At 37.5% G+C, this 104,869-nt stretch overlaps 2 protein-coding genes across 2 annotated transcripts; both read right to left on the bottom strand.

Moving 5' to 3' along the window:
• Window positions 1-18,386: 18,386 nt before the first annotated feature.
• Window positions 18,387-38,487, bottom strand: LOC140150842 (E3 ubiquitin-protein ligase rnf213-alpha-like). The gene is made up of 13 exons (XM_072172985.1): window positions 38,392-38,487; window positions 36,402-36,554; window positions 34,641-34,815; window positions 30,879-30,967; window positions 28,886-29,161; window positions 27,693-27,834; window positions 27,088-27,180; window positions 25,546-25,726; window positions 24,758-25,040; window positions 24,144-24,344; window positions 23,209-23,298; window positions 19,108-19,286; window positions 18,387-18,707 (listed from the first exon to the last, which is right to left on the bottom strand). Exons 2-13 carry the CDS (start codon window positions 36,453-36,455, stop codon window positions 18,536-18,538), a joined length of 1,935 nt encoding a protein of 644 aa, XP_072029086.1. The 5' UTR covers window positions 36,456-36,554; window positions 38,392-38,487; the 3' UTR covers window positions 18,387-18,535.
• A 6,984-nt stretch (window positions 38,488-45,471) lies between these two features.
• Window positions 45,472-102,722, bottom strand: LOC140150170 (E3 ubiquitin-protein ligase RNF213-like). Its single transcript, XM_072172172.1, has 26 exons — window positions 102,603-102,722; window positions 100,167-100,379; window positions 99,023-99,159; window positions 98,545-98,768; window positions 97,141-97,368; window positions 96,192-96,320; window positions 94,108-94,260; window positions 93,109-93,250; window positions 89,828-90,159; window positions 88,061-88,236; window positions 79,254-79,463; window positions 73,019-73,221; window positions 71,865-71,973; window positions 69,964-70,064; window positions 68,129-68,311; window positions 65,606-65,866; window positions 60,877-60,994; window positions 59,815-60,405; window positions 59,101-59,712; window positions 58,187-58,429; window positions 57,174-57,344; window positions 56,193-56,309; window positions 54,976-55,086; window positions 53,112-53,165; window positions 46,337-46,522; window positions 45,472-45,603 (listed from the first exon to the last, which is right to left on the bottom strand). The coding sequence occupies exons 1-26, from the start codon at window positions 102,720-102,722 to the stop codon at window positions 45,472-45,474; spliced, it is 5,256 nt and encodes a 1,751-aa protein (XP_072028273.1).
• Window positions 102,723-104,869: the final 2,147 nt, after the last annotated feature.

Genomic DNA, 104,869 nt, shown 5'->3' with positions numbered 1-104,869 from the left:
GGGTGCTTGCACGGAAGGTCATTAGTTCAAATCATCCTTCAGACACGCTCCAGAAGACATGCAAATACATGGAGTACAATACCAATCACCTATTTAACGCGGGGTATTGCTCAAAGTAAATCCTCATGAATAACAATGTCAATTAAATGTCGGTAAAGGGAGTGGACAAAGTGAATGCGTTCGTTGTGGTTCCTTCTTATCTCTTTCGTCCATGTTCTGACTAAAACCACTTATTATCAAAATTCAAAATTTCTATTACAGAACCAAATGCTTTCTATGATAGTTTTTTGATATGTACAATTTCCGCAAATATATATAAAAACAATTGCTGAAGTTGGGTACAGTTCATTTTAAATCACCCTGTATTTGTGAGAGCTCTGGGCAAAAAAAATTTGGTCAACAATCTTAAATTATCCTTTTGGCGCCGCCAATTTGTATCCTTGTCCTGTGCGCCACAACCTCTGCATGTAGCAACGCTAGTAAAAGCAAGAACTTACTATCTGTAATAAATATCTAAATTGATATTTCTTGATTGATTAAAAATATCACATAGGTTTTTTTTTATGTTTGGATAATTTGCTATGCTACACTAAATTGTTGAATTTCGCTATCTTGGCAGCTTGTGTATCACGTCTGTGAATCTGTGTTACGTGTTGACAACGTTTTTCTTATTTTGCAATGTGAAAGACAGATTGAGAAAATGTGTCAAATAGCATTTGGGGGTGACAGTTTAAAAATGTGTACTTAGGTTGACCGTTCTAGATTTATATGCGAAAGGTTAAGTCGTAGAAACGTACAGTAGTCAGTGTGAGCACCACAGACCCCGTGATATTCGACGTCCTAATTCAGTCAGGGCAACCCATTTAGTCCGAACAGCCCGGACTAAAATTCACATATACGTGGTACCACATACCAAAGGTATCTGGTCGTGTACAATGTACTTTTGAAGTTTCAATATAAAGTAACGGCCCGTTTTGAAGTCATGCACAAGTTGTTTTAATTATGTTAAGTGTACATCATGGTTTCTGACTAATTAGAAATAGGGCATTATACATGTTGTTTACACTGTAAAAACAGTGTTTTAATAGAAAGTGGTGGCCAGGGTTTACTTTAACGCACAAAACACGCGTATTTACGCGTTCACGCACTTTGCGGACCCCTTCAAGAGGGCGCACCACCAAATCACTCCACGATTTATGTACCAGTGAAATTCGGTTAAAATAGTCCACCGCTTATTTGAGCTTGTTGCGGCTTTATTTTCTAAACGTATAGTCAAATCTTGCCCATTTTCAGCTCATTTGCTTCCGACAAGTGTATACATGACCAAATTTGAGAAAAAATCCCAATTTTTATTTCAGAGTTGAAGTTCTGGCGCGAATTTGAACAACGTCCGGTTTCCAAAATTGAGTGATTTTTTAGGGTTGAATTTTCACAATTTCTCTTTGCGGCAAAATAACAAAAAAAGTCGGTGGTTAGCAATATATTCCGTTAAAAGAATAATATTCTACATATGATCAGCTTTAATTTGATACCAAGCTTTATAGTTGAAATACGTAATTCAAGTGCCAAAACGAGATCCAAATGTAGGCCTTTTACCGTGTATTTCAATGGGCGCGTTTAATGGTGGTGCGCTCCCTTATAAGAGGCTTTCAAGGTGTGTTACTATTTACGCGCTTAAAAACAAAAAGACATCGAATAAGGGCGAAAGTCTTAATAAATCATTTTATTTCATTCGCAAATGCTTTAAATAACTTCTGTGATTAATTTTAGGAACATTTGTTTAAAAATTTATCCAAAATACAAGTCTCTGACGTTAAGAAAGGCATGAAAAATCAACTTCCGTGAGCGTTTTTGCTATAAATTTATACCAGATCAGAATAACGTATAAAACTTGTATTTTTGCCAAAATTGCCAATATCAGTAGGCCTTGTTTTGAAGACAGAAAAAGAGAAGGGGGGGTATTTTGACATAATTATGTAAATAGGCCTATATTGAAGATATTCAAAACATGAATACACACATTTTGTACTTTTCACAACTAAAAATTAAAATTAGAAAGTATCTTTTTGCATAAAACATTCAATTTTCTGTCCAACCTCTGCAAAACTCAGCATGTTGATGAACGTGTTGAAATTTGGGTCTTTTGGTGATTCCGAGCTGAGATTTAGATCATCATTTCTTCCAAATGGAATGCCGCAGAGAGGTGAAATTTTGCGAAATGACTAGAAACTTTCTCTTGTTTACTTTAAAAAGTAAAAAATTGGATTTTGATAACAAGTGACGTTTATAAGAGGGCGCACCACCAAATCACTCCACGATTTATGTACCAGTGAAATTCGGTTAAAATAGTCCACCGCTTATTTGAGCTTGTTGCGGCTTTATTTTCTAAACGTATAGTCAAATCTTGCCCATTTTCAGCTCATTTGCTTCCGACAAGTGTATACATGACCAAATTTGAGAAAAAATCCCAATTTTTATTTCAGAGTTGAAGTTCTGGCGCGAATTTGAACAACGTCCGGTTTCCAAAATTGAGTGATTTTTAGGGTTGAATTTTCACAATTTCTCTTTGCGGCAAAATAACAAAAAAAAGTCGGTGGTTAGCAATATATTCCGTTAAAAGAATAATATTCTACATATGATCAGCTTTAATTTGATACCAAGCTTTACAGTTGAAATACGTAATTCAAGTGCCAAAACGAGATCCAAATGTAGGCCTTTTACCGTGTATTTCAATGGGCGCGTTTAATGGTGGTGCGCTCCCTTTCAAATCCAAAGTTCAAAGTTCAACGCGTACAATATCTTGAAAACGTACGCGTTCAAATATTATACGGTTTGAATATAGAAACACCCAATACTGTTAAAAATGTTTTCTAAAATAAAACAAATACCCCTTGGACAATGTTTTGGACCCCTTCAGAGGAAAAATTTCCAATTGAAAGGGTCCAACATTTTTGAAAATACCCCTTAAACAAAATGCTTAAAGAAAACCCTGGTGGTGGCATGAATGTGTTTAGAAACGTTTTAGAATATGGATGTCAGATGTTTTGAAATTTAAAACACCATCACTGACCAATGTTGAGAAATTTGACACATGTTTTGGTGGCAAAATTGTGTTTAGAAAAGTTTTTACAGTGTATACCTGAGGTGAAACACATGACAACAGGGGCTTAATAATGTTGTCACATACAGCATAGTCACTGTTGTCATTTCGCGTAATCGAATAACATTTTACTCTGGCTGCAAATACTACAAGACAGTCACGATAAGTTCTGCAGGTCTTCGGTAGCCATTGACTTGTTCTTAGACGGAAAGCTATTGTAAAATATTTATTTTCTATTTTATTGTGTTAAAGGATTTATCTGTTAACGTGGAGTGAGCCTCGTATCTAGGAAAGGAAGTGAGATGAGATTAAACACTTGGGTCACCTTGTTGGTGGCCTTATTACTATGTGAGTATTTTCATTTTATGTCGACAATTATTTTCGAAGTATGGTGTACACAATACTCGGGATATAGCAATCTTAAACCCGGCAAATTCAAATACATGGCCCGCTTCGTGCAGCGCCATACTATTGTGTCCGGCATACTTGTTGTAACTGTAGGCCTAACTGCATCACCTTACGGTGGGTACATGTATTACGTGCTCGGTTCCGAATATGTGACACGATCTGGTCCATGGGGGCCAAAGGAGGCATTTTTGAAAATTGAGTTACTGTAATTATTACATTATACATACAATAGGCTATCATTTACTGAAAACCCCAAAGGTCTCGCATACTTGGTTCTAAAGTTATGAAGTTTTTTGATGTCTGTTTTCCTATGTATTTTATTGTTTTGTACTGCACATTTTTACCTTTATCTCAGTTTCAAATTTGCCGCCTTTGGCCCCCATGGACCAGATCATGTCACATATTTAGTTTTTCATTATGATTTTGCACTTTTTTGGAGTGTGTTCGTGGCTTGGTTTTGAGGAAGCGACGTGACCTGATTCTGATAGGCACCATATAAAACAGCAGTTTCTTGACTCCCTCGGTGAACAATAACATAATGATAAGTTATAGACTAGGGGCCCAGACAATTTATTCAGCTCAGAAGAGACAAAAGGTTTGATGGTCTGATTATGTTAGTATAGGGCCAAGATTCAATATTCCATATTGCTGCCGGGTCACAGCCTGTACGTTCAGTCTGGGGGTCACAAAATAGGGGGCCAAAAATGCATTTATTCAGCTCAAGAGAGACATGGACAAAACTTGTTGGATATCACTCCCAGGAGGATACTTTTCATGCCTATAGCAATGACAGCAATTTTGGCCTGTACGGTGGCCCAGACAGTAGCCCCAAAGGGGCCCGCCCATATGGTGTTATTCAGCTGAAGAGAGACAAGGATGAATCTTTTTGCATTGGAACTATTACACATTGGGGTGCACAAAAATACCAATGACAGCAACTTTTTCCTGTACAGGGGCCCAGACAGTAGCCTCAAAGGGCCCAATGTCCCATAACTGATTTATTCAGCTGAAGAGAGACATGGATGAATCTTTTTGCATTGGAATTATTACCCATTGGGGATTACAAAAATATCAATGACAGCAATTTTGGCCTGTACGGGGGCCCAGACAGTAGCCCCAAAGGGGCCCGCCCATATGGTGTTATTCAGCTGAAGAGAGACATGGATGAATCTTTTTGCATTGGATATCAATGACAGCAACTTTTTCCTGTACGGGGGCCCAGACAGTAGCCCCAAAGGGGCCCGCCCATATGGTGTTATTCAGCTGAAGAGAGACAAGGATGAATCTTTTTGCATTGGAACTATTACACATTGGGGTGCACAAAAATACCAATGACAGCAACTTTTTTCCTGTACAGGGGGCCCAGACAGTAGCCTCAAAGGGCCCAATGTCCCATAACTGATTTATTCAGCTGAAGAGAGACATGGATGAATCTTTTTGCATTGGAATTATTACCCATTGGGGATTACAAAAATATCAATGACAGCAATTTTGGCCTGTACGGGGGCCCAGACAGTAGCCCCAAAGGGGCCCGCCCATATGGTGTTATTCAGCTGAAGAGAGACATGGATGAATCTTTTTGCTTTTTTTTTATTACCCATTGGGGTTTACAAAACTATCAATGACAGCAACTTTTTCCTGTACAGGGGCCCAGACAGTAGCCTCAAAGGGCCCGATACCCCATAACAGGTTATTCAGCTGAAGGAAGGCATGGATGAATCTATATGCATTGGTACTATTACACATTGTGGTGCACAAAATACCAATGACGGAAACTTTTTTCTGTATGGGGCTCAGACAGTAGCCTCAAAGGGCCCAATGTCCCATAACTGATTTATTCAGCTGAAGAGAGGCATGCATAAATAATTTTGCATTGGAACTATTACACATTGGAGTGCACAAAAATACAATACCAATGACAGCAATTTTTTCCCGTACAGGGGCCCAGACAGTAGCCTTGAAGACCCCGATGCCCCATAACAGGTTATTCAGCTGAAGGAAGACATGCATAAATATTTGTGCATTGGAACTATTACACATTGGGTGCACAAAAATACCAATGACAGCAACTTTTTCCTGTACAGGGGCCCAGACAGTAGCCTCAAAGGGCCCGATATTCCATAACCGATTTTTCAAATTGTCCAAAGGGCCTAATGTCCCTTAACTGATTTATCCAATTTTGTCATCTTGAAGAGAAAATTACACCAGGAGTGCTCATCTTAAGAAGGGTGAAATTAGACTCCGAAGATGGCCACGCTGGTGATCTACCAATGACCTACCCATTCAGCTGAAGAGACACATGGATGAATCTTTTTGAATTGGAACTATTACCCATTGTGTATACAAAAATACCAATGACACCAACTTTTTCCTGCACGGGGGCCCAGACAGTAGCCTCAATGGTCCAGATATCCCATAACTGGTTATTCAGCTGATGAGACATATGGATGGATTGTTGAATTGGAACTATTGCACATTGGGGTCTACAAAAATACTAAGGATATCAACTTTTTCCTGTACGGGGGCCCAGACAGTAGCCTCAATGGGCCAGATATCCCACAACTGGTAATTCAGCCAAATAAACACATGAATGGATCTTTTTGAATTGGAACGATTGCATATTGGGGTCTACAAAATCAATGGCAACAACTTTTTCCTGTATAGGGGGCCACGACAGTAGCCTCAAAAGGCCCGATGTCCCATAACTGATTTATTCAGCTAGCATAAGATAGTATCACCAGTATCAGCAATAGATTACTACTTCATCAATACCAATGTCAGCAGTAGACAGCTATACTTCATCAAAACCAATATCAACAGTAGATATAGCTACTTCATCAAAACCAATATCAGAAGTAGGTAATTACTTCATCAATACTGATATCACGTGCACCAGTAGTAAAAATAGCTACTTCATCAATACCAATATCAGCAGGAGAAAGGTACTTCATCGATATCAATATCAGCAATTGATAGCTTCTTCGTAGCCAATTTTAAAGCCTCATTCGGCACATAATGCGACTTTATTCCCTCATGTTAAACCAATTTTGTTTGGAAAAAAAGAGCATTTAAAAATTAACACTTTCTTCCTTCATGGCGTCCCCACTGCATTTTAACATGCTCATTACATTTGGCTGATTGACCAGTTATGGGACATCGAGCCCTTTGAGGGTACTTTCTGGGCCCTCGTATAGGAACAAAGTTGCTGTCATTGGTATTTTTGTAAACCCCAATATGCAAGAGTTCCAATTCAAAAGATCTGTGTGTCTTTTTGGCTGAAAAACATTTTTACTGCTTTTTAAATACTAAAGTGAACAATAGCCCATGTGGAGTGACACATTCAAGAACTTATATAGGCACTCGATTATATAGGCACTCGATTATATAGGCACTATATAAAAGAAAACCACATGTGCCAATCAGTGGTTCACAGTAGCTTAGGAACAACAAGAGTGAAGGGTAAAGCATCAGACATGTGAAATAAGATGCTTATGCACCATTTGGTAGGCTATTCCAAACATGAACTGAAGTGTGGATGAAGGTCCTGCCAGTAGGTATGGTTCTAGAAACTGGTACTGTGAGAGCATGGCAAGGCATGGACAGGCTTGAGCGGGTAGCCCTTCCGACTACAAATGACTTTAGTGGCTGTGCCTTCAGATCTGGTGGGAACAAGCTGGTGTGCATTTTATAGAGGACTGCTGTTGCAGTCACTTGACGGTTTTGATGGAAAGATGTGATGTTCAGCTCTGTACTTGCTTCTTCTTCGCTCACGCTTATGATTCGAAGGTCCTTCCTCTGGATAGAGTCTAGTAATCCTGGAGTGGGTGTGCTGGCCCTCATCTTAGACAGTGAGGTATATTCCATCACACTGCAAACTTTAGCCTTGTAAACAGTTGCTCTGTCTCTGACATCAAGTTTATTTGCAACTCTCCTCAGAGCGCCCAACTCCTGTCCTGCTCTGTATGAGACGTTAGAAATATGCTTTGTCCAGGTCAGCTTGCTGTCGACTGTGAGTCCCGGGATCTCTAGCTCCTCCTTCTCAGACAGTTTGGTGGAACCAAACAGAATATATATCTTGGTTAGATTTCTCTTTCTTGATATTGCCATTGCCTTACGTTTCGATGTCTCGAACGTCACCATCCGTCTGTCATGCTTATCTGCCCAGATCCTCATTTTCTCCAAGTCTCCGTTCAGGCTAGCAGGGTTGTCTCTAGATGTAATCTTACAAAACAAGGTGGAATCATCTACGTAGAGGTAGAATTGGGTTTCACATTCATCATCCAGGTCATCAATGAAGACAGAGAACAATGGTGGGTTCAATATTGACCCCTAATGGAGGATGGCCAGATACAGACAACTTTGATGGAATGATATGTCAGGTAGCTTCTAATCCAGATGAGCAGTTTGCCAGATACTCCTTGCCATGAGTGCAAAGTCATGACAGACATTATCGAATGCTTCTTTGATATCCAGGGCAGTCAGACGCAGGTCGTCCACGTCCAGGGAGTTGGACCACTCTTGGGTCAGAATGGTAAAGATATCAGTTATATTGTGGTATGGCCTAAATCCAAACTGTCTATCTGATATCAGTTGGTTTCAAGGAGGTACTTCTGAAGTTCTGTACAACAGCCTCCATGATCTTGCTGATGGTGCAGAGCAGAGAGATGGTGCGGTACATAGATGAATTAGACTTCGCATCTCTTGTAAATAGGGATGAAAAATGCAGTCTTCCATTGGCTTTGAAAAACTTCCTTGGAGAAGCAAAGCTCAAACAGCAGACTGAGTGGTCTTGCCAGTTCTGCGCTGTATTCCTTCAGGACGCTTGCAATGATTTCATCAGGGCCAGTAGCTTTATCTGGTTGTAGATTCCTAAGAAGCTTCTGAAAATCTTTGACCTTGAAGGCTATCTTTTCCTTTGAGCATGACTTGTGTCTTTCTTCCTTTTCTTTAAACAGTTCTCTTGTTCTTTATGCGAATTATACTACTCTCTTCAAGCCTATCTCTGCTCCTGATGTCTTGGTTGATTTCCAATCCGACATTGATACCATCAATTCTTGGTTCTCCCTTTATCACCTTTCTGTCAATTCCTCAAAAACAAAAGTCATGGTCATTTCCACTAAGAAGGACCCTTTTCCGGATCTCAATCTCACTCTTAACAGCCTGCCTATTGAACGTGTCTGGCTGTCTGACAAGCTTTCTTGGAATCTTCACATCGATCACATATGCAAAAAGGCGCGCAAAATCATCGGCTTCATTCATAGATCTTTCCAATCAGCCCCCTTCAGCATCCGTCGTTCTTTGTACTTGGCCTTGGTTTGCCCCATTCTAGAGTATGGCTGTACTACTTGGCATCCTCTGAACATAACCCTTACCAACCGTCTTAAGTCTACTCAAAGATTCGCCTGTCGTGTCATTCTTCAGTCTTGGAACCTCTCCCATGAGGACCTTCTCTTGGATTCCGACCTACCTCTTCTTAGTAAGCGTTGTGATGTTGCTTCTCTGTGTCACTTATTTTTTTTCAATCTTGGCCAATCTTTGTTCCTCTCCCGACCCTTTCCAGCCTCATCCCAGACCCGGTCTAAGAAACCTCAATTCCCGCGCTGTTCAAGTTCCTTTCCGCCGGCTTTCATTGTCCCAGAGATCATTTTATCCGTTTGCCTCCTCCATCTGGAATTATCTCCCTGAGGCTATTGTCAATGCTTCTTCCCTCAAGGCCTTCAAATTGGCCATTCAGTCCCACCTCCTCTAACCAGTTCACATAATTTATTTTTTGTTTTTACTTTATTCTGTATTGATTATATGTATTTTCTAGTAATGCTTTGATTTTAATGTAAGGGCAATCCTTCAATTTATTGTGTAATCAATATTGGATCTGCCTGGCCTTGTGCCAAATGTTATAAATAAATAAATAAATAAAAAGAATGCTGAAATTCACTTCAGGAGCAGATTTTTCTGTGCGGGGAAGCTAACATTTAGCAGCAAAGGTCTGGCAAAATGTTTCAGCTCTGACTTTTGATGTAGTGTAGACTTGACGCCCATTCTGCAGCACTGGTATATAAACTCTGATGAACTTACCAGACAGGGTGCTAAAATTTATGGGATATCAGGCCCTTTGAGGCTACTGCCTGGGCCCCGTACAGGAAACAGTTGCAGTCCTTTTTCTTTTTGTAATCCACAATGGGTAATAGTTCCAATTCAAAAAGATTCATCCACGTGTCTCTTCCGCTGAGTAATCAGTTATGGGGCATCGGGCCCTTTGAAGCTACTGTCTGGGCCCCCGCACAAGAAAAAGTTGCTGTCATTGGTATTTTTGTGCAACCCAATGTGTAATAGTTCCAATGCTAAAAGATTTACGCATGTCTTCCTTCAGCTGAATAACCTGTTATGGGGCATCGGGCCCTTTCAGGCTACTGTCTGGGCCCTCGTACAGGAAAAAGTTGCTGTCATTGGTATTTTTGTAAACCCCAATGGGTAATAGTTCCAATGCAAAAAGATCCATCCTTGTCTCTCTTCAGCTGAATAAATCAGTTATGGGACATTGGGCCCTTTGAGGCTACTGTCTGGGCCCCCGTACAGGAAAAAGTTGCTGTCATTGGTATTTGTGTGCACCCCAATGTGTAATAGTTCCAATACAAAAAGATTCATCCTTGTCTCTCTTCAGCTGAATAACACCATATGGGCGGGCCCCTTTGGGGCTACTGTCTGGGCCCCGTACAGGCCAAAATTGCTGTCATTGCTATAGGCATGAAAAGTATCCTCCTGGGAGTGATATCCAACAAGTTTTGTCCATGTCTCTCTTGAGCTGAATAAATGCATTTTTTGGCCCCCTATTTTGTGACCCCCAGGCTGAACGTACAGGCTGTGACCCGGCAGCAATATGGAATATTGAATCTTGGCCCTATACTAACATAATCAGACCATCAAACCTTTTGTCTCTTCTGAGCTGAATAAATTGTCTGGGCTCCTAGTCTAGGGAGGGGGTAAAAATCATGCGCGTATTTGGGGGGGGGCTTTAGGGGCGCCAGCCCCCCGGGGTAAAAGTAGGGGGCGGCAAAAAAGAAGGGGCAGCGGAAGATAAAGGGGCGGCAAAAAGAGTAACAAAAGAAAAGAGGGCGGGCCTTAAGGGCGGCAAGATTAATTATGAAGGAAAAGGGCGAAAAATTATTGAAAATTAATAAAAGTATACCTTTTGACGGTCAACAGGGCGATAGCTCTAAGCTGTGTGGGTTTTGGGGGGTGTAACACCTGTAAAATGTAACTTGAAAAAAATTGGTGAAATTTTGTTATCCTCCCCCCGGGGTAGGAGCGGCCACGGTACGCCACTGAAAATCCTGGGTATATGGTGTAGGGGAGAGCGGGGAGTGTTCGCCCTAGGGGCAGGTTCGCCCCCTTGTTTCTCAGCACTATGGCTATCGGGGAATTTGGTGATGGCAAAATTAGGTGACATAGGTCATTATAAACTTCTCATATTAGCTACTCGATATATAGGGATGTGTTCATCGAACTGCAGCCAAAACAAAAAAATTACACCAAAACGTAAAATTTTCTTGCATTAACAATGTTGTATTATCATTGATACATAAATACAGATGGTTTTAATGGAAATCTGTATTTGGAACATAATGGATTTGTCAAAGATTTAATGCAGCTATAAACTCTTTATTCGATTTGCATTTTGCATACCCTGAAGAAAATACAAAAATGTGCACAAGGGGCACGTTCGCCCTTTTGAGGATGGGGCATGTTCGCCCTATATCTTACCCGGGCGGACTTACCCCATCAGAGTATTATGCAAAATATTTATAATTATACCATTAAACAAGGTAAAACTATACTGAAAAGCATGTTTTTTAAAGTTATGTGGTATCAGTATTACTCATACCACCGTTTATGTCCTAATCCATAATCTCCCCGAAGTTGTAAACATGATAAGTTTAAGCTCACTTTGAACCCCTACATTTTACCCTGACCCGACCTCTGCAACAAATTTAGTGACTCCCCAGAATAGAATGAATGCCCTATATACTCTTGCTAAATGTTTGCATTGAATATGTTATTGTTATGCAATGTTTAAACCTTTTTTGTAATTAGGGTGAACTTACCCCACCACATGGGCGAACCTGCCCCAATATGGGGCAAGTTCGCCACTTTGCAAAACTTTTTTGTTTGCTCTATCCTGTTGCAAGGCCTATAGTTATGGGATTGTGGCCGTATATAGCTAAGACATAGGGCTTTTACATGGGCTAATCAGGTCATCCCTAACCTTAAAATTGACATCACTATAGGCTGGTCAGAAAATAATAGGGCGAACACTCCCCGCTCTCCCCTACCATGCCTGATATGAAAAATGGCGACTGATTTGTTTGAGCAATAAAAAAAATGACAGTGAACAAGTATGGTATTTTCCAATATTTGATTAATAACTTAAGGGCTGGGGTATGAACGTTTGGACAGTATTTATTTTGGGACACTAGAGGTGTTTGGTGTTTTTATAAGTCCATTAATTTTGTATTTTAAACAAAGAATATACGCACAACATTTTATCCTGTGCATATCAGAAAACAATAATAAAATAAAATCCAAGCATATTGTGGTTTTATTTCTAAGCTGGGCATACTTTAAAGCAAAACAGTTACGAAGTAAATCTAGCAAGACCGAAATTAGAAGCTTTTTGCAAAGTCAAGCCAAATAATGGGCTGCCGCCGTAGCGGGCGCCCCAAAAAGTCAACATGAGGTCACCCGAGTCAAAGGTCAAATAAAATGGGCCCAGTTGGGCTTCAACTTGGTGCAAATCATCCTTGATATGAGGGGAGCATGAAAAATTCAAACTGAGGTTACCCGAGGTCAAAGGTGAAATGAGGTCATATGTTAAAATTTGCCCAATTGGGCTGAAACTTGGTGCAAAGCATGGGGAACATGAAAAAGCCAACCTGAGGTCACCTGAGGTGAAAGGTCAAATGAGGTGAAATGTTCAAATGTGTTCGATTGAGCTTAAACTTCATGCACATCATCACTGAGAAGGGAACATGAAAAAGGTCAACCTGATGCCTTTCGATGGCAAAGGTCAATGGGGTCAAATGTTAAAATTTGCCTGATTGGGCTTTAATTTCAGGGTCATCAGGGGTAATTAACTATGCGTGGTGTTCACTACAAATATATTCGGATGCTCTATTTGGGACCACCATCCCTAATTTTATACTTCTGTTACCAAAAGCAATCACAAAAGCCAGAGGTTGCAAAAGCAGGGGAGATTCAGCAAGAGGATTCAAAGCTCAACACTGCTTGATTGGAAATGTCATAGTTCAATAATATACATAAATGTCGAACAGCTTGGCTAAGAATATGGTTGGAAAGGGTATAATATCAAACAACTTAGAATACACAGGGTACATAATTCATGATTTCTTTGGAGCTCTGGGGTCTCCCTTATTCAATATAATGGGGTCTGATTAAGTGCGAGTCTAACTTCAAATTAGAAAAATAAATGATAGGAATTTTTTTACTATCCTCTACATTACCTGTGTTGGTATCCACTACGATAAAAATAATGGACCTGCCTGTCATCTATCACATGGTAGAGAATATAATAACAAACATTTATATATTTATTTTCATTCTTGGTCAGTTAAAATATTATTTTAGTAACTAGTTTTATTTAGCAAAAATTAAGTTACCGTCATGAAAACTCCCCTTTTTCTGAAATGAAAGAAACTTGTTTTCAATTTAGTTTGCATTTAAATCATTTGATTTAAATCACGATTTAGATCGCGATTTAAATCAAATGATTTTTTTTTAAATCACTGATTTAAATCAACTTGTTCAATTTTTACCATTTTTGATAAATTTAAGTTAATTTCTTCCTTGAATTGACTGTTTTACTTCATTTGTAATGCTTCTACACCTTTTGGGTACAATTAAATACTTATATGATGTCATTTTATCTATTGCTAAAAAACCATTTTCAAGGAGCAGAATTCAACATGGTTTTTCCCATGATTTTACCAATTTCAGTGAAATTTTCACATCTGAAAATGTGTTTTGACTTTTTGTAAATACATGATAGGATTGTGCATATGTCTAGCATTCCACTGGTCTCTTTTGACTTTATCATGGGGTATAGCAGTTCTTGGAATCAAAAAAAAAAAAATCAATTTAAATCAAATAAATCGATTTTTTTTTTTTGATTTTTTTTTTTAATCAAAAAAATCGCCAACCCTGGTTTGCATCATTATGCTCTAGAACGCACTTCATACTCAGGCCTCGACAAGCATCTTCCACGATGATGCAGCTGCTGCCGTCTACCGTGTGATAGACAGCATGCAGAAATCAATGAAATTCAGCACTAACAAGCTAAGCCACAGCCACTGACTAAGAATGTAAAGTATCGTACCATGTTTGGAACTTGAACACATATTCCTTGACTTTTGTTTTGAGTGGTTAAGATTCTGGGACCTTAGGGCACACAATTTTGATGAAACTTTGCTACCAAAATTATTTGCAGACATTTGGGTGCTCAGAGGGCCCATCTTTGTTGCATTTCTGCCTAGCTCATCTTCATAGCAAAAGACCACATGATATTCAAATAAGTATATTTTCAAATTTATTATCTCAAAACTCTTTACAATGGCCATGTGACATGTTAATATTATAGATATGTAAAAAAATATAAATTTTGTTTAAATTTTTTTCTGAGATGAACATCAATCAAAATTGCTTATCATATAAAATGTCATTTGAAAGTTATTTATTCTAAAATTATACCTTACATGTATGTCCTAATATACTAGCTATTACTAATCATCTACAGATAAAACATTTTAAAAAAAACCTTTCTGAGTTACAGCAAAACAGTTGGTGTTTGACTAATTTTCATCTTTCACTACAATAAAATAACAGCTGACTAATAATATATTACTACTACAGACACAAACTTATAATCAAATCATGAATAGTAATCACATAAAATGGTTAACTGAATAGCAAGATATTTTAACAACATTATTTTTGTGTGTGATTTTCACACTTCTAAACACGTAACTTTTGGCGAGATGTTGAACCGTTATGGATCACACATATTTTCTAGCTTTTAAATTTTGATTTCCAAAATAAACAACAAAAGGTGTGCAAATAAAAATCAACCCAAAACATTTCCTTAATGTATATACAGTTCTTTCATCTGGAATAAAAAAATAAAAGCTTTGTACATAACTTGTCAAAGCTTCAGATAAACACATTGTCATCTTTAATGAGAGAAGGATTGCTCCCTTAATAAGTGGTATATGAGGATATTTCTGGAAATCAGGAAATGCTCTTGAGCATGTTTTCAATACATTAATTGAGTAGGGCAAATTACAATGATCAATATGCCTTTTGTTTGAAGCTAAAATGACTGTAAAGGTTCATTAATATGTATTTTTTGTCTATATGTTGCTAAAAATCCATGCATAAATGTTCAGGGCACTTTAAGTTTGCATATTTTTGCCTTGAAACTTGGTCAAAGTGTTTCTAAAAATATATGTTCTAATGTATTATATAGTGAAGCCACCCTCTAATTTGCATAATTAATGAGCTAATTTGCATAAATGCTAATAATGCTATAATGTTTCTAGTAAATTCTGGCATGATGGTTGGCAAGAAAGAATACAACAATGTTAATTGAAATAAAATAATTTGGTACTTTTAGCCAATGATCTTAACACAAAACTTTATGTATCTCTAACTTTGGTTTGAACTTAAACATTCATAATGAAGACTAACACAGTTTAGAGCTGAAATCATAGGTTAAACTAGTAAGCCAATCAATCAAACATGCAACAATATACAAAGGAAATAGCAAAACAATATACTATATACAATGGAATAAGCAATTAATTTTTCATCAAAACATTTATAAGAAAGATAATGGATGAGGACACTGCTAAACGCAGACCGTGAGGTGCTGTGCCATCAGCCTGAAGGGGAAAAGGACTTCTCACAGGGGGAGCAACTGCCCCCCCCCCTTGGCTACACCACTGAGTGAAGCACACATAATATAGATGGATACAAATAACTATAATATATTGCATATCTTCAGTTGCATGCATTCAAGATTACATTAAGAATAATGAAATAGTGGATTATAATCAAACTCTAAATACTGTAATTTAAAATAATTATTTATGGAAATAATTTTTTTTAAAGCTATAAACAAGAAAAAATGCACAATGTGAAATTTCAGTATTTCTCACGACTGACAATAAAGTGTGCAACAATGCCTTTCTTAACACTGTGTATACACTCAGTCATCTGGGAAATGTTCAAACTGTGATTAATTAAATCATGCAAACCAGAAAAACTCACTTTTTGGTTAGATGGAATCACTGATGTTGCATCAAAACTTTTGGCCTTTCAGCTGGGTGGATGATCCTAAGCCCAACGGTTTTGGCCGCAACATCTACTGTAGAAGTGGAAATTTTTGCGGAACATCAATTTTGCGCTCAACACAACTACCGCAGAAAGGTGTGAATTTGCTCTTTCAACATATAGCTTATTGTAAGAAAATTTAAAATTACAAATTTAAAAACAAGTACTTCAAAATTGGCAAAGCGTGAAAAACTACACGCACAAAACTTGCCACTGGTTGACAGGATTTATCAATCACAATTGCCTTCCTTAACTACATGCAATGTCTACAATCTTAATTGTAAATGTTTTCCAATAACGTTCACATAAATATTTAAACTTTGAAACTATGTGATAGATATTTTCTAATCCTACTAAATCTAATCTTCTATCTACAATATATAGAGTATTTTTGACATAACATAATATATCTGTACAATATATAAAATTTTACATAATTCATACATATTCTTTAGTTACCAATTTATTAGCATCATGGGTAGCTACGTAATCCTATAATAATCTTACCATACTGACATGGGTATAGTCCCAAAGGTCATAATCCCACCCCTTTTTTTGGGGGGGGGGGGGGATTTCAAAATTGCTGAATATCAACATAATTATATTCCCAACCCCAAATTATGTGTCCCAGTCTTGCTGAAATTGAAGAATAATGTAAACTATTGGAGGTTTTATAGATTTATTGACACAGATTTGAAATTGCATGTGTCAGCAAGAAAGATTTATGGTTAAAGTTTTCAATAATAACATAACTCAAGTTCCTACATCATTTCTCTATTTGTGTTGTTTGAAATAACACCAATGCAGTCAGTAATACAATATTTCAGAAACAACCATAATTACATCACTTTGGAGTTTCATGTTCAGTTGAGAGATCGCGGTATATAATCCCAACTCCAAGTAATGATCACATTTTAGTATAATAATAACAATAAGCTTCAAAGTTTACAAAAATGGAACCTTCACCTTTACATAACAACAATATATACTACGCCAATAAAGTATCCTTACACTTGGAAAAATAATCACAATTTCCAAACGGAACAATATTGGGGTAAATTTGTTTTTTAATACATGCACTATCTAATCCTGCACATTATGACACCACATTGAATCCAATGTGACTGCAAGAAGCAAAGTTACAAGCATTTGATTAGACGAATGTCTCGTTTTAAAAGTGACAAACTGGCCTATTCAAAACTCCACAGACTAGACATCTGGTTTGAGAGTGGTGAATGGCTAATTTATGCGTTTGGCTTTAATTTAAAACAAAAGGAACAAAAGAAAACTGAAACAAAAGAACTGACAAATAAAATGAAAGTTATGAAAAGTACAGAGAAGTAAAACTGAAATAAAACTGCTTTAAATAACGCTTCATTGAAGAAACTGTGTTGTCTCTTTGTTGCGCTTGTTGGAATCTTTTTGCGCCTTGTATAGGCCAATTGCTTATAACTTTACTTCTTTCGGTCACATTGGGTTCAATGTGGTGTCATAATGTGCAGGATTAGATAGTGCATCTATTAATAAAAGAAATTTACCCCAATATTGTTCAGTTTTGAAATTGTGATTATTTTTTCAAGTGTAAGGATACTTTATTGGTGCAGTATATGTATATATATATCAGGAATGTAAAACAGTGTTCTGACCAATAATTACATCGCATTTCACAACATGAAGAGAATCTTACAAATATTATATGATTTGAGCCTATCTCTTTCGCTTCAAAAATTGTCATAAAACCACCTAATAATTTAAGACAAACAATTAATCAACAGGTGGTCATGCATCTTCTTTACATATCCCATTTGTATCATTGGGCTATAATCCAGTTGAAATTCATAAAACCTCTATGGAAGACATGGCCTTAACCTCCTATGTAGGGAGTGAAAATTTCAAAAGAGCTTAGGGTGGTGCAATAATTATGTGTACCCCTGGAAAGGGGTGAATTATAGGGGGGCAAAGATTTTTGGCAGGCCAAAAGGGGGGGAAGCATTTTTGGCAGGTTGAAAGGGGGGTCAAGCAATTTTGGCAGGTCGAAGGGGGGGCAAGCAATTTTTGGCAGATATATTTTGGGCACTGTTTCTATAAATCTTGCATGTGTAAGGGGGCAAAGATTTTTGGCACGTCAAAGGGGGGCAAAGGTTTTTGCACGTCGAAAGGGGGGAAAGGTTTTTGGCACGGCCAAAGGGGGCAAGCAATTTTGGCAGACCATTTTGAGAATTCACCCGGGGTACACATAATTATTGCACCACCCTTACCTGAATGGGTGACTGTATGGATGTCAACTGAAATGTCCCATTACACTACCAAAAGTGTATATTTGTACATAAATGGTGCAAACTAAGAAATACATTTGTTTTTTTCAAAATATTGTCACTTACTGTTTTTAAACACATGAGCATGAATTGTTATGAAGCTTTACTTATTACTTAGAATTCATTTGCATTGCATCTTTTTGCACTATCAGCTCCATTATTCTATCACGATTAACAGTACAAACAATTTGCACACAGAAATTGCAAGCCAAAGAATTGGCAGCGACATTTTCTAGCACAGTAAAATAATAATGGAATCAGAAATAGTATGTTTTGGCCAAAAGTATCTTTCTAAGGAATGTCTATAACATTAATGATGGGCACTTGCTGCCCTGGCTTGATGTTGCTGCATATAGTCTACTGCATGCCGCCATACATCAACTGCATGTCTCAAGACCAGATCATCTGACAGTTGCTCTTCCATCTCATGCACAGGCTGACCATCTTTGCCATCAATGTAAGCACTCAATACAGCTGAGATACTGTGGAAGAGATAAACATTATAGTCAAAGTTACATGACCAAAATCCCGTTCCCACTCTTTTTTAAAATGTCTGATGATTGAGTATGTCTAATTTCTGTGTTTTGTGATCAGCTAAACTTTACTTCATAGATAAATTGTTAGTTTCTTATTGGAACTCAAATAATGAATTGTAAAAAGCGGAAATTTTCTTTAAAAGAAAGTGATTTGTAGCTTTTCTCAGCTTCCTTAACCATGTTAACAAGAGACAACTGTGTCTTTTGCTAGTGATAACCATTCTTAACTTCTAAAGACTGGATTTGCAGTTCTCCTCAATTTCATTATTTCAAATCAAAAGAGGATTTTCTACATCTATATCTGCAATATTTTATGAAAGATGAAACAGGTCATATATGAACTTACCTCCACCCAGTTACATCTTGCTCCCGGTTGCTAGTTTTCTTGAGGTCCAACACGATATATTCATACAATTCAGCTACTAGATGTTCTACATTGATGTGCCTCAGTGACTGGCCCAATGCATGCTGCTGCTCACGGTTGATTGGATCACGGAAGTCTTGTTTCACTCCTTCAAATGGATCCTGTTTGAAAATGATAAAAGATGTATTCCTATGTATGCATGGTGTTCTTTTCTATAGCTTCCAAAAGGTCTATTCTGTATGCTCAATCTATAAAATCATCTTGACAGCTGCAAATTTCTCTTTTATCTTGAGTATGTTGGTTTTAATAAACTGTGCAACACATCTGGATATGATTAATATTGATTGTCTCGAGACAGCAGGAAAGCACAACAACGCAAAGAATAGACTCCGCATTGCCCCCACGATCATGAGGACCATTTAATACACATAAGCTTATTTATAATAATTTCACAATCTCATAGAAATTAAGACTATATTGAGATAATAACATATTTCATATCAATTAAACAAATTATATACATTGAGATGATTAATTGCAGCAAGCATTTGGAATTATTTATCATCTTCATATAAATCAATAAATACGCAAATTATTGGAAAAATGTGTACAAGCCAACCATACAGGCTGGACAAACAAAGTTGACTTCTGAATCACATTTAACCAAATTTCATCTTAAGCAAATCTTAAGCATATCTTAAACAGATACATCTTTGGATCAAACAGAGGATTGGATTGGAAAACAGCATTTTTAACCGCAATTAAATAATTAGAAATCTCCAAAAGAATAAACAATGCCAACACTAGCAAGCGAACATTTTGTATTCAGCAAGATACGGCATCAATGCTTAAACCATTTACTGATATATAATCCACTGGTATTGACAACCAAGTAAATAAAGATACTCCAAATAAGCAACAAAGCATTTATAACCCTGGTATAAAAAGCGCAGCAGAAAGGGAGGAAAGCATGAAGGCAACCAATAGCCCACTATAAAAGCGCGGTAGAAAGTGGAGACAATCTACCGACGAGATTCTTCAGGTTTCAAGAAACTCCGTAACACATTCAACACCATAAAACGCAGTAGAAAGTGGAGACAATCTACAGACGAGATTCTTCAGGTTTTGAAGAAAATCCTTAACACATCCAGGCACCATTAAGCGCGGTAGAAAGTGGAGACAATCTACTGACGAGATTCTTCAGGTTTCAAGAAACTCCGTAACACATTCAAACACCATAAAAGCGCGGTAGAAAGTGGAGACAATCTACCGGCGAGATTCTTCAGGTTTCGAAGAAACTCCGTAACACATTCAAACACCATAAAATGCAGTAGAAAGTGGAGACAATCTACAGACGAGATTCTTCAGGTTTTGAAGAAAATCCTTAACACATCCAGGCACCATTAAACGCGGTAGAAAGTGGAGACAATCTACTGACGAGATTCTTCAGGTTTCAAGAAACTCCGTAACACATTCAAACACCATAAAAGCGCGGTAGAAAGTGGAGACAATCTACAGGCGAGATTCTTCAGGTTTTGAAGAAAATCCTTAACACATCCAAGCACCATAAAACGCAGTAGAAAGTGGAGACAATCTACCGGCGAGATTCTTCAGGTTTTGAAGAAACTCCATAACACATTCAAACACCATAAAAGCGCAGTAGAAAGTGGAGACAATCTACAGACGAGATTCTTCAGGTTTCAAGAAACTCCGTAACACATTCAAACACCATAAAACGCGTAGAAAGTGGAGACAATCTACAGACGAGATTCTTCAGGTTTTGAAGAAAATCCTTAACACATTCAGGCACCATAAAACGCAGTAGAAAGTGGAGACAATCTACTGACGAGATTCTTCAGGTTTCGAAGAAACTCCGTAACACATTCAAACACCATAAAACGCAGTAGAAAGTGGAGACAATCTACAGACGAGATTCTTCAGGTTTTGAAGAAAATCCTTAACACATCCAAGCACCATAAAACGCAGCAGAAAGTGGAGACAATCTACCGACGAGATTCTTCAGGTTTTGAAGAAACTCCATAACACATTCAAACACCATAAAACGCGGTAGAAAGTGGAGACAATCTACAGGCGAGATTCTTCAGGTTTCAAGAAACTCCGTAACACATTCAAACACCATAAAACGCAGTAGAAAGTGGAGACAATCTACAGACGAGATTCTTCAGGTTTTGAAGAAACTCCATACAAAGCATTCATTCCCCTTCTATAAAACGCAGTAGAAAGTGGAGACAATCTACTAATGATATTCTTCAAGATTTCAAGAAATTCCATACAAAGCCTCTATTTTTAAGCATAAAGCAGCATATTTGGACATACCATTTTATTGGAGTATCTTTAACCATATTTATTTACTGAATCACCCTTCCAGCTTTTGGGAGGGTGGGGGGGATTTTTTGGTCCATCAAGATCGAAGGAACAATTGCAAGTGCATCACTAGGAGAACTATGGACATAACAAAGGAATTTAAAAAAAAGACGGAGACCTGAATGGCTGCACACCACTAAAGTGACAGCTGACTGGACAGAAAAACTGAGCTTGTTGCTATAACAACATAACAATAACCCCTAAATTAAAACTGACTTGACCAGGAGACCAAAACACTTTAAGTGTACTTGAGAATGCTCAAGTGGGAATAAGAGGATAAGCCTCTACACCTAGATGCACATGACAGCCTAATGTCCCCTGCTGCTGAGACAATCTAGTTTTTAAAAGATTTGCAACTTTAAAAAACGGAATTATCAAAACATCAACAACAAAAAACTACAAGCACATTTCCTTTATTTATTCATGCAAAAAAAGTTAACAAAAATATTATAATGGACTATGTTCATATTTCACATAATATGGCTAATCTATCACACAAACACATTGCACAGTGATCTTTTCTGTAATGTTTAATAACAAGGGACTGGTTTGTCAATCAGCACAGGTCCTCAGTGTATATTGCTACTGCGGCAAGCAGTGAAAGGTCATTGTGCATTGCTAAAGGCATGCAGATTCAATCAATGAATAATATTTAGAGGTTACTGCGCATCGGTTATTTGTAGGGCATTGTGAAAAATCTAAACATTTTGCCTTTGGAACCGAGGAATATCCCGAGGGGCGCAGCCCCGAGGGATATTCCGAGGTCCAAAGCAAAATGTTTAGATTTTTCACAATGCCCGACATAACCGATGCAAAGTTATTAACCTCATTCATAACCGTCACTTTCATCTTTTAACTTTACAAAATAACACAAATTTTTCCTCAAAAGTTTGTAAAATAAACAATTTTACATCCTCCTTTCCACAAATCGATCAGGCTAAAACAAAACGACCAATAACAAAAGTGCGTATCAGAATCTGTGCAAATATGGTAGCGCATAATCCAAATCTGCAGCCAGCGCAGCAGCAGTTCGTTGGACGCTTTGTCACGGCGCACGCAGAAGTCAATTGTGTGCGACATTGGAACAACTACGCATTTTGCGGTCAATTGTGAGATATTAATGACCTCGATTTGCGTTAGCGTTTTCACAAATAATAAAATATGATTGGATCGCACGCATCGCGTTTATTAATGAGGTTATGAATGATGATTAAATATGGTTTCATTTATTATATATTCAAGACTATACATTGTTTATGCCCTTGGGATGCTTTACCAGAACATTTTGTGATTCTTATTTCATCAAAATAATAATAAAAAAATAAAAACATTCCTTCATTTCCCTACCCCGCGATCACACATCTGGAGCACCGGGTATAAACCTTTATGCTTCTCGACCAATCAAAAACACGGAAATAATGTTAATTAATTAGTTTACTCTATTTGTGACACAATCTGATCTAACCATGCCAAAGCAGATATGTTAAAAAGTTATATATCACTTTCAACTTGCAAAGTAAGCAAGTGTGTGATTGATGAAAATTCAACACCCTTAGCATTCCTGGTTGCAAAATTATAAGCTTTTACAATGCTAAAAAGTACCAAGCAGCACATGTAGTTATGTCCCTTTTATACTCCAAGCAGTGCAGATATTATCACATGATGAGACCTATATATATGCATAATATGACAACCTACCTGTCTATTGTCTAGTAGCCTACGAGCTCTCTCTACTGCCAAGGCTTGCCATAATGATAAGATGTGATTTAGACGGCAATATTGCTGGGCCTAGGAACAAGAACAGCATGTTTTATTGTCAATATGAGAGATCATATTAATAAAAGCAGCTGGTAAGAGTAGTACCATTTCAATGAAATACTGCAATTTTGATCCCATCGATGGCTGACAATAAGGCACCATTCACAAACACTTGTAACGGGGGGGCATGATGGCTTAAAACTGAAGTTGCCCAAAGGACTGCATTCTAATCATGACTTTTGTCAGGCTTGCAAATATGCAACTAAATACTGAAGTTGAAAACCTGACAGATTTTCATGATCGCATCTCTTGACCAGTTCACCAGCATCCAATAAAGTCTTATTTGAATGAAGATTTTATTGGGCATTCTGCAATATCTATATGGCATTTGAAACTTTATAGCAATGGGCTATTCTTGTTAAAATCCACACACCCCCTATGGAAGACATGACTTCCCACACAGATGGTGTAGATTTCAAATGAAGTCACCCATTCAGGTAACCCCATTTGAAATTCACACTCCTTGTGTGGAAGATTAAGGACATGTCCATTATGGGGTGTATGTGAACTTCAAATGAAATAACCCAATTTATCATGAGGGGTAAAATGTGATGTGATCAAGCAAAATCAATCAGAAGTCGGAAATATTGATTTTGAGATATAGCCAAACAACGGAAGTATCTCATATACGGACTGCTCATATCTTTTGAACTGGTTGTCCAAATTCGACGGCGTTTTCTGAAAAATGTAGCTTTGCAAATGTTGTTTACAATCCTATAAGAAACTGAAAATTTAATATGTCCGACTTCAGACTGATTTTGCTTGGTCACACCACAAATATTCAAGGTATGAAGTGAAACCCTATTAACATGTACCTTTGGGCTGTGTCTGAGACCTCTATCAGGAGGCAGCTTTAGCATTCGATGCAGGTACTCTCTGATGTGCATTGAAGCTTCTACTTCTGCGTTCACTAAGAAACCAATGGCAATGTCTAATGCTGCAAGGCAGTCACAGAGATCTGGAAAACTCCTCAACTCAGAGAGGATCTGGTGTTTGATGGCTGGTGAAAGACTCTCCTGTATTAAAATTATGAAGTAAAATCTTCATGTTTATGAGGTACGCATTTAATTGGTTAATATTATTGAAGCAAATTGGACATAATTCACCAAAATAATATGTTGTACTCTATTAAGTCCTGATATGATTGTATTTACTTAATCCCCGACATGGCTATGTTCAGGGGAACAACCCTAAAATTTGGACTATGTACTACCAACTACTTTTCTACTGTTAACCAGTACATGTACTAGCATTGCAAGTTTGTGCAATTTACTACCCATTTTATATAGTCTTAACATGTGGACTGCCTACACTGTTGCATCCACAATTAGATGGCAATGTTTCATTGTGTGTCCTTGTTTGGGGCAATTACTATCAGCTCCTACCTATTATCATAACACAAATGGTAAACTACAAGCTCATACTCTACCTGTGGTATCTTAGTCCTCAATGCCTGGAAGACTGTAGCGTCCCTTGAATCCTGTCTGAATACCAGATGCTCTATCTTCTGTACCAATTTAGGTCTGCCTTGTACAAATCTTTCTTTGATTTGTCTCTGTAGGCCTAGTAAGTTGTATGTCAGCCTTGTACCATTACTACCTGCTTCCATGGCATAGTCACAATGGGAAAGGATCATAGGTAATAGATCCCTTTCATGGTGATAGGCGACTAGGTGACCGATGGATGCATTGCATGGATTGATAACAGAGGCTCTGGGTCAAGAAGAAAGAACAAATTAATATCATTGATATTTCTGTGCCTATTCCTTTACTGAGTCAATAATATTAGTGCAGTCCAAAGAGGTTATATTAGAGATTCCAACTCCGCCATGTTTGGAGTCTGAACTTTCCAAAATAACCCCTTGGGTGTCCTAAAACCTTATTATGCTGGTGCATGTGTATCGACACCTACATACAAAGAAAGTACATTGATCAAAGTGCAGAACAGTCAAAGGTAACTTGTTGTTTACTCCAGAAAGCCAACAAAGTTACAATTGAAACAAGTAGATTAGTCAATTACGTGGTGAGTAGAACGTGTTCCCGCCAATTGTGCAGAAGTACAAGATTAGAAAAGGCAAGTTTGTGAAGGATGAACATATGCCATTACCCAAAGGTTGTTGTGTCCAGGTCTGATTTCTTTTCTTGCTAAAAGTTTTGAAATTCACTCTTTTCCAAATCTTATGATTTGTACTTTCTACCAAGTATAACAAAAACTTACTTTGGTAGTCCAGGCTGCAATCTATGATATATGTCTATGAAGCCATTGTGTGCACGGATCAGGAAATCTACTAAAGCTGTAGAACAGACGCCAGCTTCATGTCGTGTTGGTAGTAACATGGCTAGGCTACAGGATTCTGTCATGATTTGCATGCAGTGTTCATGTGGGACAGCAAGACCACCTGCAGAAGAAATTGATTACAGTTTCTGGCAGAGAAGAACAGCAGTTGTTTACAATTTGAGAACGTGCAGAGCGTACACAAGGAAGTGGGGTTCTGATTGGCTGATTCAATCATCTGACAATCATAACAACCCAATTATCTGATTGGCTGATTACTCGTCAAAGCATTGGACGGCGCAAAGCAGCGCTCTTCAATGGAACACAAAGCTCTACGTATGTCGCTCATTAACCGGGCGCTCGCGTCAATCAGAGCAAGGGACTGCTATTCTTCACTGAAACCAAGTGTAGGTCATAGTAAGCCAGTTGAAGTAGGATTGATAAGATATGATAGAAATATCAAATGAGACTGAATCAGACTTGAGTCACATGCAGACAGTGATGAAGTGTCGGTATAATGCAAAGAAGCTACAGCCACCAAGTTTGTTTCCTGTTGGTAGAGCTGCCGAGAACCATTACGGGCATGGGGTATCTTGAACACACATGCTTTTTATCAATTTATTAAAAATAATTTTTTATAAATGTTTGTCCTCTGTCTTTTTTGTTTTTTTTGCATGAAAATAAACAATTTTACAAAAAACAAAAACTTCACCATACTAATATTATTAATATACATTGCTACAGAATCATGTTAAACATCAAACGTGTGGATCGGATTCCAAATGAAACCATCTACAACCTGACCAACACCACTCCACTGTTTGCCAGAGTCAAGATTCATCAACTCAAATTTCTCGGCCATATACTGCGTCTTGAAGATGGAGAGCCTGTGAAAGAATATGCGCTATATATCCCACCACATGGGAAGAGGAAACCGGGACGGCCGCACACACTGTACTTACAGTATGTCCAGCACCTCCTGGGAGATACTGAAGGGATGCTGCAGCCAAACAAAATTGTTTCGCTTGCCCAAGATCTCATTAGTTGGAGAAAGCTTGACTGATGATGATGATGACACTGCTGTGAGAGTTTCGTCAGACTGGTCCACTTTTCGTGACAAATGTTTAATGCATTGCGTAAATAGCAGAGGCTACGTACAGATTTTGTGCAACATTTTAGACAAAGCATATCTCATGGTGTTCAAATTAAATCTATACACACTTTGGTTTAGCTATACACATTTTAATTTTAATAACAAAAAACAAAAGATTATCTTGACAACTTTAACATCTCAACACCATACTTTTCAGAAATGACAGTGAGGTAAAATCAGACATCATGAGAAGTTTTGTCCAAAATGTTGCACAAAAATTTTAAAGAGCATTTTGTCAATCATGGAGGGGAAATAGTGTAACTCTATCATTTATCAGCAAGAGCCCAAAACCAAACAAAAAGCTTGGACATATTGTTACCACGGTAACTTACCATTGTTGACATAGTTTGGTATATACTCTCTAACCTGGTTCCATGTGTCTATGAAGACTCCTATCAGATGCTGTATTTGATTTAGATATTGATCTACAAAGAAACATAAAGGGGTGCTAGCAAGAAATAACACATAGCAAGTTATCAATACCTTGACAGTAGATTGCCACATACACAGGGCACCACAACCCTCCCCACCCCATACACAAACACCCACCCCCCTGTATCATTACCATTCTTAAGACATCAAAGTGTATGTCCTCAGAAAGGGCTACTTTCTCATGCCATGGGAAAAAAATCTCACACATTGTCTTTAACATTATTTTCAATGTGGATGAGAATTTTTTTTGTCTCTACCCCCTCCCAACTTTTCAATTAATTTTTGTTTAGTCTGCAATAAATACTGCCTCTCAGTGGGACAATTTGGAACAATATCTCACTCCCAAGTAATTCTGATAAATTGACAGCCCTGTGTAACATCTTTGGATGGGGGTATGGGTCTTTGGAAATCTGATGTTTTTCAATGTCCGAAGACTTCAAAGACCTCATATGTTTAGTAATGCCAATGCGCACACCCCCACAAATACACCACACACACATTTTACCTTGTGGCAATTTCTCCAGGAATTCTTGTATACTCATGGACGTAGCCTCCGCTGCATCAATGCGTCTGTGGTACTTGTCTATCAACATCTGCTGTAGACGGATGATGTTTGGAAGATGATGTAGTAACTGCAGAATGACCTCCTAAATAGTCAAAAGAAATAAATTCATATTTTCAATTTTGTAGGTTCTCATAAGCACAGGTGGGCCTAATCTTTAAATTGTTACCAAGGTTTATGTAAATATGTCATTCGGTTCCTAGTACTATTCACCTAAAGTGGCAAGATTTCCATTTTTATGGAAAACAGAAAAAAATCACGGAATTGGAGTAGAGAATGGAAAAAATGGAAAATACAATTTTGCAAGATTCTGCTATGATTTCCACCTAAACAAATCAGCAAAAGGTCCAAGCAAACGTTTTCTTCAATTTTGTATTTACTTTGCCTTTAGGCCATAGAACTAATAGTTCTAAGACACAGAAACATCAGCTGAGGCGCCACTTTGTTTGTTTACCTCTATTTCCTAGAATTGTTACCTTTTAGAAAACACAAAACAGGCAATATGCCACTTTGCATTAACCCATTTGCTTAGTTTAAAAATAATAATGCACTTGGCACACTATCTTGGTGGTTTGGGAAAAGGTTAAAGGGCATTGGACCTTAACCATTGCCTGACATAGGGAACAAAATGTTCTCTGTGTTTTAAATAAGACTGTGAAAATATTTATATTTTGTTGACAGTTCAAGTAATCTTATCATTATTGATTGAAGTTTGAGAATTGCACCACCTCTCACCAATGTGATTCCATGCAGTTTCTATGTGCAATATACACTGTGTGCATTGTATTTATGTTTCTTTTTTTTATCTAATGTATATTTCACATTTTACCATGCTTTTGCTCTCAATTGCTATTGCATTTTTTTGTGCATTTTGCTTCTGCACTATGCAATGTGATGTATTATATTGTTTCATCATTTGATGTTTATTCCACAGTGCTGTTTTTTTTTTTTGTTCTGTGCTGTTTTGAATGTAATGTGCTTTATAAGAATAAAATATTGTTATTATTATTAGCCCAGCCTTCCTACAGCACCATAGATCATCTGCATAGTTGACATTAATGAGCACCTAAATAATAACACAAGTACAAAAATACAGTGTACTCCCAATCTGTGTGAAACTAACTATATAAACCAACCTGTTCCAAGAAAGCTTGCAGCAATGCCAATGGCCACTCTTGCTGATTTCCTCTACTGCTCTGCTGTATATTCTGTGTCAAATACTGCTGCAGACTTTCTACATTGATACGAGGTCTGTGTTGCCAGATGGCTTGGAGACTGTGTAGTTGATTGAGGTCTTCTCGCTTTGTTATAGGAGCCACAGGCTGGTGTAGGAGCCGCATCAATGGGTTGGTGCTGAAGCGTTGGTCGTTTCGGAGCATTTCGCTAGCAGTTGCTAGTTTGTGGTCCAAGTTCTGAAACAATATGTCATGAAAGGTTACAAACACTATCACATAACTGTTTTTAAAAAGATTTTTTTAAATTTTCTAATGGTTTATAATAGAGTCATGTATGTACACAAATGATATACACAACATATTGCAGGACAATTTGTTGTACCTAACCAGTCAACATTAATAGGTAAATTTTCACGGGAAAATTTTCTGGACACGTGACCAATGCGTATCAATGTGAGTGTAACCTCGAGCCTGATCTCTGACCCCCGGCGGTGACCTCGCTATTCAAGTCTTAGTAATTTTGAATTGGAATAGTATTTTTGACCGCAATTTTGATAGAAATTTGTGCATTGCAAATTTATTGAATATTATGTTATCTTAATTTTTTCACAATATCATCAAAACGTAATTTCAAAAATATCTATCTACGGAAAAAAATATTTATCTACGGAAACTCTTAGCATAACATTATTAACTTGCGACAAGTAACTTATTTTGCCTCAAAGGAAGAATTCTTCCTATTCAAATACATTGGAAGAACACCCGCTGTGCTCGGGGTCACATGCCATAATGCTAATATGTCTGCGCCCATGGGTGTCACATGTCCAAAAAAATTTCCCGTGAAAATTTACCTATTAATTCTGACTGCTAACTGCTAAGTGGATTTGAACATATCAAATACCCATAGTGCCACAAGTGCGCTTAGCTGATGTACCCTACATGTATTACTTACTCTTGTTTCCTACATCTATACTAATATTGGATCATAGGGGGAGGGGCACTTATCAAAAATGTTTTAACAAAATAATTTTTATTTATAACAATTTAATAACAAAATAATTTTTATTTATAACAATTTAATGATAAAACATAAAACAATAGTCAAAATCATTTAAAACTCAAACGGCAGAATGCATACATTCCTGTGAATTTCCATCTGATTCTATTCAATGCTACAGGTACAGTAAAATGGGATGCTAATTAGACTGGGGCAAATAAGGAAAGCTAATTGCACAGGTACTAATTAGTTGATTACATCACTATATTATGTAGGTTTCACACTCATAATAATTAGACCTACAGTTTGTGTACAAAATGGTTTTTGAAAGTAATGTTTTCAAAAAAAAACATAAAGAAATATATATCATTGACCATTGATTTTTCAAGGTTCCGGACCATGAGGATTATTAAGTTTGTTTGTCACCCCACTGTCAGATTAGCAACACTAATGAATTACCTCACAGATCAAGACAGGAGGCCTTAAGGGACATTTTTTATTGTGTGAAATCTATATATTTAATTATCATAATTTACATTACATTACAACTGAGGAAAAACTATTAAGGTCAGACACTATTTTAAACTGTTGCGATTTGGTAGTTCACAGCATCTTGCGAATGGTAGTCAGCTTTGGCAAAAATTGCATTGCTCATTTCATAGCGAGTGTGTCGAAGAATTCAAATATCACAAATAGATTTTTGTATGTCCTGTGGTTCTTGAATTATGTTGTAGGAGGGCTGAAACACCTAAACACTTACATAAACGTACATAAATCATTAACAACGATAAATCAAGCAAGGTTTCAAAGTATATGGTTGTTAGATAATGAAAATCAATTTTTTTTTGTGCTGCTTCGACCAACAATACCTCGTCTACCCTTTTGTGCACAAAAAGTTAAGGAGTTCTTGTTTTGGCACAAAAAAAAAAAGAAAGAAGAGAAATTAGTGTTTCTTACCTCCATGGCAGGTGCGATAAATGCTTGGTTAAACTGCATTTCCCAATCTCGCCTGCATTGCTTACTTGGCCATTTTGTACCACATGTTCCTGTGCAAAAAACAAATAGGTGGAAATAATTTTTCTATGAAAAACAACAAGCATCAGACTGGAGATAACTTCATAGTTACTCCCATTCCAGATAAATACAGCACTAATTTTTGGGGATTAAAAAAATATGATCAAGTTCTGCAAAATAAAACATAGCTAAATCCTAATCCTTTAGTTAGTCCTAACTGGCAATACAAGTAAAATTTTAATATTTGGGCATTTCTTGAAAAAAGAGCCAAAAACATGCATTTTTGTCATGTTTTGTGACAATCGAGTCACAAAAATCAAAGACTTGGAACAAGTCTAAGCATTCAAAATCTTGAGTAGATGCCGCAATTTTGCTCTAATTTCCACTTTTTTGTGTTACTATAAAAATGAAACATGTCTTTTCCAATAACGAGAATGCATAAACCGAAATTAGTCTTAGTACAAGTCTTTGAGCTTGATTGTCACAGCATACGAAAAACACCCTAAAAACGCATGTTTTTGGCCCTTATTTCCAAAAATTGGCCAAATATTAAAATGTTACTTTTATTGCCAGTTAGGACTAACTAAAGGATTAGGATTTAGCTATGTTTCATTTGGCAAAACAGGATAATATTTTTTTATCCCAAAAAATTAGTGCTGTATTTTTCTGGAATAGGGAGTAGTTCATAACCTCATGAATATACCCTGTGAGTGAGAGACAATCAAACTTATTTATTTGCCAAAAGATGAACCCAATGCAGGTTACTAATAATTCACCTGTCATTCACCTGTCATTCACCTGTCTTGTCGGGCTCTTGGGAAGGTAGAAAAACCTTATTGTGCCCACCTTAATACATCCTAACACTCACTGCACATTACATAATAAGGGTATTTGGCTGAAGAGGACTTAGTACACCGAAGCCTGCCAGAGTTGACCAACACCATGTGTAAACTTGTTGTACTCCTTTACCATTGCTTTATCAACTCCAGTTTTAAACCTATTAATGGTTTCAGCACAGACAACATGTTCTGGAAGGGCATTCCATTGGTTGACAACTCTTGAGCTGAAGGTGTGTGACCTCAGGTTGAGTCTTGTGTGCTGTTTCTGGATCTTGTAGGTGTGTCCTCTTGTGCCTGTCTTGCTATCGTCCATCCTAAATAGGGTTTCTTTGTCTATGTCGTTGATACCGTGCATGATCTTGAAAACTTGTATCATGTCTCCTCTTATCCTTCTGTATGCTAGAGTTGGAAGATTCAATTTCTTTAATCGCTCTTCATAAGTCATCTCCTTCAAACTTGGAACAATCTTGGTAGCTCTTCGTTGAACCTTCTCTATTAATTGGGCGTCCTTATTGTAAATTGGATTCCATATGCTATTGGCGTACTCAAGATGTGGTCTTACCAATGACTTGTAGAGTATCCTTAGAATCTCCTCATCCATGAAGTCAAAAGTTCGGCGGATGATTCCTACCATTCTATTGGCTTTATTTGCTACCATGGCTGCATGCTTACTGAAGGACAGAGAGGGATCAAATTTCACGCCAAGGTCTTTCTCTTCCTTTATGACTTCAAGATCACGTTTTGTACCTTCCTCTGACATTGAATAAGTGTGGTTCTCTGACTGGTTACCATAGTGCATAACTCCATAAACAACAGTGAACCTCCGCGTAACATATTAATGATTTCTGATTGTGCATTGTATAGAAATTTTTTAAGGGGAAATAAAAGATAAAGTTAAAATTGTATTTTGTTTAAAAAAACCCATGATAATATTATACAGATGGAATCAAACAAATTGAAATGTGATGGTTATGAATGAGGTTAATGAATTTCAATCAGTTGTTTTTCACAATACCCTCAAAACAACTGATGCGCAATCATAAACCTCTTACTTAAATATAAATCAAACAAATAAATGTTTATGGGACATACAGATTGACATCACCATTTATGAACACTGACTTTTTCCAACTTTAGTTTGTTGAATGTTCACAATCTTTACCCCTGTAGTAACTCACCTCTGCCAGGAATAAGGCAGAAAAAGTGTTTTTTGTTTTCACTGGTAACAAGTAATTGAAGTATTTAAATTCAGAACCCATGCTTAAACTTGGTTCAACCTGTAAGTGGCTCATAAAATAGCAGATTCATATAGAATGGCATGCACGCAGTTGGGTGCCACACCTACATAAGTACCCTTTGCATATGCATCAATGGCGTAAACTTGCGTGAATTTAGCCGAGTGTATGTTGGGACTTAATTGATGTGCGCAGTAATAAAAACCAAATATTTATACACCACTGATAGATTGAACAAAGTATAGTGTATGATGACCAATGCATAGACATCATATATAAATAACTAGACCAATCATGGCCCTTGGATTTTGATGAGGTAGATGGAGGAATATGCAAATTAGAAGACTGGTGCTTACATTTGTGATGTCATTTGAAATAAGCCAAATCGGCATTGGAAGTTTGCAATGCATTGTAGGACAGTTTTTGCAGTTTTGGGACACTTTGTCCTTTGACCTTTCAGAAAATTCAGAAATATTGGGTTTTTGTACGTACAAAACATAATCTAAAATGTTTTACAATAATTAAAGGCTTAATGTACGATTTCCTTCAAATGTTAAATTTGTCATTATATACTCAAAATGCTGAAATAATACTAGTAATAATGATCGGGAATGGTTTCTGTCCATTTTGAGCTGAAATAACGAGGTAACATGAAAGAAACACTGCTTGTTATTTTGGCCGCTTAACACGCAGTTCTATATGGACATAAAGTCATAATTTCTTGAATTATGACTTTATGTCTAACTGTGCTCTGTTTACCTACAAACACAACAAATTTGGCTGATGACATTTAGGTGCAAGTTGTGAAATTTGTAAACATTACAAATATGCAAAAAAATCAGGTTTGAAAAAAATTAACCAAATTCATATTATAAGATCGTACATTATGACTTTAAAACAAATATAAAAAATATTAGTATTTTATAAATTAATTATTTGGTATTTTTAATGATCAACATTATGACAATAATAAGAAAATTAATAATAATTACGTCAATTTTCTCGATATGTCAGAGGTCAAAGTGTCCCAAAACTGCTTTCAAAAACCGGAAGTTATATTGGGCTTATTATCTGGTTGGTTCAAAATCTTTTTACCCAAAAATGACAAACATTTACACTTCTCTTTCCATTACTGTTATATTGTGAAGTGCCATATAGCTGAAGTGTTATAGTCAAATATGTCAGGAAAATATTTCTGCTGATGACCCCATGTTGTATAGGCTCGTAAAGTTAAACTTTGGCTGCCCTATTTTGTGTCATATTGCTACGTGCCTGCTTGAGCTATCTGATGAGTAAATTATAGTTTGATCAGATCATAATCGGCAGGAATTGTTAGGGTTTTGACACTACACCGAAAAGTAGACCCACATTAAGAGTGATATAATTGACCTATCTGGTCTACATTTTGCTTGTTAAAGAAAGGAAACAAAAGTATAGGACTTTAATTAATTGTGATGCTTCTTGCGAGATCTCACAAGATAATGATCCAAATAAAATATATTGATATTAATCACAAGGCACGCCGATTACTATATGAATATTTATGGTCCAACTTATACACAATGGAAAGAGTGTTTATAGAAACCCTCTGTATGTTCCTTTAAGATCATCAGCATACTATATGTTCTCACCATTTTGATCCTGACTTGTTGTTATTCTATGTAGCACCATATGAATAATGAAAAGGCAATCATCCTGGCTTTTACCACATGCTGCAGCTAGATGGTTGAGATCTTTTAACAGGTGACGCATCAGGAATTCAGAAGGATGGATGGTTGTGGCTGGGTGAATCATCTGCTGAACAGCCTATCAATATAAAGACAAAAAATTAAGCCCTGAAAGTCATTTTTCTTATCTTTTGTGCAGGGAAAGGATAACAAAAATCAGGAAATATTCCTAAGAAATCACACCTCTGCAAGAAGCTGATTTGATGAGTTCTGAAATATTGCCAAACTAAGGTTGACGAGTTCTGAAAATAATTTCTCCAGCATTTGCTCCTTCAGAGAAAGAAAAATAACAACTCTGTTTTACGGACGGACAGGAATTAGCACCAACTTTTTTTTCTGCACCTCTTAAAATATGTAGCTGACCTATCTTAACATAAAAATCAACTTGATTTTGAAATCAAATAATTCTAACCCCCCTGTACATACCCCCTGAACATTTGAAATTAAGGTTGCCGAATTCGGAAGACTTGCACTGTGCAAAGGTATAGGGAATTTGTGACCTCTTCGGGATAACATTATTCAAATACAATTTATTACAAATGTGGTAATTTAAGAGTCTATAATTGTTTGGCAGACATATTGTATGATATTTTGCATATATATATTCAGTCAAGGGGGGAGGGGCACATACCCCAGTATGTATACATTCACACAGATATCTCAGTTCATTGAGCTATTTAAAGTACTCACTAAAGTCAAAGTTTCTCTGTTTTATATTATTATTAAAATCACAAATGCTTGCTTCAGCCTTTGATGTAACATTGTTCAGATAAACCTTCAAGTTGTTGACATAGGTGATTAATGGCAGGTTCTTGTAATCCTTTTTCAGTCTAAAATGTCACTACCTTTTGGTATTGAGACAGAGCTAGGTGCTGGTCTACCGGGGGGCACTCCAACTTTGGAGGTGACGCGTATGTAGGGCTGTTAAGACCCCCTTTTTCAACACCGCTGTCACCCAAAGACCCCATATTTTTTATGGGCACATGCTCTGTCACCCAAAGACCCAGTATTTCCTTTCTATCTGTCACCAAAAGACCCTTAAATTTGAACAGCAACACATCATCTGTCACTGATTTTGTTACTTCTTTGGAAATAACAAGCCGTTTGAAGCCATTTAGAACTTTAAAAAATCAATTTTCAAGGCTTCTTGTGGCTCTCACCTAACGACCCCATTTAAAAAAGGTCATATTCTCACCCAACGCCTCCCTAATTTAGATCGAAATGGTCCGCCTCTCACCCAATGACCCCATATTTGTCAATTTTGCTCTCACCGAATCCCAAAAAACACACTCTCACCCAACGACCCCATATTTTTGATATTTTGCTCTCACCGAATGCCACTTGGTGCGAAAGTGCCAGCCATCAGAGATACGGTGAAGGAGACTTCGCTATCTATGATACATTTCATATTGAAGTGCCCCCGGGGGTCTACCTCATCTGCATCATTGTGAAAGGCCCACCTAGATCTTTCAGTTTCTGAAGATCCTTATTTCTTCTTCTATCCACCCTAACATTTGCGATTTCTTTGACAGTTAGACCTTCCTTGGTAAGCACTTCCTGTTTCAGTAATCTTTCACCTAATTATTTGTGGTACTATAAACTATAAGTTGGAAGTGACAGTATGTATTTGTCGTGTTAGGATGGTTTGGATTTGATTAAACTTACAAATTGATTATTAAGAGTAGCTCCTATCATAGTAGCATGTAGTAAAGCCCTCATTATTGATATACTGATAGCATTCAGGTAACGCTCTGGTACAGCTCTTGCCCTCTATTGGCAGCATCTCCTAACACATGACCTGCTGTAGTAGTGTCACGCCTGTAAAGAGATAGATAATCACCGATCAGACACAACAAAAATGAAGGTGTGAAGGTGTGAATGAATGAATGAATGAATGAATGAATGAAAGAATGACTCAATCAATCAATCAATCAATCATATGTTCAGAATTACCGAATCTACATTCAGTTAAGCCGATCGACTAAATAGAAAAAACCATCCATGAAGCTGAAGGAAGCAAGGAACTATTGCAGAGAAATCAAGAACCTGTGCTACCACACAACCTTTATTTGCTTATTGGACTCTGTATAGCCCCAGAGGATGTTTAAAGACATTCCCACAACCCAATGGGGTTTCTGACCTTGTATGTCTGGCTTTTGTACACATGCGGTACAGTTGTTCATACCTTGCATTGGGCTTGCGTGCAAATATCTGGTGTTTTCATCCTATTATTTAACATTCAAAACATCGAGACTTAGGAATAAAATTTATGCAGTGGGACAATATGAATGTTTCCTGTAAGAAAATCAAATATCAGTCATAAGTCTCAACTATTTAACTCGTTGGCTGCAGTTTTAAAATTACCATTTTGTGTGTGTGGCAATGGGGACTTTGCCTTTAAAATTAGGTTATATTGATCAAATTTCCCAATCATAGTGCATTGTAGGAATGCCGTTAAGCCTCCTCTGGTATAGCCCCATGCATAATGCTATGAAATCTGTCATATAGGGTCCACAACTTATAAGTTCCCCCCTAATACTTTTAAAAATATGTCGAAAAATATTTTACAGAATGTAAAAATGTAAAAAGATATGTATACCCCTGTGGACCAATTTATAGCGTCACACATCATTGCGTTCAGTCACAATGACTAATTGTGTAAGAAAAGAGGCTGTTTTAAAAGTTGCACCTGAGTCCATAGCAGTCAGGTTTTCTTTAACAAACACATGAATAGGCCTGGCCTACTGTATTATTTGAGAATTGACTCCTACGGACTCAGATGCAACTTTTAAAACTGTTTAAAACGGTCTCTTTTTTTACATAATGAACCATTGTGACTGAACGCAATGACGTGTGACGCTTTAATTTGGTCCATATGTGTAAAACAATTACGGCTACATATCTTTTTACACATTTTCATTTCGTCAAATATTTTACGATTTATTTTAAAAAGTATTTAGGGGGGAACTTATAAGTTGTGGACCCTATATTTGATTGTCACTCAAGGGGACCAAAAGAGATTAAAAGAGTGCATCTCCAGTATTATCTGGTGAAGGTCCAAAATTGAACTAGAAAAGTCACGGTTTTTAGTGCAAGGCGTTGATTAGAATGCCTCCACCATGGGGCAATTTAAATTCAGAAAGATATTATAACAGCTAAATGTCAAACTGTATAAGCGGTAAACAAACAAAGAAACATAACCTCAAATGACCTTTGACTTCCGTATGTGACTTTAATACCACCAATATATGAAGGCACGGCACCCATAATGCAGCTACGACCCAAGTTTGATATAAAATTGGATTGATTGAGCCCATATTTATTGAGTGAGCTATGAGTTTTAAAATATTGGACGAGGCGTAGTATTTTAAAACTCATAGCGAGACCATGGTCATTATTTTTAATAATGGATGCATTAGGATTTAAACTATTCATATGAGTGACCAAATTTTAACCAAAAGTCTTAAATAATGGTATTTTATAAATTGACACAAATATCCTTTGACCTCAGTATACGACCTTGAACACCGTAGTTATGGTTTTTCTACTTTTTCGATATCTGACCACAGCTTATTTTACTTCACCTGCATTGATGTCAACGAATCCAAGTTCTCCTAGTATAATTCAACTCTAAATCAAAAATTATTTCACTTACATAGCGGCAGCTTGGCGTCCTCCGACCAATCGATAACTACCTCCACCTATGGGCACGCCACAGTCTTGACATTTACCAGTTTGATTAGGCTTACCACACTGAATTGTAAAAAAAAAATAATAAAAATATTTCATTACTGATATTTCATTCTTAATTGTTAAGTTCATTTTAAAAGCTGAAACTGTTGTGGCTACCACCAAACCTGCCCTATTTGTTGCAATGCCTCAAGTATGCAGTTGCATATAGAGCACTGTTGTAAAACAATTTGGGTACAAATTTTGTTTCTGTGTAATTGATTGTGAAAAAAAGGATTTGTAAAAGTAGACTCTGCTTTAACTCCAAGCAACACAAATAGCAATGTTGACGTTAAGTTTCAGAAGAGGATATTTAACACTTACACAACAGCCAGGCATATATTGTAAATCAGATGAGTGTCATTCAGTAAATGTTCAGGAGGATAGAACACTTGCACTACCAAGTACTGAAGTCCCATGACAATTAAAGCACTTTGATCAGAACCATGAGAACAGGAAAGAAAGAATGCAATTGTCATATTCTCATGGTCCTTTTTATTTCTTTGAGTATTTTGCTATAACGATGGCAGGTTACTATCTTATTATTTTTGCTTTGATCAAAAGGGGAGTTTATGTTTATAATGTCAATTAATTAATAGAATTGAAGACATGATCGATTGTTTGTGCCCTAAGCAGAGACCCTGTTCATACATTCCCCAACATTCATCTCATAAAATAATAACAAAATATATGACGTAACATTCTTAAAAATTATAATAAATGTGATTTTGCTGTGTTTTTTGATACCAAAATCGACATGCTAAAGCAGCTGGGTATGAATGTTGTGTCAACCAATCACATGCACTGTTAGATCTCTCCCTCTCTGAATATGTAAGAATAAGGGGCGGTCAATAAGTTCGTAGAACAAGGTACTTGAAGGTACTTGTACTAGCCAAATTCTTTCTATCTAACTCTTGAACATGATCACTGCATACCTTAATGCACCCATCTCAACTTTTCTTGAAACCTTCTATGTCAACAAAATGGAAGTCTTCCAATTTCTCGATTAGCCACTCTTCAGTGAAGGCTCTCCAACACTGATCCCCAGCAAACCTGATATTATGAAGGTAGGACTTAAAATTCTAAAATAGGTTTCACTAACTGGAGGCCATGCGTGGACCACAATATGGTTGCTTTAGTTACCTGACCCCTCTGTCGTGAATGACAGCTTGACAAACTGAGAATAGTGTACAGGACACAATCCAAGAACAGTCCCATTCCTACCACCAACCTTCTTCACTTGATGGCTTGTCTCAAATTTGCTATCAAAATTGTATGATATATGTCTATGATTGTACTGTCATTTGGCAAATGATCTGTTATCAAGACTCTCCCTGAATCTCTGAAAACAGCAATAAAGACATCGACCTATGGTGACAGAGTGATGATCTTCTTAAAGGTGGGGGATCCAGGTGCTTCCACTGAATGAATTCATTATTCCAGTGATTAATGTATGTCTTATCACCTTTAGCCAAATATAAATGAAATTTGTCTCGGTCCTCATTCTAAGTGTATGAAAGGTGTGGCCCGGATTATGTCCACTGGTATCAATTTTTTGCATGAAGATTCTCGGACCCCATTTAGAAGACACCCTGGAATACTCAAATGTTAATGGATTTATGTTGAAAACACTTTCATCAGAGTTGTTATATTTTGTGGCTATCTCATCTTTCTTGTACCAGCACATATATCATTAGTGGTGACATCAGCAAGTCTTTTGGGCCTTGGATGATCTTCAAGGACGCTCATTCCATCCTTGAACTCCAAGGACCCTTTCATTGCTGTTGAAGATCAGGGACTTTGTCACCATTTACTGCAAGTGTACATGGTTAAATTTCATTTGAGTTTTCACCTCCGTCACGAGGAAAATTCCACGATAACCCTGTGTTCACTTCTGGCAGAACCTGTGAATTCAAGGAGGTAGGCTTCCTCTGCAGGGTGTCCTACCCACATACAGTGATGCAAAAATCAAATATTTTTGCAGTAATGTTATGAAGGAACAAGCTTTCAAATGTGACCAAATTCATTACCGTGCGACAAAGTAGCCTACCTTGTTCTAAAAACTTTTTGACCACCCCTCGTATGAAGACCTGTGTTTTGAAAATATTCTAGGATATGAATGTAAAGTAGTATTGAAATGAAACTTGGTAGGCTTACATGTTATATCCCTAGAATTGATTTAACATAGAAATCTGTGGTTATAAAACATTTAAATGCATAAATGAATTTAAATTTGTGATTTATAGTGCACAATGCCAACCCACAGGCATCTGTACGCTTTACTGATTTTTGGTGACCACTGTGGTCCAAGACATACCGTATAAACTATTAAACAACATTCAAGGATGCCGCTCAGTATAGGAGCAGTCTTCTACTCTACCTTGTTCCTTAAGTGCTAGGAGAATTTCAAGTTTATTTTCACAAGAACATTTTCCAACCACACTGGGTCTTGAACTCAGGACCCTTGATTTTTGACATGTGCAGTTCTTGCACTCACAGATGAAAGGCCCCTAATTTACAAGATATTTAAATTTTACCACAATTTAGTGTTAGTGTCCAACAAGGATTCATTTCATACCTCGTTTGTAAGGACATTGTTAAAATGTTTGACCCCATTTGACCTTTGCCCTTTATCTGCTTAACCATGCATATAATGCCAACCATATATTTTACCAATCATTGTAACTACATATATAATATAATCTGAATCTCAACATCATTGGGCCATTTCGAATATTTGACCCATGTTGACCCCTTCTATGACCTCTACCAGGAGGGGACAATTGGTCTGATATTTTGCAAAAAAATCATCAACCACTGGTAACTTTGAAACTACCAATTACACAACTTGACAGTTCTTGCACTCAGGTCTTCATAATATGAGCATATATGAACAAATTTTCTACTAATAACACTGAGACTTTCCTTACCTCTCCTATTGTGTAGGGGTGTCCATTTTTGCACTCTATATAACAAGACAAAATAACACATAATTGAAGTTATAAAAGCAAGTTTTCATCTTGACTGCAAATCAACATTTGTGAATTTGTTGGCACTAGTTTATACGTAAATAGTCAATAATTTAGAAATGATATTTCAAAGTAATATCTCAGCTGTGCAATCCAGTCCATGACAAAAATACACTGAGAACCCCCAACAGAGCTGATACCTCCTCTCTATGAAACAAATATTTAGTTTAAAAGCATTTTTGTTACCACTTATTGTACATGTAATATATTTTGTACAACATAAAATCCATAAATGCTCCATAAATTGATCAATAAGCATAAACAGTTCCATTTGATGATAACTACTCATGCTAGATTTACTGATCCCTTCATGGCCTATCATAGTGCCATCTTAGCTTCTAGCATACATTTGATGATGCATACAACAAAGTCATCGAGGCAGACCTTAAATGGCAAGTTGCAAGAGGTTGAAAGAGCGCATGTCAACTCCAAACATGGTGAAAGTTGGAAACTGATCAATGACATCACTGGTATGCAGTACAGGTCAGTTGAAGGGAAATACACAAAGTGAAAGGGTCACCAATTGGTACAACCACTTCAAAGGCCTTCTTGGAAGCCGTCCTGACATCGATGATGAGGAAGAAGAAATAACACCAGTTTTAGACGAGCTTGATATTAAAGTGGGGCCATTTGACAAAGATGAATATGAAGAAGCTAAAGCATCTTTGGTTGAGGGAAAGAGCTGTGGAGAGGACAACATACCTCCAGAAGTGCTGAAGAGATGCAACCTAGATGACATTGTGTTAGGGTTCTGCAATGACGCACTTCTCAAAGGGAAGAAACCGGATCAATGATCCATACTTAATATTGTTCCTATCCCTAAAACAGGAGATCTTAGTTCCGGAAACAACTACCGCGGTATTAGTCTAACCTCCATCGTAGCCAAAACCTACAACAGAATGATACTTAATAGGATCAGACCTGAAATTGACCAGCATCTGAGAACAAATCAGAATGGATTTAGAGTTGGTAGAACGACTGTTGGACACATCCTTGCACTACGTAGGTTGATTGAAGAGGTAAAGGCGCATAACCTGCCAGCGATAATAACATTCATCGACTTCAAGAAAGCTTTCGACACCATCCATAGAGGCAAGATGTTGAAGATACTCCATGCCTCACGGTATTCGGAACTCATTGTTGAAGCTATTAGCAACATGTACCAAAACACAAAAGCCAAAGTAATATCACCAGATGGCGAGACAGAATTGTTTGAAATCTTAGCAGGAGTACTTCAGGGGGATACCCTCGCCCCATACCTGTTCGTGATTGCCCTCGACTTTGCACTGAGAATAGCTATTGAAGGAAACGAAGAGGAGCTAGGATTCCATCTGGAAAAGAGACGAAGTAGGAGAGTTGGCCCAGTCGTGGTGACAGACTTTGATTTTGCTGACGACATTGCACTGTTGTCTGAGGAAATACACCAAGCACAAGAACTGCTTCATAGAGTGGAGACTTCAGCTGCTAAAGTGGGCCTGAAGATGAATGGAAGTAAAACAAAGTATATGTCCTACAATAACAGGAGAGAAAACATCACAACAAATGAGGGTGTAGTACTACAGGAGGTAGATGACTTCAAATACCTAGGCGCTTGGATGAAAAGCACTGAAAGGGATGTAAAGTTACGTAAAGCAGCAGCATGGAGGGCGTGCAGTAAACTTAAGAAAATCTGGAGGTCAACTCTTACCAGGAGTTTCAAACTCCGAATCTTTGCTGCAACAGTGGAGTCGGTGCTGTTTTGTGGTTGAGAAGCATGGACCATCACCCCTAAACTTGCAAAGGGTCTGGATGGCTGTTACACCCGCATGCTAAGAACTGTTCTGAATGTACATTGGAAGGAACATATGTCAAATGCAGACCTATATGGAGATATTCCCAAAATAAGCCACAAGATCAGGGAAAGAAGAACCTGGTTTGCTGGCCACTGTTCCAGAAACGAGGAGCCCGCATCAAAAATGGTTCATTGGATACCCAAGCATGGGAGGCGGAAACCTGGAAGACCTGCTCTGACCTACATTGACATTCTGGAAGATGACACTGGACTGGAGGCAACAGACTTCAAGACAGCAATGGAGGACAGGAAGTTGTGGAAAGCCATCACAGTTCGAGGACACCACTCGAATTAAGCAAGCAAGTAAGCAAGCATACATATGAAGCGCTCAAATGCAAAACAATGATAAATACTATTTTCAAACTTGTTGAGTTAAAAGAGGGGTAACACTATTGGTTTAGGATATGGAATGTCTTCAAACTTACATACCATGACAAATATTGTCCCCTTTATGTATACATGTAAAAAACAGGAACATTTTCAGTGTCATCATCATCATCAGTCGGCTGCGGAGCAGGCGACTACAAGCTTTCTCCAACTAATGCGATCTTGGGCAAGCGAAACAATTTTGTTTGGCTGCAGCATCCCATCAGTATCTCCCAGGAGGTGCTGGACATACTGTAAGTACAGTGTGCGTGGCCGTCCTGGTTTCCTTTTCCCATGTGGTGGAATATAAAGTGCATATTCTTTCACAGGCTCGCCATCTTCAAGACGCAGTATATGGCCGAGAAATTTGAGTTGATGAATCTTGACTCTGGCAACCAGTAGAGTGGTGTTGGTCAGGTTGTAGATGGTTTCATTTGGAATCCGATCCACACGCTTGATGTTTAACATGACTCTGTAGCAAGATGTTGCAAATGCATTGATCTTGTTTTCCATGTCCTTGGTATACCCATGACTCGCACCCGTACAGAAAGACAGTAACACACGTTGTCTGAAACAGCTTGATTTTTGTTTCGATTGGCAGGGACGGGCTTCTCCAAAGGCGTTCCAGTTTCCAGAAAGCTGCCCAGGCTAGTGCTTTTCTTCTTTTTAGGTCTCCAACACTAGAGCCCATCTTGGAACCAAAATACTTGAAGTCTGTGACATGGTTGATACCATAGACTTCAAGTGCTGGTTGGGCGTTACAGTTTGCAGTCATATATTCTGTCTTAGGTGCGCTGATGACAAGGCCTAGATCTGCTGCTGCAGTTGTAGTCCTAGTTAGCTGTGACTGGGCCCAGGCTATGGAAGATTCCAGCATTCAGTGTAAATGTGAATAATTAGCATAATAAGCAAACCAATACGTTGGTACGTGTGTATGTATTGTGGTCCCGCATCATTGTACACAGCGAAACTTCATTCGAGAAGAAACAGTGATTTTATATAAATTCATAGTTCACCGACATGCTAGAGATAGCGTGCATGTAGCAGGAATATTATCGCATTTAATCATAAAGGAGTATTATTCCTGGTATCACCGTAGCTGTTAAGATGCTTACAGATGTTTGTGCATGTCCCAATTTATCAAAATGAAATTCCTAGCCACTACCCACAATTCCTAGGGACGTGTGAAATTTCATAAATTGGTAATCTCAAATCGACTGTTTTTATGATTTCTTTGGAAATACATTAATATGGAATGTCAAATTTCAGGATGGTAATGAGGAAAAATATGATCTATTATATGATAAAAATTCTCATCAACAATGAGATAAATTGGGGGATGAGGCTGTCAACTGGGTCACAGACCTTTTAAGGACACCAACACCTGTCCTACAATGTTGGATTTAAATTGACCCCTTGCTTTAAAAATTCCAAAGTAAGTTTTTGAAAATATGATCAAAAGTAGAGCACATAAAGTTACATTTTACCAGCCATATTTCCCGATATCTCAAACTGAGAAAAATTGATTTAACTATGTTGAGCACAGTTTCTGACCCTTTACTCTCAAAGGGTACGTCAAAACTAATGAGTTCAGATATTTTTTCTATCTGGACACAAAAATGCAGTGTTTACTTATTCATTTAGTATGATACATTGTTAACATGCAAGAAAACTGGAATGTGTGAAGGAGAGTGTGGTTTGGCATTGAGGGAACTCTATGCAAGGCTATAAGACTTGTAGGCTACCATTTCATTTTCATGTACCCTCTCTCAGAGATCACTTAGTGTAACTTCAGTTGATCAAAAATTAACAGAGAGCCATACATACCATACCACTGTACATTATCTCTTGCTGCTATGGCCTCTCTGGCTTCCATGCGGTAATCCTCGGGCATAGTTGGCAGGAAGGATTTCTGCAATTGAAATTGGCAAACAAATACTTATACATAAACAAGGTGGTTTGAACCACAAGTCTCATCTGATATTGCAATATAGGGCCAAGAGAGGTAACTTGAATAGGCCTACATGTGAAAAACAAGCAGGTAGATATTATACTGCTGACCCACCCACTACCCTTTCAGCTCATCTGTCCCCAACAACATTTGACCTGTGACTACTGAAAATGTGACCATTGGCACCATCAATACATGGTTCTACAAATTGAACCTCTTGATCTAAGTTTGATTGAAACTGGACTTAAACTGTTTAACTGAGATGAATTTTACACATTCAGCTCATATCCAATTATTACCTTGACATGACTTTTGACACCACCATTGTGAGAGTTCCACATTGCACCTATATAATGATCCAAGTTGGACAACCATAGCCTTGAAATGCTTAATTGAGACCAATTACACATTAGTGTATTTTTCAAAATGTCATCTGCTGTTAAACCTCATGTGATCTTTGACAAAACATATTCTGTGAGAGAGCACAATAATAAAATCACCCCCTTATTGGGTAAGAACAAATTTCAGCTAATGAAGTCCACAGCAGAGTTGATGTTGTAGTTACTGTATCTACAAAGTTTTTACTTTTAAACCACATGATATCAACCCAAATTTGATTTGAAAAAGAAAGCCTTGTTATACTTAATTTGACATTTTTGTTATCAGTCATGCAAGTCAATTGTAAGCCACATACCTGTAATTGAGCTGGAGCTGCAAGAAGGTTCTGTAGTGGTCCTAGCAGATGGTGTTTTGGTGCGCAACTAAGAACTGTAAAAGTGTGCACTACAAGAGCTGACAGGGTCTGGTGAATGGTTGTCTGACCTGGGTCTGCTGATAATAGGTGACCCAGTTGGTTGGTAACTAGACAATTGGCAAAATCCTGAAATAAAAGAATGCTGTAAGTTAACTGTAACATATTTTTATCAGATGTCTGATAATTAAGCAAACAGGCATGCAAAGACCTCACAAAACTCCACGTTGTGAAGGTCTTTTCTGATTACAGGCAGACATCAAGCATATTTTACAATGTTCTTCAAATCATCATGTGGTTGGTTGCAGCCTATGTGTTGTCACTTTTGTTTCACAAAACCTTTTTCTATTATCTTGAATTATAACAAGGCTTTGCATGGGAAATGTGTCACTTTTGACTCTCACAACTCAGTAAATCATAATTATAAACATATTAAATGACTTAGGGAGGACAGCTTTTATGGTCTACTGAGCTCATCAATGCTTTGCTGTCTTCGATAGCGCATTGTATCAGAGAAGTACATGGCTTTTATCAAAGCCCAAACCCATAAAAGCCTATAGCAAACTCTGCCAGGCTCCGCTCAATTGTACACTACGCTCCGATACCACACGTTGACCAAAATATTGATTGAATCAATTTTACAACCATGCCTGAATTAACAACCCCTTGAAACCTATTATTACACCACTTTATGTAAACATAAACTTACACACATTATTGACTTTCTATTGACCGCAGACACGACCCCATACATGCTTATTTAATGACCACTTGAGTAGTTGATGAGTGGGTCGTTATGTACTTACTAAACACAAAGGATGTTGATTATGGTTTTACCATCGACCACGTTTATAATCCTGCTGCTCTGCTGAACGCTCCGATAGATATCAGCAAACTCGTATACTGTTTGCTTGTTCCTATCGAACGCTCTAGCGTACATGAACCATTATCGAAGACAGCAAAGCATTGCTGAGCTAAGTAGACCATAAAAACTGTCCTCCCTTAAGTGCATGGGGTACTTTATTCTGACTGGGGAACTTTCCGACTCTATGACTTTCCCCCACTTACAGTGGGGAAAAGTCATAACTGATTCCACTTAAGTAGCAATCAACTTAATTTGTATTATAAATGTAAATAGGTAAAGTCGTAGTTGATCATAATACAAATAGTCCAGGCAAAATAATGGTTGACCTCAAACAAATTGCAACAGAATTTTTTTTACCACAATGCATTTCTATAATGTCCCTAGAATGGCATACTAAAAGTCCCTAAATATCCAAGTGGTGGAAATATGCCTAATTTGCATAAATCCAAAATGGCCGCCAATTCACAGATTTTTCACTTTATTTTGAATTTAACACTGAATCTTATACAACTTTTCAGGTACTTAAGATGCCTAAAATGCTTATTCCAGAATGTATAATCAATACATGTTTAACAAGTTTGCCAAATGTCTCAATATGGGTGCCTTAATTTGCATAAATCCAAAATGGCCGCCAATTTTGGGACATTTTATATTGATTTGGTTATCATTCCCAATCTATACAACATTTGTGGTAATTTAAATACCTGAAATGCACATTTTAGGATCGGTAATTTCTATGTATGTTTCGCAAGTGTGCAGCGTGCCTTAATATGTGTGCCCTAATTTGCATAAATCCAAAATGGCCACCAATTTTAGGACATTTTATATTGATTTGGTCATCATTCCCAGTCTACACTACGCAACGTTTGTGGTAATTTAAATACCTAAAATGCACATTTTAGAATTGGCAATTTCTATGTATGTTTCACAAGTGTGCAACGTGTCGCCTTAATATGTGTGCCCTAATTTGCATAAATCCCAAATGGCCGCCAATTCTGGGACATTTTATGTTGATTTGGTCTTCATTCCCAGTCTACACTACACAACATTTGTGGTAATTTAAATACCTAAAATGCACATTGATCAGTAATTTCTATGTATCTTTCACAAGTGTGCAACGTGCCTTAATATGTATGCCCTAATTTGCATAAATCTATCATTTTTGGACTTATTTTTTCATAATACTCATATTACGTAACTTTTGGAGTAATTTTTATGCCTAAAATGCCTGTTTCAGGATGGGTAATCTCAAAATATGTATCTCAAATGTTTCACATGCCATAATCGGTGTGCCTAATTACAAATAGCGGCCAGTTACGGACTTCTCATACTGATTCATCATCATCATCATCCTTTAGCTGCGGAGCAGGCGACTACAAGTTTCCTCCAGCTACATCGGTCTTGAGCCATTGCTGATAGTTGACCTTGACTCAACATGCTGTCCATATCCCTCAAAAGACACTGGATGTATTTCCAGAACAAGGTTCGTTGCCGTTCAGATTTCCTCTGCATTGATTGAGGACACACAATGCATACTCCCGCACTGGCTTACCATCAGGCAAGCGGAGCACATGCTCCATTAACCTCAACCGACGAGTCCCGGCCCTCTCAACAAGCGACGCCGTCCCTCCCAGACTGCAGATGGCAGAATCTGGCACTCCGCCCACTCTCCCAATGTCTAGCACAACACGGCAACAGGATGTGCCAAATGAGTTGACCCCACCTTCCACATCCCCAGAGACAACCCACGACTCACAGCCACACAGTAAAACTGTGACGCAAGTTGTGTGAAGCAGTTCAACCCCGGGGAAAACCCGGATGGCAGGACCCCTCCATAGTTGCTCCAAATTCCAGAAAGCTGTCCAAGCAACCCCAGGCCACCAGCACCCAAACCCACCATGGAGCCCAGGCATCTGAAGTCGGTTACATGCTTTATAATGGATTTTTCGCATACCTGGAGAGGAGGCCGGGCTGGCAGCCGATGGCCACATGACTGAAGTATAGTACAAAATATCACACAGAACCATTGGCTTCCATCCAGATTGGGGTACAGTTTGGTTGTAATCCTCAATATTACAATCTTGTAATAAGCACTTATGTGGCAAAGTCATGTTCAGTAGCATCAATTTCAATACCTGGTGGTGGCGAGCGGGTACAAAAAGGGCCAGGGCACTCAGTGCAGGCTGCTGAACAAGGGAGGCCATACTTTCGGCATGTTCAGTTCTTACATCCACATCTGATGACCTCAGATTGTAGTGTTGGCGGTTACTCAGTATGTAATGGGAGCTGCCAATCTTCTGGAAGTAAATTGTTTGCCAAACCCTTCCACTCTAGTATTTGATAGTAGACACGCAGGCTTAGGACTCCTGGAACTTCTTGAAATCTTGAAATAGTCTATGCCAGGAACACTGTGGATCATATGATGGGCGGTAAAGCAATCTCCAGAGTGGTGAGTGGTCATCTTCTTGATGAATGCTGCACTGAACCATGCTGATAGCCAATTTGTTCAACGTTAATCTGCCAACCAATGAAAAACAGCCTCCTAAAGAACTCCCAACCTATGAAGAACAGCCTCCTGAAGAACTGTCAGCCAATGAAGAACAGCCTCCAGAAGGACAACAAACCTGTGAAGAACAAACAGTCTCCTGAAAAACTCACAACCAATAAAGAACAGTCTCCTGAAGAACTGCAAACCAATGAGCAACCAGGTGTAATAGGAACAGATCAATGATCTGAGATCAAGGAGAAGCAAAATAACTGTATGATAGTCTGATGCTTGGCACCGCATCGGTAGATGAGATATGCTCATTAGATGTCATTGACCAGATGGAGGCCAAGAAACAGGTTATGACAACACATACTGCTCTTCTCTGGTTACAGTATTAGACATTTTATTCATCGAGCGGGGAACTAGAAACTGTATCTTCAGGCTACCCATGATATGCTGCCCTATTTTGCTGCACATATTTTATGCCAAGGACACATATTTTATGCCAAGTCTGCTTATATTTATTTGCAAATGATGCAAGATTTTACAAGATGTCCACAGAAGATTCCAAGATGGGAACCATGTAGTGTGAAGAGGTGGTGGCTACTGGGCAGAGTTGTTCACAGATCTCATCATTGAGCAGGTCCTTATGAAGAGTGTAAAGACAAGTGGAGGGCCGAGCAGAGGAAGTGGAAGAGCAAGACAGAGTAGGGATGTAAACGACACATTAGAGTTACTGGGCTACCTCATAGAGCGATGTCCAATTGTCCATTCAATCCAGACCCTAACCTGCACAACATTGCAAATGACACTCAGACAGAACTGTTAATGTGGGCCAATTGAGAGTGAGCAGGGATTTTCGATCTATCATCAGTCTTCAGCTAGGAGTTGTGCAGTAATCCAACTGCACTGTTTGATTCATCAAGCTTTCTCCTGGAAGCGACTAAAGCAGCCCCAGCAGATGCACATATTGAAGATATCAAAGTGTAATCAGTCAGAGCCTGATGAAAATGTGCACTACATTTTGGACGGTGGTGCACTACTGCACCATCTTCCATGGCCCCGTAGAACGACTTAGAGCAACATTTGCCAGTTATGTTGATTATATTATGTTACTGGAAATCCAACCAGAGTTTTTGATTGGTATGAAGATGGTCCCGCCACCAAGGATGCCACAAATCTTAGACGAACAGGACCTTGTCCAGGATTTACTTTACAGGTGATATGATTATCAATTCCAAGAAAGAGGAATTCCTTGCATCGAAGTTAACAAACAATGTTTCATCAACCTCCTCAGTGACAAGCTGGAAATGACTGGTTGTATTACATTTTATGCACGACACAATGCGATGTCCTGAGTCACCACAGCAGAAGAGTCTGCAAGACCTATTGATACTGTTCTTGTTGGTGATGACACTGACCTCTTCATCCTACTCATCTACTATGCTGAACTGAATGCACATAACATCAACTTTGCACCAGAGCCAAAGCAAAACTCTAAGAAGAATAGAAAGTGGAACGTCAAAACGTTGAAGGTTAATTTGTGAAATAGCTTGTGTGACCACATTCTCTTAATCCATGCCGTTCTTGGCTGTGACACCACATTCCGTCTATTTGGAATTTGGAAGGGTATAGCCCTCGAGGATTAAAAGGAATGTCAGCTTTTATGAACATGTCGATGTATTCAATCAAACAGAAGAACATCTTAAAGAGGACATTATCAGAGGTAGAGAGAAGGCACTGTACTGGTCAGCTTGCACAATGGCGAATCAACAGAGGAGCTAGATACCCTAAGATACAGGAAATTTTTTTGAAAGTCTCAACTAGCACCTCGCTATAAAGTTGTAGAAGCATTGACATTACCACCAACATCCGCCTGCCGCAAAGTACCACAGTCTGTATGTCTACTATCAAATACTAGAGTGGAAGGGTTAGGCAAACATTTTGCTTCCAGAAGATTGGGGCTGGCAGATTGTTGATCGCCAATATCTTCCATTACATACTGAGTAAGCGCCAACACCACAATCATTGCTTGAGATGAATTAAAATTGATGCTACTGAAGATGACTTTGCCACATAAGTGCTTTAATTGGCATATTGAGGAATACAACAAAACTTTAAGCCAATCTGGATGATAGCCATGGTTTTGTGTGATATTTTGTATTAACAAATCGGGGTATTGTCAGTATGACAAGTCCGTAACTGACAGATTATGGCATATGAAACATTTTGGAGTACATATATTTTAAAGATTACCCATCCTGAAACATACATTTTAGGCTTTAAGAATCACGCCAAAAAATACATAATGAGAATTATGACTAAATAAGTTCAAAAATTACCATAAATGGCAGCCATTATGGATTTATGCAAATTAGGGTACACATATTAAGGCATGGTGCACACTTGTGAAACATACATAGAAATTACTAATCCTAAAATGTGCACTTTAGGTATTTAAATTACCACAAACGTTGTGTAAACTGGGAATGATGACCAAATCAACATAAAATTTCCCAAAATTGGCGGCCATTTTGGATTTATGCAAATTAAGGCACCCATATTGAGATGTTAGGCAAACTTGTGAAACATGTATTGATTATCCATTCTGGAATAAGCATTTTAGGCATCTAAAATACCTGAAAAGTTATACAAGATGAGCGTTAAATTCAAAATAAGGTGAAAAATCTGTGAATTGGCGGCCATTTTGGATTTATGCAAATTAGGCATATTTCCACCACTTGGATATTTAGGGACTTTTAGTATGTCATTCTAGGGACATTATAGAAATGCATTGTGGTAAAAAAAATTCTGTTGCAATTTGTTTGACCTTTACCTAAAAAATCAATTAGTTTGCCTGGAAAAAAAGTTGTAATTCATTTATTTCAAGTGAATTCAAAATAATTAGGCCTACATCTTTTTGCTAATGTATACAAACTTGTTGTTGAATTTGTGTTCATCTAGTGACCTATGGCTGTTGCACTTTAGGCTATCACCAGGCAAAAGAATTTGACTTTTATAAATTTGAATTCAGTGTTAACTCTCAATCATCACAACACTCATAAACAAACCAAGTCTGAGTTTGATTGACAAATGATGTCAGATGCAAAATAGTCTTTTTAATTCTGTCTTTGATAGTATTTTGTTATCAATATCCACATTGATTGCATTATTTTTCATTTGAGTGTATGCATTTTGTTTTCTGAATGGACATGAGATTTTAATATTGCATTCACCCTAATGTTTGTTCCTTCTCTTAATAAAGTAAGTACTTAAAAGGCATCTCATTACATAAAATAAAATTAATACAAAAATTTGGATATATCACAATTTGCCCCTGAATCCTTCACATGTTTATTTTATACCTTGCAATGGACTGATGGACTGCCCTGTATGTAAGTCTGTAGTTCTTGCTTCATCTGAGGAAAAACAATTGAAATATAGGGGTGGATTATTATCAAGTAAAGTTTGAAATTTCCAAAGCTGGCTGTTGGTACCTGCAAGCCTAGTATAATGTTATCATCCATGTAACTTCAGCGATATTGTTCAATTTACCATATTTTGGGCATAATTTTTCATTTAAAGTCATCACTTTATTAGCATACTGAGAGATAAAAAATACATATTTTGACCTTCTCCACAATATTAAATATTCTTTTAATGTTACTATAAGAATAAAGCTGAACTGAACTCTACATTTCCAATACACTGACTCTGTATCACTATGAAATTTTTACACTGAAAATGACAGTGTTCCACTGAAAATCACCACTACAAAAGAAAATATATGTTCCAAGTCACCATTTGAGATCTGCGATGGATGCAATTTGTCTCCTGGTCCATCAATGTTGCTGGTGATCAACAATTTTGTGTTGCTGGACAAGAGAATGGAACTCTCTCTCTGATAACATTATTCTTTGGTGCACCTCAAGTTCGGTAGTGACGTCAATGCAGCGTTCAAATAGGGCCAGTCAGCCGCCATTGGCCTGTAACTTTTGGCCTGGCCGGTAACTTTTCTGACTGGCATCTAGTTGCCGACCCGGCTGGCCGGTAACTTTTTAAGGTCAAGCCCGGTTGGCCTGTAACTTTTTGAGGCATATTTCGAACACTGCGTCAATGCCTTTTGCACTTGCGCTGCAAGCATGTCAACAAACTGCCCTTGTACATGTGCGTGTGTGTGCTCTGCGTAATTAAATTTACATGCATGATTTGATACTGTGCCCAGCAAAATATGCACCTATGTCATTACCGAACTTGAGGCAAACCAATGCATAGAAGAGCTACATGTTTCCTCATTAAAAAAACCTCAAAAATTTATTTATTCTGTATTTTTTATTTTTTTTTATTTCTCATTTTATTTACCTCTATACATTGTAAGTGCTTTTTGTAATTGCATCTTACATGTTAGAAGTAGTATATAGCAGAATAAGATCATATCAAATGCTTAGTCAGAACTGACTAGCTATGTCCACCTTAAAGGTTGTTGGATTTGGTCCACCATTTTAGCATGAAGTTAGACATGGTCACTATGCCACAGGTGTCCATGTCCTATGTTAATTATATCAAGGAGAATCAGTGTTTTTGCTGCCATTTATGATTTCTCTGAAAAAATCTTAAACTACAACTTAAACTAGGCATGTTACTCATAGGGGTCTACGATAAGTGCGGGTGCGTTAGCGAACAGAAATAGCATGAGCGTACACAAAAGGGAGTTTGCGCATAAGTGCTGACAAGTTCAGCGCTCTGTGTCCACTCAGGTGAGCCAGGTTGCCAGGTTCGAACATTCTATTAGAAAGATGAGACTCTTATGGTTAAATTTAACCCGGCTGGCACCTTTGTCCAAAAATGTTGCAGGAAAACATTAACTAGAGCAGATAGACTGATGTGGCCTCTCTACTATATTGGCATCAGTCAAATTCAAACATGCTCAGAAGGCTTAGGCACTGGATTTTCTTATCCGGAGTTTAATAATCTTATTATAATAATCTTAATAAAGTTATTATTGTTTATCCCTCCAGTTTTCATATTCCAAAAACAAATTGACTGACCTCAGGTTAAACCCCAAACATGTTCTCTTGTGGCTTCAAAAATACTGAACATATCAGCATAAGTACATAGTAACCAATATGGTGAATTACAGGGAAGTTCACTGAAAGGGAAATCAAGAACAAGGATTAATGGGGATTAGTTGTGACGACATTTCATTATCAAATCATACTCAAATCTCACCTGTTGTGGCACTTCCTCTTGGTCTCCCTGAGCACAGTGGGACAATGTTACCTCTCTGTATAAAGCTAACAACAAAGCTGCCTCTTGCTGGTTTCTAGGTTTCTGACAATCCTGCATGAGAGAGCGAGAGAATAATTAACATGACACTGGATAATATTAGTTATTAGGTGAAGCGGAGGTATGGTAGGGAAATTATCGTGCGCTGAAGTGTCATACTGGGTGAAGCCGAAGGCTGAACCCAGTATGACACTGAGCGCACGATAATTTCCTGTACCATACTGACGCTGAACCTAATAACGAATTTATCATACCACTAAGTCATTCTAAATATTGAAATAATTACGTTTTTAAACATTTTAATTCCTGCTAAATAGGAAAAATATTACAAAAAATAGATGACTGTTCCGCGTATTACAGGTTCCGTGCATTTTACGCGCCCGGCTTACGCGATTCGCCTTTATACGCGTACCTCGCCGTACACACGTATCGGCCTTGCGAAATACGCTCTCACTGACTAGATATAAAGCGTAAAATACGCACTCACTTACTAGATATGAAAATATATCAGGCTAGCGGTGTTCTTTGATGTTTACCTTAGTGGTGTGATAAAGAAACCTAACTAGTTGGCAATTGAGCATTTTAAATCAGTTGGATTAGTTGTAACCTGACTGTTATTTGATTGGTAACATGACATGTTACTAACATGTGATAACTTTAGAAAAGTTTCACAACATAAACAAAACTTATATTATGCCCTTGGCAAAATAAATATTATAAGATGTCATAAAATGTTCAATATGCATCAGGCAAATGAATATAACAGCTGACCTTTAGTAGTGGGATTCATACATGTACAATGATATTTGTCAATGCACAAGCACACCACTTTGAGCATTTAGGCATGCATATTTCTGCGTACCTACACAGTAATGGTTAAATTGATTTCAGGCCACCAATGAGGGATTTTTGTTGTTGATTAAAAAAATTTTAAAGTGCATGTTTTGATATTCATCATTGGAATGTCAAAAAAATCCTATCATTAACCTCTAATCTAGGCAAACTGAAAATGTAAATTGGACCACAGCAATTGGTCCAGTCTGATTCAACAGTCAAGTGAATTAAAAGCTATATGGTAAAATCTTTTGGTGCAAGATATCCTGGGTTTTCCTTGTCCTCCTTTGCTTGTCCTTATCATTGCCATCATCAGTTTCACTTACCCTGACTGCTGCTGTAACTCCTCCAAACTGGTCTGTCATTACAAACTGTGCTAAGGCCTCTCTGATATCTCGGTACACACCACCACAAACAACAAAACGATCTGGAACTTGTGTGGTCTGAAAACAATACAAAGAATTAATAACTCACAAATGCAATCAAGTTCAGCAAGATGTTGGATAACATTACATGAATTTCACAATCACGCTTTGTTAACCATAGAAAAAATACTTTTATACCCCAAAAAACACTTATCTTTAGTTACTTTCATTTTAAATACACACCCTGCATAATTGTTCTGACATAGATGAAATTCTTTTAAAAATAAAATTTAAACAAAATGTGAAAATATTTAAAAATATCTGATAATTTTAATATGTCAGTTTAAAAATTCAAATTTTCTCAAAAAACTACAATTGAGTGCATCTGTGCATTTTCTGAAATCATATTAAGTGATCTGAAATCACTTAGTGCTTCAATCACACAGACAAGAAGCAATATTTGTGTATTTTCTTCAATATGCAGGTGAGAAGGCTAATCCAAGTAATAACAACTCATGAGGTTGGGATGGAAGGATTCATATGACCCAGTTTATACCAATGCTGTAGTTTAGCTGCCAAATTGGGTTACCCAAAAATCGCTTGCTGCGACCAAAGTAAATCATCATGTTGTAATTTGCCTAAAATTGGGCTACTTTTGCAAGTGTCCAACTGCTAGGTTTTATAACCATCTATATATTATTTTATAACCATCAAGTCACCAGGTACCAAAAGCTTATTCTCTCAAGTCAGCTTTCCTCAAATTGTGTGATTTCATTGCTAGATTTGGTAACATTGTCCCTAAATTTGGTTATGGTCTGTGGGACAATTTGACGCACCTTGGTTAGTCTGTGGGACAATTTGCAGCATTTGGTAAGTATGAATCATTTTGGCAACACTGATAAGACCCTGACCATCCACACACCTAATACTCATTTTACTTACTCCTGTTTTCAGCTCCCTGGGTTTGACCCATCTTAGCTGTGCATGCTGGGATAGCATATCCATAGTATTGGTGCCATAGCATTTGCACAGCTGCCGTATCAGGAATAGGTGAGCTTGATGGTTGGATTCCTCATTGCAGAAAGATTTGGCTTCTTGAAACAAGTTCTTGATCTGCAGATAAATAAAAAAAAATAGAAAGTTTGAATACTCCACCATTATTAAAATTACATAAAAAATTGCATTTACCAATGTATCAACTACATGTACAGCAACATACTGTAGGGTTATAATTTTCAGCACAGTACTTCAGTGGACTGCCAATTTGGCGCAGTTTATGGCGTATATGGAAGTAGGGTTCTGATTGGCCAATTGAATCACGTCATCATCACATCGGCACCTCATTCGCTAGTCAAACTGCGTAGCATCGTGTGACCTAGTTCTTTTTACGCGATAATCAGACAGACCAGATGGACACCACTGAAGTAATTTGCTGAATAGTATAAAAACATTTCTTTCATGGTTTTTAGAACCACATTTTTACTTGTAAGAGAAACTGCACAGAATTAGCATAACACAGATTCTTCTATAGAATGATTACACAGGTTTATTGCTTAAGCTGCTTAATTCCACAATGGAGTCTTTACACTAGTCTAACTCATGAAAATCTTACACCAATGACACACCTCAAGTCTGTCAAGAATAATCAGCCCCAGGTTCAATTCCAGCAGATGTCACTTGGTATTGGCTGAGGTATTGACTTGGTAACATGTGGTTTTGTTTACTGTACATTAAATTTACACTTTCTTAGTAAGGTAAATTGAACAACCAAGAATACTCCTTCATTTGAACGGGGATGTTAAGCCATCAATCCCCATGTTCAGAGAACCATCATACCTGTGCATTTATCCTCAGTCAGTTGATGGTGTATTTATGATAATAAACAATCTGAGAGAAAAAGCAGAATAGAATTCAAATTCATCAGTACTTGGCTGTTTTAATACTAGGAAACTCACCTGTCGTTCAATTTCTCTATCATGCTGTCTGTTACCCCCACAGTATACTTCATGAAGAAATTGTGCTGTTACTACCATCCCAAATCTGGCACCAGCTATAGCCTGTAGGTACTGTACTGTCACACCCTCATCTGCTGCCCGGTGACGTAACCATGCAGCTGATTCTCGGAACTCCAGGGTAGCAGAATTCAACAGTCCTAGAGTAGGGTTTACTTGAGATGAAGCTTTGCGATACAAGGCATCCTGTACAAAGATTGAAAATGCATAGACCAATTAATACAAGTTTTATGATGCATGTTGTATAATAATGACAGTAGGGAACAAAATGTGTTACTAGAACTGAAACAAGCATTGCTATTGTTGGCCTGATATCTTTGCAATGTAAATAATCCCCTACATCTTACCTCTATACAGTTTATGAACAGTGTACAGACTTCTAGTACATCATGTGCAGGACTGTTGACCAGTACTCTTAGAGCTTGGTCCAAGTACTGACTCAATCTTACCTCTATACAGTTTATGAACAGTGTACAGACTTCAAGTACATCATACGCAGAACTGTTGACTAGTACTCTTTGTGCTAGGTCCAAGTACTGATTCAATCTTACCTCTATACAGTTTATGAACAGTGTACAGACTTCTAGTACATCATGTGCAGGACTGTTGACCAGTACTCTTAGAGCTTGGTCCAAGTACTGACTCAATCTTACCTCTATACAGTTTATGAACAGTGTACAGACTTCAAGTACATCATACGCAGGACTGTTGACTAGTACTCTTTGTGCTTGATACAAGTACTGACTCAATCTTATCTCTATGCAGTTTATGAACAGTGTACAGACTTCTAATACATCATGTGCAGGACTGTTGACCAGTACTCTTTAAGCTTGGTCCAAGTACTGACTCAATCTTACCTCTATACAGTTTATGAACAGCGTACAGACTTCTAGTACATCATGTGCAGGACTGTTGACCAGAACTCTTTGAGCTTGGTACAAGTACTGATTCAATTTTACCTCTATACAGTTTATGAACAGCGTACAGACTTCTAGTACATCATGTGCAGGACTGTTGACCAGTACTCTTTGAGCTTGGTCCAAGTACTGACTCAATCTTACCGCTATACAGTTTATGAACAGTGTACAGACTTCTAGTACATCATGTGCAGGACTGTTGACCAGTCTTCTTAGAGCTTGGTCCAAGTACTGATTCAATCTTACCTCTATACAGTTTATGAACAGTGTACAGACTTCAAGTACATCATACGCAGGACTGTTGACTAGTACTCTTTGTGCTTGGTCCAAGTACTGATTCAATCTTACCTCTATACAGTTTATGAACAGTGTACAGACTTCTAGTACATCATGTGCAGGACTGTTGACCAGTACTCTTAGAGCTTGGTCCAAGTACTGACTCAATCTTACCTCTATACAGTTTATGAACAGTGTACAGACTTCAAGTACATCATACGCAGGACTGTTGACTAGTACTCTTTGTGCTTGATACAAGTACTGACTCAATCTTATCTCTATGCAGTTTATGAACAGTGTACAGACTTCTAATACATCATGTGCAGGACTGTTGACCAGTACTCTTTAAGCTTGGTCCAAGTACTGACTCAATCTTACCTCTATACAGTTTATGAACAGCGTACAGACTTCTAGTACATCATGTGCAGGACTGTTGACCAGAACTCTTTGAGCTTGGTACAAGTACTGATTCAATTTTACCTCTATACAGTTTATGAACAGCGTACAGACTTCTAGTACATCATGTGCAGGACTGTTGACCAGTACTCTTTGAGCTTGGTCCAAGTACTGACTCAATCTTACCGCTATACAGTTTATGAACAGTGTACAGACTTCTAGTACATCATGTGCAGGACTGTTGACCAGTCTTCTTAGAGCTTGGTCCAAGTACTGATTCAATCTTACCTCTATACAGTTTATAAACAGTGTGCAGACTTCTAGTACATCATGTGCAGGACTGTTGACCAGTAGTCTTTGTGCTTGGTCCAAGTACTGACTCAATCTTACCTCTATACAGTTTATGAACAGTGTACAGACTTCTAGTACATCATGTGCAGGACTGTTGACCAGTACTCTTTGAGCTTGGTACAAGTACTGACTCCATCTTACCTCTATACAGTTTATGAACAGTGTACAGACTTCTAGTACATCATGTGCAGGACTGTTGACATTTGACCAGTACTCTTTGAGCTTGATACAAGTACTGACTCAATCTTATCTCTATGCAGTTTATGAACAGTGTACAGACTTCTAGTACATCATGTGCAGGACTGTTGACCAGTACTCTTTAAGCTTGGTCCAAGTACTGATTCAATCTTACCTCTATACAGTTTATGAACAGTGTACAGACTTCTAATACATCATGTGCAGGACTGTTGAGCAGTACTCTTAGAGCTTGGTCCAAGTACTGATTCAATCTTACCTCTATACAGTTTATGAACAGTGTACAGACTTCTAGTACATCATGTGCAGGACTGTTGACCAGTAGTCTTTGTGCTTGGTCCAAGTACTGACTCAATCTTACCTCTATATAGTTTATGAACAGTGTACAGACTTCTAATACATCATGTGCAGGACTGTTGAGCAGTACTGTTTGTGCTTGGTCCAAGTACTGACTCAATCTTACCTCTATACAGTTTATAAACAGTGACTCAATCTTACCTCTATACAGTTTATGAACAGTGTGCAGACTTCTAGCACATCATGTGCAGGACTGTTGAGCAGTACTCTTTGAGCTTGGTCCAAGTACTGACTCATGTAGGCTTGGACTTCACCAACACTGAAAAAATAATATATACAGAGAAATGGAATAAGAAAAACACAGGTTTCTTTGTCACATAAATAAAAAAATGTACAGAATGAATTTTGAATAAAACTAGTCATGTCACATTTGACAAGAATAAAAAATGATTGATTGTCCTCATCTGACCAACTCTAATCTGGAAAAAAGTTTTTATTGTACAAAAAATACTGACCCGACCCTAATTTTGGAAATTCCAGAAAAAGGACCATTACTTTGGAATACCATCCCTGATTAGATTGAAACTGCCATGATGTCTCCCCGGATGTCTCCTTAGGCTTTTAAATGTAATTATAAATACAATATTTAAATGGTTTTCCTTTATACAAATTACTTATTAAAATACATATTACTTGTATCTTCTGTATCGTCTGTCTGCACTTCTTGTAATGTATTGAGCATCTTTACACATCTTGACCTTAACTGTCTGTAGGCGTTTTTGTTTTGAATTCATAGGGCATTCACACCTTTCAAGTTCTGCTTTTGTGATCATCTTACCAACTTATCCAATTCCATTTTGTATATTGCTTTCTTGTGTACTCAAAATCAGAGTTAATAATAATTTATTTCATTTTATTTATTATTAATCAATAACTTTATAGGTACTGAGGAGGCATCTGACCCCAATGCATGGACAATGAATCTGTTCTCTACCTTGCTACCGGGCCTTGCTACTACATACTGAGGGTTTGTTTCTACTTATACCTTGCCTGCAGCATTATAGCTGCAATAGGACTGATCTAATAACAGGAGTACGGTCTATACAGTCTCCTTTGAATGCTACTACATACTGAGGGTTTGTCAGTTTTCATGTATACCTTGCTTGCAGTAGTAACTGTAATAGGACTGATCTAATAACAGGAGTAGTATACAGTCTCCTCTGAATGCTACTACATACTGAGGGTTTGTCAGTTTTCATGTATACCTTGCTTGCAGCAGTAACTGCAATAGAACTGATCTAATAACAGGAGTACGGTCTATGCAGTCTCCTTTGAATGCTACTACATACTGTGGGTTTGTCAGTTTTCATGTATACCTTGCTTGCAGTAGTAACTGTAATAGCACTGATAACAGGAGTACGGTCTATACAGTCTCCTTTGAATGCTACTACATACTGAGGGTTTGTCAGTTTTCATGTATACCTTGCTTGCAGTAGTAACTGTAATAGGACTGATCTAATAACAGGAGTACGGTCTATACAGTCTCCTCTGAATGCTACTACATACTGAGGGTTTGTCAGTTTTCATGTATACCTTGCTTGCAGCAGTAACTGCAATAGAACTGATCTAATAACAGGAGTACGGTCTATGCAGTCTCCTTTGAATGCTACTACATACTGAGGGTTTGTCAGTTTTCATGTATACCTTGCTTGCAGCAGTAACTGTAATAGGACTGATCTAATAACAGGAGTACAGTCTATGCTGTCTCCTTTATGCTACTACATACTGAGGGGTTGTCAGTTTTCATGTATACCTTGCTTGCAGTAGTAACTGTAATAGGACTGATCTAATAACAGGAGTACAGTATATGCTGTCTCCTTTGAATGCTACTACATACTGAGGGTTTGTCAGTTTTCATGTATACCTTGCTTGCAGCAGTAAGTTACCTTGCTTGCAGCAGTAACTGTAATAGGACTGATCTAATAACAGGAGTACAGTATATGCAGTCTCCTTTGAATACTACTACATACTGAGGGTTTGTCAGTTTTCATGTATACCTTGCTTGCAGCAGTAACTGTAATAGGACTGATCTAATAACAGGAGTACGGTCTATGCAGTCTCCTTTGAATACTACTACATACTGAGGGTTTGTCAGTTTTCATGTATACCTTGCTTGCAGCAGTAACTGTAATAGCACTGATCTAATAACAGGAGTACGGTCTATGCAGTCTCCTTTGAATGCTACTACATACTGAGGGTTTGTCAGTTTTCATGTATACCTTGCTTGCAGCAGTAACTGTAATAGCACTGATCTAATAACAGGAGTACAGTCTATGCAGTCTCCTTTGAATGCTACTACATACTGAGGGTTTGTCAGTTTTCATGTATACCTTGCTTGCAGCAGTAACTATTTCCAAAAGTTTAAACTGACTTTCAGCACAAAAATTCACTAACCTTGAATTTTCGATGTGTGACACACATCTTCATCAGAAGAAGTCCTAAGATGTTGTGATGGACTTGCCCTTTTGTTGATCATTGGCAACTTTTGGTCTAATGAGGGCGTTGTATAAGGTTGGCAATTCCAGTCCTTGATCGCGATTTAGTTCTGGCGATTTCTTCTTGATCTGGAGGGCCTCCCGCACTAAACGGGGTACTCTCTATCATCCTTGGCTAACACCTTTGTGGATTCCCAGTCGATGTTGTGGTGAGACTCTGTTTTGTGCTCTGCAACAGCAGAGGGTTTGCGGCTGGGGGCAGTTGACTTGTGCTCCTTCAGTCTATCTCCGAGTTGTCTACCTGTCTGGCTGATGTATGAACTTGTACATTCGCCGCAGGGTATCTCGTAGACCACACCTGATTTTTTCTCAGTTGGAGTGGGATCCTTAGGTGCGACTAATAGTTTTCTCAGCGTACTGTGCGGTCTGAAGCTTGTAGCAACACCGTAGGATTTGAAAATACGCTGGAGCTTCTGTGACAACCCCTCTATAAAGGGTAGGGTAATGTAGGTCGACGATTTCTTTCCCTCTACTTGGTTGGCATTAGTAGGAGGGTCAGAGTGTTCTTACTTTTGTCCTTAGCTTTGGCTAAACCGAAAGTCCAATTGTGGTAACCACAACGTCCCTAACGCAGACTTGATATGTTCAACTTCCTTCACCTTTTCCTCAGGGTCTGTCACCGCTATTTCAGCTCTGTGAAATAATGTCCTGATGACACTTAATTTGTGAGCGATGGGATGATGTGAATCAAAATGGAGGTATTGATCCGTATGTGTAGGTTTTCTGTAGATGGAGATGCTCACGGATCCGTCGGCGTTTCGCAAGACTTTGGTGTCCAAGAATGCAAGGAATCCGTCCACTTCCGGTTCGCTGGTGAATTTGATATGCGAATTCTGACTGTTGATATGTTCGGTGAAAATTTTCACATCAGTTTCGCGAATGATAACGTAAGTATCGTCCACATAACGAAGCCACACGGAAGGTTTGACGGGTGAATTGCGTAAAGCGGTGATCTCAAAATGTTCCATGTACAGGTTTGCGATAACCGACCAATGATCAACAAAAGGGCAAGTCCATCACAACATCTTAGAACTTCTTCTGATGAAGATGTGTGTCACACATCGAAAATTCAAGGTTAGTGAATTTTTGTGCTGAAAGTCAGTTTAAACTTTTGGAAATTGTTTATTACCAGCACGCACGTATGAACTTACATTCGAGTGCAGCAGTAACTGTAATAGGACTGATCTAATAACAGGAGTACAGTATATGCAGTCTCCTTTGAATACTACTACATACTGAGGGTTTGTCAGTTTTCATGTATACCTTGCTTGCAGCAGTAACTGTAATAGGACTGATCTAATAACAGGAGTACAGTATATGCAGTCTCCTTTGAATGCTACTACATACTGAGGGGTTGTCAGTTTTCATGTATACCTTGCTTGCAGTAGTAACTGTAATAGGACTGATCTAATAACAGGAGTACAGTCTATGCAGTCTCCTTTGAATACTACTACATACTGAGGGTTTGTCAGTTTTCATGTATACCTTGCTTGCAGTAGTAACTGTAATAGCACTGATCTAATAACAGGAGTACAGTCTATGCAGTCTCCTTTGAATACTACTACATACTGAGGGGTTGTCAGTTTTCATGTATACCTTGCTTGCAGTAGTAACTGTAATAGGACTGATCTAATAACAGGAGTACAGTCTATGCAGTCTCCTTTGAATACTACTACATACTGAGGGGTTGTCAGTTTTCATGTATACCTTGCTTGCAGTAGTAACTGTAATAGCACTGATCTAATAACAGGAGTACAGTCTATGCAGTCTCCTTTGAATACTACTACATACTGAGGGTTTGTCAGTTTTCATGTATACCTTGCTTGCAGTAGTAACTGTAATAGCACTGATCTAATAACAGGAGTACAGTCTATGCAGTCTCCTTTGAATACTACTACATACTGAGGGTTTGTCAGTTTTCATGTATACCTTGCTTGCAGCAGTAACTGTAATAGGACTGATCTAATAACAGGAGTTTACGGTCTATGCTGTCTCCTTTGAATGCTACTACATACTGAGGGTTTGTCAGTTTTCATGTATACCTTGCTTGCAGCAGTAACTGTAATAGCACTGATCTAATAACAGGAGTACGGTATATGCAGTCTCCTTTGAATACTACTACATACTGAGGGTTTGTCAGTTTTCATGTATACCTTGCTTGCAGCAGTAACTGTAATAGCACTGATCTAATAACAGGAGTACAGTATATGCAGTCTCCTTTGAATACTACTACATACTGAGGGTTTGTCAGTTTTCATGTATACCTTGCTTGCAGCAGTAACTGTAATAGGACTGATCTAATAACAGGAGTACGGTCTATGCAGTCTCCTTTGAATGCTACTACATACTGAGGGTTTGTCAGTTTTCATATATACCTTGCTTGCAGCAGTAACTGTAATAGGACTGATCTAATAACAGGAGTACGGTCTATGCAGTCTCCTTTGAATGCTGTCAATCTTTTGGTCTGCCAATCTGATGCCTTGTCTGACTCTGGTTTCCTTGTTACATAAGACAGCAACTTGGTAATGACTTTATGGCTTGGTGCCGTGCCATCAGCAAAGCAGAGCTGGGAAACTACATCCATGAAGAAGGCATTGCAGCGTTGTCTGAAGGAATGGAACTTGTCCAGAGCAGCTCTGAAAGGTTTTGAGAAGATTTTGAAAGATAAAGTGGTGACAATGATTTTATTACAAAATACTGTAACATGGTCCTTTTGACTACAACCAAAAGGAGTACATTGAAAAGTTTGCAACCACTAAGATCAGAGATGCCAATGGGTTGTGAAAAAAAATCTGAAAGTTGCGAACGTAGGGAGCGAAGCGACTGAAGTCTCGCCCCCACGGCCGGGGGTCGAGGGGGCGAAGCCAGAGTGTTTGTACACATTTTACACTGCAGGAGACACCATTTTTGAGGGTAAAATTACATTCAAATGGATTAAAAAATAAGGTTATTTTGAGATAACAAGCCTTGAAGACTATCTATTATACATGTAATATTCTTCACGGCTTGTTTTCTCAAAATTATACCATAAAATATGCAAATTAGGTACCTAGGCCCAGGCAATCGTAGCAGAATTAGCAACCCAAAAGGCCATTTTTAACATAAAAAACTGTTTTAGACTTTTTGAAAAAATGCTTCCTTCATCCAAAAAAGTGGTTTTAAATGTTCAGTTTCCTATACTTTTGTACATGAGAGACATTCTCCAAAGTATTTTTTGGCCTAATAACATGGCCTACATGGATGAAATGGATATATAATGCGCAATATAAAAATGATGATTCATCAAATTTTTGACCCCACCCCTATTTTTTTTAAGTTTTCAAAAATATTTTTTTAAAAAAGTAAAGAGATATGCCTAAATTACTTGTTATTTAATGTTGGAAACCATAGAAATACTGCTACTTAAAAAAAATTGCCAATTTATGTTTACTAAGTGAAAGTTGTACATTTTAATTACTTTTACTTCTACTGAACAGCTAGCAATGTATACTAATTCAATGTGTTCCTGACTGTTCAATAGAAGCAAAAGTAATCAAAATGTACAACTTTATCCAACTTTGTAAACATAAAATTGGCAATTTTTTTTAAGTAGCAGTATTTCTATGGTTTCCAACCTTAAATAACAAGTAATTTAGGGCCTATAACTTGCTTTTTTGGCCAAAATTATTTTTTTTTATTTATAAATAAAAAAAAAAAAAATTTATTTATTTTTTTAGAAAATCTGATTTTTTTGAAAAAAAAAAAAAAATCAGAATTCCGATTAAAATCGGAGGATTGGCATCTCTGTAAGATGAATACAATAAATTGAAGGCAGATAAACACAGCACAAAAACAAAGATTGTGCTTGTTGCAAATTCACAAAACTTACATGGTGTGAAAGTGAATATCACCTGAATTGAGGAGTGATGGTCAGCTTGTGTCATTGACAGGTAAAAAATAGGGACAGCAGTACCAAATAGGTCATCCGAAGATATGGGTAGTGAACACCACGCATAGTAAATATTCATGTGAAACATTTTATTTATTTTTGTGAAACACTTTTTTTTTTCATTTTTATCCAATTTTACAAGTTGACCTCAAATGACCTTTGACCTCAGAATGTGACCTTGAACACATTACATGAAAGTTCCCATAATGCAGCTTTGGTTCAAGTTTGATATAAAATTGGATCGGTAGAACCCATATTTATTGGTCGAGCTATGCGTTTTAAAATATTGGACGAGACGTAGTCGAGTCCAATATTTTACAACTCATAGCGAGACCAATAAATATTGGGCGTAAAGCATCCAGTTTTATCATTATTATGTGTTGGATCCAATATTTTCACACACTTGGATTCATCAAAACATAATAATGGTTGCAATTGGATGTGAACTGTTCATGTGAGACCAGATTTTGTAACAGCATATGACCTTGAACACCACCAATATATGTGGGTTCCCATAGTGCAGCTATGACCCAAGTGTGGTTAGAATAGGATTTGAACTGTTCATAAGAGACCAAATTGTTGACAGACACAAAACTTGGACGACCTAAAAACCAAACTGAACAGTCTTTTCAATTTGGAGACTATTATGCATGGTTGATAACCATTCTATGGCATATCCCTTAAAACAGTTTCAAATTGCACCAAATTTCATTCAATCATTAATTTATTGATCATGACTCTTTTGACTCATGACCCTTGCCTGCGACGAGCCCCTGTTGACTATCCCAAGTGCCCAGTTTATTCAATTGCTAATTGAAACACATGAAATCAAATTGGAGCTATCAAGATTCTGCACACGAACGTATCATTTACATTGTCAAAACATAAGCATGTTTAGATTTATGACATAAGTGAGGATTTTTATTTTGTGTGTGTAGTTAGCTGCAAGCCTTCTCCCATTATGGCTTACTTGTTTTCTTTGGTCACAATGGGTTTGTAGTCTTTTGGCACAGCAGTTCTGCAGGTTGGACAATGTTTGTTTAGATCATGGAATAGCCGCCGGATACATTTCTCACAACATACATGATGACATGGTAGCTCAACAGGTTCTTGTATGGTCATCATACATATTGGACAGTCCTCAAAGCCATACCTGTAAAATGATTAATGTATAACAGATTATAAAGCTAAAAGGCCTACAAAAAGTAATGTTGGCTACACAAAAATATCTTGAGGAAATCACATCATTCATTAAAGCCAGTACCAAGATTGATCACAAGTCACTGAAGTACTTTTTTCCTCAACCAGGATTAGAACCTGGGACCTCTGAGCATCTAGACCAGTGCTCTAACTACTATAGTTTTGGTCAAGCAAAATGATTCTTAAATCCTTGGTCAACTCAACAGAAAGAATAATTTGTGATAATCTTGAGAACAAAGTAATCCTTAGTCAGTTTCATAATCTTTCTGAGAGGCTTGTTAGCATTAAACATGAATGCATATACAGTGGAAACTCGTTAATACGAGATCGCTTAATGCGAGAAACCGCTTACTACAAACAGAAACTCGTGGTCCCGATTTTCCCCTATTATTTACTGTACAAAATAAACTGTTTAATACGAGGTAAATAACACGAAATCTGCATAATACGAGCACTTACTGTCAGTCAAAGCCTTTGTTTTCTATTGTTTTTATGATGGATAAAACGAGCTAATGTCCCAAGGTAATTTATGATCTAAATCATGTCAGAAGTTGACAAAATATAGGCCTACTTGCTCGAAAACCCGGCTCGAAAACTCAAAGCATGACTTCAGGTGCAACCGCACTCTTGTACGTACTTTAATCCCGGACTTGAATCAGGGCAAAAGGACCTTCGAGTACACTCGCTCGCGCCGAAAGTCTTTCTGACAATTTTGTCCGAGATGGAACTACATTGGATTTCAAAACAATAATGAGACATCAAAAGGAGCAAATAAATATCATTAATCGTTTTAATCAGCATTACAGCAAATACTTAATCAACTTTTATTCGTAAAGAAACTTGCCGTCAAAAAATTCCCCAAAGGTTTAAACAACATACAAAAATCCCAGACAGCACTTTAGCGGCAAATGAGGATTCCCTTTCCTATTTTTAGATGTTATAAAATCAAGTCATGACGAAATTTGCCATATAAGGTCAATTATTGATGACGACATATCAGACTAAAAAATCGCAAACTCGGAATTCTGCCCTTGGGTCGAAAGTTGGAAACCCTTCAAGGCATGTTTACTAGCTGCTGAAAGTAGGGGAAATCCTGATATCGCCGTATAATTGTTTTATTTATTTACGATAATCAGCTTGAGAAATCATCTACATTTCATCAGAAAACGCTGTGAGAAAAATGCCTCTTACCGAAAATCAAAAACGAATATTAGAACATCTAGTATAAAATAATGAAGACGGCTATGCAAGCTTATGCACTAGACTCGACCAGTGAAGTTTTGCCCGGGAATTTTGCTTATACAGTCCACTGTGCCGACTTTAGGCTTAAACACATGCAGTCTTCCGACACATTTTTTGCACCCGACTTTTAAAACGAACTCTGCTTAATACGAGCTAAACATGCCGACCCCGGTGATCTCGTATTAACAAGTTTCCACTGTAAATACACAATCATATGTGATTGGTTGACTTATATTATATCGACTTCCAGCCATGTACTGCTGTTCATGTTGTGCATGAACACCAAACTTGGTCCATGCATATATGATTATAGCACATTTTTATGATACAGAGTTGAGTGTATAGGGCATTCATGGAACTTACTTGAAATGCAGCTTGCTTGCACTTTTGTTCAACAGAATGAGGATTTTCTCTAGATGATCAAGACCATCTATGTTCTTCATACTGGATACATTACGCATGCCCTGTTAAAATAATCATTATGGTCAGATTTTAGTTATTTATTTGCAACTTTTGGTTAAAAGGCTTTGAAAGGTCCTTTTGGAAGTACCCCGGAGAGGGCACTCACATTACCCAGCTATACGGGCATGTGCCGCGGTGACGACCCCCTTTTTCAGAGCCGCTAGCCGTTCCTTAGACCCTCTGAATTCATTATTGCCGCTCTTGAAGCCCCAACATTTTTCTAGCCGTTCCATAGACTCTCAGATCATCGATCTCCGCTCTCATCGGCGAGTGTTTTCTGTCCTACTATTTCAAGCCCAAGAGCTACTTTTGCGAGCCCAAAAGCTTCAAAAGAAGGGAATTTTCCAGCAATTTCTTCCCCCATTGAAACACATTGTAAGGAATAAGGTGGATTTTGGGTGGGATTTTGGGCTCCTTGTAGTAGTGGCAACACTGGTTGGTTGTTTGTAAACAGTGATTGCAGCACTGCCGGAGTGCCGAGGCCTTCAGCTGATAAACATTTTGCTGGAAATAAATGATTTGGAGATCTCTTTTGGGAATAAAATTGCCAAATATGAGGAAAAGTACCTCAAATAATTATGTACACGTCCTTGCAGCTGGTCATAACAGTGAATTCTCGCTATTCGCAATAAGGGCGCCGCCAGCGGTTTGCGATGTAATCCTGATGTATCATGGGAAAATCGTGATGTATCATGGGAAAAGGTCGACATCCAAGTCCGCGCAATACGAATATTACCATGCTATTACATAGGAACACGTGACAATATTTTTAGTTTATTACACGCAAATCGATAGAGAAAAAATTTATTGTGCACATTTCAAATCACATTATTAAGTATTATTGAGTATCGATTCACGTGTAACACCTTTATTTTGACAAACTAAAAAATATTGTCACGTGTTCCTATGTAATAGCATGGTAATATTCAGTATTATGCGCGGACTTGATGTCGACCTTTTCCCATGATACATCACGATTATATCGCAAACCGCTGGCGCGCCTTATTATGTAATAGCGAGAATTAAAAGGTAATTTACGATCTACTGGGTTTGTGCAATGGCTGCCAAATTCTGCATATTTCACTCAATTATCTCATGACTGTGTGCAGGGCAGTTCAATGTAGCCTAAATGGGTTTTTTTACGGCACTGAAAAAATTATTTTTGTGGGTTTGTTGTTATGGTGGGCTTTTATGTAATGCTGCTGGCTGCTGCTATAATTATCAGTAGGCAAAAGGTAGGTCTGCCGGGTCTAGTAATTTTGATCCGAATGCTGTTTTGCTGAGATTTTCATCGTAGTAGGCCACCAGACCAATTTTGCATTAATGGTTTTCCTGATTTAATAATTTAATGCACAATTCAAAGTGAAATCAATTCCTTCAAAGATCTGTGGCAAAAACGCAACAAAATTGAACCCTGGTTTGGCCTACATGGTTTCGTTCCGAGACCATTTTCAGATTTTTGCGGCTGATCAGTTCCCAAGACCCCCCTTTTTGGCCGGTTAATTAGTTCCCAAGACCCCCTTTTTGACCGGCCGATCAGTTCCCTAGACCCCCCCCCCCCTTTTTGGCCGGCCGATCAGTTCCTTAGACCTCGAGTTCAAAACTGGTGGTGGCACACCCCTACCAAAAAAAAATTGAGTGCCCCCCGGGGGAAGTACAGGCTGTATCAAAATTATTGTTCTCTGTCTGTTTTTGTTGTTTCTGAAAAAAACCTGCCTCTTCCAAATGCACCATTGGATTGACTTGAATTGACAGACTTAAATAAATATAAATAAACTTGCTAAGACACATTTTGCACTTACCATCCACAGCATTGTGCCCTGCTGTGCAATTTTTTCATCGACATCTGCATTTGCTGGACACACATTCTCTATGAACAGCCGCTGTACTGACATCTTGTCCCACATTTGCCTGATGAGAAAACAACATGAAATAAAAGGCATTCAAGCTTATTTTAGTCAGACTCAATCTGTGAGCAGGTGTGTTATAGTGCTATAGTATTAGCTATAATGTGGTAATGTCATATGCTAGATGTTAAGCTAGTGTGTTTGCATTATTTCTATTTTTGTGTAGGTCTACCTACCACAAGAAGAAATATTGGCATGTTTCCAGAAACAATATGAAATAGCCCTGGGTATTTGTAGCCCAATGTTAGTCAATTTGTCAGTCTTGCATCTGATTGTTTGAGCAGCGTGAACGAATTGCGTGGGCTGCAGTTTTCTTATATTTTTAAATATTTCTTAAAAGAAATAATGGGAAAATGCATTAGCCTCTACACCCAAATGGGTGAGGCATAGCAAAACCCAATATTTCAATGTAATTACTGATGAGGGCACATTATTTAGATGTATAGCATAACTGCAACACCCTTTAATCAATTCTACTACCGCAAAATAGTGATTTAAAGAGAAAATTTCACTTTCACCCAAATATAAAGTTGCATGTTTACATCAAGGTAGAGTGTGAAAAAATTGGCAGTAGAGGTTTTCATGTAACTCAGCCAGGAACTAATGACATTGCAGGAAGTGTTTTTAAACATTCTTTTTTCTTGTAATTTTCATCATGCTGAAAAATTTTACATATAATTTAAAATAAATAAGGTCCTCAAATTTGCTTTATGGTCAGAAATATCCCAAAAATTAGTAAACAATGGAAAATATGCAAATTTTGACCTATTTTTCAAAACAATAAACAAAATTTTACAGATTTGAGAAATATTAACTAGATTTTTGACTCTAGAACAATAAAATGCACATTCTTGGACCTTTCAGTATACTTCTCAAAAGTTGTAGTGAAAATAAAATTTTAAAATTTCCTGCCAATGATCCTTGGAGTGACATAAAATTCATGCTTGCAATCAGAATTCTGACCTCAACATCATTACAGACCCCTGTGAGATACACAAAGAAATAGGGACTGTTAGATGATGGGATGTGATGTTTAATAGAAGACTTACTTGGCATTTTCTGCAATCTTCTTTGTTGCAGGACCATACTGCTCTGCACTACCATGGAGTATAGTCTGTATAACAGTCTCAATCACTGGCCTTGCTGATTGTACCTTTCTCAGCCAGATATGCTGAGACCGCTTTTCTTTGCATTCATCATTAGTAGGCTGGAAGCTGTCAATAATGACATGGACCGACATGGCATCAAGAGTCTACAAAGAAGATATGACCAAAATGGTTTCAAGCATGATTACATATTACAAATACAACTTTTTTACAAACTAAGATAGGTACATGCACCCCTTCCTCCTGGAGTAACACTTACACAACTAATTAAATTCCAATATCTTGGAACATGGCAGGAATCTCAAAAATAGGGAACCATATAATGGACTGGATTCACAGATATGGTTTCTTCCATAAGTTCATTAACATTTAGTAGTTTTTAAAATTTGACTTTTTGACCTCCAAATAGTCATGCAAATAAATCCATATAGGGTATAATCTTCTTCCACGGTAAACCAAACAGCTTCCGTGGTAAACCTTATAGCGCCATCACTTGATGAAAGTACGTTATTAGTAGGCGTGAGTTAAAAGCTATCTGGGCTAGAACTATTGCGACTGTAGGGGTGAGCTTGCCTACAGGTAAAAAAAAAGTAATACCCTTGGCGGTTATATTACACGCCTAGTTTAGGGCAACGGGTGGAAAGGAGGGTAGGCCTACTACGGGATGTGTGACAGATTCGGGTGCATTTTGGTTTGTTGATGGCCCTCAATTTCATGAAAATTTGGTTTAAGAAAGATTGTTTTTATTTATTTTTGGCTCTGAGCGAAGCTAAAAGGGCCTAACTGATCGCAACAATTAGAGAGCCAATGCGGGCGTTGGTTTTTATGCTAAGGATGTTTGTCTGTTTGATATTTGGTCTTGAAATTTGTTTCTAAATTTTGCTTATTTATTATTTAATCGATTGCACTCCAGGTAGATTTCAAATACTGTCGATAAAATATGATTTTTTGGTAAAAAGCCACGATGAACGAGTTGTTTTGTGGTACCCGTGTGTGCTAGAGATTATTTTGGTCTGTGTAATTTAAGTTGCGTAAAAGTGACGGAAACCAACGGAGGGTAATTTCTTAAGATTCAGTTCAGATTCAGAAGTTACTACTATTTCATAACTTTTCTTAACTATTTCTTTACAATTTAAATAAAGAAATGGTTGAGGAATGTCAAAAAATGGTCAAGAACATGTCTGAATCTTGAATAAATCTGAACTAATGAATCGGGTAAATGAATTTCCTAGTGGACTATTTTTCCTTGCGCAAGTGCACATATTTTTGTGACCTCAATTTGTGTGCAAAACACGGACCGAAAGTCATGAAAAATGTTCGTATTTCATCACACTCATTGTATTTTTGTTGGAATATAGTTTTAAAAAGTCAATTTATTAAATCATATTGTGGACATGATTCTGAGGGAAAATATTTTCAATGAGATTTTACTTTACCCCACTTCGCAATATTGAACAATTTCCGTATTTTTCCATAGCAAAAACAGTCTAAATAAATGATGTTCCACTTTGCACAACAATTTTATACTTCAGAATATCAAAGATTGATATGTTTTCTCTTGAAAAAGAACATGGTTTTTAGGCCAGGACTTCTTAAGAAATTCAAGACCAAGGTTTATTTGATTGATGTTACGTCGATGGTCCCCGATCTCGCCATGATTTTGTACTGCAGCTTGCTTGTTTTATGTTTACAATCAGGAGGTCATGACCTATGGCGTATTGATCGATTCTGATCTGTTCTGATTGGATGGTCTCAAGGTCGTCCACAGTTATGAATGAATAATTCACAAGGTCATTAGGGGGGGCAGTAATAGAAAAGGTCAAAATAATGTTGGATAATGAACATAATAATGTACATAATAATAATAATTGAATTCAAATGTGACTGAAATTAGTGGTTTCAGAAATCATTGATTGCAAGTTGCAAAGTTTCATCTTTTACTATAGGCTGTGCAATATTAATCATGAGCTAAATTTTGAGAGAAATCAAAAGGAATGGCAAGCAATCAATGACAGCAGGGGTGGGGAAATCACTTTTTTTAGTATTCCCTGATCAGAAAAAAGTTACAAAGATCAATTATTTGAACCGATGGCTGCTTTCGGAAACTAATAACAACTAGTAGGCCTTTGGGCATGAAATTTGGTAGGTACAGTCAACATTAATAGCCAAATTTTCGGAAGGTCATTTCGGGGTCACCAGAGGTCATCTGAGGTCAAATTAGTAAAAACTACTGGATGGGCGTGAAACTTGGTTGATACAGTCGACATTGGAGTCAAATTTTTGGAAGGTCATTTCGGGGTCATCTGAGGTCAAATTAGTAAAAACTGTCATATGGGCATGAAACTTGGTAGGTTCAGTCAGCGCAAAATATGGTAATTAAGTACCTAATTTGCATAATTTTTGCGTAATAAGCAAAATACCTTGTGAACAGATTATTTGGAGATCCGTATGGGGTACAGTGACGTAACTTGGTGGGGAGTAAGCGTGGCCAGATGTTCTCGACCTGATTAGATTTTCAGCGCAAAATATGCTAATGAAGTACCTAATTTGCATAATTTATGCGTATTTGATGCGTATCAAGCAAAAAACCTTGTGAACAGCTTATCTGGAGATCCGTATGGGGTACAGTGACGTAACTTGGTGGGGAGTAGCGTGGCCAGATGTTCTCGACCTGATTAGATTTTCAGCGCAAAATATGCTAATTAAGTACCTAATTTGCATAATTTTAAATGCGTATTTGATGCATATCAAGCAAAAAACCCTTGTGAACACCTTATCTGGAGATCTGTATGGGGTACAGTGACGTAACTTGGTGAGGAGTAGCGGGGCCAGAGGTTCTCGACCTGATTAGATTTTGAGCGTAAAATATGGTAATTAAGTACCTAATTTGCATAATATATGCGTAATAAGCAAAATACCTTGTGAACAGATTATCTGGAGGTCCGTATGAGGTACAGTGATGTAACTTGGTGGGGAGTTGCGTGGCCAGAGGTTCTCGACCTGATTAGATTTTCAGCGCAACATACTTTATCCAATTTCGTGAGGTCAAAGGTCACGTAAAAGGTCAAAGGTCAACTGAGGTCACCAAATCTTTTAATAATTAATTTTCAACTGTGCATCACGTATCCAAATAACAGCTTGATCGATCATGTAATTAAGGAAATATGACGACTTTAAGATAGTCGCTTTCCATGTAAAGTATAGCAAAGTAGCACTTTCAATGAGTGATAACTCGTAAAGGAAGCATCTTTCTGTTTTGATTTATTACTTTGATGAAATAGTTCTTTGGTATTGCCAAATTTGATTGCAAATTTGTAGGTGGGCCCCTGAACCCCGCCATTTAAAACCAAATTTTGGAAGGTCATTTTGGGGTCACCAGGGTCATCTGAGGTCAAATTAGTAAAACTGTCGTATGGGCATGAAACTTGGTGGGTACAGTCAACATTTCAAGCCAAATTTTTGGAAGGTCATTTCGGGGTCATCTGAGGTCAAATTAGTAAAAACTGTCGGATGGGCATGAAACTTGGTGGGTACAGTCAACATTTAAAGCCAAATTTTTGGAAGGTCATTTCGGGGTCACCAGGGTCATCTGAGGTCAAATTAGTAAAACTGTCGTATATGCATGAAACTTGGTGGGTACAGTCAACATTTAAAGCCAAATTTTTGGAAGGTCATTTTGAGGTTACCAGGGGTCATCCGAGGTCAAATTAGTAAAAACTGTCGGATGGGCATGAAACTTGGTGGGTATAGTCAACATTTAACGCCAAATTTTTGGAAGGTCATTTTTGAGGCCATCAGGGGTCATCTGAGGTCAAATTAGTAAAAACTGTCATATGGGCATGAAACTTAGCACGGGGGGTACAGTCAACATTTAGAGCCAAATTTTTAGAAGGTCATTTCGGGATCACCGGGGTCATCTGAGGTCAAATTAGTAAAAACTGTTGTATATGCATGAAACTTGGTGGGTACAGTCAACATTTAAAACCAAATATTTGGAAGGTCATTTCGAGTCACCAGGGGTCATCTGAGGTCAAATTAGTAAAAACTGTTGTATGGGCATGAAACTTGATGGGTACAGTCAACATTTAAAGCCAAATTTTTGGAAGGTCATTTTTGAGGCCATCAGGGGTCATCTGAGGTCAAATTAGTAAAAACTGTCATATGGGCATGAAACTTAGCACGGGGGTACAGTCAACATTTAGAGCGAAATTTTTAGAAGGTCATTTCAGGGCCACCTGCAGGGGTCATCTGAGGTCATATTAGTAAAAACTGTTGCATGGGCATGAAACTTGGTGGGTACAGTTACCATCAGCCAGATAATCGTGCCCAGCCGATAACCGCCAAATTCATTTACCTCTCTACCAAAAGTTATCGCAAAAGCAGGCGGTCACAAAAGCAGGCGAGACTCGTGGTTCGAGAATCGCATGGCCTTTCCTGTGGTGCTTAATGTGCAAAAACCATCTGGACCCCACCGGGGACCCTTAAGGGGACCCCCTGGCCGTGCTGGGCAAGAGTTCCGCTCGCTATGCTTAGCAAGTTCACGATTTTTTTTGTGTCAGCTTGTGACATCTCTGACTGTTGTATTTATTCTGAAACTTGGTGGGTAGCCACCAATTAGAGCCAGATCCTTATTCAGACTAACACTATTCTTGACATAGGCCTATTTTGATACATTTTGATTAGTTTAGACCCATTTGGACCCTTTTCCATCCAATTCCACCCGTTTATCCATGTGGCTAAATAGTAATTCCCAAAATTGATTGATGTATCATTGTATGCTCTGCAAATGAGATAGCTACCAACCGACCAGATGTACCCATTGAATGTAATACGTCACATATACTCAAATGATTTCACCTGTTGCACATTCGACTTTCACTGTCACCATAAAGCACAGAGCCACAGCGCCATTGGTGCTCTTGTTTTAAACTAATAGGAAAGTGTGCCATTTTTTTATTGTTACCATGGCGTGCGATAATATATAGGCCTATTAATATGATTTTATTATTTTGTTATTAATTGAAAATCTAAAATAGTATAAAATCGTATATGATGCCTTAAATTAAAGTTTAAAACGTTCTTCCAATATTAATAACTATTATTAAATAATTCCTAACATCTCAGACAACACGCCCCCTCCCCCAACACACGCACCCCCCACCCCTACACCAACAACCACATGCCAAGTCGTTGGCGAAAGTCTATCTTGCACATCGTGCACGCGCGCGTGCACCATCCAGCATTGTCCCGCTAAAATACACTACCCTATTACGAGCAATGGAATAGCCCGTCAATCATGCACAGTGGTTGCTCCTGGAAGGAAGATTATACCCAATGTGACGCCGTTGCTCATGGAAGACAAGAAGGATTATACCCCTTTTCAATAAATCACAACATATTTTGTTAATAGTATTAGCCTGTTAATTTTGGCCCTGCATGCCTTCAGTTTTCTTGTGCTTGCCATTACGTTTTGTTACCTGGAGAGATTTGATCATGTCTCACCTGGGAACCAAATACCACACAAGGTCATTTTTATGTAACTCGTTGAACCATGTGTGCCATATACTGCCTCTAGCTATAATGTCAGCCTGGTGATGTGGTCAACTCATTGACAGATACCAACCTCAGGAGGGAATTCAATTTTTGATCAGTTCTCTTCAGGTAGTGAAACATAATGCATACTTCCAAACTAGATTTACCTTACCATCTCTCCATCTTGATTTGATAATATTGGTAGATCTTTTGTATCCACAATGTTTGGATATATACACCTCCATCAATAAAAAGAAATCCAGCAGACCCTCTCCCCCCTGGCTAAGCTACTATCTACTTCCAAACAAGTTTAGCCTTACCATCTCTCCATCTTGATTTGATAATATTGGTAGGTTATTTGGATCCACATGGTCTGGATGGTATGGTGGCACAATTGGAGGGGTTGTCAAGTGGGAAGTTGCCCCCCCCCAATATTTTTCTTCCCCGTAAACACTCAAAATTACAAACATTTCCACTTTGTGCAGCAATTTAGCGAAAAATTGGTTGATTCCCCCCCTGAAATTCACTTCCCCCCCAAAAAAAATTCCTGGTGCCGCCACTGTTGGATACACCTCTATAAATCTAGAGAAATGCAGCAGACCCCCTGGCTAGGACACTACCTACTTCCAAACCAGTTTAGCCTTACCATCTCTCCATCTTGGTTTGATAATCTTGGTAGGTTGTTGGGATCCACAAGGTCTGGATATACCTCCATCAATCTAGAGAAATGTAGCAGACGTCCTTGAATCTTGGCATGCGCCATGTGTAGCCCCACCAGCGATACAATCAAGGTTGACCTTTGACCTGATTCACGCATCATAACTTGACTGGTGAACAGCAATGCTTGGCAAACACACTGCACAAAAAAACAATTTTACAAATGTTAAAACATTGAATTGCTAGTCTACTAATAAACCTGAACCAGGTTGAATAATGTTCAACCATGGGTGTACCCTTTTATTTAATTTCATTTTCACTAAAGTCGGGTAACTAGTAAAAGATACTAGCCTGAAGGAACTTTTAGCTGCAAAACCGTTAAAGTTCATCACACAGTGATGGATATGAACAATCAGGTAAAATCCATAGTGATGGATGATGAGATTTCATGAAAAATCATTTCACATAGTGACATAAGTTTTGCAATCTATCACATATAATTTATATTATGTATGAGTTTACAACATTTTAATATTTTGGAATCAAAAGTTTATTTTAATAGACACATGAATTGCTGAACATAAATGGGTTTAATTGTCTCGAGACAGCAGGAAAGCACAACAACGCAAAGAATAGACTCCGCATTGCCCCCACGATCATGAGGACCATTTAATACACATAAGCTTATTTATAATAATTTCACAATCTCATAGAAATTAAGACTATATTGAGATAATAACAGATTTCATATCAATTAAACAAATTATATACATTGAGATGATTAATTGCAGCAAGCATTTGGAATTATTTATCATCTTCATATAAATCAATAAATACACAAATTATTGGAAAATGTGTACAAGCCAACCATACAGGCTGGACAAACAAAAGTTGACTTCTGAATCACATTTAACCAAATTTCATCTTAAGCAAATCTTAAGCATATCTTAAACAGATACATCTTTGGATCAAACAGAGGATTGGATTGGAAAACAGCATTTTTAACCGCAATTAAATAATTAGAAATCTCCAAAAGAATAAACAATGCCAACACTAGCAAAAATCGAACATTTTGTATTCAGCAAGATACGGCATCAATGCTTAAACCATTTACTGATATATAATCCACTGGTATTGACAACCAAGTAAATAAAGATACTCCAAATAAGCAACAAAGCATTTATAACCCTGGTATAAAAACGCAGCAGAAAGGGAGGAAAGCATGAAGGCAACCAATAGCCCACCATAAAACGCAGTAGAAAGTGGAGACAATCTACCGACGAGATTCTTCAGGTTTCGAAGAAACTCCGTAACACATTCAAACACCATAAAACGCAGTAGAAAGTGGTTACAATCTACAGACGAGATTCTTCAGGTTTTGAAGAAAATCCTTAACACATCCAAGCACCATAAAACGCAGTAGAAAGTGGAGACAATCTACCGACGAGATTCTTCAGGTTTTGAAGAAACTCCATAACACATTCAAACACCATAAAACGCAGTAGAAAGTGGAGACAATCTACAGACGAGATTCTTCAGGTTTCGAAGAAACTCCGTAACATATTCAAACACCATAAAACGCAGTAGAAAGTGGAGACAATCTACAGACGCGAGATTCTTCAGGTTTTGAAGAAAATCCTTAACACATCCAGGCACCATTAAACGCAGTAGAAAGTGGAGACAATCTACAGACGAGATTCTTCAGGTTTTGAAGAAAATCCTTAACACATCCAGGCACCATTAAACGCAGTAGAAAGTGGAGACAATCTACAGACGAGATTCTTCAGGTTTTGAAGAAAATCCTTAACACATCCAAGCACCATAAAACGCAGTAGAAAGTGGAGACAATCTACAGACGAGATTCTTCAGGTTTTGAAGAAAATCCTTAACACATCCAGGCACCATTAAACGCAGTAGAAAGTGGAGACAATCTACCGACGAGATTCTTCAGGTTTCAAGAAACTCCGTAACACATCCAGGCACCATTAAACGCAGTAAAAAGTGGAAACAATCTACAGACGAGATTCTTCAGGTTTTGAAGAAAATCCTTAACACATCCAAGCACCATTAAACGCAGTAGAAAGTGGAGACAATCTACCGACGAGATTCTTCAGGTTTCGAAGAACCTCCGTAACACATTCAAACACCATAAAACGCAGTAGAAAGTGGAGACAATCTACCGACGAGATTCTTCAGTTTTCGAAGATACTCCGTAACACATTCAAACACCATAAAACGCAGTAGAAAGTGGAGACAATCTACAGACGAGATTCTTCAGGTTTTGAAGAAAATCCTTAACACATCCAAGCACCATAAAACGCAGTAGAAAGTGGAGACAATCTACCGACGAGATTCTTCAGGTTTTGAAGAAAATCCATAACACATCCAAGCACCATAAAACGCAGTAGAAAGTGGAGACAATCTACAGACGAGATTCTTCAGGTTTTGAAGAAACTCCATACAAAGCATTCATTCCCTTCTATAAAACGCAGTAGAAAGTGGAGACAATCTACTAATGATATTCTTCAAGATTTCAAGAAATTCCATACAAAGCCTCTATTTTTAAGCATAAAGCAGCATATTTGGACATACCATTTTATTGGAGTATCTTTAACCATATTTAGTTACTGAATCACCCTTCCAGCTTTTGGGAGGGTGGGTGGGATTTTTGGTCCATCAAGATCGAAGGAACAATTGCAAGTGCATCACTAGGAGAACTATGGACATAACAAAGGAATTAAAAAATAAGGCGGAGACCTGAATGGCTGCACACCACTAAAGTGACAGCTGACTGGACAGAAAAACTGAGCTTGTTGCTATAACAACATAACAACAACCCCTAAATTAAAACTGACTTGACCAGGAGACCAAACACTTTAAGTGTACTTGAGAATGCTCAAGTGGGAATAAGAGGATAAGCCTCTACACCTAGATGCACATGACAGCCTAATGTCCCCTGCTGCTGAGACAATCTAGTTTTTAAAAGATTTGCAACTTTAAAAAACGGAATTAGTTTGTAATCTATGGCTATGTGCAATACACATTTCACCAACTCGATGTTTCCCGATGTTCATATCTTGATAAATTTGCGATTGACATTTGTCACTATGTGATACACTCCAATGCTCACATCTGACACTATGTGATACACCTGACAGAACATGCTGGAAATCCTATTGAGCATGGTACATCCTATTAGTTTAATTTTTTGGTAATTGTAAATATAAAGATGCGTTAAAACAGCCTTATCCACCTCCCCCACTTTACCTCATCAAAATTGAGGTCATATTTTTCTCATTACCCCAGTGAAATTTTATGCCCAAGATGTTTCGTTTAGATGGAGTGAACAAAAAGTGCCAAAAATGTGGTAAAAATTGGTAACCACTGACCACTACTGGAAGTACATGTATGTACTATTATATGGGGTACACTACGGGATTCTCATGAGAGTAGCAGCGCTGCTACTCTCGAGTACCCACGTCGGCCACCAGACCCTTGTGGCCCAGCAAGCCGGCTGCAACTCGCGAATACCTCGTGGCGTAGGTACTTTGAAGGTACTCCGAGTACCGACACTGGTACTCACCTGCCAGGTAATATGCAGCTGAGTACCGACGTCGGTACTCTGGCAAGAAAAAAATGAGGCAAGCGGGTTGCCATTTCTTATTTGTTTTTGTTGCCATATTGATTTATATTGATTAATATGTTCTTGATTTATGTTTCTTATTTGTTTTGGGGCATTTTTAAGCGGATAAGTTAAGTAGGCCTAGGCCTATTAGTAAATGAGTAAATAAATAAGTAGGCCTAAATAAGTAAGTAAACAACTAACTAAAGGAGTAGGTAAATAAATAAGGCAATAGATAAACAAATAAATAAGTTATTAAATAATTACCCAACTTGAAGTAAATAAATAAATAAATAAGGAGATTGGTAAACAACTAATCATAAAAATAAGTAAATAATTAGGTAAATAATAACTAAATGAGTAAGTAAATAAACAAGGAAATAAAAAAATAACCAAGTAAGTAAATAAGCAACTAAATAAATAAATATCTAAATGAGTAGGCTAAGTAAATAAATAAGTGAAGATAATAAATAAGTATATAAACAACCAAATAAAAAATAAATAGTGAAATAAGTAAAGAAAAAGTAAATTTATAAGTAGGCCTACATAAATAAATAAGTAAATAACTAACTAACTAAATAAATAGGTAATAAATAAATGAGTAAATAACTAAAGCAAATAATGATTTAATGAATAAAAAACATATGAACATGTTAATAAAATACACGATTCCAATCTTTTCTAAACATTTCTGAAAAATAATAAACTTACTAAATAATTAATTAAATAAGATAAAAATTACAAATGAAAACAACCAAGCTGAGCAACCAGTCAAGCAAACGGCTAACTAACCAACCAAGTAAACAATCAAACAAACATAAAACCGATACAAAAATCAAAGCACAAGAAAATAAATAACAATCTTCAGGTTTTGGAACAAGGTAATTTAAAACAGAAAAATCTTCACATAACATCGGTCTAGGTAACATGCTAAAACATTATTAACATAACAATGATGATGGTAATTTGGTATTAACAAATTAAAGTGTTATTTTCTTAACAGAACAAAACGGTAAACAAAAGAAAAACGATGGGATTATAATATAACACTGTCGCCGGCGTACGGAAAAACTGCATTGTGCAACAAGCATTATTGCATCCATCATAACAAATTAATAATTCCACTTCAACGCGTTAGTGTGCAAACCTTGTTGAACGCGTAGTCGGCCAGCGATTTTGTATCATAGGCGCGCGCCTTGAAGTCAATGAACTTTACGATCGAATGATTTTGGCGACGAGTACCTCGCGGGTGAGTACCTTCACTGCTACTTCACTGCTGACACATGGGTACACCATGGATGCGGTTACTGTGCAGGTACTACCGCTGAAGAATATCGGTACCCCGACCATGGTCTGCCTATAAGTCACCTACTTGGTACATCGCAGTTGACTCTTAGGTGACGCATGGTGGAGTATCGATGTAAGTACTTTGCTACGGGGGTATCTACAGTATGGTAGCCGACGCTGGTACTTTGGTGTAGTACCAACGTCGGCCACAACGGGCTTGTGTACTCGGTAGTAGCAGCGGTAGTAGCCGCGAAGTAACATTGCAGCAGAGGTACTACGTCGCCAGGAATCTTGTAGTGTATTGTTACAATTTGTTTTGCTGCTACTGATAATATCAAAATCCCTGGGGTAATAAAACTCAAAATTTGGAAACAGACTGTTTTAAGGGCTGGGGTATGAGCGTTTGGACAGTATTTATTTTGGGACATTAGAGCACATCAGACATATCGAATTGCATTCTGAATACGAAGAATGTCATTCTGATATCAAATAATTTTGATTTTTTGAAATTCGCAATTTGATACACATTTTATGGCAAATCATTAAAATTGATATTTTTGATATTTAACAGTACTTGAAGTAAACTTTATAAATCTGATGATTTATACTTAAAGTGTATAGGTGGAAAATTTTGACCTTTCGTATTGAAGATATGGATTTTTTTTCCCAAAACACCAAAAAAAATTAGGTCTTTTTGGGAAAAAAATCGATATCTTCAATATGAAAGGTCAAAATTTTCAATTGACCGTCAGCTTTTCCTCCCTGCTACATACACTTTAAGAATATATCATTAAATTTATATAATTTACTTCGAGGACTGTTATATATCAAAAATTTGAAAAATATCAAATTTTTATAATTTGTCATAAAATTTGTATTATATTGTGATTTAAAAAAATGAAGATTATTTGATATCAGAAAGACATGCTTCGTATTCAGAATGCAATTCAATAGGTCTGAGGTGCTCTCATGTGCCACAAAAAATACTGTCGAAACGCAATAAACGCTCATTTTGGATCCCTTAATGGTTGGCTTCAAAACAGATAGAAAACATAATGACCACCCACATTTATGTGTGCTCAAAGTTTGTATGCCAAGTGGTAACTCACTGCACTGCTAAAGAATCACAACATCACCCTCTACAGTCAGCATAATACAAATTTCAGGGGTGTGAGAGGCCACAGACCAAAAACGAGGAAAATCACTAAAAACAGCGTAAAATCAGGGTAAAAACGCCAAATATGGGCTGAAAATAAAAGAAAAACACGTAAATTTTGGCAACAAAAAAAGAGGAAATCAGCTGAAAAGAGGAACTCTCACATCCCTGAAATTTACCTGGGATTTGTCAGTATGAGAAAACCACAACCAGAGATGCCAACAACGTCCTTGGGTGCCAAATTGGGCTACATAGCGAATACTTGCTGCTACTCATAAAACATGCCCTAAAATTGGGCTACTTTTGTGTCAGACCACCGCAGTAATTTGATGTATTTTCCTTTAAATTTGGCCAAAATATAAAGGTTTACAATCTCTAAAGTTCAAATTTCAATAACAATTGATTGGTTAGTAAGTACCGGAAGTTTTATCATTCAGGTGCTCTTCTGCACAATTTGGGTGATTAAATGTATGTTCTTAATTTGGGTAAATATCCAGTATTGTCTGCTTTTTAAAAGTTGTTAAAAATTGGGCTACATGAGACTAATTTACCAGACAGCAGCCTGGAGAACTGTACTGAAACGTTTTGGTAACACTGACCACAACAATATAAAACAAGAGCACCAATGGCGCTGTGGCTCTGCGCTTTTTGGTGACAGTGAAAGTAATTGTTCTTGGAGTCGATTGTGCAATGTGACGTGACAGATCACATTCAATGGGTACATCTGGTTGGTTGGTAGCTATCTCATTTGCAGAGCATACAAGAATGCATCAATCAATTTAGGGAATTACTATTTAGCAACATGAATCGAATCTGGTGGAATTGGATAGAAATGGGTCCAAATGGACCGAAACTGATCAAAATGTATCAAAATACATAAGCCAATGTCAAGAATAGTGTTGTCTGAATAAGGTTTTGGCTATAATTAATTAGTGACTGTACCCACCAAGTTTAATACCTATACGACAGTTTATACTAATTTGATCGCAGTTGACCCCAGGTGACCCTGAAATGGCCTTCCAAAACTTTGGCTCTAAATAGTGACTGTACCCACCAGGTTTCATGCCTATCAAACAGTTTTTACTCATTTGACCTCAGATGACCCCAAAATGACCTTCCAAAAATGTGACTGCAAATGTTGACTGCATCCACCAAGTTTCATGCCCGTCCAAATGTTTTTACTAATTTGACCTCAGATGACCCCTGGTGACCCCGAAATGACCTTCCAAAAATTTGACTCCAAATGTTGACTGTATCCACCAAGTTTCATGTCCATCCGACAGTTTTTACTAACTTGACCTCACATGACCTCTGGTGACCCCGAAATGACCTTCACAAAATTTGGCTATAAATGTTGACGGTACCCACCAAGTTTCATACCCATACGATAGTTTTACTAATTTGACCTCAGATGACCCTGGTGACCCCGAATTGACCTTCCAAAATTTGACTCCCAAATGCTGACTGTACCCACCCCAGTTTCATGCCCATACGACAGTTGTTACTAATTTCGGAAGCAATCAGGTCAAATTTTTTTTTTTGTAACTTTTTCTGATTTTTAAAGTGATTCCCCGGCTGTCATTGATTGCTTGACATTCCTTTTTTGATTTCTCTCAAAAACTTAGCTCATGATTAATATTGCACAGCCTAGAGTAAAACATTAAACTTGGCAACTTTCAATCAACATGATCAATGATTTCTGAAACCACTAATTTCAGTCACATTTTAATTCAATAATTATGTACATTTTATTTCAACTTTTCTATTTCTGCCACCCCCCTTATGAATTATTCATTCATAACTGTGATGACCTTGGGACAGTCCAATCAGAATCAACATGATCAATCAATGCGCCGTAAGGTCATGACCTTTGTGTGGTGAAACCAAAATAAACAATCAAAAATGGCGAGATTGGTCGGCACAGTCGATGTAACATTGATCAAATAAACCGTGGTCTTGAATTTCTTAAGAAGTCCTGGCCTAAAAACTATGTTGTTGTTCAGGAGAAAACATATTAATCTTTGATATTCTGAAGTATAAAATTGTTGGGCAAAGTTGAACATCATTTATTTAGACTGTTTTTGCTATAGAAAAATACGAAAAAATTTCAATTTTGCGAAGAGGGGTAAATCCCATTGAAAATATAATTTTTCCTCAGAATCATGTCCACAATATGGTTTAATTTACTGTTTTTAACTATATTCTAACAATTAAATCTACAAAGAGCGTGATGAAATACGAACAGCTTGCAATGACTTTTCGGTCCGTGTTCAGATAACAGGTGCACTTGACTTGCCAAAGAAAAATAGTGCAATCCGTCTATTTCCGTCATCTTCTCACAACTTAAAATTATACAGACCAAAATAATCTCTAGCACACACAGGGAACCAAGCAAAGCGATTGAAATTGCTCGTTTCTCATGACGATTTCGGACATTTCTTTCATAAAATAACTACATTCCCCACCTCATTAGTCATTTCAACCCAATATGGAGTGCAATCGATTGAAAAATAAGTTTTAGAAAGTTAGAACTCAATTTTAAAAGCACATATCGCACACAGAAATAACCTTAGCATAAAAAAGCACCATCGGAAGTGGCCGAAATATGAAGCAAAATACACCGTCCACTTAGCGCGATCACGATGGCTCGTCAAGCAAGCTTGGAGCCAACAAGTCATCGATTGCACACCAATGTCATCTCCAGATGACAATTAAGCCATGTTATACCTACCTCTAGTTCTACATTAGATTTAGCAGTGTACACCATGCAAACATAGTCCATCATGTAGGCTTCCATGAATTCTTGACTGGCTCCAGGCGGTATGATCTGGTTCAACAATCGTCCCCATGGCGACTCATGAATTTGACTGCAGAATATTTCATGGACAGAGGACTGTTCTGTGTTGGCTGCAATGAAAATGAACTTTTCTCATTTGTAATTATTTTGTTGAGCACAGTAAATAAGGTGAAATTCTAAAAGCAGGCAAACTGCTTTGATCGCTATAGTAGTTCTAACTTTGATCTCTCAATTTATTTTCAATACAGCTGAGCTTAATTTTCTGTTTAATAATTTTTCTGTCAACTTTTATTTGCAATCCTCCCACACATTATTTGTCTTTCCTGCCATCTAAACGGCAGAACAAGGGGAAACACATTCGTCCATGCCCGAATTTGAATACTTATAAACACTAAAAAAACAACTAAAAGCAGGGGAACTTTGGATGGATCTAAACAGAAGTGTACACAACCAAGGAAAATAAATATATATATTATAATAATAATATTATGTTTACATCAACATCCAAATTTAGGGTAAAAAGCCTTTTATAACATTCATACCTAGACTAGGAGCAGACATTTGTAACTTTTCAATCCATTTAGTCTCAAGAGCAATGCTGTAAAAGTAGTTGGTGCTATTGAGTCTGCCAATGGCCGTTATGTGTGGTTAGATTTGATGTCCACAATTCTTACAATGACATAAACCACATTGGTAGAATGGCAATGAAGAAATAGAGAAATTCTGATTGGAGACTGTGTGCTGAGTATAGAACATGATTGCAAGCTGCACACTTGTTGCATGGGTTGAAGCCTCTAGTCTCAACCTGAACAGAAGTAGGTTTCATGGCAAATCCGACTATCACATCTTTCATATTCCTTGGACATTGAAATGCCCCCATATGCGGTTCAGGAATAGCCTCTTTACAATGATTGGATGAATGAAGAATGGGGAGGTACTTCTTGATAATGGAAGCAATAGAAGAATGTGTAGGGTCATATGTCATGACAAATATAGTATGCACCCATCATTCTTATTCTCGCAAGTTTGAGAGGGTTCCAATGACAAACACAATAGCACAAACTACTTTGACAGACTTTATCCTCTCCCCTTACTCTGTCCTTAAGCCTGAATTAGACTTTTTCTTAATTTAATATAATTGTAAATTGAGAAAGAAAATTATTCTGTGAGTGGTAACGATTCAGCAGCAATTCACTATAGTTCCATGTGGCATTTTAGATGACCTGTAGATCTACACTATAAATCTTGAGTGCCCATGGGTCAATTTCACAACTCGATCCTCTAACTAAACCCACTGTAACTCTTCCTTATGATATATATATTATAGTCCATTTGGCTTCCTCGAGAGCATGACATCAGTATGTCTGAGTTACTTTGTGCATGTACAGATGTACTGCCTTTGATCGTGTGTATAAACATGACAGTTCTTTGGAGTCAATGTGCATGATTTAATACTACATGCACTTGAGCATACACTGCCGTCACTCACCAATCCCCACCCTGCGGAAGGGGAGACACCAAGCCTGTGGTATTTTGTGGGGGTTAGGGTTTAAAGGACTAAATGCATCATGACCGTTAGTGAAATCAACCCCTGGTTTGATTCCCACCAGTTCTGATTTTTATTACATTTCAGTTCACTCAAGCTTCAATTTCAGAAAACAAAATGCATGGGACAGTAAACTAATCAAAATAATGATTTACCTTTGAGTTCCCTAGCAGTTGTATGCGCCAAGTCCAGATGATTCTTCAGTAGCCAAGAGAAAGACAACCTAGCAGTGAAATGCCTCTCACCACTCCCTAACATCTTCACCAAAGCTTTCTCTCTCAATACCTGATTCTTAGGTGAAAGGAAATCTGCATAGTGTAGTGGTGATAAGGTGGGATCACTCAATATGGCAAGCCATAGCTGGTGTTGCCAGTGTCCTTGTGGAAACATGTTCAGTAGACTCAGATTGTCATTGTAGTCACAAAATGCCAATATTTCTGCTAGAAGGGGAGTTACTATGGAAACCAGATGCTGCCAGATAGATCGCCTAAGTTAAGATATAGTTCAAGAATGAGAGATAGATTAAAAAAACATCAACATCATAACTATAACAACATGTATATTCGTAAATTATGCAGTACATAAAATGTGTCCCTGACAAATTACAAGATCGGAAAAGGCAAGTTTGTGAAGAATTAAAATATTTCTAAAATAACCTGAAATGACCCTAAATGACCTTTTGATCTCACATTCATTGACATCACACAAGCTATTGTCATTGTGTCTAAGTCCTATTGAAATCCATCAAAGCATGTGGGAGAAATGATAAAATGTAAACTAATATATGATATGCTATGCAAAAATGAACAAAGCCTTTGCACACTACAGATTGTTGCTGACCACTAGGGTCTAAATATTTTTAAATGTTAAAATAGGGAATTTCCATAACCTGACCACCTTTTCTGACCACCTTTTCTGACTACCTTTTCTGACCAGCTTTTACAGAGAGCCCTGTGATATTTGATGCTTACACCATAATAAGTGCTGGGTGATAATTTGCAAGCTTTTCTCTGGGACTTGTTAATAGATAAACAACATTTTTAAGGGTACGTGGTTGTTATATCTTTCTCACTTTCGATTATTTATTTGTACCTTTTGCTTGTCACACTAAGTGGAAATGCTCACGGAATTGCTGCCCGGGGAAGCGTTACCCATGTAGCTACCGGTCCGTGATCGTGTACTTGGCATATGCGGGGGGGTCTAAGGTTCAATCCTGGGGTGCCAACTGACTTCTTTGTTCATCTTCTCTCCTTTATCGTATCTACCTTAACTTCCGATATCAAAAAGCAGGGTTGGGTGTTAGGGTTAATACAATTGTGTTTGTATATTTAATGTCTTGGATGCACCATCGGATAGATGAGTGCCACTGAGGTAAAAGCAATTTCCAAATAAAAATTTGAAACTTAAAAACTACAACACTTTCATGGTACATGAAATTATTTAAAACAAATAAATAAACACATCCAATTTTCCTGACTTCATATTTCGAACGAGTGCTCCCTTCAATCTTCAGAACAGGGAAATGCCGCTAGCCTAGTGTATATACCCCCAGCACTTCCCTGTTCAGACTTTCTGTTTGTCTGTCTGATAGACAATAATTAATATTCACATTCATGCTGCACCCTTAAGGTGGCTGTGTACTCTCAGACATGCATGTAGTAAAAGTGCAATAACTTTGTAATTATTCGCGCAAAACATATAAAAGTATATATTTTTATGAAGGCAAGACATCAATAAATCTTAATATAAATACAGATTTGGGGTAAAAACAACAATTTTGAAGAAAATCACAAGAAAGTGAGTTTTTGTCCATATTTGGTAGGTACATCATAACATCTTACCAAAATATTTTATTTTGTTTTTAGCTCAATCTTGAGGCTCCATTCCAAAAACGGTTTTTTTATTTTTTTGATATTGGCCTTATTTTTTGAGATATTGACCATATAAGGCATCAAAATGAACTTTTAAAATTCAAAACGCCTATTTGCACAAAATGATGCCCAAAATCGGAAATAGACCAAAATATAAAAAATGAGAAAACTGTTTCTTGAGTCGATCATGCTTTTTACGATGATCATATTTGCTTACCTATAGATGCTGTATTTATTGAGTTATCGTAGTACCTAAATCGTCATTTTACCGAGAAAATGAACATTGAAATAATGGCCGTTGAAGTTTAAAGTGGTCACATTTTGCACTTTCATCGAATCTCACAGGAGAATGCGACAGTTTTCGCTTTTGTAACTTATATTACGTGAACATCGGGTAAATCCACAGCCCCTTGAGAAGTTTGAGCGAAATCCATTCATAACTTGATATTTAAATCGGGGAAAGAACTTGAAAAACCCACATTTTATCAGCTAAAACGGAGCCATTTGACCACTAGGTTTTTGTGAAATCAGTGCTTCCGTGGTGTTTCCATAAGATGCGCCACAAGATGCAGATAAGCGTCACAGCGTATTTGTAAAAGTTAACAAATTGCGCGATACGCAACGCGATGAGTTGTTGCTTGCCAAGGTACCTTGCTGGTACAACAAAGATTTTCTTTCCTTTTCAATTTCAAACACGAGTGGAATAGTGAAATAAAATCCTTAAAATATTGCAGTTGGAGTTTACAAATCTGGATTTTCATTCCTTGTATTTATAAAAAACATAACAAGGTACAAACATATCATAAAAACTTAATTTTGAGAAAGAAACAATGGCTAGAGTACACAGCCGCGTTAATATACCAGGGCATGTATGACAAATATCATGAATATGACCTTGTGAAGTGGTAATTGTGTTTACTTTATTGACCCAGCGCCTGAAATGACAATTGCCTCCTAACTGAGAAGTTAACTGCCCTGTGAAAAACAAAACAAATTGAACTTGATAATTTCAATTTTATGTCACTTAACATCCAGAATGATACAACATTATTGTGCAAAGTGTAAAGATAATAAAAATGAAGCAAATATCAAAATAATGTCAAAAAAAGATGGTCAGAAAAGGTGGTCAGAAAAGGTAGTCAGAAAAGGTAGTCAGGTTATGAAACACCCGTTAAAATATTCTTCAGAGACTTACTGTTAAGAAGCGAATGCCCTAGACTAAAATACCACAATAAACCATCGGGAACTGACTTTCGTATAGGTTACACTGGAACAAATAGCAGTAAGTTCTTTGCCCAGGGGATTTTCAAGCTAGCTCAAGTTTTTATTTACAAGAGCAATTTAAATGACACTGGATGGGCTCAAACTTGTATGCATCATGATGCACCAGAACCCACACCTTACTGATTGAGCTAACTGACTGATATGAAGTGGTGACCTTCACTATAACACTGTTGACATCTAGACTGGGCCTCATTACTGATAACATCTGGGCTTTAACAGATCAATTAACATCAAAATAGAGTAAAATCCAATTCAACAAAAAAATAATCTCTTTTACTGACCTGAATGTTCCACTCTCATGCACCTTAGCTACTGCGATTGCTTCATTATGAAGCCATCCATCTCTGCTACCACTTCTCTCTTCCCACTCCCCAGTCAATGCTGTCACACGCTGCTTTATTGCTGACAGGAAGTTGAGTGGGCCTGTAATTGACAGAAATTTCAAAGTTATATTGCTAAATTGATAATTGTTCGTAGATAGTTTCGGCGGGTCCAATAAATGATGTCCAGTCCTATCCCCCATTCCACAAAAATACAGCATGTTCTTAATTGTTTTGCCAAATGAAACGGAGCTAAATCTGAATCCTTTAGTAGGTTCTAACAGGCAATGAAAGTCAAATTTCAATTTTTGGTCAACTTTTAGAAATAAGGGCCAACAACATGCGTTTTTAGGGTGTTTATTTGTGTGCTGTGACAATCAAGCCCAAAGACTTGTGCAAAGACTAATTACAAGTTATGCATTGTAATTTTGGAAAACACATTTTCTCATCTCTTTCATAACCACTTATCAAATATTACATATTAAAACTTTGAGCTAACTCTCAGCCTATACTCGAGATTTTGAATGCCTAGACTTGTGCTAAGTCTTAGAATTTTGTTACTACAATTGTAAGAAAACATGCAAAATTGTAATGTTATTGACCAATTTCCTCTCAAATTGCAAAATTATTAAAAATTTGACTTTTATTTTCAGTTTGAACTAACTAAAGGATTAGGATTTAGCTATGTTTCATTTGCAAAACAATATAATATCTTTTTAATTCCCAAAATATTAGTGCTGTATTTTTCTGGAATGGGAGTAGGTATGTCTTTTACCACACTCTAAATGAAGTATTGCCTGCCATCTGACTACACTCCAGTGATGAGCTCTATTTCAATGGTTTTGACATCTTGGCCACATTGATGCAGTTATGGACACACAAAGAGCACAGTACAGATAATGGATACTAAAAATAAAGTTTATTAGATTTGGTATATTTGTAAATATTCATTTGACCTACCCTGGCCTATACCAGGCTGCAAATATTGCTGCAGTAGTGTGATGCGCTCTGTAGTTCTATGCCATCTATCTTCACTATCACCAATTCTTAGAGCTGCTCCATGTAGACTTTCTTGCAGTAGTTTGGTACAGTCAATAGGGGGCAAAGCAGCAACTGAAAGTTACAAAAGTATAGCATTGTAGCAACTGAGCAATGAAACATTGGCTACTAGTGTCATATGCAAAGACTTGGTTAAAATTATTAGAAAAATAATTGGGTTTATTCCACATGCGTGCAGTATTATAATATATACAAGTATTATAATAGCTATAAGTTCCCCCTAATACTTTTAAAAATAAGTCGAAAAATATTTTACGAAATGCAAAAATGTAAAAAGGTATGTTTATATACTGTTATGTATGAGAGTTGACTCCTATGGACTCAGATGCAACTTTTAACACTGTTTAAATCGGTCTCTTTTTTTACGTAATGAACCATTGTGACTGAACGCAACGACGTGTGACGCTATAATTTGGTCCATATGTGTAAAACAAATAAGGCTATCTATACCTTTTTACATATTTGCCTTTTCTTAAATATTTTTTGATTTATTTCAAAAAGTATTTAGGGGGGAACTTAGAAGTTGTGGGCCCTATATAATAGCGATGGTAAATGATCCATCACTCAATGTTGTTTGATTTGGTTTCTTGGCAAGTAACTGGCACCAGTACAGAACATTCATTCACTCAAATGTGTATTATTCAAGTTACGTGCAAACTGAAGAAAATCATGCCAGGGATGCTAATTATATAGGCCTACCACATTTACTTGCAACATGTAGTGGCTTGGTTAGAAATGGAGGTTCAACTTTGCCCCTCATCATTTGAATAACATTGCCAAATTGGATATTGCAAGCATCAACCAGGATGCAGCATCCTACTGCTTAATTTTGCAAACCCATCCGTCTAAAATGATGGATAGAGAGATGCCTAGCTACGACTGGTAACAGGACTCCATAGGAAACTATATTATATGTTTATAACCAGAAGCTGCGTCTTCAGTTTTGTCCAACACATAAAAAATAATTGATGCAGAACTATTTCCTGCACATAAAAATTGATTTGCTTGAAGACCAAAGATATTTGTAAGTATCTAAAATGAGAACTAGAATTACGCAGCTTGTAATTAAGGTGGCCCCACACAAAGGTGTGTAAATAACAAAGGTTTGTAAATATAAATAATATGCACTATGCAAATAAGGTCATTAATATTCATAAATATGCAAATAACATGACACAAAACTATATAGCACATCAGGCCACCATATACTATCACAATGCCAAGTTTGATATAATATTGGATGGCTGAGCATGATACTATAACATATCGGATGAGTCATAAAAATATCGGACGTTCGATATTTGTATGACGAATCCGATATGTTATGGTATCATGCTAAATAAGCCATCAATATTATCATTATTAGGTTTTCTTAACTCCTAATAACCCTGAAAACATAATAATGAAGTTGATCGGTTAAAGCAATATTATAACATTTTCAAACAAAATAGATTAGCATTTCTTTGCCATAAAATGTTAGCTTTTACTGTCAGATATATCCCTTTTATTTTTGAGCCGAATAACTACGGCAAAGCAAAGAAAATTGAATTTACTACCAGCGCATATATATGCCAATACGCACCACTCCTTCGGTCATGTTGTGGTACGACCCTTTGTTGTGTATATCACCGTCCCGCACGCAGTGACGTACTGTGTGTTATGAACATCGTGTATGCGTTCGACTAATAATTCCATCGTAATAATAAAGCGCTGAATCAGCCTTTAATTCAAAATCACGGATTTTGACAAAACTACAGCACTTAGAGTCTTGATTTTTGCAGGGTATATTGGTTTAATAAAGTACAATTTATTCGTGTAAAAAAAGGAATTTTAAAAATTCAGTGAGGGCATCTTCCTCAGCAAATGTTATAATATGGCTTTAATGTATTTAAGCTGCAGAGTGGATTAATGGTTTAGTGTTTCTTGGATTTAAAGAATATTGTGTTCAATCGAAAATGTTTCACATTGATTGTTTTTTCTCTGACCTCTATTAGATCCTTGTGCTGCATCTGAGGCTGCTGCCATTTGACCTCTATTCTGTTCTCTTGTCTGGACACAGGGTTCTACTTCCACAGCTCGCAGCACTGGTGGTGCAGATGTATCCATAGTTTCTTCTAGTAGAAAGAAGGCAATACAAATGAATTAATCCACAGAACAATATTCATGCAGTTGCAGGCTTATGTTAGGCAGCAAATCTTTGACAACTGATTTTATATATCATGAAATAAACAGTTTAAATGTTGACAATTTTGCCAGCACAGACATCATGCCTGTTTGAATGTTTGACTACTGCCACTGAAATACATTTGAATTGTTCTGCTCCAACATGTACAAGATCCATAACAAAGTCACATGTTTTTTCAACACATAAAGATTGTTATTATTCCCTAACAGCTCCATCTTAAACCTTGGTAGGGTGAAACTTGTGATGTAAAGCATCTTGCCCAAGTGCATAACTTGTTAGTGTGACCGGGATTTGAAAAAATGACCTTTAGATGTTTAACAATGTTTATGAGTCACAACTTTTACTGCTCAGCAAAACAAGATGTACATTTATTTATCATCTGCTGTCCTGTGTTATTTGTTTCTCTATAAATAAGTTTAGTTGGTTTAACCAGTCGCCCCGTGTGTGGACACATGTTGGATCCTGATGGGACCAGGCTCGAGCAAAATGCTCCAGCAAAATGCTCAAGCCAAGCTTAAAAGCTTTTTTAAGCATGGTGGCTAATATGAAGAGAAAAATAGAATAAAACAGAATGAAACTCAGAATGAAGAAAAAGAGCATGGAAAAGAAAGGCCACTCCCAACAAATTAATTGTATAATTTTGCTCTTAGCCTTTGGGTCGAGAAATTACAAATTAATCCATTACAAACAAGTCAGCCTTTGGATATATGTTTTACATCAGACCTCTTCATAACATAATAGACAATTACCTTGTATATCAGCTACTGCCATTTCATCAGCATCCTCCATTCTGTTATCTACCTCCATTCCAATTTCCATCAGTGCTTCTGCAGGCTCATATCCAGTTTGTATGTTCATTGCAGCCAAATCTTGTTGTAAGAGACTATGCACTCCTTGACCTCTTAGAGTACTGATTTCAGGACGGTTTGGTTGTGAAGGTCGAAGGTCATCAATGTGAGCAGAACGTGAGGTACCACCTAATGGACAGGAGACAATTTAGTGAAATATTAATGACAGAAATTAATTTACAGAAAAAAATGACCCAATTTATGGTAATACAAATAAGAACAATTTTCTTCATGTGATTCCAGAAGGACAGAATCTAATAGCTAACTCTCCCTTTTGGGTTTCTGATCAGAAAGCTACAGCAGACAAATGCCCAACTCCCAAACAATCTTCCAAAGAAGTCCAAAGTTTTCATGAGCATCATCACTTGTGACCTGAATGGCATGCTGTCATATTTTATCCTTGCTGAAGGTATCCCAGTTATGTTTCCATTTGTAATGTCATGTTTAATTGTACTATAATGAAAGACAGATAAAAAGACTAATCGCGTCTGACGTCAGTGCAAAGGCGCGCTGTGATTGGTTGCCGACCTGTGCAGTATGGCATTTTCTGTTTAGTTGTCAGAGTTTTAAACATGAACTAGTCTTTTTATCTCTGTCTTTCATTATAGTGTGCGATGCATGCTTCTTCTTTCCCCTGTATATCCCAGATTAACAGCAATGCCACCTGCATTTCTTGCAAGATGGTGTTGTAAGGCACATCACATTAATAGATACTACATTCCTATATTCAAAATGTTCAAAACAACTTATAACACCCAATATCCAAAAACAAAATAAATGTTTAGTAGCACTTAGGATTACATAGAATATGCTCTTGAATACAAATGAGATTTAAAATTCTTCTTAAAAGTACCGACATTTGAAACTGCTTTGATGTCCATGGAAAATTAGTGCCAAAGTACAGTAGCTGCAGCAGAAAAAGCAAAGACCATTATGAAGCAAACATCCATTTTGTTGTGTGAAACAGATTCTTGGTGGATGAACAAAGGGAACAGGAAGAAGAATATAGCTTAATTAAGTTGATTAAATATTGTAGAGTGAGTCCATCGAATACTTCAGATGTCATGAGCAGAAGATAAAATTCAATTCAATATGTGACACCGATAACCAATGGAGCTGTTCTAAAACTGGAGTGATGTGGTAAAACTTACTAGTATGAGTGACAATTCTGACTGTGTTCTGAGCATGCTGCAGAAGTTGTAATTAGAAAAACAAGAGTGGACCATCACCATATTTGCATATTATCAAAGAAGCTGGTCCTGGGTGTCATCAGATCATTTTCTGAAGCTGTGACAAGATGCTTACCTTGGAATCCAGTGAATCCTTTGCCCATACGAGACAATTGAATCACAAACACAACATGGGCAGGATAGAGCTGAATGCCTTTCTGTGAAGCTTCTTGTTTGGCTTGAGTTCTCTCATCCTGTATGCAGTATGAGGCACATGCTATCAGCTGGTTGTTCTGATGACCATCTTCACATTGTACAAGCAGTAGGCCCTCCCTTTCTTGTCTGCTACCAAAGAAGTCTCTATAAAAGTGTAACAATTGAAGGTTTGTCATGAAAATATTCATTATCAAAAGATCTAGATGCATAATTTTATATGTTAATGTTGAAAGCAAATTGAAAGTGCTGATATCAATTGAAAGTTTTCACAGAATTGTGTCACACAAGAAAGTTATTAAAATGGCAAAAATAGAATTCAGGTTAAATGACATAATTATTTTAAGCAACTCAACCAACTTAAATATCAACTTTATCGAGGGTAAAACGGAAAAACATACCTTATTTCTGCAGAGAATTGTTGCTCAGTCTGGAATTTCTGTAGGAATAATCCTTGTACACACTGTGGTGATAGGCCTAGTTCACCAGCAAGAGCCATCCGGTCTTCTTTCACTAGTAGTCTGGAATGTGTTGTCACCTGCACACAAACAAATTAATGTCCAAATTTACAATATGTGGATCTTAAAATATTTTCATCTGGAAAATACTAACACCTGATATAGAGTTTGCATAATTTAATCAAAGTTTCTTCAGACAGAGATGCATGTTTTATTTCTTCCATTGATTTATTAATAAATTTGTCGGCTGTATTCCATAGTGCCGTATAGTGATTTTTGGTCAATTTTTTGAAAATTGGCACATATGTTTTTAATGATGTTCTCTTTCATTTTTTCTAAGTCTCATCAGTCATAATTAGCTAATTAATTAGTAATTAATTAATTAAATGTATGCGTAGTTACAAAGTGACATTTTTTTAGTATTCCATAGTGGCGTATCGACCATACGCCACTTTTTATACACATTTTATAATTATGAAATATCGGCAAAATGAAAAACATCGATGTCATAGTGGCGTGACAGCGTGATCGGACCTATACGCCACTATGGAATACTTAACGACTTAAAAGTAACGCCATAGGGATTACACAGCGACCGAGGTGGCGTCACGGTTAACGTTAGGTTAGGTATTGCTTTTTGTTTGTTTTCCATAGTGACGTATAGTTTTATTTTCAGTTTGCCAGCAATAGTATGTATTTATTTCTTTTGAAAAATATATAGCAATAAAATCGATTTAGTTTACTACAGAAATTTCACATCATTTACAAAATATAATGAATGTCTGATTTACACAACTCGATTTTAAATTGGCATTTCTTCAAACCCGATTTTCTCGAAAAGTTGTTTATTCGTGGCGCCCTACTATACGCCACTATGGAATACGGCCGACGAATTGTGAAATTCAAATGGTGAATAAAACAACTGAACAAAACAGGTACTGAGCGTAACTGCTGACCAGAGTAACAAAATAGTAACAGAAAGAAGGGAATTTATGAAACAAATACATGCACACAAGAAATCAGGGGAAAAGAAACCAAGCAAAAAATAAAAAAGACAAAGAAAATAAGAAACCAAATCAAGTCTCACTTGATGAATTATTTCCCTGTGGTGTCCATCACCCCCTGGTGTTCCACTCCTTAGCTGTTGTGTGAGATAGCTTGCTAGACTGCTGTGTTGCTGTACCTCCATATACTGTCTGTGTAATTCATCAGCTTCCTGTCTCAGTTTGGAGTTGTTGAGACGACACACTGCTTCTGGTGTGGCACACTGTAGAAGTAGGTTCTTTACATGGTCACACACCTAAGAATAGGACATAATCCAACAAATTAATTTAAAAAATGTTTAAATTTCATTAATACGGCCGACTTCAGGAGACAAAAAGCCTATGTCACAGGCAAATTTTCAAAGGCCCAAAATAGGTCAGACACCTGGGAACAGAGTCCAATACATAAGATACTGTTTACTTTTTAATGAATTTTTAATGAGGTTGATGTCGGAAAAACTTAAAACATCCCGAAATGTCAACCTTTACAAGTATCCTATGTTATTTAACAATGTTAACAATCTACACTAGTATTAATAGAATAGAGAGTTGCATGACATTGTTCGATATTTTGCCCTACCAATCATTTTTTGGCTTCTCACTTTTCAATGTTTGCAATGGCAGTTTTTAGATGGGCATCTTTTACTTTAAATTAAAGATGCAATTCTAAATTCACAAAGTAGAAATGATCGCTCACCAACACTTAATAATCAAACAAAACACCATCTTACCATATATTTCCACCAATCATTTCCCTCTGCTTGTCCCATTTCACAGCATATTTGATACACCAGTGAAGCAAGTGTGTCATCATGGTAACCAACTATACTATTAATCAACAGAGGCACCATCTTACCATATTTGTCCATTCATCATTTCCCTCTGCTTGTCCCATCTCACAGGATATTTGATACACCAGTGAGGCAAGTGTGTCATCATGGTAACCAACTATACTATAAATCAACAGAGACACCATCTTACCATATTTGTCCATTCATCATTTCCCTCTGCTTGTCCCATCTCACAGCATATTTGATACACCAGTGAGGCAAGTGTGTCATCATGATAACCAACTATACTATAAATCAACAGAGACACCATCTTACCATATTTTTCCATTTATCATTTCCCTCTGCTTGTCCCATCTCACAGCATATTTGATACACCAGTGAGGCAAGTGTGTCATCATGATAACCAACTATACTATAAATCAACAGAGACACCATCTTACCATATTTGTCCATTCATCATTTCCCTCTGCTTGTCCCATCTCACAGCATATTTGATATACCAGTGAAGCAAGTGTGTCATCATGATAACCAACTATACTATAAATCAACAGAGACACCATCTTACCATATTTTTCCATTTATCATTTCCCTCTGCTTGTCCCATCTCACAGCATATTTGATACACCAGTGAGGCAAGTGTGTCACCATGATAACCAACTATACTATTAATCAACAGAGACACCATCTTACCATATTTTTCCATTTATCATTTCCCTCTGCTTGTCCCATCTCACAGCATATTTGATACACCAGTGAGGCAAGTGTGTCATCATGGTAACCAACTATACTATAAATCAACAGAGACACCATCTTACCATATTTTTCCATTTATCATTTCCCTCTGCTTGTCCCATCTCACAGCATATTTGATACACCAGTGAGGCAAGTGTGTCATCATGGTAACCAACTATACTATTAATCAACAGAGACACCATCTTACCATATTTTTCCATTTATCATTTCCCTCTGCTTGTCCCATCTCACAGCATATTTGATACACCAGTGAGGCAAGTGTGTCATCATGGTAACCAACTATACTATTAATCAACAGAGACACCATCTTACCATATTTTTCCATTCATCATTTCCCTTTGCTTGTCCCATCTCACAGCATATTTGATACACCAGTGAGGCAAGTGTGTCATCATGATAACCAACTATACTATAAATCAACAGAGACACCATCTTACCATATTTTTCCATTTATCATTTCCTCTGCTTGTCCCATCTCACAGCATATTTGATACACCAGTGAGGCAAGTGTGTCATCATGGTAACCAACTATACTATAAATCAACAGAGACACCATCTTACCATATTTTTCCATTTATTATTTCCCTCTGCTTGTCCCATCTCACAGCATATTTGATACACCAGTGAGGCAAGTGTGTCATCATGATAACCAACTATACTATAAATCAACAGAGACACCATCTTAGCATATTTTTCCATTCATCATTTCCCTTTGCTTGTCCCATCTCACAGCATATTTGATACACCAGTGAGGCAAGTGTGTCATCATGATAACCAACTATACTATAAATCAACAGAGACACCATCTTACCATATTTTTCCATTCATCATTTCCCTTTGCTTGTCCCATTTCACAGCATATTTGATACACCAGTGAGGCAAGTGTGTCATCATGATAACCAACTATACTATAAATCAACAGAGACACCATCTTACCATATTTTTCCATTCATCATTTCCCTCTGCTTGTCCCATCTCACAGCATATTTGATACACCAGTGAGGCAAGTGTGTCATCATGATAACCAACTATACTATAAATCAACAGAGACACCATCTTACCATATTTGTCCATTCATCATTTCCCTCTGCTTGTCCCATCTCACAGCATATTTGATACACCAGTGAGGCAAGTGTGTCATCATGATAACCAACAATACTATAAATCAACAGAGACACCATCTTACCATATTTTTCCATTTATCATTTCCCTTTGCTTGTCCCATCTCACAGCATATTTGATATACCAGTGAGGCAAGTGTGTCATCATGATAACCAACTATACTATAAATCAACAGAGACACCATCTTACCATATTTTTCCATTTATCATTTCCTCTGCTTGTCCCATCTCACAGCATATTTGATACACCAGTGAGGCAAGTGTGTCATCATGATAACCAACTATACTATTAATCAACAGAGACACCATCTTACCATATTTTTCCATTCATCATTTCCCTCTGCTTGTCCCATCTCACAGCATATTTGATATACCAGTGAGGCAAGTGTGTCATCATGATAACCAACTATACTATAAATCAACAGAGACACCATCTTACCATATTTTTCCATTTATCATTTCCCTCTGCTTGTCCCATCTCACAGCATATTTGATATACCAGTGAGGCAAGTGTGTCATCATGATAACCAACTATACTATTAATCAACAGAGGCACCATCTTACCATATTTTTCCATTTATCATTTCCCTCTGCTTGTCCCATCTCACAGCATATTTGATACACCAGTGAGGCAAGTGTGTCATCATGGTAACCAACTATACTATAAATCAACAGAGACACCATCTTACCATATTTTTCCATTCATCATTTCCCTTTGCTTGTCCCATCTCACAGCATATTTGATACACCAGTGAGGCAAGTGTGTCATCATGATAACCAACTATACTATTAATCAACAGAGGCACCATCTTACCATATTTTTCCATTTATCATTTCCCTCTGCTTGTCCCATCTCACAGCATATTTGATACACCAGTGAGGCAAGTGTGTCATCATGGTAACCAACTATACTATTAATCAACAGAGGCACCATCTTACCATATTTTTCCATTCATCATTTCCCTCTGCTTGTCCCATCTCACAGCATATTTGATATACCAGTGAGGCAAGTGTGTCATCATGATAACCAACTATACTATAAATCAACAGAGACACCATCTTACCATATTTTTCCATTTATCATTTCCCTCTGCTTGTCCCGTCTCACAGCATATTTGATATACCAGTGAGGCAAGTGTGTCATCATGATAACCAACTATACTATAAATCAACAGAGACACCATCTTACCATATTTTTCCATTTATCATTTCCCTTTGCTTGTCCCATCTCACAGGATATTTGATACACCAGTGAGGCAAGTGTGTCATCATGATAACCAACTATACTATAAATCAACAGAGACACCATCTTACCATATTTTTCCATTCATCATTTCCCTCTGCTTGTCCCATCTCACAGCATATTTGATACACCAGTGAGGCAAGTGTGTCATCATGGTAACCAACAATACTATTAATCAACAGAGACACCATCTTACCATATTTTTCCATTCATCATTTCCCTCTGCTTGTCCCATCTCACAGCATATTTGATACACCAGTGAGGCAATTGTGTCATCATGATAACCAACTATACTATAAATCAACAGAGACACCATCTTACCATATTTTTCCATTCATCATTTCCTTCTGCTTGTCCCATCTCACAGCATATTTGATACACCAGTGAGGCAAGTGTGTCATCATGATAACCAACTATACTATAAATCAACAGAGACACCATCTTACCATATTTTTCCATTTATCATTTCCCTTTGCTTGTCCCATCTCACAGCATATTTGATACACCAGTGAGGCAAGTGTGTCATCATGGTAACCAACTATACTATAAATCAACAGAGACACCATCTTACCATATTTATCCATTCATCATTTCCCTCTGCTTGTCCCATCTCACAGCATATTTGATACACCAGTGAGGCAAGTGTGTCATCATGATAACCAACTATACTATAAATCAACAGAGCCACCATCTTACCATATTTTTCCATTCATCATTTCCCTCTGCTTGTCCCATCTCACAGCATATTTGATACACCAGTGAGGCAAGTGTGTCATCATGGTAACCAACTATACTATTAATCAACAGAGGCACCATCTTACCATATTTTTCCATTCATC

This window comes from Amphiura filiformis, chromosome 4 (assembly GCF_039555335.1).
Source record: "Amphiura filiformis chromosome 4, Afil_fr2py, whole genome shotgun sequence".
Lineage (NCBI taxonomy): Eukaryota > Metazoa > Echinodermata > Ophiuroidea > Amphilepidida > Amphiuridae > Amphiura > Amphiura filiformis.
The sequence above is the reverse complement of the archived record's forward strand: the minus strand, read 5'-3'. Positions and strand labels throughout refer to the sequence as shown.

Bases quoted from the DNA above. Each gene is read 5' to 3' on its own strand.
- LOC140150842 (XM_072172985.1), bottom strand. From the start codon at position 36,455: ATGAGGGCTTTACTACATGCTACTATGATAGGAGCTACTCTTAATAAT. The intron at 29,162-30,878 runs GTAAGAAACACT...ATATTGTTTCAG, and splicing joins TTATCGCACCTGCCATGGAG to AACTTGGACCACAAACTAGC. The intron at 23,299-24,143 runs GTACATGTTAAT...TCTTGTTCCTAG, and splicing joins GTCTCAGACACAGCCCAAAG to GCCCAGCAATATTGCCGTCT.
- LOC140150170 (XM_072172172.1), bottom strand. From the start codon at position 102,722: ATGGTGTCTCTGTTGATTTATAGTATAGTTGGTTATCATGATGACACA. The intron at 97,369-98,544 runs GTAAGCATCTTG...CCTGTCCATTAG, and splicing joins AGGATTCACTGGATTCCAAG to GTGGTACCTCACGTTCTGCT. The intron at 60,995-65,605 runs GTATATATGAAA...TTATTTTTTCAG, and splicing joins CAGTTACTGCTGCAAGCAAG to TGTTGGTGAAGTCCAAGCCT.